Source organism: Carcharhinus amblyrhynchos, chromosome 24 (assembly GCF_965287045.1).
Source record: "Carcharhinus amblyrhynchos chromosome 24, sCarAmb.v2.hapA, whole genome shotgun sequence".
Taxonomy (NCBI): domain Eukaryota; kingdom Metazoa; phylum Chordata; class Chondrichthyes; order Carcharhiniformes; family Carcharhinidae; genus Carcharhinus; species Carcharhinus amblyrhynchos.
This window is the reverse complement of record NC_137347.1, coordinates 5,746,825-5,890,248: the sequence shown is the minus strand read 5'-3', so window position 1 is coordinate 5,890,248 and position 143,424 is coordinate 5,746,825. Positions and strand designations below refer to the sequence as shown.

Genomic DNA, 143,424 nt, shown 5'->3' with positions numbered 1-143,424 from the left:
CAATTCCTGATCCAAACTGCTAAATCACCCTCAATCCCATGCATCTGCATTTTCTGCAATAGCCTACCATGAGGAACCTTATCAAACGCTTTGCTAAAATCCATATACACCACGTCAACTGCCTTACCCTTATCCACCTCTTTGGTCACCTTTTCAAAAAACTCGATAAGGTTTGTGAGGCACGACCTACTCTTCACAAAACCGTGTTGACTATCCCTAATCAATTTATTTCCCTCTAGATGATTATAAATCCTATCCCTTATAATTCTTTCCAAAACTTTGCCCACAACAGAAGTAAGGCTCACTGGTCTATAATTCCCAGGATGGTCTCTACTCCCCTTCTTGAACAAGGGGACAACATTTGTTATCCTCCAGTCTTCCAGCGCTACATCTGTAGCCAATGACGACATGAAGATCAAAGCCAAAGGCTCTGCAATCTCCTCCCTAGCCTCCCAGAGAATCCTAGGGTAAATCCCATCCAGCCCAGGGGACTTATCTATTTTCACACTCTCAAGAATTGCCAACACATCCTCCTTATGTACCTCAATCCCTCTAGTCTACTACCTGGTATCGCAGTATTCTCGACTACACTGACCTTTTCCTGCGTGAATATTGACGAAAAATACTCATTCAGTGCCTCTCCTATCTCGTCAGGCTCCACGCACAGCTTCCCACTGCTGTCTCTGACTAGCCCTAATCTTGCTCTAACCAATCTTTTATTCTTGACGTACTTGTAGAAAGCTTTAGGATTTTCCTTGATCCTATCCGCCAAGGTCTTCTCATGTCCTCTTCTAGCTCTTCTTAACTCTCTCTTTAGCTCCTTCCTGGCTAATTTATAACTCTCCAGTGCCCTAACTGAGCCTTCACGTCTCATCTTCACATAAGCCTCCTCCTTCCTCTTCACCAGAGATTCAACTTCTTTAGTACACCACGGTTCCCTCGCTCAACCACTTCCTCCCTGCCTGACAGGTACATATTTATCAAGGACTCGCAGTAGCTGCTCCTTGAATAAGCTCCACATTTCAGATGTTCCCAGCCGCTGCAATTTCCTACTCCACCCTATGTATCCTAAATCTCGCCTAATAGCCTCATAATTACCTTTCCCCCAGCTTTCCCCCTTGCTGCGGCTGTATAGGGCATTGGTGAGGCCGCAGCTGGAGTACTGTGTGCAGTTTTGGTCGCCATACTTACGCAAGGATAGTTTGGCCTTGGAGGGAGTGCAGAGGAGGTTTACTAGGCTGATACCGGAGTTGAGGGGGTTGAGCTATGAGGAGGTTGAGTTATGAGGAGAGGCTGAATAAACTAGGCTTGTACTTGTTAGAATTTAGAAGAATGAGGGGAGATCTCATTGAGACGTATAAGATGATGAATGGGATGGATAGGATAGAGGTGGAGAGGCTCTTCCCGCTCAGAAAGGAAAGTAGGACGAGGGGGCACAGCCTCAAGATAAAGGGGGGGGGGGGGGGTTTAGAACGGAGTTGAGGAGGAACTTCTTCACTCAAAGGGTGGTGAATCTCTGGAATTCTCTGCCCGATGAGGTGGTGGAGGCTGTCTCGCTAAATATTTTTAAGACGCGGGTTGATGGGTTTTTGATAAGCGAGGGGATTAAGGGTTATGGGGAGAGGGCGGGAATGTGGAACTGAGACACGACAGATCAGCCATGATCTTATTGAATGGCAGGGCAGGCTCGAAGGGCTGGATGGCCTACTCCTGCTCCTATTTCTTATGTTCTTATAACTTCTGCCCTTCAGTGTATGCCTATCCCTTTCCATCGCTAAGGTAAACGTAACCGAATTGTGGTCACTATCACCAAAGTGCTCACCTACCTTCAAGTCTAACACCTGGTCTGGTTCATTACCCAGTACCAAATCCAATGTAGCCTCACCTCTTGTTGGCCGATCTACATACTGTGTCAGGAAACCTCCCTGCACACATTGGACAAAAACTGACCCCTCTAACGTGCTTGAACTATAGCTTTTCCAATCGATATTTGTAAAGTTAAAGTCCCCCATAACAACTACCGTGTTACTTTCGCACCTATCCAGGATCATCTTTGCAATCCTTTCCTCTACATCCCTGGAACTTTTTGGAGGCCTAAAAAAAATTCCCAACAGTGTGATCTCTCCTTTCCTGTTTCTAATCTCAGTCCATACTACCTCAATAGACAGGTCCACATCAAACGTCCTTTCTGCCACCGTTATAATGTCCTTGACTAACAATGCCACGCCTCCCCCTCTTCTACCACCTTCTCTGCTCTGACTGAAACATCTGAACCCCGGAACCTGCAACAACCATTCCTGTCCCTGCTTTATCCATGTCTCTGTAAATGCCACAACATCGAAGTCCCAGGCACCAATCCAGGCTGCAAGTTTGTCCACCTTATTGCGTATGCTCCTCGCATTAAAGTATACACGCTTCAAACCACACTCCCGCCTGCCAATACACTGCTGTGACCGAGAAACCTTATCCATGACCTCCCTATTCTCATCCTCCTGTACATTGGAGCTACAGTTCAAGTTCCCATCCCCCCTCTGAATCAGTTTAAACCCCCCTAAATAGCACTGGCAAACCTTCCCCCCAAGATATTAGTTCACGTCTGGTTCAGGTGCAGACCATCCCTCTTGTTGAAGTCCCACCTACCCCAGAATGAGCCCCAATTGTCCAAGTATCTGAATCCTTCCCTCCTGCACCATCCCTTTAGCCACGAGTTCAAATGTTCTCTCTCTCTATTCTTCTCCATGCTATCCCGCGGCACAGGTAGCAAACCAGAGATGACCACTCTGCTTGTCGTAGCCCTAAGCTTCCACCCTAACTCTCCGAATTTCTGTTTTATATCCCCATCCCTTTTCCCACCTATGTCATGGGTGCCTACATGAACCACAACTTGGGGCTGGTTCCCCTCCCCCTTCAGGATCTCAAACACTCGATCAGAGACATCACGGACGCTGGCACCTGGGAGGCAACATACCAACCGCGAGTCTCTCTCTTTCCCACAAACTCTATTTATCCCCTTAAGTATGGAATCCCCAATCACTAATCCTGTTCTTTTCTTCCCTCTTCCCACCTGAGCATCAAGGACAAGCTCTACTCCTGAGACCTATACTCTATGGCTTACCTCAGTTGAGTCTTTCACCCCAACAGCATCCAAAACAGAGTACTTATTTTGGAGAGGAACAGCCATGGGGGAATCGCTGCTCTGACTGTTTCTTACCCCTTCTAGCAGTCACCCAAGCATCACTTTTAGGAGTAACTATCTCCCTGTAACTTTTGTCGATAGCTGCCTCTGCTTCCTGAGTGATTCTTAGTTCCTCCAGTTCCAGCTCCAGGTCCCTAACACGGTCCTCAAGGAGCTGCAAACGGGTGCACCTCCTGCAGGTGTAATCAGCTGGGACACCACCAGTGTCCCTCACCTCAAACATCCCACAGGAGGAACATCGCACTTCACCTTTCCAATTTATGGGGGTCCAGAGGAAAAAAAAAACTTCTTCCCAGGCCTCCTTATGACCACTTCCTGTATCCGGTTTAAATTTTTTAAAAAAAGCTAGAGATGTTAGTTTAAAAAAAACACAGTAACTTACTCATAAGCTCTCCTCTCACCAGTCTCTCCCTCTCTGATGTGCTCCCAAGGAACACATCTCTGTCTCTCTCCCTCTTTCTCTCTTTCCCTCTGTCTCTCTCTCTCTTTCTCTCTGTGTCTCTCACTCTCTGTCTCTCCCTCTCTCTCTCTGTATCTCCCACTCTTTGTCTCCCTGTCTCTCCCTCTCTTCTGCTATCTGCCTGTCTCTGTCACTCTCCCTCTCTCTCTCTGTATCTCTCTCTGTCTCCCTTGGTGATTCTCAGACTCTCTGTCTGTCTGTATGTCTCTCTCCGTTTCTCTCGCTCTGTCTCTGTCTCACTCCATCTGTCTCTCTTTCTCTCTGTCTCCCTCTGTCCCTTGTGCTCGCGATCTCTCCCCCTCTCTCTCAAAATCTCACTGTCTATGTTCCTCTCCCTACCACGCTCACCCTCTGTATCTATCTCTCTCAGTCTCTATCTCGCTATCTCTCTCGTTCGCTCTGTTCCTCTGTCTTTGTCTCTCTTTCTCGCTCTCTCTCTCTCTCGATCTCGTTCTCAAACAAAATCCCACTCAGTCTCTCTGCTAGGAAAGGTACAGAGAAAAGCTCCCTCTTCACTATCCCCCGTCAAATGCTCCCAGGACAGGTACAGCACAGGGTTAGATACAGAGAAAAGCTCCATCTACACTGTCCCCATCAAACAGTCCCAGGACAGGTACAGCACGGGGTTCGATACAGAGTAAAGCTCCCGCTACACTGTCCCCCATCAAACACTCCCAGGACAGGTACAGCACGGGGTTAGATACAGAGGAAAGCTCCCTCTACACTGTCCCCCATCAAACACTCCCAGGACAGGTACAGCACGGGGTTAGATACAGAGGAAAGAGAGAGATAAGGAGATACTGATATTAACTCCGTAAATTTACTGCAGAATTTAATATTCCACTCCAATCCAAAGAAAAATATTCAGTATTTTGTTGGAACTCACAGAACATCAGACTGAAAGTGAGATAAGTCCCAAGCAACGACAGAGAGACAGTGGAATCAGTTTTGGGATTGATATACGGCAATAGGGAGAGAGTGGGGCAGTGGGATTAGTTTAGGGATTGATACAGGGCTATGGGGAGAGAGTGGGGGAGTGGGATTAGTTTGGGAATTGATACAGGGCTATGGGGAGAGAGTGGGGCAGTGGGATTAGTTTGGGGATTGATACAGGGCTATGGGGAGAGAGCGGGGGCAGTGGGATTGGTTTGGGGATTGATACAGGGCTATGGGGAGAGAGTGGGGCAGTGGGATTAGTTTTGGGATTGATAGAGGGCTACGGGGAGAGAGTGGGGCAGAGGGATTAGTTTGGGATTGATACAGGGCTACGGGGAGAGAGTGGGGCAGTGGGATTAGTTTTGGGATTGATACAAGGCTATGGGGAGAGAGTGGGGCAGTGGGATTAGTTTGGGATTGATACAGGGCTATGGGGAGAGAGTGGGGCAGTAGGATTAGTTTGGGGATTGATAAAGGGCTATGGGGAGAGAGTGGGACAGTGGGATTAGTTTGTGGCTTTGTCCTCTCTCTGTATCCCTCTGTTCCCCAGTGTGTCCTCTCTCTGTATCCCTCTGTTCCCCAGTGTGTCCTCTCTCTGTATCCCTCTGTTCCCCAGTGTGTCCTCTCTCTGTATCCCTCTGTTCCCCAGTGTGTCCTCTCTCTGTATCCCTCTGTTCCCCAGTGTGTCCTCTCTCTGTATCCCTCTGTTCCCCAGTGTGTCCTCTCTCTGTATCCCTCTGTTCCCCAGTGTGTCCTCTCTCTGTATCCCTCTGTTCCCCAGTGTGTCCTCTCTCTGTATCCCTCTGTTCCCCAGTGTGTCCTCTCTCTGTATCCCTCTGTTCCCCAGTGTGTCCTCTCTCTGTATCCCTCTGTTCCCCAGTGTGTCCTCTCTCTGTATCCCTCTGTTCCCCAGTGTGTCCTCTCTCTGTATCCCTCTGTTCCCCAGTGTGTCCTCTCTCTGTATCCCTCTGTTCCCCAGTGTGTCCTCTCTCTGTATCCCTCTGTTCCCCAGTGTGTCCTCTCTCTGTATCCCTCTGTTCCGCAGTGTGTCCTCTCTCTGTATCCCTCTGTTCCCCAGTGTGTCCTCTCTCTGTATCCCTCTGTTCCGCAGTGTGTCCTCTCTCTGTATCATTCTGTTCCCCAGTGTGTCCTCTCTCTGTATCCCTCTGTTCCCCAGAGTGTCCTCTCTCTGTATCCCTCTGTTCCCCAGAGTGTCCTCTCTCTGTATCCCTCTGTTCCCCAGAGTGTCCTCTCTCTGTATCCCTCTGTTCCCCAGAGTGTCCTCTCTCTGTATCCCTCTGTTCCCCAGAGTGTCCTCTCTCTGTATCCCTCTGTTCCCCAGAGTGTCCTCTCTCTGTATCCCTCTGTTCCCCAGAGTGTCCTCTCTCTGTATCCCTCTGTTCCCCAGAGTGTCCTCTCTCTGTATCCCTCTGTTCCCCAGAGTGTCCTCTCTCTGTATCCCTCTGTTCCCCAGAGTGTCCTCTCTCTGTATCCCTCTGTTCCCCAGAGTGTCCTCTCTCTGTATCCCTCTGTTCCCCAGTGTCCTCTCTCTGTATCCCTCTGTTCCCCAGAGTGTCATCTCTCTACATCCCTCTGTTCCCCAGTGTGTCCTCTCCTTATATCCCACTGTTCACCAGTGTGTCCTCTCTCTATATCCCACTCTACCCGTTTGTCCACTCTCTAAAGCCCTCTGTTCCCCAGTGTGTCCTCTCTCTGTATCACTCTGTTCCCCATGGGTTAGCAAACCTATCTTACCCACAGACATAACCAGAGAGATTATGGACATTAGTTTGCCTAGCTCATCAGATGCATCAAGAAAAGAGTGAATGTACAATGGCTTTTATATTGGATAGACCCCATGTTGAACAGTGAGCTCTTTTTTCTGGTGTTTGTGGCACGTGATCTCAACAAATGCAGCAATTTTGCTTTGGTATTGCGTGCAATGCAAGACTTATCTATCAGATTAGCGACGCCAGCACAAGTACTCAACTTAATACAGCTGTGGCGATTGTCCCTTTAAGGGTCAAGTCACATGACCCAAAGAACCAATTGGGGAGCAAGGTGGGGAATCATCTTGGTGAACTTGGGTTTCTGGTTCAGAATCTCCTCGGGAGCTGACTGCAGCCATGAGACTGCAAGTCACTGAGTAGCTTTTACCTGTAAATAAATGTGTTGCTGTTTTTCACCTAATTGGCCAAGAAAAATTATTACAACAGCCTACACCTCCATTCAACGTGAATGTTGCTGCCAGATTGTAGTACTGAACCCATGCAAATATTTTCATTGGTTAGGTTTTGCTTCAGATTTATACAAATGCATCATGTTTCTTCTGAATCAACCTATACTTATATTGTTATTTCTTACAACTTTACAACCTTACCTTCCAGACATAGAATCATTGCAAGTTTTTAAAAACACCATATCCATCTTGCAAAAGCAATCATCTGACTTCTCAAGCTACATCAAGATAAAAAAATTACCAGCAGCAATATGCCCCCAGTATTTCTACCAAAAGGAAAATTTGTAGGTTTATTATTGTCCACATTGTGATTTCCCAAATCTCTCAAATGCATCTCTAAGGTGCACAGGTAGCACAGTAGTTAGCTGCGGCTTCACAGTTCCAGGGACCTGGGTTCAATTCCTGGCTTGGGTCACTGTCTGTGTGAAGTTTGCACATTCTGCTCGTGTCTGCATGGGTTTCCTCCCACAGTCCAAAGATGTGCGGGTTGGGTTGATTGGTTATGCTAAAATTGCCCCTTAGTGTCTTGAGATGTGTAGGTTAGAGGGATTAGCAGGTAAATGTGTAAGGATACGGGGATAGGGCCTGGGTGGGATTGTGGTTGGTGCAGACTCGATGGGCTAGATGGCGTCTTTCTGCACTGTAGGGTTTCTATGAAATCACTTAAGAAAACAACAGGCACGTGTCCCGATCTCATCACAGTTGGGCAATATTTTGGTTGGTGGATGCACCTGAGCTTTTTAGGGTTTGCAGCACCCTGAGACGCCCATTCACTCTCTGCCTTCCACAGCAGTGCTGAGCCATTCCCAATGACTGTTTATTTGGCCAGCCAGTGTAAAATTGCAATCCGTAATAGTTCCCGACCACAAGTATTAGGCAGCGTGGCCATGAGATTGTAACACGTTTCCAAGTTGGGCAAATTCTGGCCATAGTTCTGCAATTCTTACAATGCACTGTCTAGAAATCCATTGGGTGTCTTTATGACAGAGATAGGTAGATTCTTGGTCACTAAGGGGATCAAGGGTTACTGGGAGAAGGCAGAAGAATGGGGATGAGAATCATATCAGCCATGATTGATTGGTGGAGCAGACTCAATGGGCCAAATGGAATATTTCTGCTCCTATATCTTACGCTCTAATCTCACTTATTCTATTCAGTTAATGTCTGTTCCTTTGCCTTTTTTTATTTTCTTTTACTTAAAACCAGCGTCATTAATTTATTTTAGGGAATGTAACACAAATGGATAATGCTAAAAGCCTGAAAAGTAGTGAGTAATGTTTCAGACAAAGCAAAATTGAATTCTTGAAAAAAAAGTATAGAACCACCATTATTGTGAGCAAAACACTAGTTATTATCTTAGATTTTGCTGTCAACTTTATAAATTGTATGTCACAATTGCTAATTGCCCCTTTGTCTTCAAAGCTCACCAAGATCAATAAAAACACACCCATAACTTGGTTGTTGGGATGAGGTAATAGATAATTTTACATTTGGGATGGCACAGTGGTTAGCATTGCTGCCTCACAGCGCCAAGGTCCTAGGTTAGGTTCTGGCTTAAGTCACCGTCTGTGTGGAGTCTGCACATTTTCCCCATGTCTGAGTGGGTTTCCTCCCACAAAGATGTGCAGTTAGGTGGATTGACTATGCTAAATTGCTCCTTAGTGTCAGGAGGACTAGCAAGAGTAAGTGCATGGGGTTACGGGGATAGGACCCGATTGGGATTGTGCTCGCTGCAGACTGGATGGGGCTGAATGGCCTCCTTCTATACTGTAGGATTCTACTAACTGGTTAGTTATTGTGGTTAGCGAAAATCATTATGAATTAGACTGATAGCTCACCTTTGCTGTTCTTCTCCATTCCATAATCTCTTGGATTGTCACTCCATAACCTTAGGCCTAAACTTTTCAGATGACAGAATTTCATTTTTCGCCATCTGAAGAGTCAGCAGGGAACAGATTGCCACCCATTCCTACTGTCCTACAGCCATCACAAGCTCGAATACGTATGAAATGGCTGGAGGCGGGAATTCTGCTTCTCACTCAGGCAGAAGACTAGCCTTAAGAAGTTGCAAGCTAATCAGATTGGCTGGCAGCTCTCCAGCCCCTGCAGCAACAGCATAGGAGTGGACAGAAGAAGAAATGCGGGAGGACGTTGGAGCCTCAGTTTGGGCGCCGGAGGCCCAGGAATGTTCAAGGAGTCCCAAGGGGCTCCTCTCTGGCAAGAGTAGGGAAGACCTAAGAGGGTGCGAAGGGAATGATCAGGGTCTCGGGGAGGTGCCCAGCCCTTCCCATCCATATGTAAGTGCTCTTTTTGGGCTACCCCACAGAAGTTCAATTCTCCTGTCAGCCTAAAAATTGAGGGTCAGTGGGAAATGGCTGTTAAGTGGCCAATAATTGGCCATCTGAGGGTCTCAATTGGGCCAAAGACTGCCTTCCTGTTCAAGGCCTTGCCTGCTGCACTGTCAAATTGTTATGTGGTCAGGGCGAGCAGCAATCTGGAAGGGGTCCCGTCCCTTCAATTTCAAGTTACCCTTCATCTAAAAACCCTTTGGTGGGCAGTGTAGAATTCTGGTCTTAGTGTTTCAATCAGCAAAATTATCTTTATATTTGTACCTTTGAGTAACTGGCCAGGTCCTGATGTTAGGACTCTTTCAGGTCATAGTTTGGCTTCTTTTGGATATAAAAGAAGTTTTATTTTATTCCTTTCTCAGAGTTACAAAGCCAATGCAGAGAGTGGACAGGGTAAGTTCCTAATCCATTTCCTTGCTTGCTCCAAAACTCAATTTGAATTCAAATTCAATCCAATTCATGGTCCCCATAAGAGACATACTAGCTTGAAGGTGATCTTGGGCTTGTTCCTACACTTTATCTTAGCCAAAAGGCCAAGAGCGATTTTCTTCTCTTTAGTCTTGTCTCACCTGCATTGGGCTTTTCCAGTAATGAATGAAATGGCAGCGAAGCATTTGACTCAAAGGTAATGATTCAAGACTGAGTGCCCACTCAATTATGAATTTCAGTACACATGTGAATTAGCCAGTGATCTGGCAGTCCCTTATACCCATAACACTTCAGGAAGGCTATAATACCTGTTGGTCCTGTAGTAATAAAACTGTGAAGTGTTTGATACAGTAATGAGAGTCTGGACAGCCAAAGCATTCAAAAATAGAGGTACTACTATCGAGATCCAGGTGACAAATTCAGAAGTTGGATCCTACTTAAGTATTCTCTAGCCAAGGCCCCTTCCATTCTGACACAGTAAGATGTTGAGCTGTAGGGACATACGGTGTGGCTCCTCGTACACCTGAATTTTAGAAAGCCAGGGTACAGACCTGGATTAACTGCCAATGAAGATGGCAAAGACACAGAAAAGGACACAGACTACAACAGGAGTGATCAGAGTGAAATCACAGATCAAAGTGATGAAAGAATGCATATTATGGTTTGATAATGCCTGCTGTTAGTCAACCTGGGGAAGGGGAGTGATAGCAGAGTGAGTCACGTGGTGGAATGGTTAAAAAGATTGATGCAAGTGATTATACCAGAAAGTTGTGCAATGGCAAGATGTACTTCGATATGTGATTGTACTCATTATGGTATGTAACTCTAACTTGTCCACAGTTTTGCAACATCTTTAAATACACAAACCACAGCAAATAACCAGAGGGCTGGCAATGCAATACTTGCTTTCAGAAAGGAAGAGGAAGATAAATAAGTAAATGCAGATCAGTTTACCCCAATATCAGCTGAGTCTACAATTTGAGATCAAAGTAGACAGCAATTATAGATGCAAATGATTATCAACCATAGCCAGTATGACTCTGTTTACATCCAGTTTTACAAACACAATAAACAAAATACAGTGGATGCTGTGATCTGAAACAAGAACAGAGAATGCTTGAAAAATTCAGCAGATCTGGCAGCATCTAGCTCTATGGAGACAATGCAGAATTAGTCCTTTTGGCTCTTCATCAGAACAGAAGGGAGGGAGAATGAATTAGGTATTAAAGTGCAGCTGTGAGAGATTGCAACATAAGGTAGCAACTTTAAGAACAAAAAACAAAGGGGGAGGCATGGTGGCGCAGTGGTTAGCACTGCTGCCTCAAAGCGGCAGGGACCCGGGTTCAATTCTGGCCTTGGGTCTCTGTATGTGGAGCTTGTACATTCTCCCCATGTCAGCATGGGTTTCCCTGGTGCTTCAGTTTCATCCCAAAGTCCAAAGATGTGTTGGTGGATTAGCCATGGTAAATATGCGGTTATGGTGCATTTGGGCGGGGGTGGGCTGAGGAGAGGTGGGTGGGCCTGATTTCACAGAGTCGGTGTAGACTCGAAGGGTTGAATGGCCTCCTTCTGCACTGTATGGATTCTATGGCCTGGTGTGGGAAGAGAAGGATGAGAGTCTGCCCCTCCAGCAAACATCGGGTTTTACTGGAGCATTGCAGCAGGCCACAGACAGACATATGGGCATGAGAGCAAGGTGCTGAGTTAAAAGGCAAAAAAAAGGTATTAAATGAGAATTTTGCATGTGTTCACTATGGAGAAGGACACTGTAGGTATAGAAAGCCAGGAGGAGGACTGTGATACAATTGAACAGATTAGCATTGGGAGGGAGGAGCTGTTTGTGGTTTTAGCAGGCTTAAAAGCACGAGATTTACAGAGGATTTGAGAAAAAACATTGTCACTCAGAAGGTGGGGAATCTGAACTCACTGCCCTGAAAGGGTGGAGGCGGGAACCCTCACAATATTTAAGAAGTATTTTGATGGGCACTTCAAATGCTGTAGCATACGAGGCTATGGATCAAGGGCTGGAAAATGGGATTAGAGTAGATAGGTGTTTGATGGACAGTGCAGTCACGATGAACCAGAGCATCTTTCTGTGCTGAAAGACTCTATGACTATGACTTATTACAACAGGAAGGTCAGAGTCATGCTTGCAGATGGAGCAAGGTGTTCTGCAGAGTAGTCACCCAGTCTGCTCCTAGTCTCCCTAGTGCAGAGGAGACCACATTTGGAGTAGCAGATACCTCACTGGCCTCTGCATTCCTTTGCCATTTCTGCCAACTCTAGCACAATGCTACCATGAAACACATCTTCCCCTCACCTGTCCTGTCAAAATCCTGCAGGAACCACTCCCTCTGTGACACCCCAGTCCACTCCTCCATCACTCCCAACTCCTCATCCACTTCCTAATGTACTTTTCCTTGCAATCACAGAAGATGCTGTGCCTGCCATTTTATCTTCTCCCTCCTCACCATTCAAAGCCCCAAACGTTCCTTTCCGGTTAAGCAATGTTTCACTTGCAGTTCCTTCAATTTGTTTTATTGTATTCGCTGCTCCCAATGTGGTCTCCTCTACACTGGGGAGACTAAACCCTGACTGCGTGCTTGCTTTGCCAAACACTTTCACTCAGTCTGCGTGCATGACCCCAGCATCTCACTTTGTGAATAAATCTAAAACTGAGTAAAGGTTGACTCCTTCACCAACTGAATACAAGAAGTTTAACATGAAGGGACATGAAAGGGGCTTGGCAGATATGAGTGGGTATAAGGGGAGGGGGAGGTAGGTTCGGAGATGCCAGTGAGGGTTAGGGGTCAGAGGAACAACGTGAAGAGCTGGGCTAATGTCTGGGCCACCTCGGCAACCACTTGTTTCCGATGCCGTCTTGGGAGATGACAGACACAAACATTGTCCTGACCACTTCCCAGGGAGTCAAAAACATGGTGGTAATGGGAGGAAATCACAGATTCAGCTTAATCAAGTCAGGAACTACCCTGACTCGTGTTTGCTGAACCCAGAATGAAAATCTAGACTATTATCTCTCGAATTTTCTGTTCTAATTTTTAAAATTTCCAGCATTCTGCTTCTGTATTAATGATAAGGTAACTTGAAGATATCAATTGCAAGATAGTTCTCTTCATCTTCTTCTGCCAAGGGATCTTTTATGTCTGAGTGGAGCGTTGGGGACTCAGTTAACATTTCATTCAAAAAATGGCACCTCTGACAATGCAGCACCTTTTCAGTACTGCATGTCAGCCTTGTGCACAAGTCTCTGGAGTAGGCCTGAAACACATGGGGCCAGATTTTCCGACCTCACCCTCCGCTGGGATTCTCCAGATCCGCTGCAGGGAACAGAGATTTGATTGAGTGCCAAATTATCTGTTCTTGTTGGCAGAAGCCTGGAGTGTGGATGTCCGAATAATTCCAACCATAATTTTCTGACTCAGTGGAGCCACGACAGTACTACTCAGTCTGTTCCTTCTACCCTGTCTCCTTCTACCCTTTCCTAAGATCAGACAGACAATTTAACTATACTGTCTTTACAATACAGACGACTACCCACTTTTCTGAGTGGAGTCCCTTATGATTGCAGCTCACACTTGCAAATTTCGGGCAGAATCTTACCAAAAAATAGCAAAGAGGGAATTCTTCTGTCCCGCCCACCACTGGAATCGTAATGGATGGGGGTGGGGTGGGGGTGGGGGGAAACCATGTAAAGGTCTGTTAGCCTCAGGTGGGATTTTCCGATTTTGGGGCAAGTGTGGCTAGAAAAAACTGCCCAACGTATTAGGATCTGACTAAAAACCTGTGAGTGCGATCGTATCGGCACAACCCACCAGCCAATCTGCAAGGTGAGCTGGTAAGATAGGGTGAAAGGCAGAAAATCAGGTTCCCTCACAATTTTTCACCTCTTGTGATTTTACTGGGACTGATTTGCCAGTGAAATCAGCTTTGTGCCCAAAAAGAGCAATTTTAATATGCATGACATGCTCAGTATGTCGTTAATGAGTCCTGGACACCACTGTGCAGGCTCACTTGTACTTATCATCTTGACAGTCAAGATCCTCACCAGTGAGAATTATGTATGGTCCCCAACAGTGGGAACTACCCCAGTGGTCAGGAACAGGGCTGAGCAGTGTCAGCCTGGCAGTGCCCATCTGGCACCCTGGCATTGCCCATTAGGCAGCTTGGCAGTGCCCACCAGGCACCATGGCAGTGTCAGGAGCAGTGCCAAGGGGTAGGACCGAGTTGGTGGGGCCTGAGAAGGGGTGGAGCCATGGTGGAGGGGAGGCAGGCAGGGGGCTTTGCGGGGGAGGGAAGGAGGACACTGCAAGGCGTTGGTCAGTGGGTTTGGTGATCAGGGGCTGGGGGAGCTCTGAAGGGGCAGTGATCAGAGGGAGGTACGTGGAGACAGGCAAATGGTGACGGGTCTTGATGTCTGTGGAGGGGGGAGTGGTGTGTGTGATTGGAGATCTTCAACTACACTGGCCAGCTTCACTGGCGAGATTAGGCTCTGCTTCTCACCCTACTGGTGAGAACTACATCTGGCTTTTATTTAACTGAGTGCCATACAATTGTGACTGGGAGCTCACCCAAAAAATTAGCGTGATTTTCTTACAACTTCATGCTCATTCAGCATTTAGAACTTTGTTTGTAAAATTCTGCTCTGTGTATTTTTCTCCAGACATGTTTCCTCTCCAGATCTAATGAAACTTTGTTAAAACAAAAACATGGTGGGGTGGGGGCATGCTTCACACTGTCTTTTTGAGGTGTCCTAACGACACTGGAAAAGCCAGCCCCCAACATCAGAGTACCCTGACCAAAAAATAACCTTCCTTCCACCCTAGCAGGGAGGTATCAAGGGCTCCCCCACCCACCACCCCCATCAAACAGTTATCACAACCACCATCTCTCCCCTCGTCTGTCCCCAATCATTGCTGGAAATTCACTCCCACACCGCCCTGTCCCCAACTCCCCTCCACATCATCGCCAGCATTTCCCTCTCTCCTCCACCCTGCCCCGCAGCCACCCCTCCCACTCAACACTGGTATCTCCCTCTCCTCCCCATCCACCCACCCCCCCAGTACATCATCGCTGGCATTTCCCTGTCCCCTTCAGTGCATACTCCTCCCCCCCCCCCCACCCCCCGCCCCCCCAGCGCCATTTCTTTTTCCAGATAGATCATCATAATTTAGATTCAGCTGCATGGTTGGGATTCACTTATGAGATGACACAGGATAACTTCACAATGGAATTTCTGTTAGTTTTTAAATCTCTGTCCTCCATGTTTCTATCTAAGGATAAAGGACATTCAAACAGTCAGAACGGTGCAAGGAATGATGACAATGATAAGCATAACAAGCAATTATATGGATCATTTAGTGTCAAAAAACCTCAAAGTATTTCACCCTAACTTCAGCAACGGACTCAGTCAAAGGAGGGAACATTTGAAGGGGTGAGCAAATGTTTGGTCCAAAGTGGGTTTTCAAAAGTGTGTTAAAGGTGGAGAGGAAGATGAAAAGGAAAGGGATTCCAGGAAGGAATTCCAGAGCATGGGCTGAAGGTATAGCTAGCGAAGGAGAAGTGAAGTCACATAAGAAACCAGATTCTATGTTCAAGTCTGCGTTGTAGATGCTCTACAAGAAATAGGAAAGGGCAGAACCATTTCAATACAAGGATGAGGAATTTAAACTTGAGGCACTCAGGACCACGAGCCAATACAGCTCCAAGAGAGCAGGGGTGATGGTAAGGAGGATTTGGTTCGGGATAGGATACAAGCAGTCAAGCTTGAAGCAGCTGAAGTGAACAGTCGGGGGACTGATATGAAACTGGCCAGGAGAGCATTGTTGAATCTGTGGTTTATGAAGGCATGAATGAGTGAGTCAAAAGAACTGGATGTTCTGGAAGAGGAATTCAGCTTTTTAAAAATTAAACAGAATGGGTCTCTTATTTAAGATGGAGGTGAGGGGTGTTAGTCTGTAGAATTATCTTCCCCAGAGGCCAGTGGAGATTAGCTCCTTGAATATAGTCAAGACTGAGTTAGACAGATTTTGATTGAGGCCAGCAGTGCAGAGCGACTGCACGTGCCAATCTGACAGATCGGTGCATATGCAGTGACCCACTCAGCGCTATGCTGCAGTGGGAATAGGACCCACCAATGGGAATAGGCCCTGCTCACTGAATTCTGCAGTGAACAGAGTGTGGGAGACCCACTGAAAAAGTCTGTATGATTGACTCCAGCTTTCACACAAATTCGACAATTAGAATTTTTTTGGGAGAATTCTGGCCCTGTTTTACAGCCACATCCCAGTAAACAGGAAAACCAAACCAAATGAGAGTATCATTGGATCTCCTCCCTCATGGACTTAAGGATTTGTCTTCCCCGTCATAAGAAGGGTGATTCATAAGGGCTGGGCAGAGGGACCAATGCAAGTTCTTGGACTGTTAATATTCCCCTCGTTGTTTACTACATTCCCAGTTCCTTATCATCTGCAAATTTTGAAATATACTCTGTATATTGTACCCAAATCCAAATCCTTGGTATGCAAGAAAAACAGCAGTGATCCTAATACTAACCACTGGAAAACATAGTCGTATATTCCCTTCAGTCCGAAAAGCAACCATTCACCAATGCTCTCTGAATTTTGTTCCTTAGCAAATTTTGAATTCAATCTTGCCACTTTGCCTTAAATCTTATGACCTACAAATCTGCTAATCAGTCTATTTGTTCAATGCCTTTTGTAAGTCCATCTATGTATCAACTGCAGTACCATCATGAACGATCTTCACTATTTCACCAAAAAAACTTGATCAAATTAGGAAAAAAATTGATCTTCAGTAAATATATGCAGACCTTGTCTTTTTACTTAATTTTGTTTCAAATTTCAACAAATTTTGCTCTGATTACTGTCTTTGAAAATCTCCCATACCATGAATGTTAGCTTGATTGTCCTGCATTTGCATTTTTATCCAGAGACCCATGATAATGCTCTGGGCACCTGGGTTCAAATCCTGCCATAGCAAATGATGAAACTTGAATTCAATAATAAATCTTGAACTAAAAGTCTAATGGCCGTGAAGCCATTGTTGATTGTTCCAAAATCTTATCTGGTTCACTAGTGTCCTTTAGTGAAGGAAATATGCCGTCCTTACCTGGTCTGGCCTGCATGTGACTCCAGAGCCACAATAATGTGGTTGATAATTAAGTGCCCTTTGAAATGATCTAGCAAGCTATTCAGTTCAAGGGCAATTAGGGAGCGGCAATAAATACTGGTCAAGCCCAAATCCCATGAACAAACAGGAGTAGTGAGGTCTTGCTTCAATTGTACAGAAGTTTGGCTGGACTGCATCTGGAGTCCTGTGTACAGTTTTCATTCCCTTACCTCAGAAACAATACTATTGTCATAGAGGTCATGTAAAAAAGATTCACCAGTCTTGTTCCAGGGATGGCAGGACTGTCATTTGAAGAGAAATTGGGCAAATGAGGCCTTTACTCTCTAGAGCAATGGTTCCTAACCTTTTACATGTCATGATATGCTATAACAAAAAATTGAGACACACCTGTTTTCTGAACTGTCCTCTGCAGAATACTTCTTTTGGGGCAATTTTCAGCCCACATTCACTGTCAAAGAAAACATAAAAACATAAGAAATAGGAGCAGAAGTAGGCCATCTAGCCCTTCGAGCCTGCCCTGCCATTCAATAAGATCATGGCTGATCTGAAGTGGATCAGTTCCACTTTCCCGCTTTCTCCCCATAACCCTTAATTCCCTTATCTATCAGAAACCTATCTACCTGTGACTTAAATATACTTAGCGAGGTAGCCTCCACCACTTCAATGGGCAGAGAATTCCAGAGACTCACCACCCTTTGAGTGAAGAAGTTCCTCCTCAACTCCGATCTAAACTGCTCCCCCCCCACCCCCCCCCCGTGCCCTCTAGTTCTGCTATCCTTTCTAAGCAGGAAGAATCTCTCTACCTCTACCCTATCTAGCCCCTGTGACATGGTGACATGGGTGGAAAATCCGCATTGAATCTGGAACATGGGTTTCCACGTTTTGCTGTGCCTGTGTGGATGCAAAAAATCTGATTTCCACCATACAATCCTGAGCACTGATAGCTTCAGTTCAAGCTATAGCAAAAATGTAAACAATACATGATAAATGTAGGCCAGAATTATCTGGCTGTTCACTGCTGTCAACGAGAGTGGAGAATTTGGTGCTCAGCCAAAATCTCCATTCTTAGCAGAGAATTCCAGCTGTGGGTGAGCTCGGAGAATTCTGGTTGTAGTCTACATAAAGGGAGCCTTGATTTCCCTAAAAATGCAGTTCACAAATTGTTTATCCAGTTCATACAAGATTTCATATTTTGAGATGGTCGTCAACGTGAATGTTGACTGTTTCTCTTCACAGATGCTGCCTGATTATCTGAGTTTTTCCCCAGAACCTTTTCTTCTTAAGTCAGGTTTCCAGCATCTGCAGTATTTTGCTTTTGTATTAATATTTTGAGTACCTTTACCTCAGGTAGAAAAATGAAGTAGGAGCAGTAACATAATTAAAAAAAGGAGAAATTTGAAGTGCAGGACAGAAGCCTTAGCATAATACTAATCTCATATCTGACATTAAATAAACATAACTATAGATATAGTTATTGGCATGTTTCAATGTTGTGATTTTCAGAACAACGTGCCATTGTCTTTCTTCTCCTCGGGGTTTTTGCACCCTTTTTTGAGTTTTCTCTTTTTGTGCAGGCGAACGGGATCTTTGTCTTCAGCTCCAAGTCCTGTTGGTCATGTGCACGGGCCTGACCAATGTAAAAAACCTAAACGGTGCAAGCGCGGTTCTTTCCTGGCCAGCACTTGCACATGAGACTGAAAGATTATCGGATCTAGAGATGCTGACCACACAGCTGAAGACAAAGGTTAGCTTTAGTTTAATTACATTCATTTTTAATCAGTTTGAATCTTTTTTTATGGCACATGGGGGGAGGGGGGCCTTCAGAGCCTATTGTTGGGAACCACTGCTCTAGAGTTTCGAAGAAAGAGAGATGACCTCACTGAAACTTACAAAGTACTTAATGGAAAAGACAGGGTAGATGCATGTGGGATGTTCCCCCGGACTGGGGAGCCTAGAACATAAGAACATAAGAACATAAGAAATAGGAGCAGGAGTAGGCCATCTAGCCCTTCGAGCCTGCCCCGCCATTCAATAAGATCATGGCTGATCTGTCGTGGCTCAGTTCCACTTTCCCGCCCTCTCCCCATAACCCTTAATCCCTTCTCTTATCAAAAACCCATCAACCCGCTTCTTAAAAATATTTAGCGAGGCAGCCTCCACCACTTCAACGGGCAGAGAATTCCAGAGATTCACCACCCTTTGAGTGAAGAAGTTCCTCCTCAACTCCGTTCTAAACCGCCTCCCCTTTATCTTGAGGCTGTGCCCCCTAGTCCTACTGTCTTTTTTGAGCGGGAAGAGTCTCTCCACCTCTATCCTATCCATCCCATTCATCATCTTATACGTCTCAATGAGATCTCCCCTCATTCTTCTAAACTCTAACGAGTACAAGCCTAGTTTATTCAGCCTCTCCTCATAGCTCAATCCCCTCAACTCCGGTATCAGCCTAGTAAACCTCCTCTGCACTCCCTCCAGGGCCAAAATATCCTTGCGCAGGTGCGGCGCCCAAAACTGCACACAGTACTCCAGCTGCGGCCTCACCAATGCCCTATACAGCTGCAGCAAGACCTCCCTACTTTTATATTCAATCCCCCTCGCTATGAAGGCCAGCATCCCATTCGCCTTCCTGACCACCTGCTGCACCTGCAAGCTGGGTTTTTGCGATTCATGCACAAGGACCCCGAGGTCCCTCTGCACCGTCGCCTGCTGCAGTTTTTCGCCACGTAAGTAATAGTCCTTCCTACCATTCTTCCTACCAAAGTGGACCACCTCACACTTGCCAACATTAAATTCCATTTGCCATTTCCTGGCCCATTCGCCCAGCCTATCTAGATCCTTCTGCAGACTCTCCACACCCTCCGCACAATTTGCCGTTCCCCCAATCTTGGTGTCATCAGCAAATTTCGACACCCTGCACTCGGTTCCCTCCTCCAGATCATCTATATAAATGGTAAATAGCTGAGGCCCCAGCACCGACCCCTGGGGCACCCCACTAGTCACCATCCGCCAATCCGAATAGCACCCATTGATTTCAAAATAAGGGAGGTGCCACTTAGAACTGCGATGAGAAGAAATTTCTTCACACAGAGAATTGTGAATCTTTGGAATTCTCTAGCCCAAAGGGCTGGGAAGCTTAGTCATTGAGTATGTTCAAGGTAGATTGTTACATTAGCTACTTTCCAGTCCTCTGGGACCCTCCCTCCCTGCCTCCACTGATTGCCGAAAGATCACCACCAAAGCCTCCACAATTTCCTCAGCTACCTCTTTTAGAATCCTGGGGTGTAGTCCATCCGATCTAGGTGACTTACCCACCTTCAGACCTTTCAGTTTCCTGAGAACCTTCTCCTTAGTTATGACCACTGCACTAATTTGTGCCCCCTGATTCTCCTGGACCTCTGGCATCCCACCGGTGTCTTCCATCACGAAGACTGATGCAAGGTACTATTCCGTTCCTCTGCCATTTCTTTGTTTCCTAATATTACTTCTCCAGCCTCATTTTCCAGATGTCCAATGTCTATTTTTGTGTCTCTCTTACCTTTTCTATATTAAAAGACTCTTCCTATCTTCTTTTATATTACTAGCTAGTTTATACTCATCTTTCATTCCCCCCCTTATTGCTTTTTTAGTTGTCTGCTTGCTTTTAAAGTCTTCCCAATCCTCTGGCTTTCCACTAATCTTCATCATTTCGTATGCTTTTTCTCTTTTATTTTTATGCTGTCCTCGACTTCCCTTGTCAACAATGGATGCCTCATCCTTCCCTTAGCATGTTTCCTCCTCTTTGGGATGAATTTCTGTTGTGCCTCTTGAATAACCCCCAAAAACCACTGTGTTCCCTGCTAGGCTCCCTTCCTAATCAACTCTGGCCAGCTCCTCTCTCATGTCTTTGAATTACCTTTATTTAATTGTAATACCGTTACATCTGATTCCAACTTCTCCCTCTCAAACTACAGGGTAAATTTTATCATAATGTGATCACTGCTCCCTAAGGGTTCTTTCACCTTAAGTTTCCTAATCAAGTTTGCCTCATTACACATCACCAAATCCAGAATTGTCTGTTCCATAGTACGTTCTGTCACAAGCTGCTCCAAAAAACCCATCTCTTACATATTCCATAAATTCCTTTTCTTGGGATCCACTACCTACCTGATTTTCCTAGTCCACCTGCATATTGAAGTCCCCCATGATTATTGTAATATTGCCTTTTTTATATGTCTTTTCTATCTCCTGATTTATTTTCTGCGCCACATCCTGACTACTGCTAGGGAGCCTGTACATAACTCCCATCAGTCTTTTTACCTTTGCGATTCCTCAATCTATCATAGAAGATTCTATGTCTTCTAATCTTATATCACTTCTTGCTAACAATGGAACCTCAACCCCTTTGCCCACAATTGCAGCCAATTTCAATGTAGGCCCAACCTACTCAATCTCCCCTCATAAAATAATCCCTCCATATCTGGATTTAACCTTGTGAACCTTCTCTTGATTGCCTCCAATGCCAGTATATCTTTCCATAAGGGGGCCAAAACTGTTTTGAGATGTAGTCTAATTAGTGCTTTGTACAGTTTTAGCAAGATTTCCTTATTTTTATTTCCATTACCTTTGAAATAAAGGACAACATTCCATTTGCCTTCCCTACTACCTGCTGAATTTGCATGCTAGCCTTTTGTGATTTATGCACGAGGACTCCCAAATCCCTCTGTGCTGCAGATTTCAGCAATCTTTCTGTTTAAATAATATTCAGTTCCTTTATTCTCCCTATCAAAGGAATATCACATTTTCCTACATTATATTCCATCTGCCAAGTTTTTATCCATTCATTTAATCTATGTCCCTCTGTTGAGTGTCTTTCATCCTCACTACTTGCCCTCCCACCTATTTTTGTGAGATTTCCAAATTTCACAATTGTACATTCACTTCCCTCATCAAAGTTAATATATATTGTAAATAACTTTGATTCCAGCATATTGGAGTGCTCCCTGCAGGACTCCATTAGTTGCAAGTTGTCATCTTGAAAATACCTCTTGTATCCCAACTCTCTGGTTTCTATTAGTTAGGCAATCCTCTATACCAATTGGAGAATGCTTGAGATAACTATTTGAAGTTATGTTAGATATAACCAGTTGAAGTTATATTAGAGATAACCAGTTGGGGTTGAGATAACCAGTTGGAGTTATCTCAACTCCAACATAACTCCAGTTGGTTATCTCAACGCCAACTGGATTTATGTTGGGGTTGAGATAACCAGTTGGATTTATGTTGGGGTTGAGATAACCAGTTGGATTTATGTTGGGGTTGAGATAACCAGTTGGATTTATGTTGGGGTTGAGATAACCAGTTGGATTTATGTTGGGGTTGAGATAACTAGTTGGGTTTCATACCTGTCTCTAGTTGAAACCATGCTGGGGGTGGGGTTTACAGATTGACAGGTGCCTGGCCAGTAGGATAGCAGCAAACCACCGGGATTGGCCAATGGGGAGCTGCCGTCGCGCGAGGCGCTGGAAGGTCCCGGCTCCGTTTTAACCGCCGTTCCGCGCGCGAGCCCGGGGCCAGCCGCTGAGTCCCAATTCTTACCGCCTGCAGCCTGCCCTGTTTCCCGCCGATGGACAACTCTGAGGTAAGTGAAAGAAGGAGATGGTAAAATCTGGAATCCCTCCGGCGTTTTCCCCATATTCTTAGGACCTTTTGGAAGGAGCCGGGCTGCTTTCGAGCGCGACCGGCGGGAAGTTGTGGCGCCTGGGCGGGATTCGGAAAAACCCGGAGCGGGGGGCGGTGACCGTGAGCACTCGGGGAGGGGGCGGGGCCAGCGAACACTCGGAGAGGGGCGGGGCCAGCGAGCACGCGGGGAGGGGCGTGGCCTGCGAGCACGCGGGGGAGGGGCGTGGCCTGCGAGCACGCGGGGAGGGCGTGGCCTGCGAGCACGCGGGGAGGGGCGCGTGGCCTGCGAGCGCTCGGGGAGGGGGCGGGGCCAGCGAGCGCTCGGGGAGGGGGCGGGGCCAGCGAGCGCTCGGGGAGGGGGCGGGGCCAGCGAGCGCTCGGGAGGGGCGGGGCCAGCGAGCGCTCGGGAGGGGGTGGGGGCCAGCGAGCGCTCGGGAGGGGGCGGGGCCAGCGAGCGCTCGGGAGGGGGCGGGGCCAGCGAGCGCTCGGGGAGGGGGCGGGGCCAGCGAGCGCTCGGGGAGGGGGCGGGGCCAGCGAGCGCTCGGGGAGGGGGCGGGGCCAGCGAGCGCTCGGGGAGGGGGCGGGGCCAGCGAGCGCTCGGGGAGGGGGCGGGGCCAGCGAGCGCTCGGGGAGGGGGCGGGGCCAGCGAGCGCTCGGGGAGGGGGCGGGGCCATCGAGCGCTCGGGGAGGGGGCGGGGCCAGCGAGCGCTCGGGGAGGGGCGGGGCCGGGCAGGGGGCGGGGCCAGCGAGGGGTCGGGGAGGGGCGGGGCCAGCGAGGGGTCGGGGAGGGGGCGGGGCCAGCGAGGGGTCGGGGAGCGGTCGGGGAGGCGGGACGCGCGAGGGCTCTGGGGGAGGGGGGTGGGGCGCGCGAGTTCTGGGGGGCGGGGCGCGCGAGTTCTGGGGGGGCGGGGCGCGCGAGTTCTGGGGAGGGGGGCGGGGCGCGCGAGTTCTGGGGAGGGGGCGGGGCGCGCGAGGGTTCTGGGGGAGGGGGGCGGGGCGCGCGAGGGTTCTGGGGGAGGGGGGCGGGGCGCGCGAGGGTTCTGGGGGAGGGGGGCGGGGCGCGCGAGGGTTCTGGGGGAGGGGGGCGGGGCGCGCGAGGGCTCTGGGAGGGGGGGCGGGGCGCGCGAGGGCTCTGGGAGGGGGGGCGGGGCGCGCGAGGGCTCTGGGAGGGGGGGCGGGGCGCGCGAGGGCTCTGGGAGGGGGGGCGGGGCGCGCGAGGGCTCTGGGAGGGGGGGCGGGGCGCGCGAGGGCTCTGGGAGGGGGGGCGGGGCGCGCGAGGGCTCTGGGAGGGGGGGCGGGGCGCGCGAGGGCTCCGGGAGGGGGGGCGGGGAGCGCGAGGGCTCTGGGAGGGGGGCGGGGCGCGCGAGGGCTTTGGGGGGGCGGGGCGCGCGAAGGCTCTGGGAGGGGGGGCGGGGCGCGCGAGGGCTCTGGGAGGGGGCGGGGCGCGCGAGGGTTCGGGGGGCGGGGCACGCGAGGGCTCTGGGGGGGCGGGGCGCGCGAAGCCGCCGGGGAGGGGGGCGGGGCCCGCGAGCGCTCGGGAAAGGGGGCGGGGTCAGCGAGCGCCCGGGAAAGGGGGCGGAGCTAGCGGGCGCTCGGAGATAGGAGGCGTGGCTCTGAACTCGGGGGTATGGGATTGGATTCTGGAGGGCTTGGGGGCGCGGTCCGGGAGGGACTCGGGAAGGCTCGGCCGGGTTCGGGAGTACTCGGGGCGCTGGGAGCCGCCAGTCTCTCGGAGACGGTGAGAGTGTGTGCGGGGTGGCCGCTGTGGGAATCGCTGCTCGTAACCGCATTGTGTTCAGTAGTTTTCAATGACCAGGCTGGTTACTGTGAGTATGGCAAGGACTGTGCCTGTGGATTCGGTGGGTGGATGAAGGAGGGGGCCACCGATTGTCCGGAGCCCCCCTCTTCGGCCTGTCCGGAGCCTCGCGCTCTCGGGCTGTGGGGTGCCGGTCAGTCGGTCCGGGGACCCGCTCCCGAGTTAGTGGCTCTCGCAGGGGTGGAGAGTGTTGGTGGCTGCCCGAGGAGCTGAGTCTTTACGGGGGTCGAGTGAGTGAGTGTCCCGGGGAGTGGGGCTTGGGCCCGGCTGCGGGAGGCAGAGCGCGGCCAGGAGCACACGCGAGGCCCCAGGGAGGCAGCGGGCCCCACACAACAGGTCGAGGGCAGGCCGCTGGAGTTGATCCCCCGGTATTGTGATCCAGACTGCCCGCTGAGTGAGAGACTGAGTGATCACAAACTGCGGCTTGGCCCGGGAGGAGGAAAAGGATGTGGGTTGGTTAGTACTTGAGCATTTTTTGTGGCTGGTGGGAGGAAGGAGAGTAGAGGAAGAGTTGGAAAGAGATTGAATTGATTCAGAGGAAAAAGAGAAAAACCTCAGGTGTGGCAGCATCTGGGGAGAAAGCAACAGAGTTAACGTTTCAAGCCCAATAGGGCTCTTCGGACTCGAACAGAGACAAGGAGAATAAAGTACAGTGTAAATGCTTGACAGGAAATGATCACTTTTGGGTCTATGGTCTTCACCCCAGGATTTTCCTCAGCTGTCTGAGTGCAACTGATAAAGATTGATTGCTAGGTGTATTCAGCTCAATTATTGATGTATCATGGGTTGTTAGGGTGGTAGGAAGGGAAATTGCTCATTCCCCATGTGCCTGGGGGACGACGACATGTGTGATTTCTGAGAAGAGCAATGAAGTCTTTCTGAGCAGGAAGTACATGGTGAGACTGGGTGGAGAGGAAAAGAGAGTCTCACATGGCCTGGGTGGATTTCCTCTACATTGGTGTAATAAAATTGTAAGTGTGCTTTTAAAGAGTCAGTTTATAATTTTGCTGTGCATACTTATAAGAGGAACTCCTACAAGCACACATTAATGTAAGGGAGAGGAATAGAATATTGTATTAAAGAGGGATGGAGGGAAGTAGTATACTGTCAAGGTCATGCTCTGAATGAGACTGAGCAAACATGTGACCAGTGAGTTCCTGAAGCATGTAAAGTGCCAGACAAGAACACTGTAGGGTGAAACACATTCTCCGAATGTGACCCAGAGTTGATGAGGGAAGTAATTTCGGAGAAATGAACAGTATGTTGAGGCAAAAATTTTAGTTTCGGTAGCATGCAAGGGAAAGGACAGCTCTGTGGTGAAAATGTGCTGATGTAGAGGAAAAAAGTAGAAAGGAAAGTGTTGAGAGCTGATTCGAAGTAAAGTGGAGGCAGAAACTAATTTTAAAAAGTACTATGCCATTTCAAACTTTGGAAAATGTTTTACTGTATATTCCAAGGATGTAATGATGATGAATTTCCTGATATTTTCCTTGACCTAACTCAACATTATGGAGATCAAAATATTTTTAGGCATGAAACTTGTTTGAACAAATCTCGGTATGATTTCTGTACTGAAAGTCAATATACTTGCTGTACTCTGTCTTATTGCAAAAGTTTTTATTGAGAAAAGTAAACATCTGCTATTCTGAATGGCAACGTGTTTTAAGATGTGGGTAAAACCTGTGAGTGGCAGAACAGTGGTCGAGTCCGTTGCATTTTATGTCATTGAGCCATATGGATCAGAAAGATCTTGAGTGCAACCCAGTGATTCTGGTCATTGTGCAGCCCTAGTTATTTTTGGATAATGTGGCCATTTAGCTTGATCACACTTATTGTCTAGGATTTCAAATTGAGGCCTGCCTGTCTGCTGGAATGAATTATTGGATGGCCCCTCTGAAATTGTGTGCACCTAAATCCACAGAACCAAAGATGGCAGACAGGGAAACAAGAATCACAGAGAAAGGGTTACTTCAGAAGTAATACAATGGTGCTTTCTATAGAGTTAAATTGAAGAGTGTAAACAATAGTTCCGGGTGGTTGCAAGGCAATATCTGTTTCAGATGAATTTATGAAAAGCAATCTCAAAACACTCATGGTTCAGCTAAAGTCTTACAATTACACAGCACCTTGCACAGCCTCAGTATTATAAAGGAATTTATAGCCAACTATTTTGAAGTATAGTCACAGCCCTAATCAGTATCCCAACTTGCACTGTATATATTGCAAAATAAACTTTGTATGTTGTAATCAGAGGTGAGCTTATTGAGCCTTATCATGGAGCATACTGCTCATTGACAAATGCTAAATGTTAGTGTGAAATTGCTTTTGCACAGGAAGATTAGTGATCGAGAACGATGTAATAAGTTTATTAAACAAAGGTTTGCAGTTCAGAATAGTCAGTAAATGAAGTCTGGTGACTCATCACTACTTAAGTAACTCTATTGGCATTGAATTGGGATTGTTTCCCTGTTGGTGAGGCTGCATATTTAAAATGTTCTTAAAACTTTAGTACTTGGAACCCCATTGAGGCTTCGTGCTGCAAGTTATATTAATCCCATGGCAAATATTAAAAGTGTATTCTTGGATCATGTCTAGAGACTCAGGGACTGGAAACATAATAGTTTAAATGGCTGAATGAATTGTACAAAGCAAGATATACTTAAAGAGCAAGCCTATCTTATCCCTACAGTGTTCTAAATTCCATTATTGTACAAATTTGTTTTTGTGGGAAGTGGGAGACGCAGTAACTCACGATAAATTGATACACACATTGCTGCACTTCCTGACTGACTGCACATACTGGTAACTCCTTGTTCTGCTTTCAACCCCTCAAGACACCTGATCTGTCACATGGGCATTTATTGTTTTGGGATTTCAATAAAGTGAGCAGGTGAAGTTTTACATTGTACTTCATTTTTAAATGACCCAGCAGTTCAAGTATTTTGTTGTTCAAAACTTGATCTAAAGAATACAATTTTGAGATATGACACTGGAGTGACGAATCAATTCCAAATTGGCAAATGATTGAAGTAGCATTGTGCGGAACTACTGATATTGAATCAAGAGCATTGCCACTAACAAACTGACTGAGAAAATATTGACATCGGTAGTCCAAGTAATCTCGATAAGAAAACTGGTCACATGGGAGATTTAGTACTATGATTCCTTCTCCATGTCTACTTTGGATATTAAGCTGTAACGGAATGATAGAGACACAGATAATCTCGTTCCCCTAAGGCTGCTCACCACATGCATCTGAGAGACTGGGCCAGCAGTTGGCCTCCCCAGGTCTGAGGATGTTCTGTTACAAGAGTAAGAAGATAAGCTACTAACTGCACAACTAAAGCAAAACTGAGGTAAAAGTAAGGGTGTTCAGAGTGTAGTATAGTTATTCGGACAACTTTTATTGAAATGCACAAGGTTGGATTCAGAAAGAGGCTTTGAAGTTAGCCACGTTAATGGCAAGTTACTTGTATTCAGAAGGTTAATACTTGGCAGATTCTTGCATCTTCTCTACATGGCAATGCTTAGGTTTGGGAGTTACAAACCTGTGTGATGTATGCTTCCCTGCCATAGCAGACAGAGCTGCTCCTCTGCCCAAAGCTTTTAATCACTTGTGCTCTTTATTGAGAAGAAAACATTTTTAAAATCTGCTAATATTATGATGAGAGCCTGCAACATTAAGTGGGATACTTGCCTGCATTCCTACTGGCTAGATTTATTAACTTAGTGGCCATTGTTCTGTGTCAATGGATGAAATGACCTGCTTATTGCTAGTATTTCTGGGATGGTAGGGATATAGTTGAAACAGGAGAATTTAGAATTTGTCATATTTCAAATTCTATGTTCCACTAATTTGTAATTTATGGTAAAGACAATGTCATTGTTTTGTGTATTGACTTCTGATGCATTTTACTATAATGCTTTGGTTTCCTTGAGAATAAAGAGGGAGTGAGCTGTCAGTGATGGATTTTTCAGTGCCAAAGCACAACATAAAAACAGACAAATTAATAGAAGGGTACATATGGGATCTAAGAAAATCCTTATCTCGATTGTACTAATTTAGTACTGGTCATTCTTTAGTGGGTTAGAAGAGAACTGTAATTATGTGCTGCGCCTTAAGACAACGGAAAGTAAAAACTTAATTCCATATGAGACTTGGAACGTAGTTCAACAGTGTGTATGTTCTGGGGAGAGGTTATGAGTTACAAAGCCCCTCATTTAGTCCAGGATCGCCTGTTTCAAAACCTTGTGGGTTGTCAGTTTGTTTTGCGGTTTGTTATACAAATTAAGTTTTTCCAGATTGTAGACAATGGCTTTTGTTGGGCTAATCAATTATAGAAAAATTGGTGATATTTTAAAATAGAATTGGTTTTGGAGTTGAAATAAGTTTTTAAGGTTAAATAATGAGATGAGGTAGCTCTTCTGACCTCCATTTTGTTGGAGGAGAGAGGGACTGAACATCTCTATCGGTAATTCAAACATGATAACGGACAGAATAAATTTCCTTCTAATAACCTATTTGCACTAATTATGTTAATTATTGTAAGTTTGTAGTGTGTTTTCTTTAGAATTCCATTTGCATGAAGGAAATTCATTGTAGGAAAAACATAAAACATCTTGCAGAAGAGGTCCATAACACTAAAATTACCTTTTCATATGCTGCATTTTTGGCAGAGGTGCAAAGTACGCCTGGTGCTAATAACAGTTTATTTCCTAGATGGGAACTGATTTAATCTTGAAGTTGGTAAGCTGTGAAAATGATTGGTTTCTCATGAATGCTGGAGAAAGCAGAAGCCAGTCTGTTGCTCTTAATCAGACCACGTGCTATCTGGTGATGCTTACTAATGGATCACTTGTGTTTGCGTTCATGCGGCACTGCAGTGCTGCCATTAACATTTTATGCTTGGCTGTAGCATAATTATGGTAGTGTTTCTATGAAGAAGGTGAAAGCAACTGATTTTTTTTTGCCACTGAAGTGTTTCACTGCTATTTTGAAACAGTTACTAGAGATGGTGAAACTTTGGACTAGATAAATTGTTTAATTAAAGGGGCCATATAGGCGGCAATAGATATACTGACAAGTATTGAGTATTCAAAAGCCAATAGACTGCTTAACATTGGGGTGACATCTTGGCCCATGTTTCCAATTAGCAATTTGGCTTAGAGCACCAGGTTCACAAGCACAGCTTTCAAGAACCAAATAATATTTTGGAACCTAACCATGCATTGTGCAGGTTTAGTGAAGGCTGAGGCACCATTGCCATTCTAGATCATTTTCAGAGAACCATGGTGAAGCTGAGTTCTAACTATTCATTGTCTGCATAACGTTAGCTGCAGTTGTAGAATGGCAAATGAAGAATAGCTAACTTAGGAATCCTCATCTTTTACTGGCTCACCTATACTTCAGCTTGTGCACGGAGAGTTTGGAACTTTACCAGGCCATCTGATATTAACTATACAGATTCATTTCTGGCAAGATCGTCAGCTATCTTGTAGATTTGTTTTCAAGTGTTCTGTAAGCCTCTTCAAACTTTTACACCCAATTACCAGAAGTTGAGGCAGCTTTTACAAATCCTGTTGCCTATGGAGCTTTGTCGTGTCTTTGGACAACTGATTAACATCAGTAAGAGAAAAACATCTAATTTTGCAAAATTGTTATTTTCACTTGCTGCTTCCTATGTTAAACAGTGAGTTAGATAGGATTGCGATCTATAAGATTATACGTCTTTATTGAACTCACTTCCCGTATCTGGAAGATTGAAGTTAATCTATTGATGATATTTGAACACCTAAAATATTGTTTTGGGAGGTTAACGATATGCATTGAATTAGAAAATGTTCAGTCTATGCTTTTATGTATTTTTAAAAACCGACAGCATCTTTGTAATTTCATAGTGCCTTCAACTTGGTAAGACATCCTGAGGTGCTCCAGAGGCGTTGGGAAACAAAATATGGCACTGAGGTATATAAAATGATGCTAGAGCAGGTGCCAAAAGCTTAATCAGTCAGGTTTTAAGTATAGCTTAAAGGGAAGGAAAACGAGGTAGGGATGTTTGGGAGAAAATTTCAGATCTTGGGCCTGGGCAGTTCATGCCCATTGGTGGAATAGTTAAAATCAAAGCTGCTCAAGAGGGGCACATTTTTTAGGCTTGTTGGACTTGCTACTAGAGTTGGGGAGGAATAAGACTTTGTAGAGTTTTGAAAATAAAGGTAAGTTTAAAAAATTTTTAGTTGCATAGATGACGTGAATGAGGTCTGAAAAATGCCACTGTTTTGCCCTAATATCTCTGTTGAAAATTAACTTTTCCAGCTCAATATTTTAGCTGTCAGTGCATTAAGCATCCGTGATCATAATGAAAATGTTCTCAGTCACTTGCATATAGCTAAGTAATAATAATTAACATGGCTCTATAGTCACACTGGTAAATAAACCTTTGTGTTAGGCTTTGACTCCCATCGCATCACTTGACACCAATTAACAAATGCATTGCAGGTGGATAAGCAAACCTGATCAGAGTTAAAGGCCTATAAAAATAGCATCGATGTAACTTCATAAATGAGGCTGTGCTGGAAGCTGCTCAAGTCTTTTGTAAGTTGATCTCAACAAGCTCATTATGAAGTGTCATAAATATTCTAGTTTCTACTTTGTTGGGATGGTGTTTTTGACCAAACACTAACTATTGTTCAGGCTGTCCCAGAGGTTTGTAGCCTGTTATGGAACTCTGTTTACTGTGTGTTTAACTAAATTCCTAACACAGCATATTTGATGTTGTAAATATTATATTAAATGGTATGGTGGACATCAATATTTGATTAAACATATTTTTACATGAACAGATTGCAATTCAGTTGTCTTTAAACAATTGGATAACTTTGTTAGTAATAGAAACGGAAATGTGCAGTTATTGTGGAGAAAGAGAATGAGAGAATATCAATCTTTTAGATCGATTAACTTTAAAACTGGGATTAGTTCAGAGATGTAGTGGCTTTTAAGCAAGTGAATGGGAGGAGGGGGAAGCGAAAGTGTGAAAACCAATGTTTGACGTAGAAAGCAGGGTAGCTTCAATGGTTCAAGCCCAATGCGAGTGGTAATGGGGCAAATAAAGGACAAAATGTTTGTCTGGAGGTATTGGCAGAATAGTGAACAGCTTCATTCCAAAAAGGGAAAAAAGAGAAACAAAAAAAATACAAAATTGGTGGCTACATGCAGTAGTGCAAAGGTGGAAATGATCCCTCAATATGAGGGAGCTAAAATGAAGAGCAACAGTGATATTGGATTCTTTCTTACATAAGTCATGATGTGGGTGACTGTACAAACGCTTCCTCCACCCCCAGATTGATGGGTTGTTTCAGAGGTAACAAGATCACATTTTTCCTGTACTGTTACATATGGGGAATTAAGGCCTGATTGCAATCTTCAGTTCGGCTGGCTGTGAAAGGGGGAGGGTGTGCAAACGTGAATCCAATAAAAACCTTTATTACTCTAACTGTGGACTAAGTTCCTACTCAATATGACTGTTATCTTGGAGAGGCTGTTATCTAACACATGTTGACATGAGCACAGGGGAAAACCTTGCTGGGAACCAGAAAAGGAAATATTTGTCCTCTTGCTTTTCGGCTTTGAGAAGGATTTTTTAAATTAGAGAAAGGGTAATGGAGTTGGTGAAAAACTGTTTCTAAAAAAGATGGTATCAAGTGACTTAGCTTTAGAATTTTCAAGTGGTTGATGGAACTTTTACATAGATATCAGTCTGATTATGCTGAGCTGTAACACTAATAAAGACCGTGCACTTTTATAATTGTGTTAGCAGCATCGTGATCTAGTTAAAGCTAAGGTTAAACTTGTTGCCTGGCACTGTTGGACTAATACTATAACGCTTATATCATTTCAGTTTCTTTTTTTTAAAATGTCATTTGCAGTTTTAGAAGTTGCATCTCCATCCATTTAGGAAATTTTTACAAGATTTTTAACATGAGTTTGGCTTTGCTTGTTACCTCATCTTTATTCAGGACCACATGTAGCTGTTGGCTGCTTGTAGGACTGGTGACTAACCAGATTCAGATTGAAAACTGGGTCAAACTGATCAGAGATAAATGGCAAACTGTAAACAGTAGCTGTGATTTTGGACAAACTGAGCTCCAGCATCTTCACAAAGGTGTGAGAATGAAGGTGACAACGTTACTCAATATAATTCTGTTAGGCATGGGCTGCGTTTGAGATCAGCTTTGTACTTGGTACACCAGAAAGAGATTTTAAAAGTAAAGTATTGAATGGAACATCATTCTAATGTTCCCATTTTGGAATATAGTCTCACAGCCCCAGTGCACATTACATAAGACCTGCATGTGCAAATGTTGGGTTTGGTTATGGATGCATTAGCTGATTCATCAAAAGATAATCTTGGCAGAGCAGAATAATCAGTGATTTGCTTTTACATAAGGCAAAACAAAAACACATTTGCGAATTAAGGTACAACAGCAGCAACTTCAATTTTGCACTCCAGGCAATCCACTGTGAACTTTATAATTGAGGAAATTTCATAAGAGTTGATGCAGACAGTGACAAAACTTTTTTCTTCTAAAATAAATGCATAAAATGACCTAATTTGGCCAGTGAGTGATCTTAGTACTTTTAGGCTTTGCTCCATATCTGACTAGACATTTATCGTTTACGAACTGTTTCCCATCATTTAAGAAAAATTCCATGAATTATCATAGCACCTAATTAAATTTATTTTGGATTCCCTCATTCCATGCTTGCTTGTTGGCACTGAGTCAGTACCACTGAAATGTGGAGACAAGAAATAGGATCATATGAATTGTGTGCTTTATTTTATCTTTTGTGGATTATATTTATTAAAGATGAAGTAAAGCTTTTGGGGTTAAATTCCTGTGGGGTTTTCAGCAGAAAGCTCCATGGAAACACCAGAGAGGCTGTAACAGTTTCCAAGCCAATCAGTTAAACTTCAGTGGTGGAAAAACTTTTAGAAATAGTACTCTGGTTAAAATTAAGAGACACTTGGATGAGTGTGCATTAGTTAAGGAAAGCCAGCAGGAATTTACAATCCCCAGAAAACTGATAACTTTAAAAATAAATGCATCTGAACTCCCAGTGACCAATTAAGAGGAATTGTATAAGATTTCAAATCTTAAGACTTGCTGTAACAAACAAGCTAAAATCAACATCTTGTTAAAAATTATCTAGTAGGCAGCTAATATTCTAAACTGCTGAAAAGATAACCCTTCATAATGTTTTAATATGACCAATAATCACAAGCTGTGTACATTACAATGCCATTTACAAACGATTACAGTTTTTGTGGGTAAATGTCCAATCATGCACAGCTTCCAGAAGATTCACTTTACCCCATTTCGACGAGTTTTAATGTCACACAACAGTTGAAAAGCATTTCTCCTGGTTTTGGCAAATTTCCAAGTCAGTTACCAGTAAGGTCCACTCGGCGGTTTCTGGTAAATTTTCTAGGGTCTTCAGATTGTCACAGGAGGCATCTCTATGACCAGGGACCATCCTCCAGCATTCAGCTTGATCGCTGACTGAAGATTTGCAGCCTTCACAACTCAATTGTCAACACCAGCTTCAGCCTTTTGTCTCTGTGAGACCTCTCTTTATGTTCAAAAACTCTAGAGATCATCCACAGTCAGCCCACCTGCTTTTACCTTTATTTTCAGATGTATGAACATATTGCACCTTCCTCCTAGTAAGTCTCAACCTTGGCCCTCGCCCCTGTGGCCGTTGTAACCCAACCATTAAGGCTTGTTGTCTAGTTGAATTTGAAGCCGATTGCATGACTTTCCTTTCCTCCATTTTACCTGAAATTAACGAGACAGTGCAAAATGTAAACATTTTATAAAACCTCAAGTTTATAACAGTTTCACTAATGTGTGAATTTTTTTTTGAGGTAATAGTTGTAACAAGTGAGGGTATTGTGATTTTGTATATAGACTTCCACAAGGTGTTTGATAAAGTGCCACATAATAGGTTTGTCAACAGAGTCAGAGCACATGGAATAATAGGGAAAGTGGCAACATGGATGTGAAACTGGCTGAGTGACCGGAAGTAGAACACAAAATGGTTGATTTTCAGGTCTGAGGGAATGTGTTTAGTGATGTTCCGTAAGGGCAACATTAAGATCACTTTTCCATGATATGTCTTAACCTAGATTTGGTGTTTTGGGCACAATTTTAAGATTTGCAAAGAGAACTAACTTCGGAAGTAAATTAGAATTAAGAAGATAAAAGACTTTACAAGGATGCAGGTAGATTGTTGGCGTAGATGGGCAGGTGGCAGATAATATTCCATGCAGTCAACAACTTATTTATAAACGTCTTCAGTGTGATGAAATGTCCCAAGGTGCTTCACAGGGACATTATACAACAAAGTATGATACCGAGCCATATAAGGGTACATTAGAGCAGATGACCAAATGCTTGATCACAGGTAAGTTTTTAGAGGTGTCATACAGGAGGAAAGTGAGGTAGAGAGGTTTAGGGACAGAATCCCAGAGTTTGGGATCTAGGCAATTGAATGCACAGCCATGAATGATGGAGCAATTACAATTATCCTTCCCTGATAAGGTCAGAAATGAGAATGTTTGCTGATGACTGTACATTGTCTAGTACCATTCGCGACTCCTAAGATTTTGAAGTTGCCTGTCCAAAGGCAGAAAGACATGGACAATATCCAGGCTTGGGTTGACAAGTGGCAAATAACATTTATGCCGTACAAGGCAATTGCTATCCCTAATGAGAGAATCTAACCATCGTCCTATGACATTCAATTGCATTACCATTGCTGAATCCCCCACTGTCAACTCCTTGGGATTACCATTGACCAGAAACTGAACTGGACTAGCCAGATGGCTACAGAAGCAGGTTACAGGCAAGGAATCCTTTGGCAAGTAAATTCCCTTCTGATCCCCTAACATCATCCAGGACAAAGCAACCGCTTGATTCCTACCCCCTTCCACAAACATTCAATCCATACACCACTGACAAACAATGCTAGCTGTGTACCATCTACTAGATGCAGTGCAGCATCTCTCTGAGGTTCCTTAGCAATCTCCAAGTTCACGTTCGCTACCATCTAGAAGGACGGGAGCAGCAGATACCTGGGAACATGTTGCAAAACACACTGATGTTATCTGTGTGGGCATTTCAACGTGAGACAAGTTCTTGGTGGCATATAGGTTTGTTTTGAAATGGTGTGCGGTGTCATGTGAAACCACCCTTGAGAATAAGCAGCCCAGTTGTAGTGTACCAATTGCTGAAGACTCATTAAATGAAAGAAAAGGTAAATACACATAAACAGGCCTATAATCCAGAGAGACACCATCACCATAGATACACACACACAATTTTACCTAGAAATTGCTCCTTGTTCCAAACTATATCCCTGATACCTAAAGTCAGTAAGACTTCCCCGTTCCTAAGCAGCATCAAAGTAAGTAAATCTAAGTTTATTCCAGTTCATAATTACCACACATCACGAGAATGATCCAGTCTGAGAAGCGTCTTCGCCTGATTCAATGAAGATAAGTAAACTGCCTTTACAAAGGTTTCTGCAATAACTTAGCTGTAAAATATAAAAAGGATCTTTGCTGTTAGATGGCGAGATGTTAAACTGGTTTGTCTGCTTCTGCAAGAGTTGACACTTAAATACGTGGCTCTCTCAGACACCATATATTGGGCCATCTATCTCTCCTACAATCTTGGGCCCTTGAAAATTAGCATCTGTATACCTCCCCCCCCCGATCTCAGTCAACTTGATAAACTGCTTCCTGATAATAGAGATATTTGCATCTGATTTTTATCTAGATGTCTGCTAATCTTACTTGGAAAAAGGATGCCTCTTTAAATGTCAGCTGCGATTCTCCCCTGTTGCTATGTGGATTACATCCCCTCGTTCCTTTTATTACTTCTGTGTCTTGTTGTTACCTGGTAAATCCATGACAAACACCATTATCTGGAGGCTCCCCTAAAAAAAAACAGGGAGGCAGTGGCATGGTGTTATTATCACTGGTCTGGTAACAAAGACCCAGAGTAATGCTTTGAGGATCCAAATTCGAATCCTGCTGTTTGAAACCCACCAAGGCAGAGTAAAATTTGAATTCAATAAAAAGTCTAATGACAACTATGAAGCTATTGTTGTAAAATCCCAAGTCTCTTACTATCTTGACTTGGAAATATAGCTCTGTTCCTTCAGTATTTCTGGGTCAAAATACTGGAACTCCCTTAACAGCACTGTGTGTGTACCGACACAGTAAGAAGTCTGACAACACCAGGTTTAAGTCCAACCGATTTATTTGATATTTTTACTAACAAATAAATCGGTTGGACTTAAACCTGGTGTTGTCAGACTTCCTACTGTGTTCACCCCAGTCCAATGCCGGCATCCCCACATCATGTGTACCTACACCCCAGGGAAGTCAGCTCACCAACACCTTCTGAAGGGAAACTCGGCATGGGTAATAAATCTGACCTAGCTAGCTATGCCCACGTTCTGTAAAAAATTTAAAAATAAGGATGCACAACGGGTCAGAATTAGAGGAGTGCAAATATCTCAGCAGATTGTAGGGCTGAAGGTGCTACCCCAGATAAGGAGGGAAAAGGTCATGGAGGGATTCAAAACATCAATTGAGGATTTTAAAATCCAAGAATTTGCTTAACTGAGAGCACGTGTGTGTCACTGAACAGGAGTAATAGGAAAAAGGGACTTGGTGTGAATTAAGGCACAGGCAGCAGATTTTTGTCAGATGTTTAGTCTATAGAAGGTAGAAAATGTAAAACGAGTGCATTGGAATAGCCAAGTCTGGTGGTGTTGTTGACCTGAATGAGGATTTCAGCAGCAGATTAGTTGAGAGAGGCGAAGTTGAGTATTGTTAGTATTGTTACGACGGTGGAAATAAGCTTGTTGTGATGAGTATGGGATCAGATATGACTCCAAGGTTGAGAACAAGTTGCACTTCATCGCCGACTGTTGCCAGGCAAGGAGCTGGAGTTGGTAACTGGGGAATGCAGCTTGGAGCCTAAAAACAGTGGCTTCTGTCTGCATCCAATACTGGAAGTCAGATTAACAGGCTGATAATGTAGCAACAATGGAGGAGTCACAGGAGGTGATGGTGAAATAGAGCTGGTGTCACCAATGTATCTGTCAAAACTAACACTATGCCTTCAGATAATATTGCCTTGCCAAGGAACAGCATGTAGATGAGAAACAGGAAAGGACCAAAATAGGTCCTTGGGGAACAACTGAAATGATACATTTTGGCATGAATAATGAAGCGAGGCAATATAAAATCTAAGGGGGTTGTGTAAGAGCAGAGACCTGCACATGCCATTGAAGAACATAAGGCAAGTTGGGAAAGCAGTTAAAAAGGCAAATGGAATCCTGGACTTTATAAAAGTGAGGATGTTATGATGAACCTTTATTAATCACTAGTTTGACCTCAGCTGGAAGCCTTGAAGATGCACAGAAATTTACTAGAATGTCATATGGATGGTGGACTTCAGTTATTTGGAGAAACTAAAGAAGCTGTAGCATAGTGTAAGCAAGGAGGAATCTTTCAGTGGCAGAAGGCTCGGTAACCAGAGCAAAGTTATTAACTGTAATTGACAAAAAAAAACCTGAGGTGAAATGAGAATTTTATTCATGCATTGAGTTATTGTCACAAAAAGAGTGCTGAACTGTTGATGGAAACAGATTCAGTGGTAACTTGATAGAGGCAGGGGATTTGGACTAATGAATAGCTCTCTGAGTCGGCACAGTCATAATGGGCCAAATGGCTGCCTTTGTGCATGATACTATGAACTCTAAAATTAAGATCTGTTCTAGACAGCAATAAGCTGTGCAGGAATTTATAATGTGTTGCCTTTGTAAGCCACATGTGTATTGCCCTAACCAAAGGACAATAACCAGTGCTAGCTAACTGACTTCAGATGCCTTTTTTGGAAAATGTTTTCTTAACTTTTTTTAATACCCTACAAGTGCTGATTCTTGCTAAAGAGCCATCTTCTAGTTGTGAACTTCTCTCTGGTGCCTTCCTCATTTGACCAATCTGCGTGTGAGCCCACACTGAGAAGGATGTTAGGCTCTTTGACAGTGTAAGGAGAAACACAGCTGAGCCCAAGCTGCCCTTGCATGACATTGACACATAACACACTTTCCATCAGAGCTCTTTGAACAAACTGTAAGGTACCCTGACCAACTTCTATTTATTTTCCTTACCAAGGACACTGGCCAATTAAATGTCCATTTCCAAGAGGTTGACTTGACATTGACAGGGTGTTGAACCAGAGACCACCTTTCTGGTCTGTATAGTTTAATGTTATAGTAAAAAGTCTGACAACACCAGGTTTTAGTCCAACCTATTTATTTGATAATATTCTCACAAGCTTTCGAGGGGTTACCCTCTTCGTCAGGTGAATGGAGAGTTCTGGCCTCAGACAGAGCATATAAAGCACAGACAGACTTGATGTCTGTGTCGATATGCGCAATCTTCTTGGAGATCCTCTCCACTTGGATCCGGCAGTTTGTGGTGTCGATAGTAGTCATGATGTGGGTATGCCGGCGTTGGACTGGCGTAAACACAGTAAAAAGTCTGACAACACCAGGTTTTAGTCCAACCTATTTATTTGATAATATTCTCACAAGCTTTCGAGGGGTTACCCTCTTCGTCAGGTGAATGGAGAGTTCTGGCCTCAGACAGAGCATATAAAGCACAGACAGTTGATGTCTGTGTCGATATGCGCAATCTTCTTGGAGATCCTCTCCACTTAATGTTATACCAGGTTTACCATTGCTTACTGGGCAAGTGATCAAGCATTTTCAGTACCTTTTTTTGGATCATTTTTGTCTGATAATAGTCCTGTAAAGCACCTGAGACATCTTTTGAATTGTTGTCCAGCTACATCATTCAGTGAAACGTGCTTACCTAGGCTGCATTCTACTGCAGCTGTCTAACCTCTGTTCAAGTATTTGTTGGTCTGTGGTACACTTATCCTCGGTAAATGTTCCATGCATCCAGTAATTTTTATTTGTAAAGATTTAAAAATTAGTTTTTATTGCTGATTTTTTGAAAAACATTTTTTAGCATCAAAATTTGAGGTAGCAACAGATTGCAGGCTGAGTAAAAATGGAGAAAATTGAATTATATTTGGCACATTACATCTAAAAACAAACAGGAATTAATAAAAAGGGACAGTAAAACTAAGTGACAACCCCCTGTAGTTTCTGCTGGCTGTTAAAGCAATATATATTTAGTCCCATACCCCTCCCTTTACTCCATTTCTTTGTTTTTAAGAGATAAAAAGTTATAGATTCAGATTCCATTGGTTTCTGTGGAAAATGCTGTGTTGATTTGTAGAGTACTTGTACAACCTCCCTTCTGTCAGTGATCTTATCTCTCTAGTTTAGTGACTAGTTATTTGACCATGAATGCATAGTTTTAAACTTCAATCTTTAGCTTCATTATTCATAAATACCTTTTGTAAAGGTCACTTTGGACACTGAATGTAACTTACACAACCTAAATCATTGACCCATAACACAAACTGCACAGAATTTGACAGTACTTTGGTATCTTACTTAAATTACCAGAATGACTGATTAGGGAAAATGAATTGTCAGTAGAGCTGCCTTGACTTGGAGTGCTTAATACTGATGATGACTAGAAAAAGTGGAATGCATTAATTCCTTGCAGTAGATTTTCAGTCTGGAAAATACCCATTCCAGAACTTGTCAGAGCGAATACTGAATCAGACTAAAATTTCTTCAGTTACTTGGAAGGGGAGGTTCCTTTTTTAACATGTAGATAAAGACTGAAAAAAGCAAACTCTCCTATGTCAGCCCTTGTCAGGAATTCCAGCACAAAAACAAAGATGAACTTAGAATTCAAATGTTGTTTGAAAACATCTGGCTTGCTAGCCTACTTAATCCCTTTGAATTCATAAGGATATGCCTTTGGAGGAAGAATAAATACCACAACTATGACAAACTTGCCTCAAATCAATACTTACTGTAAAAAAGTGGCACTAATAATTGTGCCCAGGGATCTGCATTAGAGAGATAACACAGATGTTGCATGAAATTCATGCTGCAGATTACATATGCAAATTTGTTGCCATCATATGTGTGATGGTCAGAAGCCAATTTTAATTTTTGTGAAGGGTAGGGATTTTTCTGATGGTGCCTGAAAAATTGGAATGGGAACTGTTCTTCTGAATATATCCAAAAAATCCTGCAATTGCAATTATGGACCAAAAATGTATATTTTTATCTAATAATATTTTGTTCTGTGTAACTAACAGTGATATAAAAAATAAGTTTGGTAGGCATTTGCCATTGTACTTTGGATTTACAAATCTTTCAAACTGTAGATAGCTGGCTAGATTTATTCCAAACCCTGCTGAGATTTTATAATATGATTATAGCTGGAATTGAGATTAAAATAAACTGCTATGATGTTTTATAGTTGGACATCTGATTTTCACCCTCCTCCACCGAGGGCTATAGCTAGTTTAAACATCATGTTGACTGATCTTTGAGGCCTGAGCACTGTGTTCGTGCAGATTGATATGATCAATCACGTTTCTATTTGTTTACTGCTGTCATCACTGTTAAAAACAGTCCACGATTGTTGAAATAAAGGTTCAGTTTCAAACATTGAAGGACTGTATTTCATTGCTCTTCTTTTCCTCTAGTTACACTTCTCTGCCCTAGGAGCTATTTAGCGCTATCTCTTCAAAGCAGAAATCTACATTCGAACTAACACATCTCATCCAGCTGAGACAATTGACAGTTGGACCAGGGACTTGAGCTGTTAATCTCCATGTTGGTAGATAAACACAATTGTTTGATGCTGGTTTGAATAATTGTCCAGTTATCAAATTGGAAAGATGTTCCTGAAACAGTAATACATGTACTTTTTAATTAAGCAACAGTGCCTCACACCAGGTATTGAAGGAAACTTCCTTTGCTTTGTAATTATTGACTTTTTGGCTTATTTTCCCATCAAACTGTTTCTTGGCATTTGTACCTCAGCTTTGGCTAGTGGTTTTGCTGAGCAAAGTATACATCAGTACAATTTAGTGTTGTATAGTTTTTCAAATTGCCATTTTAATTACTAGTAATTCTATTTATGTAAGGAAGTATTCAGCTGTAAAGTTTGCAGTAGTTCTAGTTGAAGCTTGCACTAATATGACTTTATTTACTGAGATCTGAGTTGGTGACAATTTATAAATAAAATTATGGATTCATTGTAGATTGAGAAGATGTACCATGAGTAACTTTGATGTCCAATATTTGTTTCCTTGCCCACTTCAGGTGGGAAGCGGTAGAGTGGCTTCCCTCTTTTTTTTAAATAACTCAATTAACTATAAAGAGGTATTTTAAAAGAATCACTTTTACCAGTTCAAGGGCTGTTTATAAGGTGTAACAGACTAGGCAGATTTTCATGTGAATTTTTGAGTAGTTTTTATTGTATTTAACACTCATTAAAAAGATTATAAAAATGCTGCAGTCCCTTGCACACATACACTTGAGTTCACACAATGCACACATGCATAAGTTACAAAGTGGGAAGATAAATTAAATAGTTAACAGTACAAAGGTCAGTTGTTTACCCAGCTTTTAGATTGATGACTTAGGTGGTTTCAGACTAGGATCAATGATCTTCCTAGATTCTGTGTTTTGATAATTCAGAGATATTAATAGCTCATTTATATCTTCACTTCCTGAGTCAGCAGCTGCTGAGGTCGTTCTTAAAAATATTGCCTGTGGTGTACAGATGGTTAATAACAAGTGGGGCTCAAGCTTGCAGGATGGATGGAGAGGGAGAGAGAAGCCTATTCAGTGATGGATGGAAAGGGAGAGGGAAGCCTATTCAGTGTCCTGCTTTTAATTTTCTTCTGTTCTCTATTCTGGAGAAAAGCAGTCCCAAAAGAGGGTTAGTTTCTTCATCATATGATCCCCTCTTGCCAGCCGACCAGTTACCCATCGCAAATTGATGCCAGGTCCATGGTTTAAATATGATTAGATTACGGCTGGAAGCGATTTCCTTTTCAGCCAGGATCTGTTGTCCAGAGCGATTTCTTCTACGACTATTTGAACGCACGGGTGCTGTCTGGATGTTTTGTGAATAGGTCAGATGGGCCATTCACATTCCTCAAAGGCAATTGCCTCTAATGGGTTCTTCTCGACAGCCTGGCTCTGTTTTAATAGATTAAATTCAAGTGCAAGCAGTCATTGATTTAATTTGCAAAGATGTGCGATAAGTTATTTGCCATCTTCATTAATTGCATTGATAAAATCTCACTTGCAAAACTTCAAAGCCATACATGGAGTTTTCTATATAAGATGGATGCACTTCATTTGTGGCACATCAACGTGTAGAACACTTAAAAGAGAGCCAAATGTATTTACAATTTTTAAACACCTATCAATTGCATAAGTATAATTAAATCCTGGCTTGATTTGCGTAGTACTCAACTGATGCTAAAATATTCATATTGGAGTTAGCTTTTCTTCTAAAATGAAACATAAAATGTGACTGTCATAGGTTCCGCATTGATGTCTGATCACCCTCTTGATTGTATTTGAAAAGTTATTGATTATGCGTAAACCGTGATAGTTTGCTACCGTCTGTGTACAACATTACAACCAAATGTTAAACTAATTCACGGCTGCCTCCCAGCCCAATGACTAACAGCAGTCACTGTATATCAAAAAAGGAGCGAGAACAGAGCAGATTTGCCAGATGACCCAAGGAATCTGAAAATGTAGCACCTCTATTATGCCTCTGGCTTTGTCAACTTTGTCACCACATCCAGGTGCCTTTCCAGATACTAAGAATGAGATGGAAACTCAAACCTCTGAGTCATTTGACAGCTGCATTAGTGGTTTCTTGAAATTTCTATAGTTGAAAGGCAAGTTGAAGGACAAAATAAAGCTGCACGAAATTCCGGTGGTTACTTTTTGATCCCCGAAACATACTCTTGAACTTTTCCAACTGTAGTAGTCACAATGGAGATAATAACTGCTTGAATCCTCTAAATTAAGTACATTGAGCGAAACTTTCCATTAGAAATACAATTTTTACATGCACAGTGACCTTGGATAAGAGTGGGTGTGATACTATTGGAGATTATATCACGGTACTACTTCAATGGCCTAGTTAGCATAAACGGGAAATGACTCACCAGCAGCATGTGCTGGATTTAGTGTGCAGCCACTGAGTGGTTTGCTTTGAACCAAGAGCCAAGGAATTATTGTTACCGAAGCCAAAGCAATATAAACCTCGTGGGCTATCATTTCTTCCTGGTTTCCTTGATCTTTACACATTTTCATTATAACTGGATATTTGTCTACTTTGCAGCATGTAGAACTTTTGGAAGCTTTTGCCATTTTGCTGTTGGCACTGTGTATATAGTCTGTTTGAAAATAGTGATTAAATATGTAAGAATTTAAATGCACCATGCCCCACCTCAGTTTTTCTTGGTAGTAGATTGCAAAGAACAGGAAACTTTGCATATGGAGAGTCATAGTCGCAAATGCAAACTCCATTGTACTGCCCTGATGCAAACATAATTCAAATTAGTTCAGCTGCTAAAATTGCTGAAAATGCTTTACTGATGGCACTTGTACTTTAAATATTCTTCAGTATACTTTAATATTCAACTTGGGATTGGATCCCTTTTCCCAGATTGCCGATTCTGGCTGGAACGCTCAATTAACACATGTAAGAAATCTTGTACGTGGTATCCCTGTTTGACAGCTGTCTGGCCTGGAAGTCTGTTCCTAGTTTCTGCTTCTGGCTGGGACCTTCTGAAACTGTTACAAAATAAACTTGTATAAAAATTCAAAAACCTGTTCATGCTGCATGGGTTCAGGAGTGGAGAAGATTCCTGCATTCAATGCATGAGCAGGCTGTGTGTCCTGTTGCAGTTTGCTTAGGCTTTGATTCGCCCTGCTACGTCTAACTACTTTGACTAGTTTGCTGTAGGGTTGTAAATTGTAACCAAACATGTTCCTAGAAGTTTTATCACATGGTTTTCCCCCATGCTCCAGCTATCCAGCCAAAAATCCACCCTTGTGATGCACTGCCTTCCTCTCTGCCTGGAAAAGAAAATGACTCATTGTCAGCCAAACAACCTCCTCCCACCACCATTTTCAATTTTTCAATATTTTTGTATCTAATTAGAGAATTTACAAGAAAATTACAGAAAAAATGTTTTTTTTTCTCCAGGATTATAGCAGTTGTATCCTGGAGATTGATCCAGGAGACTCCAGCCCATCACTGGAGGGAGGGACAATAGTAGTTGGCTATCCCTCCTTTGGGAACACATCAATTGCTTTCCCCCTCCAGAACAGACCAAAGGATTGAGTCTCAGTAGATTCATTGATCTTTTTGGAACAGACTGGTAGGATTGCTTTGGGTTTGCCTTGCTGGGGTGAATGGGGGTGCCCTGAAATGTTCACTCTAATCCAACACGATTACATAAGAACATAAGAAATAGCAGAATCTAGCCCTTCGAGCCTGCCCCGCCATTCAATAAGATCATGGCTGATCTGAAGTGGCTCAGTTCCACTTTCCCGCTTTCTCCCCATAACCCTTAATTCCCTTGTCTACCAAAAACCTATCCACCTGTGTCTTACATATATTTAGCGAGGTAGCCTCCACCACATCAATGGGCAGAGAATTCCAGAGATTCACCGCCCTTTGAAGAAGTTCCTCCTCAACTCTGTTCTAAACCGCCCCCCCCTTCCCCCCTCTTATCTTGAGGCTGTGCCCTCTAGTCCTGCTGTCCTTTGAGTGGGAAGAATCTCTACCTCTACCCTATCTATCCCCTTCATTATCTTATACGTCGCTATAAGATCCCCCCCTCATCCTTCTAAACTCCGAGTACAAACCCAGTCTATTCAGCCTCTCTTCATAGTTCAACCCCCTCATCTCCGGTATCAGCCTAGTGAACCTCCTCTGCACTCCCTCCAAGGCCAAAATAGCCTTGCGCAAGTGCGGCGACCAAAACTGCACACAGTACTCGAGCTGTGGCCTCACCAGTGCCCTGTAATTACCCAGCAATCTGAGTGTTCCCATGCATGCTGTACACTAGTTGGCCCCTTTAAAAAAAATACTGCAGCTGCACAAAAATGTTTAAAATTGCTGCACGCTCCAAAATAAAAGCTAGAATGTTGGTGCCAGGTGCAGTTCCTGCCCATTAGGCTGGTTTCTGGGTTTGTGTTCTGGTTTGTATAGGGTTATTTTTGGGTGAGTTGAGTGTGAACGCCCTTGCCGGCAGACTGAGGATGTAATTTATTTTGCTGCATACTTTCAATTGAACATTGTGCTGTCAAAAGCTTGGTAAACCTTTGAAATTCATTTGAATGCCTTGAAGTAAATTCCATGACATCCTTTCAGGGAAATGTTAATAACAACATTTTAACTATTTGTATTGACTAATTACCTTCATACTAAATAGCTTATTTTACAGTCTAATGTTAATTTAACTTTTGTTTTTAGCAGAGCTTGCTCCTGCATGGAGCTCTATTGTCACAAATGTGACCTTAATTGGGTTAAACCTTGCTGGCTCTGATCTGCCTAGTGCAGCAGCACGATGGTGTTCTGATAGGCCAGATGGTTACGAATGCAATATCAAAGTAGCAATGAACCACTAATGCTAAAAGCTAAGTTTAATGCTCTTGATTTTACTTAAACAATCAGAATCAAATTGTGATTATTTGAATATTTTATTTTCTTAACATTTATTTCTAACAATGTTCCAGGATGCCGCTTTGGAATCAGCCACTTGATAAGTCACAAGTAATGCTGCACCACACGAGTGCCAGACAGTAACTGTTTCTAACAAGAGAGATTTAACCATCTTCCCTCCAGGTTCAAGAGCAATACCTTGGGGGTTAGCGTTGGCCACAACCAGCATATAAGTCCTGTGGCTATAAGAGTAGATCAAAGACCAGAAATTCTGTGTAGAAGAACTCGCCTCTTGATTCCCAAGCCTGTCCACCATCTACTAGGCTCAAGTCAGGAGTGTAATGGAAAACCCATTGCTTGCTTGGATGAGTACAACTCCAACAACACTCAAGAAGCTTGACATCTTCCAGGACAAAACAGCCCACTTGATTGATGCCACATCCCCCACCTTAAATGTAACACTCCCTCCCATCACTGATGCACAGTGGCAGCTGTGTGCATCATCTGTAAGATGCACTACAGCAATTCACCAAGTCTCCTTCAACAGCACCTTCTAAACTTGCAGCCTGTACTGCCTGGAAGGACAAAAGTAGCAAATGTGAGGGAACGTCACCACTTCCACATTGCACACCATCTTGACTGGAACTATATTACTATTCTTTCACTGTGGCCGGTTCAAAATCGTGAAACTCCCTCCCTAACAATACTGTGGGCGTAGCTATACCACATGGACTGCAGCGGTTCAAGAAGGTAGTTCATCACCACCACCTTGAGGGAAATTAGGGATGGGTAATAAATGCTGACCTAGCCAGCAACACTCACATACATAAATAATGTCAGACAATTAAAATGTCCAATTGGTTTCAGAAAAAAAGAACTGCTCCCTAAATGTTGTGTTCAGCAAGTGCTGGCAAATAGAATATAGTTTTAATCAAGCAGCATCCACATCAGGTAATATTGAGGTCAGTAAGAACGCAGCTGGTTTGCCAATTGCAAAGTAATCATGCATCTTTTTGTCCACTCCATTCTATAAATATGCCTCAATCAACGCCAGGGATGTATACACCCTATTGCACTGGAGTAATACTTATATTGGTGACATCCTGAGATCTTTTTGAATGAGTGGCAATTAGCACCAGGAGTACTTTAAGTATGAGTGTGTGCTGGAATATTCTCCATTTGCCTGGATGAGTGCAACTCCAACAACGCTGAAGCTTGGTTATAGCTAGGACAAAACAGTCCGACTTGATTGGTATCCCTCCATGACCATCACAGTGCCAGCAATATGTACCATCTACAAGATGCACTGTAGCAATTCACCAAGGTTTCTTAGACCGCAACCTCAAACCCATGGCCCCTATCATTTAGAAGGACGAGGGCAGCAGACATGTGGGAATACCACCAATTGTAATACCCCTCCAGGTCACTCACCATCCTGACTTGGAAATAGATCACCAATCCTTCACTGTCACTGGGTCAAAATCCTGGAACACTCTCCCTAACAGCACTGTGGGTGTACCTACACCACAACTGAAATGGTTCAAAAGGCAGCTCACCACCACCATTTCGAGAACAATTGGGATGAGCAATAAATGCTGGCCTAGCTAGCAACACATGTATGCCATGGATGAATATTTAAAAAAGACCCAGCCATTGATATTACAGAAGTTTAAAACCACTGGTGCCTGTGTGATTTCCCCACATTATAACCCAAGCAGCCTTCACAGTATCTGCTTCCCAAAACTGATATCACAGAATGCTTCCTAAAGTGCCCAAACAGCAACTTGTGGGAAATAAGAGGAGCTTTGCTCTGCTGCTGGCTGTGCTGTGCATGAATTGCTGAGGCTTGACATTTACATTTACAGAAGCTGAAAGTACCAACTTCACCCAAAAATGAGAGAAATTGCTGTTGGCAAATGCTGAGCCCAACAATTCTCATGTACTTTTCTTTAAAATGCCTTCAAACTTTGCTTCAAAAAAAGCATTGTTAATTTTGGATTTCTTTTCTTGCACAGTGTCCCTGAAATTGGCTTTGCCAAAATTATCTTTCTTCTTATTGCTGTACTATCCTTTGAGGAAAGATGATGCTGTGGTGAAATGTGACATTTGTTACAGTATAAACTCTGGTGCAATTCTTGTGGTGACATTTTCCGCTAACTTTTTAAAAAATTTTGATCTGGTCTATAATATAGTGCAGCTATACTGTCAATGTAGTTTTGCATTTCTGCACTATGCAAAGTAAATAAATATGGAAGGCAATTTCCCTTTAATAGTTCAAACTGAATATATGAAAGCAACAGTGCTGGTGGTGTTTTCTGACCTGATGGTTCACAGAACAAAGTCATAACTAAACTTAAGATATGGCTTCTTGGGTTTATTTCTGAAATAGATGTTCTACTTTTATTTTTGTAGTTAGATCTTCCTTTGGTACTGAGTTAATTAAGGTCAAAACGTTGTACAGCATGGTGTGTATAAAGTTACAAATCTTGCAGAAGTGTTTATCTTTTTCACAGTTTGTTAATAAAGTAGAATTAGAAGCATAATATTTATATCGGCTTTCTTTCCTCCTCTTTTCATGATTGTGACTTGTGTTGGGTACAATTCCACAGGCTGTGCCAGCTTTACATCAGATTGTAGAAATAACATTGTTCATTCCTCCCCTATCCTATCCCATGTTCTTTTGGAACCCTCATTCAAGCTTCTGTTGCTTCCAGACTTAACTATTCCAGTGAAATCTTGTGCAGCCTCCCATCTATTGTGTTCAAACTTGATCACATCCAAAATTCTGCTCCCCTCTTGCTATCAGTGCCAGGTCCTACACACCAGATGCAACAATATTTGCTCACCTGTGTTCGATCCTGGTTCACCAACATCTCAAATTTAACATTCTTGTCCTAACGTTCTGAGCCTTCCATGGAATTGTAACCTCCTACAATCCTTCTAAAACTCCCAGAACTTTTATGCCTTACCCTTTCTCTTTTTTGAGACCCTGCATAGAATTTACCTTTTGAACAAGTGTTTTATTACTTGCCTAATAACTCCTTTGCTTTGTCACCTTTTTATGTGAGGTGCCTTGGGATGCTTTCCTACATTGAGGAAGCTATATTAATTCAGGTTGATGCTTCCTTTATAATTGAGCAGAGGTTTGTGCATTGCGTTGAGATGTGCGACCAGGGCTGTGTTCAAAGTATTGTTGGTGTGAAAGTCAATGTATTTGCACTCAGTGTTGCTGGAATAGTTTAAGTTTTTGTTAAAAACACGGCTGGTTCAATAATAGTTTAAGCTTTTCCTTGCATTGAACTGACAACAGAATTGCTTTTATAAATGGCAACAAAGTAGAAACATCTTGATTTTTGTAGCTGGACTCTAATTTTTTATTACATAAAAGTTGTTTTCAACTCTTCCTTAGATTACTGGTGTGTAGAGCTGTTTTTTCCTCTCCAGAGTACTGTGTTGCATTTGATCATAGAAGCCTGTAGGGCAGAAGGAGGCCATTCAGCCCATTGAGTCTGCGCCAACCACAATTACACCCAAGCCCTATTCTCACAATGCCACATTTACCTTGCTAATCTCCCTGACACTAATGGACAATTTATCATGGCTAATCGACCTAATATGCACATCTTTGGACTGTGGGAGGAAACTGGAGCACATGGAGAAAACCCACGCAGGCACAGGGAGAACATGCAAACTCCACACAGACAGTGTGTAACAGTAAATGTTAGTTACTTTTTAACAAAGCATGGAATACAGTTACACAAGTGTTTGGGTTCTTTCTTTGTTGTCCTGGTAGCAGTTCACGTTTGCTAACTATTTTGACAACAGTATTAGACTAAGCAGACATCATCATCTGCTTTCAGTTCATGCAATTTTTAAACCTTTTAAAAGACTTGGTTGCAAGGCATTGTCCACTTGAGAGCATTCTCATTTCTAAAACTTGTTTCTATCATATAGTTCTTGGATCAAGTGCTTCATAAATGGAACGCATTATTTTTATCTCCAAAAACAGATTACTAGCAATATGTTTTGCTGGCTGTTCTTGGAATATGTATGCCATTGGTAAGGTAGTATCAGTTGCCTCAAGAACTCTTAACCACATAGTGTGACTTTGTAGTGGCAGGTTTTTTTTTCCCTTGAAGGACATTACTGAACCAGTTGTGTTTTTTAACAACAAAACTGCAGCTTTCATGGTCATTTTCTGATGTAAACCCACACATTACCAGAGTTATTGAATATGGTTTTACAAGTGCTAAAGTGAAATTTAAACTCATGATCTCTATCTTGTTAAATCCAGTGTTATAGCCACCAAGTTGCACCAACCCAGGAACAAATGCTAATTTCAACTAATTCAACTGAAAGCAGTCATTCTTTATCCCTGCGATTGTGTGCAATCGTACATGTTTGAACATGAACTTAGGAGCCCGTTTCACCAGTCGATAAGATCATGACTGATCTGATTGTGATTGCAACTCCACTTTCTAGCCTGGTTCTCTGGTCAATCAAGAATCCATCAAGCTCCGCCTTCAAGCATCAGATTTTGGTACAACACTGACTGTCGTGAATCTCAGCACTTGATCAGAGAGTAACCAAACTAGATAGCAACAAATTACTAATGGCACAAACTCCTAATAGGACATGGGAAGAGCAGAGGCACAACTGGAGTAACTTCGTGCGCTTGTCATTTGACAAATAAATAGTATACAGTTTAACCTCTCAGACCTATCGATAAAGACAGAGGTTTACAGCATAGAAAAAGGCCCCTCAGCCCAACTTGTCCAAGCTGCCATTTTTTTAAGCCCCTAAGCTAATCCCAGTTGCCCATATCCCTCTATACCCATTTTAGCCATATAGCTGTCTAAATGTTTTTTAAAAGATACAATTGTACCCACCTCTACTACTACCTCTGGCACCTGGTTCCAGACACACACTGTCTGTGTGAAAAAATTGCCCCTCTGGACACTTTTGTATCTCTCCCCTATCATAATAAACCTATGCCCTCTAGTTTTAGATCCCCTACCTTTTGGAAAAGATATTGACTTTCTAGCTGATCTATGCCCCTCATTATTTTATAGACCTCGATAAGATCATCCCCCAGCCTTCTACACTCCAGAGGAAAAAAGTCCCAGTCTATCAAGTGTCTCCTTCTAACTCAAATCATCAACTCCCAGTGGCATCTTAGTAATTCTCTTCTCTCTTTCCAGTTTAATAATATCCCTTCTATGATACGGTAATCAAAACTGTACACAGTATTCCAAGTGTGGCCTTACCAATGTCTTGTACAATTTCAACAAAACAACCCAACTCCTGAATTCAGTGTTCTGACCAGTGAAACCAAGCATGCTGAATGCCTTCTTCATCACTCTGTTCACCTGTGACTCCACTTTCAAGGAGTATGAACATGTACCCCTAGATCTTTGTTCTGTAACTCTCCCCAACGCCCTACCACTGAGTAAGTCCTGCCCTGGTTCAATCTACCAAAATGCATCACCTCGCATTTATCTAAATTAAACTCCATCTGCCATTTCTCAGCCCATTGGCCCAGTTGTTCAAGATCCTATTTCAATCAGAGATGACCTTCACTGTCCACTATGCCACCGATCTTGATGTCATCTGCAAACTTACTAACCATGCCTCCTATATTCTCATCCAAATCATTAATATAAATGACAAATAACAGTAGACCCAGCACCGATCCCTAAGGCACACCACTGGTCACAGGTCTCCATTTGAAAAACAACCCTCTACAACCACCCTCTGGCTTCTGTCATCAAACCAGTTTTGTATCCATTTAGCTACCTTACCCTAGATCCCATGAAATTTAACCTTATGTAACAATCTACCATGCAGTATCTTGTCAAAGGCCTTGCTGAAGTCCTTGTAAACAACATCAACTTCACTGCCCTCATGTACCTTCTTCGTTACCCCTTCAAAAAACTCAAATTTGTGAGACATGATTTTCCACACTCAAAACCGTGCTGACTGTCCCTAATTAGTCCTTGTGTTTCTCAAAATACCTTTAACGGTTTACCCACCACAGCTGTGAGGCTCACCAGCCTATAGTTCCCAGACTTTTCCCTGTAGCCTTTTTTAAACAGAAACACAAGATTTGCCACCCTCCAATCTTCAGGCATCTCACCTGGGGTGCTTGATGATTCAACTGTCTCTGCTAGGGGACCTACAATTTCCTCCCTAGCCTCCCACAATGTCCTGAGATACACTTCAAGTCCTGGAGATTTATCTACCTTGATGTGCTTTAAGACTTCCAGCACCACCACCACTGTAATATGTACACTCCTCAAGACATCACTATTTATGTCCCCAAGTTCCCTAATGTCCATGCTTTTCTCAGCAGTAAAAACTGATGAGAAATATCTTTGGAAAACTAACACTGTATTTGCAGATAATATAATCAAGATGTAGCATATTGATGAGAAATGTGAAGGCATGACAGACAGTTTCTTGGAGGTATACCAGAAGTAATGGTGTGTGATTAGAAAATGGAGTTGCTGGGTGGTGGTGTGGACAATGGTGTCAAAGGTTGCAAACAGATAGAGAAGGATGACAATTTGAAGTGTAAAAACAAGTAAAGCAATCCAGCTGCTCAAGCCAATTTAATTCTGTTCCTCCAATTGCTTTACCCATCATTGGATATTTCTGATACTATGAATTTAACAATCTATTAATCTCAGTTTCAAATTTCAATTGACCCACCATCTTCACTTTCACCTTTCTGGGACAATGACTTCCATTTCTTTTACATCAGAGAATCCTTGCTGTCTCTTAACATCTTCACACAGTAGCACAGTGGTTAGCATTGCTGCCTCTCAGTGCCAGGGACACAGGTTCAGTTCCTGGCTTGTGGTACTGTCTGTGTGGTGTTTGCATATTTTCTCCATGTGAGGGTACTCCGGTTTCCTCCCACACTCCAAAAGTCAGGATAGAACCTGTTGGTTAGGTGCGTTGGACATACTAAATTCACTCTCCTGTGTACCCAAACAGGTGCCGGAGTGGTGAGTGGAGTTTTTCACAGCAGTGTTAATGTAAGCCTATTTGTGACACTAACAAAATAAACTTTAAACTTTTAAACTTCAATTTTAATACCATGTCCCTTTTTGTTCTGGAATTCCCCATCGGAGAAAGTTTTGTATGTATCCAGTTGAATCATATTTTTAATATGAAAGCTCAACAGTGTTTCTGGAACCTGTCCCTTTAAGCTCTTAGATCATTGCATTGTACCCCTTCTAAAACCAACATACCTTTCCTGGGGTTTTGTGTCCAAGTCCTTCTTTTCCTCACCTACCCTATTGAAACTCCCATTCCTAACTCGAAGGATGTAGTTATACCAGATGGAATGCAATAGTTCAAGAATTCAGCTCACCAGTACCTGGTATTGAGCAATTAGGGATGGGCATCAAATGCTGGGAAAGGGGGGAAAACTCCATTTGCATAACTTATAAACAAAATGCTTGGTTAAAATGTAAGTGGAACTTTCAAATGAATCATTTCATACGAGCTAACTTTGGCTTGTAAAATTTTTCAGTACACATTGTGGTAGAAATCCCGTTATTTTGAGAAACAAGTTTGAACAGGAGCTGCTTTCCCCTCATAAATCTAGAAGTTAGTTTTCTGAACTAAGCTGTTCTTAGCCTTTAAATATTTTTCACCTTCAATAAATTCAATTTTTTTGTATTTTTCTCCAAGTAGTTAATTCTCATAGGCGTTAATAATGATCAGAGGAGACATTGAAAATTACTTTTGCTAAAATGATTTAGCTGCTGCTAGATTCCATCAGTCCACAGTAGTGGCAAGTCAGACAGTTCTTTAGATGTGTTTGCATTCTGTTTGGACTGTCTCAGTTATTTTAGTGCTGGTGATGAGATCTTTTTTAGCCTGTAATTTTGCTATTTTTGCGCCAGTGAATTGTTCTGCATGAATAGAGTCTATGTGGCTTGGCTTGCCCATTGTGCATTTATGAGTAATTAAGAATCTGTTCCCAGCAAAACAGAGTCACTGTAGCACCAGACTCTGATTAAGTTGTGTCCCCGCTCTTGAGTGACTACTGACTATTTTTCGGAAAGTGTGGTAGGTTCCGTTCAGCTCTTAATTTTTTAAAAGTTGAAGATTGTCAACTGCCATTTCATGAATGTCAGACTATACAAGGTGATACTGCAATTAGGTGAGACAGATTTTGGAAAGTTTTGATGAGTTTGTATGTTGTAATAGTTGACCTAGTAAAATTGAAAAATGTTAGTAGAAGCATGACCAATAAAAGAAAGAAATATTACATGATTGTAGTAGGATCGTTAGTAAGGGTGGGAGCAATTTACATTGAATTGAGTTTATACTAAGTATGTTTTAAACTGCTGGTGGCGTTTTAGTACTTGTAGGCGCTAAAACTGATATCACAGAAGTATACTTTTAGTCCCTATTCTCCCACAACTTAGAATGCAGAATTCGAAATACATAGTTTTGACTTAATTTACAACTGTATGTATCTTTGAGATTTTTTTCCCTGTGCTTGTGGAATTTTTAAAGGGATACTTACTATTTAGCATAGTGGAATCTTTTCCTTAACTTTTGGATCTTTAAGTTGCAGACAGCACAAGAAAGTCAGAGTAGATTGTGTTGGCTCCATGGAATACACTTGCTTCTGAGTCAGAAGGTTGTGGGTCGTTCCATTCCAGAGACTTGAGACCAAAATCTAGGCTGATGCCTCAGTGCAGTACTGAGGCTGTTTCTACTTTTTGGAAGACATTTAATCAAGGCCTTCTAGCATAAAGGGTCCTTTGGTACTATTTGAAGGAGAAACAGGGGAGTTGTGTTTCCTATAGTCACTACACCATAAAACATTTGCCTGTAAAGTGCTTTTTGATTTACTGAGATGTTGAAATATGTTATATAAATGCAAGCTATACAGTGGAAATGTAGAGGATTGTGGCCATGGAAATTTTCATCAGGATCAGAGGACCTCAAAACTTCAACTTTTTTAACATTTTATTTGTGTTTTACAGCATGTTTGAATGGACCTTTTTATATATGGATAAATTTAACACTGAAGCCAGCAACAAGTTACAAGAAGGCATTAATAAATTGCAGAATTATCATATTGGCAAATGAATTTCAATGTTTATGTGTGAGGTATTACATTTTACTAAGAAACATACATAGGTCACATCCTTTTAAAGGAAAAAAGGGATTTTGGAGGAAAGATGGACAAATCATGAGAAGTAGCGGTACAACTTAAGGCGAAAACAAGCAAGTTTTTGTTTTTTAGAGACTTAAAATTGAAAGCTGTCCTAAATTGTATGGAACCTTAGGCCACAATTGGAGAACTGTGTAGTTTCGGTCACCAAATAGAAAGAATTGTGATTCTGAGCAGGATACAAAAAAACATTTATAAGAATTTTTCCAGAACTGAGTGCTATAATCAGGAAAGGATGAACAGGTTATGTTTCTGTTCTTGAAAAGAAGAGTTTGGGTGACCATCTAAACTTATGAAAGGGTTTGATAGGGTAGACACAATATGTTTCCACCTCCAGGGAACAGTAGAACTAAAATCCATCAATCGAATATACTTGGCAAGAAATCAACTAAGGAATTCAGAAGAACTTTCTTCAGAAAGTGAAGATTATGTGGAACTTGCTACCATCAGGAGTATTTGAGACAAATGGTATTTAATATTAGTAATAGAAAAGCATCTGAGAGAGAAATAAATAAAAGCATAATGCAACACGTCAGCATTGGCTGGGCTGAATAGGCTGTAAATTTGGTAATGTGTAAACTAGTTTGTTTTTTTAAAAAAAACTTGATTTCAGACCAAATTCCCAGTCTACAAATGTTAGCTTTTCCAAATCTTAAAATTATAAGTTTATATTGTTATGATGAAGATAAAACCCTTGGATTATACACAGAAATATTGGACTTTTAAAGATGAGGTTTATATTAATAAAGGACACAGACCCCAGCTACTGACAGGAATGACTGCAGGGGGTTTCTCTAACAATGGAACCTCTCCCTGTGGTTCCAGACATGATAATTCCAAAAATTTCCAAAGACTGATTACTATCTCTGGTAAAGACAAAGGAAAATAATGACCATCTCATTCAAAGACCCTGAGTATAATTACCTAGACTGGCTAGTGGACTCAGATAAAGATGAGTTCATAACCTCACCAAGAGAGCAGGTGTACACTGAAGAATCAACTATTCTCCGGCTGAAGTCAACTACTGGAAGCAACGTGCATTGGCCACACCATGTCGTCATCTAGTTCTTGCAACTCGAGGACTGTTTGAGTAATTTTTAATTTATATTTACTTACTATTGGACTCAGTTCTTCTAATCCACATGAATATAGATGTATGTGTTCTTTCACTTCAGCTTACCTTTTTAGTACTTAATTAACTATCTCAACTCAAAGTCTAGTTAAATTGGCTCCTTTTTAAATTAACTGTTGGGTCTGGAAAAAGTATCCAAGGGAACGGGAACCATGTTCGATTAAGCCTTTGTTGCTACCAGCAGAGGGTACGTTGAATAGATATGGATCCAGTCACTCATCACCCAGGTTTGTACGATTCGGGAATATCCTAGCCGGACACTGACAAACCTCAAGGGAGTCTTGCCCAGATCAGCAACCTTTGGGAAATCTCACTTGGGGCTGGTTGTAACAATTACTTTGAAAACAAAATGTCATTGTGTTGCCTGATTTATTTTTTCCATTGTAGCTAATTGGAGATATATCAAAGGTTCCAATTTCAGGTTAACATTTCTCAAAATTTTAAAATTTCATCTCTGAAAGTGGTTGGGAGACTCTTCAATCCTTGGTTACCATTTGAATTCTTAGCCTTTTGATAGGCAAGCGGTCAAAGGCATGCGTTACCCTGAAATGTGTTCTGAGTCAAAGCCTCATTCAGCTGTTTCATGATTTCTTAGATATACAAATAATCATTAATATATGACTGGGATGATCAGGCAGTTCATTAGCAATGTCTGGACATTCAGAAGACATTAAAACTTTACTGTTGAACGATGGATCAAATTGAAAGGCTCTTAAATATCCAGACAAATGCCAAAATGGTTGGCAACAGCAGACTGGAAGGTAAAGTAACAAGAAGTAAAACGTTTGTAACAAAATTCCAGCAGAATATATGTCCCTCATAGTCAGTGTTCGATGTGTTTTGCCTTCTGTGGAATAAAGTAGCTTACTGATAAAACTGAATATCATCTTGCCTATCAACCTGTCTCTACATCCCTACATTGGAGATATTAAAGCAGTGTGTAAATGTAATGCACAAAATTCTGGTCCTGAGCACAAGGCGGATTCATTGTTATGATCCTGTGTTTCACTGCCATGCTTGCATGTGCAGAAGCATTTGATAGATATCTGCAGCAGATCTGAATTTGTAAAATCCCTTTAAAAAAAACCTATAGTATTTGCACCCTGGTCTTCAATCCATAGGTTGTCAGCCCACTATTTAGCATTGTTATAATTCAGACCTATTCGAAGAAAAAATACTGAAAACAATGCACATTAAATGGGAGATTTTGCTTAATGCCTGCTGCTTTTAAGATTCCAAATAGTGAGCAAGTCAAACTATAGTATGGTCTTCTCAGTTTGTAAAGATGTAGAGCTGAGAGAGGAAGAGGTGCAATAGTCATAAGCTGTGGGAGACCTGGGCCATAGAAATGTAAAAGATTTTTATAAGCAGGATTTATTTGGGGCATTATTTATTGTGAAGTGCCAGCTGGTCAGCTCCCATTGCGCAGTTATTTCCTTCCTCAAAGGAACACATCGTGCATGTGGGCGTATTCCTCTCTCTACTGCATACAGGTTCAAAATATAATGTTATGCTAATGCTGATTGACTACTAAGCCACACCGCGCACATTATTGCATTCATATACTTCAGACAAGTTTGGTGATACTGATTCTTTGCTTAGGAGATTTGGTCATAAAAATCATTATAGAGGAAGCAAAACAGTTGTTCAACAGTTAAACAAACCTTCCTCTTTTGGGCAGAGGGCAAAACAGTTTGAGAGCAACTGCATTCAGTTCTTCGAACTGTACCTCTAAATTTATGTTGGTTTAGGAATGGCTGTCATGAAAATTCATGAGCATGATGGAGATGGTTAAAGGCCAATGGCAATATTATGAGGACAGGTTGCTCATACTTGACTTGTATGTCCTTCAGTTGAGGAGGTTAAAGGGGGAATTAGCAAATTGTTATAAATGATAGACTTTGAATGGGTGAATAAAGCAAATCTCTTTACCCTGATGAGGGAGTCCAGAACTCGGGAGTTTAATCTTAAAATCAGAGCCTTTAGGAATTCATTGGGAATTTACAAAGATTAGAAGAAATTAGGCCCACACTCCCAAAAGGTGACAAATGCTGAGATAGTTGATGCTTCAATTCTTGAGATTGATTTAGAATTTTGATCAGTGAAAATATCAAGGGATATAGTGCAAAGGCATTTTAATGGGGTTGAGGTGAAGATCAGAACAGCTTTGAGTGGTTGAAAAAAGCTTTTGACTATGTTTCCAAGTCAACCTCTGCCGTGTCTATCTACCTCCTAGATACCATACTGTACATTAAGCCCTGGCACAGTTAGTGAATGCCATCTTAATGAGAGACTTAATTATTCACAACATGTGTAGCATTTTAATTAGTGTTTCAAGAATGATGGTAGTGGAATCGTGTAGTAGTTCTCCCTTGTGCTGTGTGAGAATGAGATTAGCAACACAAGGACTTGAAAGACTGGATCTTTTGCAGCATTTGTTGTTGCATAAAAGTTTAATGAAAGTACCAGGAGGTGGCATGTACTGCCAGACAAGTTGTAACTTGTTCTTTGCCAGCCAGCCTGTGTAGCTAGGGCTCCAATAATTTAGAACATTTTCTAAAATATCGTTGTTTTGTTTGACTTTTAAACCTCAAGTTTCAGGAATTCTTATAGAAATTACTTTACCATTCAAATATCTTTCCTTAACAAGAAGCACTGATATTATCTAGAAGGAATGGTCTTTACTGCACAAAGTTAGTGCTATTTCTTTGGCATCTTAGCTTTATTCTGTTAATTGTTTAAATCTGCTAATTCTGATTTATGAACATTTTCAACATGTGTTTTTTTTTACACAAGAACAAAGGGTTCAAACCCTGTCTCTTCTTTTGAATTACCTGGGAGCTTGGGGAGCCAATAGTTCCCTGTTGCTTTCTCCATGGCAAAACCATGGTCAGTTGCAGACTATGGAGATAACTCACCAACCAGTCAGCACCTTTCCAGTAGCATAAGTTGTCATTGTTTGAAATTTAGCATTCTTGCATTTGTTCCGATGAGTGCAGTCATTTTCAATATTGGAATGATGTAGAGGCAGAAGTTTCTGAAAAACAAGGTGGGTTACTACTCCTATATATAGTACTGTTGCTTGTTAATATTTTTGACCTTTTTTGTTGTAGCATTAAGACCTGATTGCAAACCTAAACATTTCAGTATTCACACTAGCAATTTTATTCCTAAATAGTTTATATCTATTTTAGAAATGGGAAGGATAGTTAGACAAACAGCTGGCGCCCTTAGTTATATGGCCACTTGTAGAGGCCATTTTGTCACTACTCATGTTCTTATTTGTGTGTATTTTGTAATATATCTTTATGTATGACTGGCCGATTCACTGCCACAAAAAGTAATTACTCTTAAAGTGTGTGTGAAAATCTGTGTTTGAAGAGTAAGTCTATTTATCAGGATAAATGATGTCTATTTATCAGGATAAATGATAAACCTTGTCACTTGCATGAGTACATCTACAGCAACAACGTTCAATGCACAGAAGTTGCAGTGTGTACTGTTCACAGGATACATTGCACCAATTTGCTAAGATTTCTTCAGTAAAATCCCAAAACCTATACCATCATCTAGATTGAAGAGCAAGCAGAGCAGATGTATGGGAATGCTATCATTTCCGAGTTCCCTTTTGAGTTGCATACAATTCTGCCTTGGGCATGTCATAGCCAACCCCTCATTGTTGCTGGATCAATCCTTGGACTCCTTACCCAACAACACTGACAATAGCTGTTCATTCAAAAAGATTCACCAGCACTTTCTCGAGCAAACTGGCTTTGCTCGGTACACCGAAAATCCCTACAATAAATGCTTGTTGCTATGATTGACCGCATGGTAAGACTGTTTCAATTCATCTTTGTGGGACCCCACTTTTGAAGTTGGGCATGTTTGACTGTATAGTTTGGTTTGAAACAAAATGCTGCATTTTTAGGAGTGGGAGTCAGAGTATGAGGCTTGTCATTTTTTTTTCAGACAAATCCCATATACTCATGCTCAGTCTCTTTGTCTGTTTTGTCTTTCAAACCCATTTATAAAACTCTTCAGTATCCTTTCCTAGCAAGTAATTTCAAATAACAGGTATCTAGCTGGTAAGCAGTACTACAAAGATACAGTTGCTATACTTTCATAGGTTTTTACAGAAAGATAAACATTCTAAAGTTTTAAGTAATCCAATTACTGGTGGTGGTTTTTGTCTGGAGACTATGTGAAATAAATACTGCAGGCCATACCAGGTGCTGTAGTTACTTTAACGTCTGGTCTCTGTGTACTGTAACAGTACAACAAATCTGAAAATCTTTTGACTGTACTGTAGATCCTTTTCTCCCTGCCCACAGTGAAAAAGGTATGTTCTTGTACGCACGCCATTTGAGATGTGACAAAAATGAACGTTTTCAGAGACAAACATGCATGTAACAGGGTTGCAGAAAGCAAAAAAACTCAATGGAATCAGCCAAACATATGCAAAAATATTGAAACAACATCCAGTCTGAAAATGAGGAAGCATGCAAATATTCCAAGACAACAACAACAAAAAAAATCAATTGCAGATTATATGCAAGTGCAGGCAAGTCATCAATTTTTAATTCTCCATCAAATACTGCTAGTAATTTTTCTGTGTAGTATATTTATCCTGTCTCACTTGCTGGAATATTTTTGTTTAATGCTTCACTGTCACATAGACAAATTTATTCCAACTGATGAAAACTTATCCTACCATGTCTTCATTACTTTCCTCCACATCTAATGGGCTCTCATCCCTGGCTAACACATTTCAGAAACTGCAGCAGACCATGAAGTATGTTAAAACAAGCTGCAAACTATTCCATACTAAGTATAAATGTAGGAATTCTTCTATAAATAATGTTTGTAATAGGTGGAATAATTTTCACTTTCTACCTCCTGCATTTGGCAATCTTAAAGATTTCAAAACGATCTTTAAAATGCTGCTACCTTTCATTCGTGCAAAATCCTGGAGCCACTGTAATATAACATTTTCATTGCTGCCTTGATGAAACAAAATCAGAATTGTAATCTGTGACCTGAGAACTCCAGGTGAACCCATCTTCTATTTCAAGAATGCAATGAAATTACTCTTCCAGCTTTAAAGGAATGCATTCCTAAGTTTGATTTTTCATTTTAAATATTGAAATATTATACCATGCATCTTTTTACTTATCACAAGCAGTGCTTTGAGGGATTTTCAAGTATTGTGTTTTTAGAGAAGTTATAAGCTGCAAAGTGATCTAAGTAACTATTTTAATAACCAATTTAGAGTAGTTAATATTCTGTATGGTTAAAGTTATGTGAAGGAAACAATGATATTGGAAGTACAGCTATGTAGTACTATTATGGGATAAAACCAGATTTTTGGGGGGGGGGGGGGGGGGGGGGGGGTGCGCGTGATGGCAGTGGCTTAGTGATATTGTTACTGGAGTGGTAACCCAGAGACCCAAAGTAATGCTCTGGGGACGTGAGATTGAATCCTGCCACGGAATTACCATGAAACGATTGTTGTTTGTCACAAAAACCCATCTGTTTACTAATGTTCGTCAGGGAAGGAAATCTGCCACTTTTGTCACTGCAGATCCACAACAGTGTGGTTGACTCAAATGCACTCAGAAATGGACAATAAATATTCGCCCAGCCAGCGATGCCCACATCCCACAAAAAAAACCAGCATCAGCCTGTGCACCAGAAACAACAAAAGTATACCTAGCCCTGTCGTGTAAAGCTCTTCTCTCCAAATGAGTTGTGCCACAGTAAGCCAAGTACCAAAGCACCTGACTCTCAAGGCGCAAGTTAATGTGTGATGAGTTGTTTGAACTTAGCTGGATGAATGTAACACCACAACACTTGAGCTCAACACCATAAGCAGCCCACTTGATTCAAACTCTCTCTGCCACATTACAACTTTTACTATCTTCGAGGCATTATATAAATATATTTTACAGAGTCATAAAACAAAGTATGGCACCAAGCTGCATGAGAGATCTGGTCAGATGGTCAAAGATGCAGCTTTTAAGGAGTGCCTTAACAGAGGAAAGTATGGTACAGAGATTGAGAAGTGTGGGGAAAGGTGTGCCCTGATTTCAGGACCTTGACATCTGATGGCATAGCGTTAATGATGGACCAATTAAAATAGATAAACAAGAGGCCAGAATTAGTGGAGCATAGATATTTTGGAGAATTGTGGATCTGGAGGAGGTGAAATTGGAAAGAAGACCATGAGACATTTGAAAACTAGGGTGATTTTAAAATTAACGGTTTCTTAACCAGGAGCTAATGTACATCGTAGAGTACAGGAATGATTGGTGAATGGGACTTGCTGCGACTTAAAACGGGCATTTTTGGCTACCTCAAGTTTACAGAGGATAGAAATTATTTGGAAGGCCAGCAAGGTGTGCATTAAAATAATGAAGTCTTGAGGAAACAAATGCAAGAATGAGGGTTTCAGCATATGAGCTGAATTGGATGTTACGAAGATGGACGTAGCTGGTTTACCTTCATGCCAGGGAGAAGATGCAGTTTGCTGTGGGGATTGAAGTTAATAGCTTCAGTCTGCCTGGTATTGAAGGAATTTTATTCTCATCCAATGTGGCATTTTACATAAGCAGCGGAAGACTGGATCTCTAGTGGAGTTTGGGATTAATTAAAAGCTGTACCATTTTATAAGGCAAAATCTTGTATTAATGGCTGAAATGATTTGACTGCAGTTATTTTAGTTGACTCAATGGGCAGTGTGATACTGTACTATTGATATTTTGTTTTAAAGTTCAGTTTTCTATATGCAGTCGGTATGTCTGTAAAACGTAGCTGAGATGCTGGGAAGCAGGATAATTATTTTAGCCATGTAGAATTTATTTAGGAGAGAGATAGTGTTTTGTTTATATAGATGAAAAAGTCCCCTGGGGGTTTTTTGATTAAGGGAATGGAAGGTGGGTTTGGGTATAAAGGGGTTATGTGATAATGTGGTTAATGGGAGGAGCTAGGTCTGTAGCAAGGATTTTGTGCTGGTTTAGTTTCAGTTCAGAATTCTGTTTCAAAACTTTTTGAAAGCTTTGAGGCTTCTGACTCATTTTATCACAAGTATGCCGAGGTTTGCTAACTGTATTTAAAGTGGAATTTGTGTCTAAGAGGAATGTTGCTTATTTGAAATTGAAGTAGTGATAAGTTTCTTTTTAACTATTCAACTGTTAAATGTTAAACTGCTTCATTTAATCTCATGAATAAAGCTTTTTTTTGGATAAAAGATTCCTAATTTGTCAGTAGAATTACTCTTAGAATGAAACATCCTATGCCAAAATAGAAAAATTGTTGGCTTCATAATATACCATGGGGTTTGGGTTCAGGGCCCTAACAGCAGTGTGAAGAATATTACCCAGAAGATGCTTGGTATGCTGAAATGAGAAGTGGACTGTAAAACGTATTGCGATTGTTTGTACTTAAAATCTGAAACACATTTGCCTCTTATTCAGTGAGCTTGAATATTTAGTAAATTGGACAGTTGGGAATTTATAGATCTGCATTGCCCACTCGATTTTATACTATTTACAGACTTGACTAGAAAGATGGGCATCAACTAGGTTGACGTGCATCAGGAATCTGTCAGCTATATCAACTGATGTAATTGAGCTGAATTTGTTTGGCATAAACTGGAGGGATACAGCTTGGTTGTTTCATTAATACTGTCTAGACTTGAATTGAATTTCTGCCTTCAGTCCAATCTCTGTTAGTATATATGGGTATGCACGACTGTATTTATGCATATATAAGGTTTTGAAACTGCAGTTACCTGGGCATTATCTCAGTTATTTTGATTTTCGTCCATTAGTTTGCAGTTACTCAATATACGGGTTCTCTGTTGCATATAAAATCTAATAGAAAAGTAACTTTATGCATAGATATTATAAGGCAGTAATGCATTGAACATTCAGAATTTCATGTGAACCCTTCAAATAATCAAAATCTCTCGACCCTGTTGCGTGTTGCTGCTTTGAAGCATATTTTCAACCACATCTTTCCTTGAATTTTTAAAAATGTTTAGTATTTTCATTCGGGTGAACAAACCCTATACCTGACTTTCACAGACAGAGCATATTACATATTTATTACTGTTTGGATGTAGTGCTAAATGGAGGCAGTGTAGTGAGGGGAATTGGCACTTTTCTGAAACAAAACGAGAGTTAATGCAGCTGCATTACCTGCCTAGTGCGAAGGTTAGGGCCATCTGCTCAGGTCTAGAGAGGAACTTGCAGTAAGAGGGGGAGGATCCAGTATTTATGGTTCATAGAATCATAAAAAAGTTTATGGCACAGAAAAAAGCCACTTGGTCCATTGCGTCTGTGCCAGCTGAATTCAAGCCATCCAGCTGAATCCATGAAACCATAATGCCCTGGTTGAGAGCTCTTCTCGCCCACCAATGACATATAACTAGGGAAGGGACTTTGCACAGAGAGAATGAGGGACCATGCACTAAATTAGAAAGCAGAACGTGAGCTACGTGCAGATTGGCATAGGATACATTTAAATTAGAGATAAATGGCTCAAAGACTGGGTGGGAGAAGTGGGTTCCAGTTGTGGTGCACTGACACTGGTATTGGGGAAAGTGGGGGCTGTACCAACGGGGTGATCTACATCTAAACCGTACTGGGAGCAGAGTTCTTGTGAAGTGCAAAACTAGGTGAGTAGAGAAGGTTTTCAACTAAATAGTGGGGCCATGGGATCAAATATGGGCAGATATGATGGATCAAATGGTAGGTAGAAGAGAGGAAGGTAGTAACATGGGAAATGATGGACTGTGATGGGAAGAGACAGTACAATTCTAAGAATAGATCAACACATATGGCTAAAGTTTAAAAATTAATCAAAGGACAAAAAAACTGAATGCATGCAGTGTTCAAAACAAAATTATAGAATCATAGAAATCCTACAGTGCAGAAAGAGGCCATTAGGCCCATCGAGTCTGCAACAACCACAATCCCACCCAGGCCCTATCCCCATGTCCCTGCATATTTCCCTGCTAAACCCTCTAACCTACACATCTCAGGATACTACGGGGCAATTTTTAGTATGGCCAATCAACCTAACCCACACATCATTGGACACTGGGAAGAAACCCATGCAGACACGAGGAGAATGTGCAAACTCCACACAGACAGTGACCCAAGCCAGGAATTGAACCCAGGTCCCTGGAGGTCTGAAGCAGCAGTGCTAACTACTGCGCTGCCCAAATAGGTAAACTGATGTTACAAATAGAAATTAGTAAGTAGGATCTAATATCCATTAAAGAGACATGGCTTGAAGATGATGAAGATTGGGAACTGCTTATTGAAGGTTATGTGAAAGATAGAGTTGAGTAAAGATGAAGGGGTAGCTCTGTTAATTAAAGATGACATTAGTACAGCAAGTTCAGGAAACCAGCATATAGAAGTGGTTTGGGTCGGGATGAGCATTGATAAAGGCAAGAAGTCAATTGTGGGAGTGATGTACAGGCCCTTTAATGGTAGGATGGGATACAAAAGAAGAAATAGTGGGAGCTTGCCAGAAAGGTATTGTGATTGTCCTGGGAAATTTGGCGGATTGCGTTACTGTAACTCTGAGCTGTCTACATTAATCCCAAAACAGGCATCCACAGCATTTAGCATACATGGCTTTTCTACTTAGTGATTTCGCTGTCAGTGTTGTGGAAGTATAACCTTTCTCTTCCTTCTGTAGTTCTGAATTTACAAAATGCATTGGCTCACGTTTCCTATAGTGAGCTCAATGAGAGAATGTTTGGAGATCAGTGAACTAGTTAAACCTTTAAATCCTGCACTCTGCTCCTCCACGTGGAGTGTTTTTGTGAGCGTTTCCATTTTACATTGCCAGACCAATAGTTCTAGTCAGATACTGATTTTATCATCTAACTCCACAACCTTAATTTTAGCTTGCTAAGTTTCATTGTAAAATTTATTTATTAAGTTCATTGCAGTCTGTAATTGTTGGGTTCAGGGAAGAGTGGGGGCACTTGACTTTGCCAAAACCACCAGGAATTTTAAAATGATTTGGAAAATAATTTTAGAGCAAATGGTTCAACCCGAAGAATGGCATGCCATGCTTTTGTTAAAGTGATAGCACAAAGGTTCAGAAAAATCTTAACCTATAAATGTGAGCTTGATTTGTTGTGAAATCTGACTCTCATTACCGGTTTGCCCTGTATGGAGTTTCTAGAAGATTGTGCTGTCCTGTGACAGCAGGTAGACTGCTATCGAGTAGAGCAACAAATACACATTTTAGTAAGTGTTGAATAGATGTATCTCAATGCCTCCTGTTAGCACCAGTGAGAATACAAATCTTTAGCACTGATTAAAGACTGTAGCACATTTTGGGCTGATGAATATCTTAATTCCATCTCTGTTACGGTTTACCCTGCATCTGTCTCTTCTCGTTCCTCCCTTGCCAACTCCCATTCCATTGAAGCATTAAATCAGATTGAATCAAGTAACTGGAAAATGTTGCCTAATACTCATGAACCTGTGCTTGTCAGTACGCCAGAAATGCAATCATACTCCTGATTTGCAAAATGACCTTCCTTCATTGCAGCTTTCCCTTTTTTTATAACTAGGTTAATGTGTTTATTGGGAGCAGTGTGAACTGGAAACTGATGTCTGTACTTTACAAAAACAACTTTAACTCTTCCCTTGCTCAGGAAGCTAGATTTGCACAGAAAAACACTGTCACTAGGTTGTCGTGTGCAAGTTGCTGTATTGCTTAGTTTCCAATCTTTGAAGCTAGTCCGAGGATAATTTTACACGGAGGTACAACATTTAATTCGTACAAGGAAAATTCAAGGTTAGTTTTACTTGATTACCTACTTATTGTTTCAGAAGTAGCTTCCCTGTTTCTGTTGATGAATTATGTCAACCATATGGTGGAATAATTAATGAAGGTTGGCAGTTTTTCCTCTTTTTGCGTGGAAGTTCTTGTTCATGTTGCACCTGTGTGAGGTTTGTAGCTTTTTTTGCCACCTCCACTAGTTGCCTTCAAAAGTCAAAACACTCCAGAGCTTTAACGGCAGCTTTAAAAATGTGACCAACTTTAACCTTCACAAAGTCAACTGCACACGTGAGAAACCCCTATCTATGTTCAAATTGCATGGTGACTGACTTCAGTAATGTTTATAGTTAGTTGCTGAAAACACCTTGTGGCAAACAATTTGGGTGGCTGTGGCGAGGGGGGTGGGGGAGGGGGTGGTGTTGCTGGCATTGTTGGGCAATGAGCCAGTTTCCCCAAACAGTTTGATTAGCTATTGTGATTTCTGCTGTTTTCTTGCTGATGAGCCATTTGGAAAATTTTAACTACCTTTCGTAAAACTAGAAAGCTCACAAAATAATTACCATGTTTAAAAATTATATCTTAAATTAATTTTCCTTGCTGTGCCATTTTGTTTCTAAGCCACGTATTTGAGACCTCCAAGAATGTCACACCTTGTGTATCCTACCCAAGTATCATGTTGCATGTTGAAGGTATTAAATTTCTGATCCTTGCTTTCGTTGATCTTTGACCTAACTAGATAATACACTGCTGTTACTGCAGCCAGAAAGTCTACCAAAACTGTCGGGGAACTTGAAGCACAAGCTCCCTTCTGTCTGTGGATTAAAATGCCAATTGAGGTAACGTTGTAAAAGTGAGGTAATTCATTGTCTCCACTGGTACAAGGGTTCAATTGCAATGTGACAAGTTTCTAGAGATAATCAAATAATTACGTAGAATGGTTACACCACAGTGGAGTCCATTGGGCCCATTACATCATGTCAGTTCTCAACGAGCAATTTAGCTGGTCCCACTTGGCAAGCCTTTCTCTTTGACCTTTGACCTACAAATCTTTACTCTTCAGGTATTAATGCAGTTAACTTTTGTAAGCCAGATTGAATCTCTGTCCATCACAGACTTGATGCATCCCAGATCCTAACCTGTTGCTATATAAAAAGGTTTTGTGACATCTTGATGTTAGTTCTTTATCCAGTTATCTTAAATTGCTGTCCTCCGGTTAACAACCTTTCCGCTAATGGGAGCAGTTTCTTCCTTTACGATGTCAAGCTCTCTTAATTTTAAACACATCTCAAATGTCTCTTTTAAAGAAAGCAACCCTGGCTTCTCCATGCTATCCACATAATTGAAGTCCCTCATCCCTGGAACCATTCTTGTGAATCTTTTCTGCACTCTTAAAACTTTCATATCCTTCCTAAAGTCCAGTGCTTGGAATTGTACGTGATATTCCAGTTGAGACCAAACAGTGTTTTATAATGTTTCGTTATGACTTCTTTAGTTTTGTACTCAATGCCCTTCGGTTTCTAAAACTTAGAATCCCATATGCCTTTTTAAGCATTTTCTTGGCTTGGCCTGCCCTGCCACATTAGATGATTTGTAGGCATAAACCCATTGGATGTCTCTGTTCTGGCATTTCCTTTGAACTGTGCTATTTATTTTACACTGCCTCTCCACTTTTGTCTGGCCTTAATGTATTGCTTGATTCCCCTCTATTCAATTGCACCTGCACATGTCCACCCATTTCACCATCCTGTTTGTGTCCTCTTTGAAATTCATTACTATCCTCACAGTTCACTATACTTGCAAGTTTTGTTTCATATTCAAATTTTGAAGTTCTGCCCTGTTTACTCCAGTATAGAAGCCCTACAGTGCAGAAGGAAGCCATTTGGAATATCAAACCTGCACCAACAACAATCCCACCCAGGCCATATTCCCATAACCTCACATGTTTACCCTGCTAGTCTTGCTATGCTAAGGGATGATTTGAGCATGGCCGATTCATCTAACCTGCACATCTTTGGACTGTGGGAGGAAACTGGAGCACCCAGAAGAAATCCATGCAGATATGGGGAGAACGTGCAAACTCCTCACAAGTGACCTGAAGACAGAATTGAACCTGGGTCCCTGGCACTGAGAGGCAGCAGTGCTAACACCGTGCCATCCAAAAGAGTAAATCATTAATGTGTATCAAGAAAAGCAATGACCTTGATCCAATTCCTGGGGTTGCCAGTGCATAAACCTTCCTCCAGTTTGAAAAACATTTGTTCATCACAATTCTGTTTCCTGCTTTCAACAACTTGGGGTATCTGTTGGTCTCTTTCCCAGGGGTTCCCACTTTGCTGCCATGTCTGTGATGTGGCATTTTATCAAACATCTTTTGGAAATTCCATGTATACCACAAGACCCATATCAGTCCTCTCTCTCTTGCCTCTTCACACTCAATCAATTAGCTAAACACTTTGCCTTTAACAAATCAGTGCTGGCTTTCCTTAATTAATCCACACACCCAACTGGCTACTAATTTTAATGTTCTGAGTTATCATTTGAAGAAATTTTCTCAGGCTAAACTGACTGGCCTGTAGTTGTTAGGGCTATCCTTAATATCTTTCTTCAGAGGGGCGTATTGTTTGCAATTTTCTAGTTCCCTAGCTGCCACCATTTAATCTAAGGAGGATTGAAAGATTAAGACCTGTGCCTTTGCAGTTTCCAACTTCACCTTCCTGGGCATTCTCCGATGCATCCCATCCAATCCTGGTTACTTATCAACTCTGTGCAACTGACTTTTCCAAAACTTCTGATTTAATCGATTTTTGCTCCATTCAGTTTACCTCAACTACCTCCTCTCCCACACAAACAGGAAATGTTGGAAAATCTCAGCAGGTCTGACAGCATCTGTGGAGAGAGAATAGACCCTGAGGGTCAACCAGACTCGATGTTGATTCTATTTTCCACTATTTTCTGTTTTGTTTCAGATTCTAGCATTCACAGTTGTGCTCTTAGTGCCTCTCCCACTATGACTTAGGCGTCATCATCATTGCTAAAGACCTAAAAGATGTCCTTTTTACTGTTTATATGACAGTTGAGGTTGGATTCTCTTATGTTAGTTACCCTTCTATTCTCAAACCCTCAATTTTCCTTTCTGATTTCCTTTTTCAATTGCTGTCTGGACTTTTTATATTCAACCTGGTTCTCACTTGTATTAGGCTGGCATTTTTCATCATACACCCATATTTCTGCTGCTGCATCTTGCACTCAATCTGTTTTATCATCCAGGGAACTTAGGCTTTGGTTGCCCTAACTTTTTATCTCATGAGAATGTATCTTAACTGTACCTCAGCTAGCATAACTCTTAAAGGCAGCCATTGTTCTGTCACAATCTTTAAATCCAATTTACCTGTGACTGGTCTGTTATCACTCATAGAAATTGGCCCCCCTGCAATTAAAATAGTTTTACTCTGATTAAGTACAGATTGCTCCTTGCCCTTTTCCACTGTTCCCCAATTGTTCCACTACTGACACTTGATCCACCTGATGGACCACATACCCCAGAACCATATCCAGCAATATATTTTTCCCTTATTGGGCCAAAACTAATGAACAAAGATACTTCAAGGCTATTTCAGTGGACAGTGAAGAGTCAACCACATTGGTGTGGATCTGGAATCTATGTTAGCAAGATCAGGTGAGTATTGCAATATTGTTACGACGCAGAAGGGGGCCATTCAGCCCGTTATGTCTGCACCAGTTCTTCAACTGAGCATTGTGATTCACTGAAAACGATTTTTCTCGCATCATATTTGCTCCTTTTGCAAATCACTTTAAAACTGTGTTCTTCCCTTTTAGAACAGAACTATTCTGTCCAGCCCCCTCATGATTTTGAAGATCATTGGCTCCTCTTAGCCACCTTTCCAAGGTTAAACAGTCTCAACTTCTCCAATCTATCCTCAATTGAAGTTTCTCATCCCTGCAACCATTCTTGTAATGCTCTTCTGCGCTCTCTGTAAAGTAAGAAGTCTCACAACAACAGGTTTATTTGGTAGCACAAGCCACAAGCTTTCAGAGCGCTGCACCTTCACCAGGTGACTGGGAATTCTGTTCACAAACAGGGCATATATAGGCACACACTCAATTTACAAAACAACAGTTGGAATGCAAGTCTTTACAGGTAATCAAGTCTTAAAGGCACAGACAATTGGATGGAGAGGGAGTTAAGCACAGGTTAAAGAGATGTGTATTATCTCCAGTCAGGACAGTTGGTGAGACTTTGTAAGCCCAGGCAAGTCTTGGCGATTACGGGTAGTGTGACATGAACCCAAGATCCCAGTTGAGGCCGTCCTCGTGTGCGGAACTTGGCTATCAGTTTTGGTCAGCGATTCTGCGTTGGTGTATCGTGAAGGCCACCTTGAAGAACAGCAGCTGAATGCCCAAGACTGCTGAAATGTTCCCCAACAGAAAGAGAACACTCCTGCCTGCTGATTGTCAAGCAGTGTTCATTCGACTGTTGTCGTAGCGTCTTTATGGTCTCTCCAATGTACCATGTTTTGGGACATCCTTTTCTGCAGCATATCAGGTAGACAATCTTGGCCGAGTTGCAAGAGTATGTACCATGTACCTGATGGATGGTGTTCTCACGTGAGATGATGGTAGTTTGCTACCCAGCCTTCAGGAAAACAGTGACCATGACATCACACACTCCTGCCACAGCAACCTCCGCAAGACGTGCTGGATCATTGGCATGGGTATCATCATCTCACGTATGAACACCATCCATCGGGTACACGGTATATACGCTTGCAACTCGGCCAATGTTGTCTACCTGATATGCTGCAGGAAAAGATATCCCGAGGCATGGTACACTGGGGAGACCATGCAGACGCTATGACAACAGATGAATGAACAGTGCTGGATAATCCCCAGGCAAGAGTGATCTCTTCCTGTTGGGAATACTTCAGTGGTCACGGGCATTTGGCCTCTGATCTTCAGCTAAGTGTTCTCCAAGGCGGCCTTCACGACACAATAGCGCAGTGTCGCTGAGCAGAGACTGATGGCCAAGTACTGCATACGTGAGGATGGCCTTAACCGGGATCTTGGGTTTATGTCACACTATCTTTAACCCCCAGGACTTGCCTGGGCTTGAAAAATCTCACTAAGTGTCCTGGCTGGGGACAATACACATCTCTTTTTAACCTGTGCTTAATGCTCCCTCCACTCACACTATATCTTTAAGACTTGATTACCTGTAAAGACTCGCGTTCCAACCATTATTTTGTAAATTGTGTGTGTCTTTATATGCCCTGTTTGTGAAGGAGCAGTGCTCTGAAAGCTTGGGGCATGTGCTACCAAATAAACCTGTTGGACTTTAACCTGGTGTTGAGAGACTTTTTACTGTGCTTATCCCGGTCCAAAGCTGGCATCTCCACATCATGGCTCTCTCTAAAGGACAGCAGTGAACCTGCTAGATTTCTAACAATCCGGTAGTGTCATGGTCATTAATAATGAGACTTGCATTTTATCACAGTGTTATTAATTAATAAGTTCAATTTTCTCCCAGCTGCCTTGATCAGATTTGAACCTGTCTTTGAAACATTAGTCCAAGCTTCTAGATTACTAGTCCAGTAATTTGACCATAATGCTACTATTCCTGTATGCTCTGCAGCTGTCTTGAGGAGCAGATTGCTGAGATGTGAAAAGTGCCGTCAAGAGGTGGAGAAGTGAATACAATTACATCAAATGGTTAAATTGCAAGTATGTGTATACTGACAAAGTCTGGATGTTTATTGGCTGCTCTTCTATGTTTCCATTTTGATCAGCTCAAAGTAGAATTCAAAGCTTAGATTTTAAATCAAGGAACCTCTTGATAATGGCAGTAAATCTTTGTTTCAGGAATTCAAGTACCTCTGCAGAGTGGCCATATATCTGCTTTTCTTAGCTGCTTTACTGAATGCAAGGTACCAAGAATTAAGTATGACTGATGAGGTGTAAACCTAAACATTATTTTGCAGAATTCAGCATGTACTGCCAGACAGCCAGATATACCACAAATCTACCTGTGACTTGGCAGTACACTTACTCAAGCTGTTCTTAATGCAGTTTTAGAAATTGAGGCATTCTTTTAGTGGTTTATAGACAGATTCTACTGAGGACATTAAAAAAACTGACCTAATTGAAAATTGCATAAGTCATTAAATGTTGACGAGAAATACCTGCCTTTGGAAATTAAGGGGAATTCTCTTATTTTAACCATGGCTATAAATTGTACTTCACTCTAGTTGAGTGAGTTTTTATTATGGAAAGTATTCCAACGATCCAATTAGACAGTACCTCTATTTAGCCTGTGCAGTAATCACCAAGCCAGGCAATCGCTTCCACGATGGATAAATAGAACTCTGAGCTGTCCATGAATTCTGTCAGGGATTGTCTTCCATAATGCAAGTCATTAATTTGAGTGCATCACAACTGCAGTCTGGGTCCTCCGCAAGACTCGACTTGTGGCAATTTGCCACACAAAGGCCTTGGTCAGTGTGGAGACGGTTGAGGAATATCCAGTGCTAGTATCACAGGTTGAAGCCGGGTGGGCAGGCTGTGGGATCTGTGATGAGGAAATGGTGTTTAATGGTGGCATGTTGATTGTATTCCAGCTGCCACAAGACCTCTACTTTTATTACCTGGCACGGCGGCAGTAGCCATGCAAGTTGGTGTGGTGGGAGATGAGCAGCCAGGATATTAGTAAAGTTGATATAGACATTCTCCAGGCGCTTTCTTGTTGTAGTCTCTCATTTGAGATGATGAGACATTGCTCAAGACTGAGAGTTGGGGGAGTTGAGTGGGTTGGAGGGATCTGAGTTGATACATATTGTTACGTTGAGCTCGTTATCGATCAGACTTGTATGGGGTGAGTTGTACCCATATGATGCATAGTACTGTACAGTTGAGAAGACAGATGATGGCAGGAAGATTGAGCATCTGCGCCCCGTGAAGACACAGCAAGTTCGCTGAGGAGTTTGTTTCATATTTTGGTGTTTGCTGCTGTCTTGCTCAGGTGATGAGATAAATGGGATGTTGTTTGTGATTCAATCTCTTGCCATTGAAGGAGACTTCCATTATGTTACACCTTTCAAAGCCACATGACATCCAAAGTACTTTCTGGCCAATACTTCTGTAAAAGTCGGGCTTTTTAGACCAATTTAGGTCAAAAGTCATGGCGTTGACTTTTACATAAGTATTGTTACTGAAGGATTGACAAGTGCTTGATTTGGGACGAAAGAGGGCCATTACAATAGAATAAAGTAAAAGCTAGTAATGCCCAAGAATTCATAATTCTGAAATGCTTATTTACTTCATAACATAAGAACTAGGAGCAGGAGTAGGCCATCTGGTCCCTTGAGCCTACTCTGCCATTCAGTAAGGTCATGGCTGATCTTTTCATGGACTCAGTTTCACTTATCAGCTCGCTCAACATAATCCTTAATTCTGTACTGTTCAAAAATGTATCTATCCTTGCCTTAAAAAAAAATTCAATGAGGTAGCCCCAACTGCTTCGTTGGGCAGGGAATTCTACAGATTCACACCCCTTTGTGTGAAGTCCCTCCTTAACTTAGTCCTAAATCTTATTTTGGGGTTATGCCCCCCCCCAGTACTAGTTTCACTCACCAGTGAAAACAACTTCCCTACTTTTATCTGTTCCCTTCATAATCTTATGTTCTATAAGATCTCCACTCATTCTTCTGAATTCCAATGAGTATAATCTGAGTCTACTCAGTGTCTTCTCATAAGCCAAGCCACTCAAATCCGGAATCAATAACATTGCAAACTGTTCATTTCATCTAACGCTGTACAAGTGTATATGATGATCTACAGCACTCCACAGTTGAAATCCTTCTAAATCGCTGAACAATTCATCCCTATAGCCTGGTTGTATATTATCAATGGATCTTCATCATCACTGATAACGCCAGTAACCTTGGCATCATTGTTCCACAACTAATCATCCTCAGTACCATCAAGTGTATGCAATATTTTAGAAGTTATTCAGAAGTGATTCATTGACAATATTGGGATCGAGTTTATTCAACGAGTCCATGACCCATTGCTACAATATTGCTTGCGAGTCTGCTCGCATACCTCCACCTTTTAGTGAATTTTGTTTTTCACCATACAACATCCAGTTGTTCCACATCTTTTGGGTACTGTGCTGGAGTTATTCATTTATACATACATCCAAGCGCTGAACAGGCCGCTGGGAATAATTTACCATGCCAATATCAATTAATCTCCCATCACTGATTACATCATCGATAAATGGATTATGCCCCAGATGAATAAACCTTTCTCTTTACCTAGTCCTCCTGGTCTCAAATTCTTTGGTCCATTTCTTGCAATTGTCTTTTAGGAATGTAGTTGAGGAGACTGGGTAGGATACCAAGAGGTCCCTCGCTGTATAGAAATACTGCGGTGTGAACCTTTGCATCCACCAGATCTAAAGTTTCTTTACCAATTTCACAAGTAGGCTTATGTTAACATGTCAATGAAGTTACTGTGAAAATTTCCGAGACACCACACTCCAATGCCTGTTTGGGTACCCTGAGGGGGAATTTAGCATGACCAATGCACCTAACCAGCACATCTTCTGGACTGTGGGAGGAAACTGGAGCACCCGGAGGAAACTCACGCAGACACCGAGAACGTGCAGACTCCACACAGACAATGACCCAAGCTGGGAATCGAACCAAGGTCCCTGGCACTGTGAAGCAGCAGTGCTAATGACTGTGATTGTGCTGTCCTTAGCAGATATAGATTCTCTTTGACAATAAGAACAGCAAGTGTCTCAGTGCACCATTCCCTGAACTGTCAGGCTAGAATTTTGTGCTCGGTACCTGGAGCTGGATTTGAACCCATAACATTATAATTCTGAGGTAAGGATGCTACCACTGAGCCACATTGCATGGTTTTATGTTTGTAATGTCAAAGGTGGGTGTGAATAGAACATGAATAATTTGCACTAATGGCTATTACTTGTGGGAGAAACAGACACATGGTTGCTTACATGGTTGCTTTATATTTGTTTAAGAATATGTATCTTATCTTTTAGTTGTCCAAACCGCAACATTTTGAATGGACAAAATATGGTTGCCTCAGTATGTTTTGAAAGTAATTGGCAGGAAAGTTTCCTGTGTTCCTGAATGGTTCACCATATTATTTCCGTTTTGCAGTAAGGGTGTTTCAGCAGTGAGTGATAGCAGCCAACTTTATGGTAACAAGGTTCTATCCTAAAATTTCTCTGCAGCCATGTACCACAGCTGTTCAGAATGGGAAACTCACTCCTGACTTTGTATGCAAAGTATGTGGAAGAGAAAATAGCATCACAGAATTCAGCAAAAATCAAGTGACTGGTCTTTTCAAACTGCAAAGTACACAAGCTGATAGGGCTGATTGTCTGAAGAATGAAGTTGTAATATTGAAGAATAGCACAGAAATGTAAGCTTTCAGTTTAAGCCAGCTAAATCTCATTATTGACTGATGGCTGGGGAAATAAAAAATAGTAAGAAGTCTCACAACACCAGGTTAGTCCAACAGGTTTATTTGGTAGCATGAGCCACTAGCTTTCAGAGCGCTGCTCCTTCATCAGGCAAGTGAGAGACAAGTTCACAAACAGGGCATATTAAGACACAAACTCAATTTACAAAACAGTGGTTGGAATGCGAGTTTTTACAGATAATTGACAGATGGCTTTGCTACCAAATAAACCTGTTGGACTTTAACCTGGTGTTGAGAGACTTCTTACTGTTGTTACCCCAGTCCAACACCGGCATCACCACATCATGGAAATAAAAAATGGTAGTGGATGTTATCTTTTTGGACTCTGGTAGCAACCAGTAAACTAACAGTTAATTCTTCAAATTTAATTCCGTTATACTCTAAGTTTTTATACAGTTGAAAAGGTTTTGACCTGATTTTATGATGCCCTCTTAAAGCTCCTGTCAGTACTTCAGCAATGTCAGACAACCAGCTGAGTCATTCTACCCCACATGTAAGGGGCACATGTAAGGAAGGAAGACATCATTATTCAGACACCAGACTGCAACAGTGAACTTTAGATAGATCTCTCTCTGCCTTCAGTGAAATTTAATTACAATAATTTTTAGCGTTCTAGTGTATAAAAATAGCATTCGGCTCTCAAAGGCCCATAATGAATGGTCATTCAGTAAATAGACCAAATACTCCATTTAAGAATCTGTTCAAACAGGCTTCTTGAAACCTTGTTCTGTGGTATTAATACGGAAGGCCTAATGCAGGTGAAGGTTGCTCTCATCCATTGGAGTGAGTTAAACTCTTTGATCCATTTGCTGAGGTGCTGAATTGCAGTGATAAGATATTTAAGCACTAAATCGGCCTCTGATCTTCCTTTTGAATTGGTAAATTTTATAATGCACTGTTCATATATCCATAAAACGTAAGATACCTGCAATGCTGAACCATATTTGCCAAATGTAAGTTGCATATTTTAAGAACAAATACCGTTCCAGTTCTGAACATGGTAAATCTGCAAGTTACCAATTAACTTTTCCTGTGTGGGTAAGGTTCAAAATTGGGGGGACTATTTTTTTATTCAGGATTGACCTGTATGAACAAATACAATAATTGTTATAATTGCTTATCTTTTATAATTGAGCAGTAATCTAAGCTGTGCAATTTATTTCAATACACACAAATGTATGAATTAGGAGCAGGTGTCACTGGGGCCCCTCGAGCATGCTCTGCCATTCAATAAGGTTTTGGCTGATCTGATTGTAACCTCAACCCACCATCCCTGCCTACCCCCTTGATAATAATGAAGAGTCTGTCTACCTCTGCCTTAAAAATATTCAAATTCTGTGCTTCTGTCACCTTTTGGGGAAGATTTCCAGAGACTCATGATCCTCAGAAAAAAATTCCTCTGACTTATGAGTGAACCCTGGTTCTAGATTATCCCACAAGAGGAAACATCCTCTCCACATCCACCCTGTCAATACCTCTTGATATTGAAGGTTTCGATCAAGTTGTCTCTCCAACCTTTCCTCATGAGACAGCAATTCCTGATATTAGTCTAGTTGTAGTAATAATAATAATTATTATTATTATCATTGTTATATTATCTTCTCTAAACTGTTTCTAATGCATTTACATCTTTATGCAATCAATTTCTCTCTCAAAAAGCAACATTCTATTAGCTTTCCTAATTACTTGTTGTACCTGTGTACTAACCTTTTGTAATTCAAGCACCCAGATCCTCCTGCATCTCGGAGTTCTGCAATCTCTCACCATTTAGATAAACTTATTTTTCATTCTTCCAACCAAAAGGGACAATTTCACATTTACCCGCATCATACTGCATTTGCCAGTTTTTGCCCACTCAACCTACCTATGTCTCTTTTTAGCCTCCTTGCATCCTCTTCACAATTTACTTTCCTATCTACCTTCGTGTTGTCAGCGTTGCCAAAACAGGGAGAAAAGTTGTGCTTGCCACCCTACCACGCACAATGGACTAGCCCATCGGTTATAGCCTTTTTGAGGTTACGTGAAAAATGGTTGCTTGCGCAAAGTAAACGAGCAACAGTCATTTGAAGAACCATTCCACCATTTATCAGGCAAATGTGGATTCTCTTTTAAAGTTTTTATTTCTTGCCTTCCTTTTCTGAAGATACTAAGTTGCAGGGATACAGTTCCATAATGTTAACAACTTTTATGGGCCATTCTTAGTGTGTTGGCCCAAAAGGCAAAGTGTTGGTAAGCCAATTGAACTGTTGAGCCTGGTGATATTCTCACTGCAATATGATTCATGGAATAAGGCCAAGTGTCTGAATGTTTGATCCACTTTTTTCTCAGACCAATGGTAATACTGCTGCTTACATTTCTGCTGTGGTCAGCTACCCAGAAGTGAGACTAGTTATGACCGGCCTCTACGCCAGTCTCAGTCTACTAGTTCAGCGTGTCCAAAGGGCAGGTTTTCGATCATGTGTTACCCTGGAGCTCTGACAGTTCAGTCTTGTTGCACTTCAATTTCATATTCATTAGTTTGTCATGTTTGTTTTTTGATCTCCTACTTTTAGAAAGGATCTTGATTTTATCAGAGTTTCTATCCTAGTCAGAACACTGAAATCTATGCTATAAATGTAAAGTGCATTCTAAACATGGACTGAAGCATTAACTAGCTCCCAGAACATCTTTTCATTGCAACCGTGAGGTGCTCTCCAGGTTTGGACAATCCTAGACTTGGATCATTTTGGGTCCTTTTTATTTTGTAAGCTTTACAGATTATAGCACAAACTGCATTAATCACCACAGCCATAACATTAATGAGCAATCCCTACCTTTCTAGATGTATTTACGGATATTTAGGCATTTGTCAGAATCATTTAGGACTAAGATGGGAAATGCATTCACTCTAAGGGTTATGAACCTTTCAAATTCTGTACTCGAGAGTTATGGGTGCTCTATCTTTGAATATAGTTAAGGCTAGGATAGTTGGATTTTTGGTGCCTCAAAAAAAACAGGATATGAGGACCAGGCGGGAAGGTGGCATTGAAACCCAATATAAGCTTTCATCATGTTGAATGGCAGAGCAGGCTCAACAGACCATATGGTCTTCTGCTATTTTTGTTAATCCCTTCCTTACAATTAAGTATCATTATTGCAAGAACCTTTGATAATGCAATTATTGTCTTGTGCAATGTTAATTGAGTTGCAGCCAAGAGATTTGGTTGGCAAGTTTTTAATAAATTATGGCTTGATGCCAGTTAGAATCTTGAAAGTAAAATGTATCTGTATTATTATACTCAAGAATCTGTCTAGACTTGACTTTGTCACTTTTTTGTTGTTCAATAAAATATTGCTGAAGTGAATAGATTTGTGTGTGCATCCCCCATTTCCTTTGCCTCTTGGCAACTGTTCCTTGAGACATCTAACCCTTAAGCTTGGAAATTCCCCAAACTTTTCAGGCACGATTCCCCTTGAAATACGCCATTTTAGTCACATATTCCTATATCTCCTTTGGCTCAATCTCTGTTTTTCTTGTATGAGCCTATGTCTCCTTTTTCTTCATCTTTGTTCTCACCATATTTCAGACATTATCACCTCTACCATTTTAACCATTCTGATACCCACTGGCATATTTCCTTTCTTCTCCACTTTTTGTTCTGTTCCTCAAATTCTGATCACCTGGAATATCTTCTACAATGTTAGCTGTTAGCCATAGCAAATGTGTTGTGTTATGGGGAAAGGAGAAGGTAGAGGGCTTGGGTAAAATATTCTATTAGAGTTGGTGCAGACTCAGTGGGCCAAATGGCAGCCTCCTGCACTGTAGGGATTCTACGAGGAAAGGTTTGCATCTGAAATATCAACGGGCTCCTGTTTTCTTGATTTTGTTGTCTAATTTCCTTGGCTACAAGTTCAAAACTAAATTGAAAAAACATTCTACTGTGATGTTGCTTTATGGGGTTATACAAGCACTAATGAAAAGTCTGCTAAATTGAAAAGGAATATGTGGATTATTATGAAAACTCGCTCAGATCCCTGCAGTTTTAAGTTAAAGGTTAAATGTTTGACCACATTTCAGTGTAGATGTTAACAGTAGTATAGGTTGAGGTGTATGGAGGAAAACCCTTTGTAAATAGGTCATAACATTGCGATATGTGCCATCATAGAATCATTGAATGATTACAGCATAGTTTGGCCCACTGTGTCCTTGTTGGCGCTCTGCAGTAGCAATTCACCTTGTGCTACTTCCCTGTCTTTTTCTTGGTACTCCTGCAGATAATGATTCATTGCCTCTTGAATGCTGCGATTGAACTTGCCCCCACCACGCTATCAAGTAGCTTGTTGTAAATCCTAATTATTTGCTGCTCAAAAGATGTTTGCTTCATGCCACTATAGCTTCTTTTGCTAATTACCATAAATCTATGTCATAGAATCATAGAGGTTTATAGTATGGAAATAGGCCCTTCGGCCTAACCTGTCCATGTTGCCCTTATTTTTTTAAACCCCTAAGGTAATCCCAATTGTCTGCATTTGGCCCATATCCCTCTATATCCATCTTATCCATGTGACAGTAAAATGATACCCACGTCATCTTCTATCTCTGGCAGCTTGTTCTACCCTCTGTATGAAAAAATTGCCCCTCTGGGCACTTCTTTCTCTCCCCTCACACCTTAAACCAATGCCCTCTAATTTTAGACTCTCCTATCTTTTGGAAAAGATATTCACCATCTAGCTGATCTGTGTCCCTCGTTATTTTATAGACCTCTATAAGATCATCCCTCATCCCTCTATGCTCCAGAGGAAAAATGTCCCAGTCTATCCAGCCTCTCTTTATAACTCAAACCATCAAGTCCCAGTAGCATGCTAGTAAATCATTTCTGCACTCTTTCTAGTTTAATATCCTTTCTATAATAGGGTGACCAGAACTGTACACAGTATTCCAAGTGTGGCCTTAACAATGTCTTGTACACCTTCAACAAGATGTCCCAACTCTTCTATTCAATATTCTGACCAGTGAAACCAAGCATGCTGAATGCCTTCTTCACTACTCTGTCCACCTGTGACTCCACTTTCAAGGGACTATGAACATGTACCCTTAGATCTCTGTTCTGTAACTGTCCCCAATACCCTACCGTTAACTGAGTAAGTCCTGCCCTGATTCAATCTACCAAAATGCTTCACCTCACATTTATCTAAATTAAACTCCATCTGCCATTTGTTGGCCCACTGACCCAATTGAAAAGATCTTGTTGCAATTGGAGATAACTATCTTCACTATCCAATTTGCCACCAATCTTGGTGTCATCCGCAAACTTACTAACCATGCCCCCTATAGTCTCATCCAAGTCATTTAATTTAAATGACAAATAAGTGGACCCAGTACTGATCCCTGAGACACACTGCTGATCCAGTTTGAAATACAATCCTCTACAAAATTGTCTTCTGTCAAGAAGCCAATTTTGTATCCATTTAGATACTTCACCCTGGATCCTGAAAGATTTAACCTTACGCAACAACCTACCATGCGGTGCCTTGTCAGAGGCCTTGCTAAAATTCACGTAGACAACATCAACTGCACTGCTGTCATCTACCTTCTTGGTTATCCGTTCAAAAAACTCAGTCAAATTTGTGAGACATGATTTTCCACTGACAAAGCCACGTTGACTGTCCCTAATCAGTCCTTGTGTCTCTAAATGTCTGTAGATCCTGTCTCTCAAAATACCTCCCACCAACTTACTCAGCACTGATGTGACCTTATTGGGGAACAGTTTTTCTCTCTCTACTTTTGTCTAAATCCCACATGATTTTGAATGCCTCTATCAAATCTCCTCTCAACCTTCTCAGAGGACAGCAGTGCAGCTTCTCCAATTTACCCACTGAGCTGAAGTAAAAGTCTTGCGTGGAAGTGTTGTCACAACATCCCTGTACTCTTAGTAATCGCTCTTAACTCCTGCATCTTTTTAATTTGGTGTTTAGAAACTGGAGAGAACCTTAATTATTGGTTACAAGAGCTAAACAAGGACACTCTGGATTTGTGGGGGAAGAAGGAGGAGGCAAAAATGGCACATTTATATCACGATCACTTCAGGCTGCGACAGCCCAATGTGTGGCCTTCCCCATTGAAGGGCACGAACCCAAAATTCCTCTCTCTGATATGCCAGATTCTTGCTCCAAGCAAGAATTTTCCCATCCATCAGTTTGCAGTTGTAAGGGTGTAATCTGGGTTCCAAGTTCCTGTTCTCCAGGCAAATTCCAAATTGTCACTGGGAAATCAGAAATCTCTGCCTTGTACCGTGATTCATTCTCAAAGAATCATCATACTGTGCAAGAAAATATTTTTCAAAATCTGAAAAGTATCATTTTGCATTTTATTGATGTTATTTTTCACACTGCACCCTACAGCATATAGAAATTCAAGCTCATCTTTGGAGTAAGCACATATGTCTGGTTTAGGAAGACTGCTTTTAATCTGAAATTTTGCTCGGGTATGAGGAATATTTTGAAAGTTAATCTTTATAACCTTTCCTGAAGCACAGTTGTAATGTAAGAGTAGAAAGCACTCAGCTGTTGTTGCCAGTGTTTGAGAGCTTTTTGAAAGCCCAGTGGTAGCGACTTTGAGATATGGGATCTAGCCGAGTGCTCAAGAGCTCCAGTTTACAACTGGTGCTGAAAGGCTGTGTGTAGTATGTATATGGAATGCAATGCACCAAGACAAGATCTTGCCACGTAATTGCAGAACTTGAGCTGCCTTTCTGATCTGCAACAGCTCACTGAGCTGGGGTGCCAGCAAGGGGCTGAACTTCAGCTTAAATGTGAAGCTGAGCCTCACCACAAGACGCTTAGTGTAGTTTGTTCTTAAGCTTCGAATTCTGCTGCTACTTTGAGAACAGAGAAATATAATACAGGTACTTAATTTCCTGTCTATCCCCAACCTTGTGGGGTGCCTCAAGTTTTCAGCAGAAGTTAGCAGGTCTTTTTTTTTTTGTTACAAGCCATATTTTGGTTGAGGATCTTTTGTTTTTAACTTGATGGTCATATTATGTTTATGCAGTTGTATTTTTATTACTGCAGCAGTAGTTATGTTATGTGATCTATCATTCTCTATAAAGCATCCACTGTGTGGCATATAAAGGGAATGGTAAGCTTACACTGGATTCAGAGGCACCTATCTCCCCAGAGACTCAACTGTAAGCGTGCAACAAAATCATACAGAACAGGATTCGATTCCTGTTCAGTTAATTAATCTTGGAGTGGCAATAATGTGCTTCCATTTCCTTCAGTTCCAGTATTATTATTTATTGCTGTCTCTGGGGATGCTGCTGAAGAATTTCATGTCTTTCTGTGATGAGAACAGGATTGGTCTAGGTTGAGATAATGCTCAAAAGTTGCCTCACGGCCAAGATTGTCATTGTTTAGACCCGTATGAAGAATGGCCAATTTGGACAGGTACCAGTGAGACTCTTGTTGAAAGCTAAGAATCACAGTACCGTCAAGAAAGGCAGAAAAGTGAGTAAAACTCAAGCTACTCTTGTCGCATAATTGTCACCACAGGGAAAGGTAAACACATTTTCCAGGCACCTTCAGTTAATTCCCCCATGATAGTGTCAAGCTCAGTTAGTCATTCTTGACAGTCAGAAGCTCAGTGCAAGCTTTGGACGTGACAAAATCCCATCAGGATTTCCTGGGAAAAGGCAATTGTGCCTCCTGAAGAATTGATTAAACAGCTTCACCTGTTTGGATGTGCACTACACAACATCTTTTGAAGTTGCTGGGAAGTGTGTGTTTTGTACAGTAATGGAATTGGGATAGAGAGAAAGTAATATGCTTGGTGAGAGTAATGTGGAAGGTTTCTTTGTATGTGGAAAGAGTATTAATGTTTGTACTTAACGCCTTCTGGCATCAACATTCAAAACACTTCACATAATGAGTTTCACATAATGAAAGGTTTGACTGTTATTTTGGTTGTACTCTGTATAAGCTGCAATCCTTTACTGAGTTATTCCTCCTTTTCTTCAACAGAAATTCAGTGGTATTTCCGGTTGCTCATTTATGGAGTTTCTGAAAGGCAGCAGGGACTATTGCCAGGCACAGCACGGCCGCCTCGCGGACAAGTGAACTCGAGGTCTCTCCCGTCTCCACTCCACAAAGAAGCCACCTTAAGCATAAAAGTGCCAACAGCAAACTGGGATTCACCTGGATACTGGATTTAAAAATTGGATAGTTTGTGAGAAGCACAGGACATTTGTTCTTTCCATGACCTAGTCTGGATGGGGTAAATCTGCTCGTGTTTTCTGCAATTGGATGCTTTAAAGAGCACCATTGCACAGAGACACCAACTGAAACGTGCCAGTCTGAATTGGACTTCACATCACGTGTGCTGAGTCCAGTTGTGAGAGTGGAGGTTTTAAAAGCACAAGTACCAACAGTGAAAAGAAGCACACGGTGCTACTTCAGAGGCTCTCCCTTTTTTAATATTTTTTTTTCTGAAGTTGTACAAGTATTGCAGCCACAATGAACCGCCCAGCCCCAGTAGAAATCAGCTCCGAGAGTATGAGGTTTCTCATCACACACAACCCAACCGATGCTACCCTCAACAAGTTCACAGAGGTAAAAACAAACTTATCTTCAGATCAGTTTCGTAAATAACGTGATCAACATGGAAACTGATGCAATGTTTTCACTGCATTGTGCAATCCTCTCTGGGCTTTTGGTTCAGATGTAGTCCTGAAGGAGAGGATAAAGCCCTAAAAGGAAACAAATGGCACTGTGTGATTGTCGTTCACCTTTGGCACTTCAAATTGAGCACAGTTAGAGGAAGATGGTCTCCTGTCTACACATACCAACCCCCCACGCAACCCAACAAATGCAAGAGTCCTAAGTAAACATATTTGTGCATTCCCGGCCAGCACCGGTGGCCAAAAGTCCACAAGACAAAACAGTCTTTGCATTTAGCATTCATAGACAACCAGTGGGTGGTCTTGTTGGAAAATGACATGTGGATGAGCATGCACGAATTTAAGTCAGCTTGCACAATTGGAGGCTTTTTTTTCAAGCAGCATTGCATTATCAACAGTGTCAAATTGCTGGCCATTTGCCTGTGTTTTTTCAGCCTGCCCTTAACGACTGGCATGGTGATATGCAACAGCAACAATGTTTAACTCTGCTTAATTTGGAAAAGAAAAACCCTGTCCCAATTCTGGTGCCTTCTAATCATCTTTTCCAAACCGTAATCCCCATAATACTTTGCAGAAAGAAGCAAAATGGTACAAGAGTATGAATTCAGAGGACTAAAGGTTGCATCTAAATTAGTAGATACAGCTTAGTAGAAACTCTTCAATTCAAACTTCTGGAATGGATGTGCGTTTATTCCATTTACATATTAAGTGGTTAAATGGCATTAATAATTAGTCTTAAACAGGTTCTTCTCACTTCTCTCCCGCATTCTCCCCGTCTCTCTCTCTGTCTCTCTCTCTCCTCCCTGGCAGGCCTCTCTCTAGTGCCCTTCCTGTCGCTCCCCCTTTCCCTAGTATGTAACTGGTATTGGTAAGTTACGTTGTGGAAATGAATCTGTATCCTTCCATTATATCCTACAATATGCCAACTTGCTGATTTCTGGTAACCGTATTCCTCTTGTCTTCATTTTACAGTGTAAACAGATGGTTAGTGTGTTTATGTCCTCTGAATTCAAGTTTTTGGGTTGCTCTAGCATGTCAAATTGTGAAGGTTTCTTTTGTGCTGGCTGTGGAGCCCAATGAAATGGGTTTATCAGTCAGTACAGTTTGTAACCTAGAAAAGTATATGCTATTAAACTGCCAAATTTGGTTCAAATCATCTCCCTGAGGATGTTTGGAATGCCATACTTGTGCATGACATGAGTTGTGCTGAGCTTGTTGTTGAGTCACACACATTGAGATGATGAAGAGGAAGCTTTGCTCTCTTTTCTGCTCTTTGCCAGGTGTTTGAGACTGTCTCTGCGTACAGAATATTTAACTCAAAGCAGGGTAGAGTCAATGATCAGGCAGACTGATCTCCCAGGCTAGGATAGGGTCAGTGATCAGGGTAGCTGGTAAGGTTAAACCAAGGCATTGCCTGATGAAATATTTCAAAGCCATCTTGATCTTTTGGCTAAAATGAAGCATTAGATCAAGCCCAGGATGGGATGCAATGCCTTATCTTGTCAGCTTGGATCTTGTTTGTCCCTCTCACGGGGACCGTGAATTGGAGTGGATTTGAATTTGGAATAATTTTTTTTTACAAGGTTCTGCAAACCAGGGCCAGCAGTAAAACATGGGGAGTGACTTGTTCACGTGAATTAATGGTAAATGTACACTGTGGTTCTGCAGTGGAAAATTCTGCATTTGTTTGCTTTGTTCACAGAGGCTGCAGGTGCTCATTTTTAATTATTATATTTGAAGTGGCATTTAACATATTTCAGCCAGGAATTACATCGTTCCAGGTGTTTACTTAGACATGGCTAAAGTTATTATCTCATCCCCGTACATCAATAGTGTCTTAATACTCTCTCTTCCCTCCAGTTAAAGGTTATTCATCTTTGTTAACTATAAAGATTTTTATTAGTTTACTCCTGTGATTTCTGCTGCCCTATTTAGCAGTATTTATTTTTGCAAATTAAGTTTTCCATACGTTCCATGTCTTTTTTTTCTGGTCCTTACTGTAAATGGCATTTGTGGGCAAATTTAAATTTAGGTGTCAGGAATGTTACTGTTGTATGATTGTTTTATCCGTGTTTTAAAAAAATTAAGACAATTAAGTGAGTGCAAGACTATTAATCCAGAAACTTAGCTAATGTTCTGGCGTCCTGGGTTCAAATCCTTCCACAGCAGATGGTGGAATTTGAATTCAATAAATAAAAATCTGGAATTAAGAACCTACTGATGACCATAAAACCACTGTCGAGTGTTGTAAAAACCCATCTAGTTTACTATATCTTTTAGGGAAGGAAACCGGCTGTCCTTGCCTAATCTTGCCGACGTTTGACTCCAATGTCACAGCAATGTGGTTGACTCTCAACTGCTTCTGAACAAGGGCAGCTAGGGATGGGCAGTAAATGTTGGCCAGCCAGCAATACTCATGTCCCATGAATGAATTTTTTAAAAAAAGGTTCAGCAATTATGGCAATTATCTGAGCACAATTTCACATCCAAAATTTTCACATCCAAAGAATGATTGTGTGCTCTGACATATGCAAACACACAGAAGTTTGAAGCCTTCATTTAGATTTCATTGTGTCTCAATGGTAATTGCCTCGTTATTATCTATGAAAATTTTATAGATTGCATGTATGTAGTAGATGTATTTGAAGAGGTCAGTCTGTAACGAAATGGTTTAACTTTAGACTCCAATTTGTTTATGCATATTGTAGATTACTTGCATCACTAAAAGTATCATCAAAATATTCAAGTCTTTATGAAGAGATCTGTTCTAAGTCTACTTCATGACATGGCCTTTCTTTTTGCCTGCTGATCTCCCGAATTGAAGCTGGTACCCTAACTGAATCTATGAGCCAAGTACATCTCAGCATTGTGGTCTGAATTGAAGAACCATTTCAAGTGGCATACATTGGAATTTTTATCAAATGAATGGTTGCTTTGTATTTTGCTTAGTGTATTCTCCCCCACTGAAGGCATTTTTTTCAGTGTTGCTACACCTGATGAACACTTTTTTAAGCCGTCGGATTCTTCAAGCTTTGACATTGAAGAAACTGGAACTTTTATGTGATCATGAAATCAACTTGTAATCTATAAATCAGACCCTAAACCTGTTATAAGTTCCCCTTCAAAATTTGAACTTGCTTAAAAAACAGCAAATTTTAAAAACAGTAAAGATTTCATACGTTTCCTCATGGATAAAAGAAGAGGTTTTATGTTTAATGGGTTTGGTTTGTACAACTCTGCATGTGGAAAGTAGTTGATGGGAGGAAGAAATGGATTGCACAGGAATACTAGGACCATCCACAAAGAACTTTCATCCATTTCATGCCTAGCTAATCTCCGCTATAGTACTACACAGACATGTCCTTGCTGGACCAACTGACGGGCAGCACGACAGCTCAGTGACTATCACTGTTTGCTGTGCAGATACATGGACCTGGGTCGGATCTCCGACTTGGGTCGGTGTCTGTGGGAGTTTGCATATTCTCCCTGTGCTTGCATGGGTTTTCTCCAGGTGCTCCGGTTTCCTCCCACACCCCAAAAATGTGCTTTTAGGCTGATTAGTGTTAACAAATTGTCCCTAAATTAGACCTCCCTTAATCTGGCACACATATAATTCTCTAAATTTGCACACCTTTATTGTGGAGTCCAAGAGGCATAGACAAAAGTCATAGGTAGAAGAAGGATTGGAATGAGGCACTCAATGAATGTTAAAATGGCGGTGCGGGCTTGTTGGGCCGAAGGGCCTATTTCCTGTGCTGTGTTGTTCTTTGTTCTTTATTTTTCCTGAAGTGAGGTTCGCATCATTCCACCCCACTAATTGGCAGGGTTCTCAATCTCTCTGACCCATCTTCTGCCCAACCAGTCCACGCAGAACCACGTTCTCCTTGTCTTCTCTTTTCACCGTACCAACCTCTAATCAAAAGATTGTCCTCCTCCATTTCTGCCAACTCCAGCATGATGCCACTACCAAACACATCCTCCCCTCACCCCTCTGTCAGTATTTCATAGTGACCCCTCCGTGGCATCTTCATTCACTTCTTCATTACCCCCACCTCCCATTCTCTTCCCATGTAATTGACAGAGGTGTAACACCTGCATCTTTACCTCCTCCCTCTTCACTGTCCAAAGCCCTAAAATACACTTCCCAGATGAAGCAGCGATTTACTTGCACTTTGTTCAATTTAGTCTGCTGCATTTGCTGCTCACAATGAGGTGGTCTCTATGTTGGGAGACTAAACACAGACTGGGTGAGTGCTTTGCAGAACACCTTCACTCAGTCCACAAGCATGACTCCAACTTGTCTCTTGCTAGTCATTTCAATTCACCACCTTGCACTAGTCATTTCAACTCACCACTTTGACCAACTACAGTGTTTGAGTGAAACCCAGTGCATATTGAAGGAACTCAGTTCCTAATGTTCCAATTAAGCACTTTGCAGCCATCATTGAGTTAAGTCAACAATTTCACACTGAGCTCTGTCCTCTACTTTGATGAATTTTCTTCCCAACCACCCAAAGAGCCATTCTGTAACACGTCCTTATGTTTTACTTTCAGAGAGTGCCGACAGTTTGCTACTAAAATACTCTGCTATCTGATTTTTATGCCCGTTAGCATCCGACTTCATCTTAACACTATCGTTTACACAATCTTTGTCTTTTGCCCACAACATCTTTTTCAAGATGTTAGACGCTTCTAGTTTCTGCCTATCCATGACCTTCTGTTTTGTTCCGCCTGCTCCAACCCATCTCTTCAGTACCAAGCCTATCACATTTCTCCCTCTCCAGCTCTGAAGAAGAATCCACACTAACTTTGTTTCACTCTTCATCAGCTGAGTTTTTCCAGTGTTTTTATTTCAGATTTCCAGCATCAGCAGTCTTTTGCTTTTACTACACACCGTGGCTTTTCCCAAGAAGGGACTAACTTAACCAGGCTATGTTTGTATACCAAAAAACAAAATACAGCAGATGCTGGACATTTTCAATAAAAACACAAATTGTGGGAAAGATGCAGCAACATGAGTAATATTCATGGAGAAATGTTTCAGACTGAGTTTTTGTTTGAACCAGTTCAGGTGATGGGTCACTAACCTGACATATTAACTCTACTATCCATTAAGGTTACCTGACCTGATGAGTGTTTCCAGCATTTTTAATCCTAATGATCGCACACTTCATGTTTGGGCAGCTTCAGAATGCCATTGTAAATGCCTGGGAAATTACCATACATTTTCCATTGCAGTTTATGCCTTACATGTTTCTCGGTGATAATGCAACCTACAAGTCTAAAGCATAAAATTGCTGGCTTTTATGGCCTGTCCTAATTGCCCTGAAAAGATGGTAACGGCTTTTTCTTGAACTGCTCCAATTCCTATGGTATTCTTCATAGAAATTCCAAACAGCTGAATGGCTTGTTAAGCTACTTGTGAGAACAGTTGGCTGTCAACCATATTAATGTGGGACTGGAGTTGTGTAAAAGACCAGAACATGTTTCTTGGCTCAGGATTTTCTCTTTGTTTCTAATTTGCGCATTCTTAGGAGGCCACAATATTTTTTTAACTTAGTTGCACCAGGTACAACCATCCTGGGATACGCCCAGGATGTCAGAACTCCAGCCTTCCAGAGTGACCTTTTGAAGTGTTTCCTTTGACTGCCTTGACTGTGCAGCCCAAATTTGAGTTCTCCATAGAAGATTTGTTTTGGTAAGCGAGTGTCAGGCATTCTGGCTACATGACCAACTCAACTCAGTTGTGATTATCGCAATATGGTGTGGATTCTTGGCAGTGCATCTCAGGTAGCACCACCGAGGTATTTTGTCCTGCCATCTGATATTCAGAGACCTGAAGGCAGCTCAAGTGAAAGTAGTTGAGCTTCTTAAAGTGGCATTGGTATACATCCAAGTCTTGCATGTGTAGAGCAGTTTGGGCAGGACTGTTGTTTACAGTTTGTTTTGCCCCCCTTCATATCCAGACTAATGTTCAAAGTCATCTGAAGGCTGCACTTGTGTTGGCAGTTATTGATGTCTCATCAATAAAGAAAGCTTGAGAGAGAATGTGCTGCTGAGATAAGTGAACTTATTCTGTCCTGGCAGGTTCTTGTCATGGACTGAGACCTTGTACTGGACATGGGGCTTCCCTTGAGCAAAATAATCCAGTACTTCAGTTTTCTTCATGCTGATTGTACTGTTATGAAGTATGACCAGCTCTGAAGCAGTGGCTAATGCACAGTCATCAGCAAGCAGGAAATCGTGAAGTAGGTCCCTGAAGATCTTGATCTTTGCCAAGTGTCGTCTCAGGTTGAGGTGTGTCCCAATCTGATTTTGATACCAGGACCACCATTGCAGAAGCTCTGACAGCATGGTGGAGAAAACCATGCTATCATAGAGTCATTGGGAGTCAGCATGAAACAGGCCCTTTGGCCCAACTCGTCCATTCTGACCAAGTTCCTAAACTGAACCGGACCCATTTGCCTGTGTTTGGCCCATATCCCTGGAAACCTTTCCTATCCATGTGCCTGTCCAAATGTCTCTTTAATTGTACCCATCTCTACCACCTCGTCTGGCAGTTAATTCCATATACGCACTATCCTCTGTGGAAAAAGTAGCCCCTCAGGTCCCTTTTTAAATCTTTTTCCTCCTCACTTAAACCTATGCCCTCTAGTTTTGGACTGTCCTACCCTGAAGAAAAGACCTTGACTATTCACCTTACCTATGTCCCTCATGATTTTATAAACCTCTAAGGTCGCTCCTCGTCCTCGTATGTTCCAGGGGATAAAGTCCCAACATATCCGGCCTCTCCTCTATAATTCAAACCTTCCAATCTTGGTAACATCCTTGGAAACCTTGTTTGCAACCTTTCCAGTTTAATAAAATCCTTCCTAACAGAACACAACAGAATAAACCATTGGTCTGAAATACGCACATCAATCTTTAGTTCTTTCGATGGAACTGATTGGCAAATCTTGTTCAATATCCACATGGTCATCTTCATGTTCACATGATTCAATGAAACCATTAAGCTTAAAAAAAGTTCCATGGCGTCACAGTGACACAGTTGCAATGCCTTTCACATACCATGCTCAAACTCCTTTAACACTTTAAATGCACTTTTTAAATCTTTGGAATTACAGTAATTCCACTGAGTTACAATAGTTATTCAATTTGCACTAAGCCCAAAGAGCCAGGGAGAAGTTTTGGTGCAAAAAGAGACTTGCAGCCATTGTGTGCACCGGCCAAAAAGAGAAAAGAAACAAACTAGCCACTCGCTTTTAATTCACTTTCCAGCACCTGCTCTGTAGCCTTACGGGTTATAGCACTTCAAGTACGGATCCGGGGATCTTCTAAATGAGTTGAGCACCTCAGCCATCAGTTTTGGCAGTGAACTCCAGATGCTCACCACCCTCTGTGAAAAAGCTTTTCCTCATGTTCTCGTCAATTCTCCTTTCAATCACCATAAGTCTGTGCTCCCTGATAAACATATGGATGATATTGGAATAATTTAGGTTAGATGGGCTTTAGATTGGTTTTGCAGGTCGGCACAACATCAAGGGCTGAAGGGCCTGGCCTGTACTGTGCTGTAATGTTTTATGTTCATTGACTTATTCAGCTGGGGAACTAGACCTTTCCTATCTATCCTATTTAGTCCCCTCATAAATTTTTACACCTCAATTAGGTGTACACCTCAGCCTTAAGAAAGCATCCAAGCCGATCCAGTGTTTCCTCATGACAGTTTTCATGCCCTACCAACACTCTTATAAATCTCCTTTGTACATTCTCGAAAGCAATTTTGCCCTCCTTGTAGTATGATGACCAAACTGTGTATACAATTCCAGCTGTAGTCTAACAGTTCCAGCTTTGCATCTCTGCTTTTGCATTCAATGCCCTGTCCAATAAAGGAAAGTATTCCACATGCTTCCTTTGCCACCTTTATCCAAATGTAGTGCCACCTGTGGACATGCACTCCTCAGCCCCTGTCAGTATCCTCCTGTTTATTGAGTATTCCCTTGCTTTTTTAGCCCTCTCCAGATGCATTACCCCACGCATTTCCAGATTGAATTCTATTTGCCACTTTTCTGCCACTCAGCCAAACCATTGATATAATTTTGAAGAGGGCAGCACTCCTCTTCACTATCAACTGCATGGCCAGTTTTTGTGTGAGCTGCAAATTTCCCCATCCTGCCTCTCATATTTAAGTCCAAACCATTAATATTTACAACATATAATGAGGTCCCACGGGCAATTAGAACAACCAAAACTACAGAAAGCCTGCAGGTCTCCTTTGAATTGCCACTATACTATCCACACCATGAGACTCCAGTTGTGAATACAGCAAATGCTCTGGAAGAAATGGATATTGTTTCAATTCCAATTATGTCAAAGGTTTTCAGTTGTCCTCTAAATCTGATAAAATTCCACTTGGGAGTATAATTTGCCATCAGCATTTGCCAATTAAAATTTTTCAATTTGCAGGGAAAAGCATCAAGCCTCAGGTTTCTGTAATCTTTAACGTAGATAAACTCTGTTGGCTTTCCCCGTGCATCAGTAAATTTAAGACTGACTTTATTTTTGCTGCTTCTGTTTATTTTTCCCTATTTGCACTCATTTTTTAGTTTTTAACTAAACCAAAATAAATTACAGTTCAGTGAAAATACAAAATGGTGTAAAGCCTAAAATTAAAAACACAAACCAGCCTCAAAACTCCAAGAATGAGCAAGCCTTTGAGTTATTGATTGCATTCCTGCCCCCAAATCACAAGTTATAGGACTTGAACTTTCCTCAGGCCAGCACAGAAACCAATCCAAAGTTAGAGCTTTGAAATATGGACCTGATAACCAGCCAGTTATTGTTGATAGTGCAAAGTCACACAAAGTAACCCAAATATGTAGTCGCATAGACACCTAGCTTCCATATACAAGTAAAGGAGCAAATGATAGTTGAAGTTTATATGTTGGTTTAAACAATTAGCTGTGAAATGTAGAGAACTTTGGAAGAGTAAGTATTATATCTTTGAACAGATCCCTCTCTCTTTGATATCTGAAAACTTTTAAGTATAATGTGAGTCTCTGCTTCATTTATCAAATAGCATATCACTGCCCATTGTAGACTGCATTGACCGTGTCTTTTGTCCTATTGTCCACAGTTGCCTGTCCCCTCTGACAAAACAAACGTTTGTATAAATCGAGACTAGTGAGAGAAAGCAGAAACAGAATGAAACTTCCCAAGGATCTTTTTTTTAACAAAGTATTTGTGCCTTCCAGGAGCTGAAAAAGTATGGTGTTACCACACTGGTTCGAGTTTGTGAAGCCACTTATGACAAGGCTCCTGTCGAGAAAGAAGGCATCCAGGTTTTGGTGAGTAGCTGTTAATTACAAATAGAATTATTTTAGATTTTGGAGCTAACCTGTTGACAAAGCAGTGGTTGGAACTGTTGTAGGATGTGGGTTTTGTCCCAGTGATTTGAGTTTCTGTTGAAATCATCAAGCCATTGAGCAAACCCAGAAGCAATCATGCGTTATGAAAAGGTCATTTCCTCCACCAAGTTCATCTTTATGGTATCCCTATAGAAAGAGATGTCATGCTGGGAGTTGACTTTGCTGGTTTTAGAGTCAGAATTATAAGCATTTGGAGATGGTGCACTTATCCTGTGTTTTTTTTTTAAGTATAAAATGTGTGGAATGGGCAAGGGGTCAAGGTGGGATAGACTTGTCAAAATTTGAGGTTTAATTAGCTTAATAGCACAAGAGTATTTAAGCCCCTGACTGAGTTGTACAGGTATGTATTAGAGAACTTGTAGAATCATAAGTGAAGTCCTCAAGTTCCAGAGATTAACCAGATCTTGATTTTAGTTAGAATTCATCAGTGAGGCAAAGGAGTGAAAAAGGAACTTCTCCAAAACTCCCAGGCCTCTAAAATTCAAATGGGATGAACCAGCAGACCTGAAATAAGCGTTGAATAGATTCAATTGACTAGGCTTCAGTGACCAGATTGTGAGGATTTTGAGTTTGACGTTGGGTACACCTGATCAAAAATACAATGACTTCATTCTAAAATCCTCTGCTGCCAGTCCTCATCCGGTCCATCTCAAATTCTCTAATGAATTCCCCCAACCCTCCCATAAGAAATACCATTCTTTTTTTTAAAAAGAGAGTTCAGTATTGAGTATTTCTTATATAGAAGGTAATACATGGAGGGGAATCTAATGACTTGATAAGTTGCAACTTTGTTCCTAAACTTTATTAGCACTTCAACCCCATTAGGTGCCTGAAAGTCATATATCAATCTATCTGTCCCTCCCTCTAGTTTTATTGCCCCCTCTTCCTCTGTTTTAAATATGAATATTATACAGACAGGTCCAGGTGTGTTCTTCAGTTTACAGTTTAACTGAGCAGCAGTTACTATGCCTCGAATAATGATCGAATCGGATACGATTTTGTTACCTGGAAAGTGTGCTTCCAAGATCTCTTACAAATCAAAGCACCTACAATCAGTGTTATCATTCAAGTTTGGTATTGTGTTCAGAGACTAAACATTCTGTATCTTTAGGATATTGCTATTGCACTGGTGATGTGACATGCTGTTCATCTGCTGGGAGGTAACTAAAGTTGTGAACTTGAATAAACTAATGTGGAATATTAAGTTATGATTTTCCAGCAGTTGTCACTGAGAAGCCCATGAACGTAGTTCACAATTGCACCAAGGCAAATTGACCAGCTTTTTATCATGTAGTGATCACTCTAGTTTGCTTTTGGTGAATTCAGATGAATGTGATGATTGGAAGTGAACTGGTTTTGGCTAGTAACTTTTTATTCAAGGCCATAACTTGCCACTCTCTAGCATGCTGCAATACCATAACTGTACGAATCTTTTCCTCACCTGCACAGCGGGAAGCTCCTCATTACATTCATGGCACTGAGCAATTGTTCAGGTGCTTTTCTGTTGACAGGAAACTAGCTTTATACCATGGTGTTATTTAGGGACCTTCCACTTGTTGCATGGCAGGTAGAGCAGCCCTGTCTCCCAAAAACTCTTAATTAAAGAAAACAATTCACACTGAACTTTAATTTGATGAGCATTTTGCAATAATATGAGCTACAATTTGTATGCCAGATTTGCTGGCACGCAATGTTTACCTCGGGCAACAAGTGAGTAAATGGATTCCTGAATCAGATGATGATTTGAGTCAGATTGTAATCTGCCAAATCAAACTGAAATCTACCAAACCCCTTTAGTTGCTGTCAAATGGTATTATTGAGATTATTTGATCCTGCTTCCACCACCCTCGTAGACCGAGTTGCAGGTCATTACCATTTGCCTCGAAAAAATGTTCTTACTCGCTTCTCACTGCACCTCATATGTTTTGCCAACCACTCAGGGCTGTGCCACACCTTCAAGCATCTATGCACATGAGCCTCTAAGGCCTCTGCCCCTGTACATGTTCTAGAATTATGCCACTTGGTGTATATTGTCTCTACTCCTTTGCCTAAATGCATTGCTGCTCACATCTCGCAATTATAAAGTATTAAATTCTGTCTAGCCAATCTGTTTCCTGTAGCAGAAACTTCATTCTCACTGTCCTCCACACCTTATAAGTTTGAAATTCTAATATTCAAGTCATTTATATACATCAAAAAGGCACTGAACCTGAAGAACGCCACTGTCTACCATCCTCCAGTCTGAAAACAACCATGTACCAAGACGTGTTGTTTTTATCCAAGCTGACACTGACCCTCCTATTCCATGAGCCTCGGTTTTATGTGGTACTTCGTCAGTTTTTTTCTTATCCAGATGGAGACAACATCCATTTCTTTCCCTTATCAATCTTCTCTGTTACTTCATCAAAAATTAAATTAGATTAGTCAACCGTGATCTGCCTTTTACAAATCTGTCCTGGCTATACTTCATTATATCAAACCTCTCCAACTACTTGTTGATTTTATTTCCTTCATTATTGTCTCTAAAACCTTGCCAGCACTGACGATAAACTGACCAGCCTCAAATGATGAGGAATGTCATTACACCCTTCCTTGAATCAGGGTGTCACGTTTGCTATCCCAATTGTCTAGCACCTCCATGTGCGGCAAACCTATCTGCTTTCTCCAATCCCAGATACTTTAGCAAGCTGACTTGCAAGTCATTCAGGTCGGGTGATTTATCCATTCTAAGCAAAACTAACCTTTTCTACATATCCTTTCAATTAATTTTCACCCATCTAGTCTGCTCCATTTCTGCTACCAACATTTTGTCAATATTGTTTGTTAGCAAATATCAATACAAAGTGTTCCTTCAGGGCCTTGTCCTGTAACTGGGTAAGCATACATCACCCTCTTTGTCCCTATTCAGTATCTGCATCTTGCTACTAACTGTTTGAAGTTTGGTTAAAAAAAATTACTTTCCTTTTTATGCAAACTGCCATTTTATTCTCATATTCTTGATTTGCTGGTCTCAGTTTCCTCTTCTAGTCCCCTGTCAACTTAATTGTATTCAACCTGGCTCTTAGTTGAAGAATTCATCTGAAATGCATAATATATGATTTTTAGTTCTTTGTATTCTCTATCTCCCCTGTCATCTCAGGAGCCCTAGTTTTGATGCCCACACCTTTCACCTTTTAATGGCATGTGCTTACCCTGCTTTGAAACATCTCTTTTTGAAAATCACCGATTTTTCTGTTAGATTTTGCTGTTAACCTTTTGTTCCGTTTTACCCTGGCTCATTCCTGTATTGATCCTTCCTATCTTATTTCTACTCTCACTAACAGGTAATGTTGGGAGTAATCCGGAGATTACTACCAACGGTCTTACTTTTTAACTTTAAGTATCTGAAAATCTAATCCTGGGACTTACTTTTCTGTGCTATCTTTGTCTTTGGAACCACTATATGCTAAACTGGCTCTCCCTTCTCAAAGAGGGTGTTCTGCACCCTCTCCCTGATCTTTTACACAGGCGGCAAGGTGGCAATATGCCATGCAAGACTGTGGTTTTTTTTATGGTCCTCCAACTGTAGAATCCTGTTCGGCCCTTAGCTGTGCATTGTCCATTGTGCCATGTATGGACTGCCTTCCTTCAAGGTACAAACCTCATTCCAGAGAGTTGCACTAACGTATCAGCTTGGATTACATGTTTATGTTCTCCCGGGGGATTTAAAAGATACCCTGGCAGTATTTGAAGAAAAGCTGACCAATATTTATTCTGAGTTAACCTTGCACTAAGTTAGTCGTTCTTTATACCCTAGCTGTGACTGTAACACTACATTCTCCACTCTCTCCTTTCCTTCTCTGAACGGTATGCTTTGTATAGCGGGCAAGAAACTATACTTTTCACTGTATACTAATACATGTGACAATAAATCAAATCAATGAAACAGATTAACTTGTGCGGTTTGTGGAACTGAGTTGTTGATTGGTTGCTAGGTTTCCCACATTGCAACAAATGGCTATATTACAAAAGTACTTCATTGGCACTTTTACAAATGCAAATTATTTACTTCTTTAATGCCTCTTCTTAGTTTTGAGTCCATTTGCGGGCTGGGATTGTTGATATTTTACTGTAAACCTTAAACATTCCTAGAAATTAATTGTTTGCCCACTGGTAATCTAGTTGTGTACTCCAGAAACCAGATAGATGAATGAATATTTCCATGATTGATAACCTGTGTATGTTCCTGGAAAGCACTGTTTGTCAGTTGTTAGATCCCTGAGCTGTGACAAACAATCTGTTGCTGTTAACATTCAGTTCCCTTATCTCTATCCCTGTTGTATCTATAGGCTGTTATCCAGATGATTGACAACTAACGAAAAACATGCTAGTATATGGCAAACCGCAGAGTATACCTCACAATGCCCTGTGTGAAGGTTAGATACTAAATTACTTTGCATTCTCATTTAAGATAAGAATGTCTGCTATGCATGGAGGTCAGGCAAAATAGATAAGTATGTTTTTTCAGTGCAGCTTTGATACAACAAAACATTTTCAGACTTGTACTGGAAGGAATAGCTACTGCGAGTTGCACCAGACAGTTTCCTTCACTTGCATCCTCCCTGAGCGAATTCAGGCAAGCTTTGGGGCAGCACGGTAGCACTGCGGCTTCACAGCTCCAGGAACCTGGGTTCGATTCCCAGCTTGGGTCACTGTCTGTGTGGAGTTTGCACATTCTCCTCATGTCTGCGTGGGTTTCCTCCAGATACTCCGGTTTCCTCCCACAGTCCAAAGATGTGCGGGTTAGGTTGATTGGCCACACTAAAAAATTGTTCCTTAGTATCCTGGGATGCATGGGTTAGAGGAATATGGGGGTAGGGCGTGGGTGGGATTATGTTCAGTGGAGACGCGATGGGCCGAAGGGCCTCTTTCTACACTGTAGGGTTCTATGATTCTATGATTTACCAATGCTGCTGTGAATATGGCAACGCCAGTACCCAACTGGCTCAGCAGCAGCATTGAATGGATCTTCAAGAGTGGCAAAAAGCAATAACCTGAACTGAAATTCATGAGAATGAACACATTTTGAATTCTTTTAATTAAAGCAATAGAGTCCTCCATTTTAAATAATTTTTGGAGCATGTCTTGTTGCCTGTCAGATTGGAGAAAAGTAAAAATACCTGGGCAATATTGATTCTCTCCTTTTATATCAAGGATGTTTCACTGTTGCTGAACTCTTACCTGAAGTGGTCCTGACATATCTCTTAGTTGTTGGAGCTCTGGAATCTGCTGTACTTGCAACACGGGCAAAATCCAGATAACTGATAGAAGCAGAGACAGCCAGCCATTTCTGGTCCATGAACCTTTCCTAATCAGTGATAGTCCGAACAAGAAGCAGTGCTCAAGTGGTATTGGCCAGAGAATTGTTAGTCCAAGCCTTGCCATCGCTGGCTCAACATTCGATGGCATTTCTGTCTCCAGAGGTACCTTAGAAAACTGCTTCATGGGGTGATTTTATGATTTTTGCACAGCAACACAGCCACTCTATCACTTCCATTGCATGCTGAAGTTGGAATTGCTGGCAGTAACATTAATGTAAAAAGATAATTGAATATCCCACTGTTTTGACAGAGTTTTGGCCATTCAGGTAAGAATTCTGTGTTTCAGAGCATTCTGACCAACTGTGGTGTTTAAAAATGCTTAACTTGCTGCAGGATTAGTCAGACGGTGGTTTGGATTTGTTGTTCTTGAAGTAAGTCACTTTGCTTTCATGCTGCGGTTCCAATTTAAACCCAGACTCCAATCTCCCCGATTTAGGGAAACAAAAAGTCGAAGCAAACAAAATTGGGCAACACTTTTTTTCAGACAGCAATGTCTGTCGAAAGACTGAGTAGTCGATTGTGAGTAGTATGGTAATAGAGTAAAAATAATCGAGAATAAATTGTATTGAAACTTAAAGCTGTTGTGGGGTTGCTGAAGATGAGTCAGAAGTTATATTGTTACTGAATGCAGGGACAAGAAAAGTGGGGATTGGTAATCATTGCCAATGAAATTATTTGGGAAGAGGTTTGAGGGAGGCATGCTCAGACAGTGAGTAATTGGTTCCTGAAAAAGTGTTTTCCTTATCCATTTTATGTAATTAGATAAATTTATACCCTTATGTATCTCAAAAATAGATCTGTAAGTCAACATGGGAAAAGACACTTCAATTACTGAGACACCAGACGATTGACATTCCGCAAGAATAATTTCGGATGTGTTGCTGTCATTCTTGCCTTTCTTGCCCCTCTCCTAGGAGTTAGCAGGTGTGGTTGAAACTACTTTTATTCAGCCTTTCTAAAATTACTTGCCTGTAATACCAAATGGACCCCACACACTCCTGCTGTATTGTTTTTGTAAACCAGTTTTCAGATACTTTGGGTGAATTTCCACTTGTTTCGCTATTCTTAGTAGCTTTTGTTCACCACTTTATTGTTGTCATAATCATTAGTATTTTTTCTGTTGGCAGCTTGAGTACTTTTGCTGTGCCCCCACTTCCTGAGTTTGATTTGTAGTTTGAGGAACATGAAATTTATGCTGAACATAGCATGTGTTGCAAGTTTGCAGATACAGCAGTGCTGGACATATTTAGGCTGACAGATGCCGTTCATGATTTTTCAGTGCCTCACTGTTGTGAGAGGCTGCTGGGTGGAACTGGGAATGGAATGCCCTTCTTATGTGAAGGAACATGAGAAGCTTTCAAAGAATCCTTGGTGCAATGTTTCTAATTGGTTTAGTTGTGGGTGGGTGGGCAGTGGTAGTATTTTCTTTAACTTACTGAAAAGCACATACTGTGCATGTCCCTCCTTCCTCTCCTTTTCATGTGCCTCAGCTCATGCGCACACAAATCTCCTGCAAGGGCATCAGCATATTTCCTATCCAACCTTTTCAGAATGTGTTCTTAGAACGAGGAACAGGATCTACTTAACCTCCAAACATATCAAACTTCCTGCTGCTTATTTTTAATCGTTTTGATTTGGCTGGTTGTTGAGTTCTAACATGTGTAGCACAGTGGTTAGCACTGCTGCTTCACAGCGCCAGAGGCCCGAGTTCGATTCCCGGCTTGGGTCACTGGCTGGGTGGAGTCTGCACACTCTGTCCGTTTCTGCGTGGGTTTCCTCCTGGTGTTCTAGTTTTCTCCCAAAATGTCTGTTAATGTTGGGGTAAATACGTAGGGTTATGGGGATAGAACTTGGGTGGGATTATTGTCAGTGCAGGCTCGATAGGCTTCTTTCTGCAATATAGGGATTCTGATTATTTCGAGTACTTAATTTAAGTGCACTGAGTTGCAGATTGTGGCCAAAAGAACTTGTGAAAAATATTTGAAGGGATTTGATTTGCTTTCTTTTTAATTGGCATTCTTTACTGACTGTTCTCGGATTTTGTTATTTTTATGTGCCCTTGTAATTTTTCATTGGAGTTTATGTACCCACAGTTCTATTTTTAGGCTTTTTATCCAGATGTTTTATGCTGAGCACTAAAGACCATGCAACAAGATCTCACTCAATAAAACCGTCTGAATTTATAAGACACAGAATCCAGTAATGTAGCATCACGCAGGCATCAAATGCCGTGTTACTGTAGTTAGTTGTCTGAATTGCTTTGAATCTTGAGTTCTTGTTTTAGGGTAACAAAAGAAAGGACACAATTTAAGCTACAAATTAAGTTTAACAAAATTAAGCAGCAAATTTCAGTTGGTTTCAGAAAATTTAAAAGTTTATTTATTAGTGTCACAAGTAGGCTTTTATTAACACTGCAGTGAAGATGCTGTGAAATCCCCTAATCACAACACTCTGGCACCTGTCTGGGTACACTGAGGGAGAATTTAGCATGACCAATGCATCTAACAAGCATGTCTTTCAGACTGGGAGGAAACCAGAGCACCTGTAAGGGCCTGCGCAGGCACAGAGAGCATGCAGGCTCTGCACAGACAGTGACTAAAGATTGGGATTGAACCCTGGTGCTGTGAGACAGCAGTGCTAACCACAGTGCTGCTGTGCGTCCCATGGTTAATTGCATAACTGCTCAAGTACAAAAGGAGAACCCAACTCTTTTTTAAAACTAAATCCAGATGCGCGCCTGTATTAGAAAAGCTGCATGTGAGATTTTGCCTAAGCATCAGTATTCATGTCTCACTTAATTTGAAAAAGCTGTCTGATATATCTAAAAATTCAAAAGCTTGTGGCCAATGAGCTGTCCATCAGGTGGAGTTCAAAGCTTCAGTCCTCGCTCCCTGCTGTCTCCAGCCAACCAAGCTGACAATCAGCTAAATTTAATAAACTGATAACTTTGCAGGTAGCTTGTCAGCAAGAGCTGTTAATGAGATCAATGCCACAACCTAACAATTGAGAAGAAAAATCAAGGCAAGTTAGTGTCATGACTGGCATACAGGGCTGCACAGTCCATGCTTTTCTTTTAGGTAGTTTGTGGTGATAGGTATAGAATGTGGTGTCCGCTCCCTTCACCCAGGGACGGTTGGCCAACAATGATGCAAAACCCATTGACCATGCTGGGGAATCTACCTTTTAAATTTGCTCTGTGTGTTTTTGGGGTCGAGGTTGAGAGGTACAACTCCTGGCATGCATCTGATTCCGGCACACAGCACAGCAGTGGGATAGACTGCACAAGCTTGAGGGTGGCAGAGAAACCTAACCACGAAACCTGGAGTGGGGACTGTAAGGCGTGCGCATAAATGAGCCCTCGTTGCAAGTTTAGCCCAGAGCTGAAGGGGCAGTAGCTGAAGTGCTGTCATTAGCTCCATGCAGTTGGGACTCAGAGACACCTGTGGGCAACTGGGGCTCAGAGAAGCCCTGGAAACTTCTCAGCTCAGTCAAGCTGCTGCATGAAGATAGCAGCTGGGGAGGGGAAAGAAGCCCATGATGAGCAGTGCTTATCTGCTTCACCAAACTTGATGGCTACAATTGTGCAAGTGGTTAGATGCTGGGTACAACATGGCCAACCCAATAGGACAGTGGTGGATGAAGGGATTGAGTGACTGCTAGGTGAACCATTGTTGTGGAAATTTGAGCTGGAGTCTGAATTCCTGGCAATTACAGGCAGAAGAAGCTTTTGCTGAGGGAAATCAGGAGCAGGCTCCAAGAGCTGAATGTCCTACTCCAGCTCTTAAGTCCTACGTTGGTCACTTGTTTCTGTAGCATAGTGGTTATCATATTCACCTAACACGCAAAAGGTCCGTCTGTATAATCCTCGAAAGAGAGCAGCTGAAATCCCTCGAGGCCAGGTGAGTTTAAGGATTTTTTGTGACTACAGTCTGATGTCTGAGCGGGGTGCTGAAAAACTCTGAGGATCTATGTTGGGTGTGTTTGTCCTTTGGTGTGCAGTTTGCTGTTGTTTGTGTTCAAGTTTGCCTGACAAGTCATCTTTGCCTCCTGTCAATTTTGGATGTTGAAGTATAAGATAGATAATGCCTTATTTGCTTTGCTGACTCTCAGAATCATAGAATCTCTACAGTGCCAAAGAGATCATTTAGTCCATCGAGTCTGCACCAAATCTGACAAAGTATCTTACCCAGGCCCCCTCCCTTGCCCTATCCCTTACCCCCACACATTTGTCATGGCTAATTCATCTAATCTACACATCTTGAGATACTAAGGGTCAATTTAGCATGGCCAATCCACCTAACCTGCACATCTTTGGACTGTGGGAGGAAACCGGAGCACCCGGTCAGGAAACCCCACAAACATAAGGAGAACACGCAAACTTCACATACATAGATATCCCAGGCTGGAATTGAACCCTGGTGCTGAGGCAACAATGCTTACCATTGTGCCACCTGTACCTAGCCAGCACATCTTTGGACTGTGGGAGGGAACAGGAGAACCCAGAGGAAATTGTATAGGAAAATTTATTCTATTCGTTTAAAGCCATGGAACCTTGTGGCTTTATTCTTTTGGTAAGTCACTGGGATTTCAAATTTAATCTATTTACAGCATCTGTTGGGTTACGATCTGGTTTAAAACCTATCACATTTAATTGATATTTAAAAATATACAGAACTGTCAGGATTTGCATTGATAGTGTTGTTATTGATCACAACCAATTTGATCTATAGGCTCCACTTATTTGGATTCAGGTTTGATCAGCAATTTGATGCAAATTTACCAGTTTGCCTTTAAAAATTTGGCACCTGCTGTGATGAGCATAATCTCTCTTGGTGCACAAGGAGAAGCTGAACGATAATTACTGGAAATTGTCTATAAATTATATCCTCAAATTTACTGAGAAATTGATTTTGAATTCCCACGGCAAGGATAGTATTGAATCGGGGGGTGGGGGTGAGAGGTAGTGGGTATCCCTGCACCAAAGGCATAGTGAATTGATAAACTACGAATCCTGTCAAAGATAAAAAAAAACTTTGTCTTTACAAATTAACTTACTCTGACCCCCTGTTGTAATATTTCAGTTTCTCTCCCCCCTCCACTACATTTATTCTCCATTGTCCCTGGTGAGACAATTTCAGCCACTTAATGTAATTGCAAAAGCTTCACCTAATTTATTATCTGTAGAGGAATCCTGTGTCTCTTGAAAACTAGTCTGTTTCTGCATCTCAGAACCCATCTATATGGTTAAGTAGAACAGTGCATTCGATATCATAAAGAAACACTGAGAATTAATTTGTGTAATATGAGAACTGGCTGGATATGAACATAAGTTTACACTAAATTACCTATTATATACATGCATTAAATTGTTAGAAAAAAATTGGTATATTGACAGGCTACAGATAGGGCATAAAACTGTGTCCATGGAATCAAATCAGTCTGTGTGGCAGTTCATTTTACCTTCACATTAAAAAGGCAATAACATTGAGGTTGTTGAAAATTATTCATGCACATCAATAAATAATTTGCCTAGCTTTTTCTACAATGCAAGAATTTCCCATTAATGGCATATAACTTAATTTAATAGGTGCATTTTGGCTGGAGAAGGGGACATAATATAGTACATTAAACCAATAGCCTGGGTACACTCTGGCAGTCTCATAAAACACTTGCCATCGCTTTATACTGCGAGTCAAATACAAGGCAGTAGTGCTGTTAATATATGATCTAATCGCATTAATCGGAAGATCAAAAGATACGAAAATAAACAGATCAGAACTGAGGATTTCGCTCTATCCATAATGAATGGATGCAGCTCATTCTTCTGCTTCCCTTCCTGGTCATCTTGCTCAGGTTTGAGAGATTTAAAGTGCATATGTGTGGTTGTGATTAATTGTAATCGAGTTAAACTATTTCCCATACACATTTGTTTACATACCTTTTTCTTGCAGTAAGTTTTGACTAGAACTGTGTGTGCATTTCTTCATCAGTGTCCTTGTAAGTGGTGAGCAGGCGAATGTAGTATTTTAAACAATAAACTAGTATAAAGGAGTTCAGTGAGTACGGAGCTTTTACAATAGGCCTGTAACTATTCAGGTGAGGTCTCAGCAGAGTTGTGATGATGACCCAGGAATTTTGACAGGATGCAAAGTGAGGGTAAATCAGTCGCACTTTAATTTCCTAGAACTTCTGTAAAGAATAATCATGCAAGTTTTCAGCATGTATAGGACTGTAAATACCATACATAAAAATTAGGAGTTAGGCCATTCGAACCTGCACCATTTGATAAGATCATGGTTGATCAGTTTGTGGTCTTGATGCTACTTTCCTGTGTAACCCATAACCTTTAACTCCTTTGTCAATCAAGAATCTATCTAACTTGGCCTTAAAAAAAAATACTCAATGACCCGATATCTCTTGCTGAGTGGACAAGAAAATTCCACAAACCAGCGGCCCTCTGAGGAGAACAAAAATTCTTCTCATCTGCCTTAAATGGGAGACCCCTTATTTTTAAACTGTATCCCCTTAGTTCTAGTATCTCCCACAAGAAAAACATCCATTCAGCATCACCCCTGTCAAGTTCCCATAGGATCTTTTCAGTCTGATCACCTCTTTATTCATCTAAGTTCTAATGGACACAGGACCAACTTGTGCAATCTCTTTTCATAATGCCCCTTCATCTCAGGAATCAGTTGAGTGAACCTTCTCTAAACAACCATGAACAAGACTTAAAAAATGTTCGAAGCAGTGTGATTTTTTAAAAAAAAATTTTTACCAAAATGGAGGGTAGCAGACTGGGTGGAACAGAATAGTGAGGTAGCAATATAAGAATGGAGCCATGGGATGAGGAGAGAGGTTTTGTGGGAGGCCAATTAATGGGATGACTGAAAGGTGATGGGCTGAGAAGAGCTGCAACTGGAGCAATGGATTTGGGAAAATGTGTTAAGAGCATTCTCTTTGTTTCTTACTGTTGTGATATTCGGTCCAAGCTCTTATCGTAGCTGCCTACACCTTACACTGACAAAAAGAAAACAACTTGAAAAAAATGGCAGGAGATGTATAAAAGCAGAAATGAAGACAAGTGCAGAAAAAGCACCAGTGGCAACAAAACAAAAGTACGTCGAGAACAGGAAGAGGATGCGTAAACCTTGTGTACAAATAACATACCTATGACTTGTCATGAGCTCTGTTACAGTGAACCTGTTGATGTATTTGGAAGTCTTGTACGCAATGTTTATTTCTCATAAGCATCACACTTCAGCATATCCTTTGACTTTTGAACCAAATCACATGGTATCCTCAATACTGTATAACTGGGCTTGTGGGGTTTAAATTCTAGAGCAACAAAATAGATTTAAGGAAGGAGTGTGCATGCAGACATGGTAATGATTAGTCAGAATACTAATGGTGTATCTGAAATATCTAGTTCAAGAAACTATTTTGTGCTAATGCAATTAATTACAAGTTAATGCCACTTGAGTGATGGAAGGAAGCAAATAAGATGTAAGTAATTGAAAGTGCTCAATCACTTTTGTTACTGTTTTATTCCTTTTGTTCTTGCCAATATATCCTCTTAAGATTCACTGAACAATTTAGGTGGCATAAGTAACGTGGATAACGAGAGTGTGCTGAGACACAGATGACAGAGCAAGGAAGATATGGGTAGGGAGAGAATTGGAGATGTTGCTTCAGTTCGAGGCATGGTTTCAATGTTGTATTAATTGTGCCATCTTAAAAATCAATACAGTTTCAGACCTAATAATTCAAAATTTAATTTCCTACTGGCCCCCAATCCCATAAAGTAGCTTTGCTGCCCCATAGAATGTCAGTTAATCCAGTGCGTCAGTAGAGGGCTCAGCATCAGGATGTAATCTGTATCTGCACAGTGCCATGTAACTAGTAAAGAGACTTTGAGGGCCTCTTGCTAATGTTGACTCTATCCCTGCACTTTAAATAGTGGCAGTGTTCTCTTTCCTGGTTGGGTGTCACAGAGCAGTCTTTGTACCTGAATCCAAGAGAGGTTGTATTTGCCCAGTCTGAGTTGGCGTACAGTGTAAATGATATCTGGAACAGTTCTCACAGCAACTGTATCTATTGGTTCTATTTTTATTACACATTTAATGCTGTTAGAGTTGCATTGACTCAAACTAACCGGAGGTTATAATCAATTCATTTAAAAAATCATTCTGTAAATACAGATGTGCTTGGTCAAATATAAACCCAACCCAGACTTAAATCTCATTTCCCCATTGAAATTCTCTGTTCTGCCTGTTTGTACCTTTTGAACATATTGTAATCCATGTTGCATTCCTTGTGCTTCCTTTGAATGAAGTGATCAGGCTATATGCCCTTAAAAGTCCTTTTGAAAGTGGATTTCATTGCTTGAGCATAACTAGCTGAACATCAGCTCCGCCGAAGGGTCATCCTGACTCAACGTTAGCTCTATTCTTACTTCACAGGTGCTGTCAGACCTGCTGAGATTTTCCAGCATTTTCTGTTTCTGTTGCAGTTGAACATCCTATTGGTGAAAATATCCTTATGTTTAATTTCTGAATTTTATTCTGGAGGTATCGTGTTTCACTTTTGATAGAAAATGGGAAAATAATGGTTGAAATTGCTTTACAATTGAGATTCGAGTGCTATGTTGTTGGGCCCTTAATATTTATTTACTAGGTTTGTTAGGCCCATTGCTCAAGACTTCAAAAATAACCAGATAAAAGCAAATTACTGCGGATGATGGAATCTGAAACCCAGAGAGAAAATGCTGAAAAATCTCAGCAGGTCTGGCAACATCTGTAAGGAGAGAAAAGAGCTGACATTTTGAGTCCAGGTGCTTTGGCAAAGAGATTTTCCAACATTTTCTCATTGGGTTTAAAAATAACCTTCAGCTGTGAGATGGCTTCCTTCTTTAGAGGGAGAAATTGGTAGGTGACTATATCTTTGATCTTCTGACTAGCTGCATTGACAGAGGCCATCATCTTTTATACTTCTAATTTAAACCCTGTAAAATTGCTCATGTTAAGCTGCACACAGGAAAAGAGAGGAGAAATGATAAGATGATCGATTTGACCCATATTTTCTCCACCCCGCCCCCTGCCAACCTATCTGCAGCCTTTCCTTTCCTTACTGCCATGTGGGTGTACCTACATCACATGACCTGCAGTGGATCACAAGATGCCTCACTATCACCTTCTCAATGGCATTTAGGAATGGACAGCAGATTCTGGCCAAGCCAGTAGAACTGGTGTCACACAACAGATCGTTTGTTTAATTGGTGGCAAAATTCTTTTACAGCATGCTCCACCATTGTCAGACTGGATGGGACTGCGTTGATGTGGTTTCATTCTTTAGTTATCTTGACCTGTGATGGTTTCTTTTCTCTTTTTCCCCCTCCTCCCCCGCCCCTGAAATTGTGGTGTCACTTTTCATGTGTATGTTAACAATACCTGTCACCACCCCTCCTGATCCCTCCACCAAAGTGTTAGATTGTCTGTTTGTCCACCATCCAGCATTAGGTGAGGGGAAATCTCTCTCCCTCCCTCAATTAGATATAGGTTAAACAGAAGCCATTGTTTTTGTTCCACTTCACAAACACTCTCTTGTCACTAGTTTCCTACCTTCCCTGGCAACTGCCTGAAGCTGAACAGGACTGTCCAGTTTGTTGACCTGAAACGTATCTCTATTTCTAATTTCACAGATGCGGCCTAACCTGCAAAGTATTTTCAGCATCTCGTGTTTTAATTTACAATAGGACCTTGTACACAGACCAAATCAGATCTATAATTAATCATCCTCTCAATATATCCTAACAATTTGTCTTTTTCCAATGGCATCACATCACTGGTCATGCAGCTGCAATGATTGATGCATAACACAAAGGTCATTTGCACTGCAAATTTGGAAATTTACCTGTTGTAAAAGTCTACAGAGATTAGGATCTTTGGTCAAAGAAAAACAAAGAACAAAGAAAATTACAGTGCAGGATCTGGCCCTTTAGCCCTCCAAGCCTGTACTGACATGCTGCCCAACTGAATTAAAACCCCCTACCCTTCCAGAGACTGTATCCCTCTCTTCCCATCCTATTTATGTATTTGTCCGGACACTGCTTAAAACTCACTATCGTATCTGCTTCCACTACCTCCCCCGGCAGAGTTCCAAGCACCCACCACCCTCTGTGTGTAAAAAAAACCTCGTACATCTCCTTCAAATCTTGCCCCTCACACCGTAAACCTACGTCCCCTAGTAACTGACTCTTCCGTCCTGGGAAAAAGCTTTTGACTACACAATCTGTCCATGCCCCTCATAATCTTCTATCAGGTCTCCCTTCAACCTCCGTCATTCCAGTGAGAACAAACCAAGTTTCTCCATTCTTTCCTCATAGCTAATGCCCTCCATGTCAGGCAACATCCTGGGTAAATTTTTTCTGTACCCTCTCCAAAGCCTCCACATCCTTCTGGTAGTGTTGCATCCAGAATTGAACGCTATGTTCCAAGTGCAGCCTAATTAAGGTTCTATAAGACTGCAACATGACTTGCCAATTTTTAATCTGTGCCTCAGCCGATGAAGGCAAGCATGCCATATACCGCCTTAACTATCTGCTTCACCTGTGTTGCTACTTTCAGTCACCTGTGTACCTGAACACCCAAACCCTCTGCTTATCAATACTCTTAAGGGTTCTGACATTTACTGTATATATCCTATTTTTACTGGACCTTCCAAAATGCATTATCTCACATTTTGTCCATATTAAACTCCATCTGCCATCTCTCCGTCTAAGCCTCCAACCATCTATATCCTGCTGTATCATCTGGTCCTTATCGCTGTCCACAAATCCACCAACCTTTGTCATCCGCAAACTTACTAATCAAACCAGTTACATTTTCCTCCAAATCATTTATTTATATATATATATTATAAACAGCAAAGGTCCCTGCACTGATCCCTGAGGAACACCACTTGTCACAGCCCTCCATTCAAAAACACACCTTTCCACTGCTACCCTCTGTCTTCTATGATTGACAGTAGTACAGTAGAAAACAGTACCACTGCAGGAAGTCCATTGTCAACTTGTCAGACTACATTCGCATCTCCACTTCTATGACCCAGCCAGTTCGCTATACACTTTACCAGCTCACCTCTGATCCCATGCAACTTCACCTTCTGCACCAGTCTGCCATGAGACCTTGTCAGATGCCTTACTGGAAGTCCACGTAGACAACATCCACTGCCCTGCCCTCATCAATCATCTTTGTCACTTCCTCGAAAAACTCAATCAAGTTAGTGAGACATTATCTCCCCTTCACAAAACCATGTTGCCTCTCACTAATATGTCCACTTATTTCCAAGTGGGAGTAAATCCTGTCCTGGAGAATCCTCTCCAATAATTTCCCTACTACTGACATAAGGCTCACCGGCCTGTAATTACTTGGGTCATTCTTGCTACCTTTCTTAAACAAAGGAAAAGTATTGGCTATAGGGGAGGTCCCAGAAGATTGGTGAATAGCAAATGAGGATACAAAAATTTCTCTCGAGGCCCCAGCAATTTCCTCCCTTGCCCCTCTCAGTATTTTGGGGTATATCCCATCGGCCCTGGGAACTTGTTTACCTTAATGTTTCTCAAGAACCCCAATACCACCACCTTGTTGATCTCAACATGACTCAAACTACATACATACTCTTTCCCAGACGACTCATCCACCAAGTCATTCTCTTTGGTGAATACTGATGCAAAGTACTCATTTAATATCTCGCCCATTTCCTCCATGCATACCAATCCTCTCCCTGGCTACCCTCTTGCTCTTTGTATATGTATACAAACCTCCTAGCTATTTCTCATCCCCATTTTCCAGTACTTAGCCTATAGCCTTGTATGCCTTGGCATCACAAGCACACACCTGCGTAGCAATTTGTGGACATTCTGAGCAGCACTGATTCTTTCTGATCCTAAAACAGAATCCTCAGTCATTAGTCATTTATGTCTGGATGTTAAATTGAGTCCAGTGGTAGATTTGGGTTAAATTCATTGAAAACCATAATGGTTAACCATAATTCTTACAAAAGACAATGTCCAAGCTGTGGCTCCAATAGCACAAAATTGGTATCCACCTCCAGTCATTAACATTGGATATGAGCAACAAGTGGACTAATGAAAAACTTAAATAATGCATTCAAGCAGCAAAGAAAGAGAAAGGAAACTTGATAAAAGGAAAAGTTGAGCTGGCGGGGGGCACTTGGCCCAGCATTTGACTTTACTAAAACCTTTGGAAATATTGCAGCCATGTTCATTTTTAAGTACAAAACCTTCAAATCAGAGGGAATGGCAGTCAGTTCCATTGAGTGACTTTGGCAGGCTTGTTTCTAGTGCTGTTAAAAAGTGAGTATCTGTTGTCTAAAACTGCTGCTGTGTTTTTATTGTTTTTGAAATGTTGTGGATTTCCTGTTTATTTAGCAGGGCGGGTATTCTCGCTATGTGACTTTGCTGAGTTCCTGTTTATTTGGCAGGGTAAGGGTTGAACTAAAATGGGCTCACGTGGCTGACTTGGTCAAGCAGAGAGGTGCTCTCCTTCACCAATCCCCCATGCAAATTATGGTTGACATATTCTGCAGTTGAGGTTAGTGGCATGCCATATATGTGACGTTATAGTGATGCTGTAATTATCCGGTTCACAGATAATTCCGGCCATTTGATTTTTGTGGGGTGGGTGGCAAGGGAAAAAGTAACTTTTTGGGAGTATCGACGTTCCTCGGGACTTAAATAGTTTTTGTGCAAACTAATGTGGTAGGTGAATGAGGCCCCTCTTTGACCTGTGTGTAAACGTGAAGTATATTATTACTGAGCTGTTGCCTGATCAAATTCCCTTCCAGTCAATGTATAAATAGTTGAATTGTGGAGTCGATGCCTTAATGAAGAATTCTCATCTTCCTGATGGTACATCAAGGAAGCTTCAGAAGAAAATATTATTTATACGCATTGATTTTAGCTGAGTTTTTTTAAGTATATGGTACGGCAATAAGGAATGATTGACAGTGAAGTGCACTTGCATCGCCTTTGTCGTTCATTTTTATGGGCCATCCAGTAGAAGATGCTTCCAACTGTTGATGCAATCCCTTGTTGATGACCATTGTTGAGAATATTCTGCCTTCATAATGATTTAGTGTAACATAGTGTTTACTCCAAGCACACAACATTCTTTACCTTGTCATCTTGAATGTGAACCAGTAAAGAATTTGGGCAGGCTGTGATTTGTACTGGTCATATGAATTCTGCTGTACACATCTTCTCATTTGTGTTCTGTTTCAGGATTGGCCTTTTGATGATGGAGCCCCGCCTCCCACTCAGATTGTGGATGATTGGTTGAATCTGTTAAGAGAGAGATTCCATAACGAGCCAGGATGTTGTATTGCTGTGCACTGTGTAGCAGGACTGGGACGGTAAGCAAGAGACTAGTTTACAAGATGACGTGAATTTTGCAGTGCTGTTAGTGCGGCATGATGGCACAGTGGTTAGCACTGCTGCTGCACAGCACCAGGGATCTGGGTTCAATTCCTGGCTTGGGTCACTGTCTGTGCAGCGTTTGCACGTTCGTCCTGTGTCTGTGTAAGGTTTCCTCCTGTATTCTGAAAGACGTGCTGGTTAGGGTGCATTGACCTGAGCAAGTGCTGGAATGTGGCAACTAGGGGAATTTCACAATAACTTCATTGCAGCGTTAATATAAGCCTATTTATGACATTAATAAATAGTAATAGAATGTCAAAAGGCACTTCATGGGTGGGTGTAAAAAGATGAAAGTGACAGGGTCAGCTTGTAGACCCTGTCAACTTCTAGAGGATGATGGTATTGTCCAGTTGGCAACAGAACAGATAATTCCACCACCCTGCTCTGCTCCGCCCTGCCCCCAAAGTAAAGGCTATCAGGAATTATTTTAGGTCTGTTATCAGAAAGAAAGATGCAGCTGTTTCCTTTGGCTTTTAGAACATGTGCAAAAGAAATTAACAAATTCTTTCTCTTTTATTACTGGTTATTTGACTGCAGTCTCCTGTCAGGAGGCCAGCTATATGCTCATTGTTTCCAACAAAAGACCAAAGCAGGTCAACAAAGCTTTTTACACCCAGCTTGTATGTCTTACTCATTAATTTCTTTGTGCTTCTGCTTTTAGTTAACATTTAATCCTGTATCTCCCACGTATTTTGCCCATCTGTTTAACATTACATAAGTTTATTTAGCTTTTGGCAGCTTCTACTTTTCATGAAGCTTAAATTATTCTGGAATCATCTGTTGCTGTCCTGCTTAATGCAAACCATTTAGCCTGGTGAGCATACATGCCAATGAAATATACTGGTAAAATCTACTAATCACTTGAAAAACTGACGCGGGCTGAACTAGCTGACAACTCAAGAATGGTTGTGGTATGAGATCTACAAATTCCTCTACTTTCACCGGGAAAACAAAGAAATGCATGAAACCCTAATCTGTAACTCCAAATGTTGAATCAGAAAACGTGGGGATGTGCAGCATCCTGGCCTTGAGAAAATTTAGCTTTTAGTATCATTTTTCATTTGAAATGTTTTCTCACTTCAACTGGAAGGACAGTGCAGCTGAAACGGTAATAAAAGGAATGGCATAGAAAAATAAGGAACTGGATTGTAATGAAGGAGTGTGGAAAGGTACGTAACTTGAGCACTGCTTGTGGGGAGGGCTGTTGGGATACTGCAAGATGTGCTTTGCAATAAGGATGTGGGTAGTGTGTCAGCACAGTGGAGAAGTCGGGGGGAGCAGTGTGTCAGCACAGTGGAGAAGTCGGGGGAAGCAGTGTGTCAGCACAGTGGCAAGGTTGGGGGAGCAGTGTGTCAACATAGTGGAGAGGTCAGGAGGGCATGCAGTGGAGATGTCAGGGTGGTGTGGTGCAGTGTGTCAGTGCAGTGAAGAGGTTGGAGGGGGCAGTGTGTCAGCGCAGTGAATTTCATGAGGGAGGGAAGAGCGTGAGCTTCAACTTTGGGCAGGGAAGGTGTAGAGTGTTAGAAGCGTCATCTTAAATTTCATGTGATGGAGGTTAGATTTTTTTTAAGTTGTATTGAGGGAATGGCATTACAAGTTTGAACTCTCCTGATTTCATAGGGAAGCGGAAAACCCAGTTGGACTGAGAAGTGAGAATACACTAATGCTAACTGGGAGGGTTTTTGGGACATAGAACATAAGAAATAGGAGCAGGAGTAGGCCATCTAGCCCTTCGAGCCTGCCCCACCATTCAATAAGATCATTGCTGATCTGAAGTGGATTAGTTCCACTTTCCTGCTCTCAGATGGTAGAAAGAACATCTGTTGTACTGCTGCAAGTTGCCATGCTACCTTCAGCAGCACTTTCCAAATCCCTGATCTCTGCCATCTACAAGCTCCGCTCCAAGCCACAGACCATCTCGCATGGAACTATATCGCCATTCCTTCACTGATGTACCTGTGCCTCAGCAACCGCAATGATTCAAAACAGCGGTTCACCTCTACCTTTTTGAGAGCGATTTAGGACAGGCAATAAATGTCACTTATGTTCGCGTCCTCTAATAATGCAAATCTCCATCCTTAAAAATGAAAACTTATTGCTTGAAAGCGTGATAGGGGCAGGAACCTTCACAACATGTAAGATGCATTTAGATGAGCATTTGAAATGCCTTGGCATACAAGGCTATGCTGGAAATGGGATCAAAATTGAATCGTAGAATTCCTACTGTGCAAAATGAGACCATTTGGCCCAATGACTCTGCACCAACTCTCCAACATCGCATCCCATCCAGGCCCTATCCCACATACTTTTTCCACCTAACCTACACATTTTGAGACTCTCTAAGGGGCAATTTAGCATGGCCAGTCCACCTAACCTGCACACCTTTGGCCTGTGGGAGGAAACCCTCACAAACACCAGGAGAACATGTAAACTCTACACAGACAATCGCCCAGGGACTTGGCACTGTGAGGCACCGTGCTAAGACCAGATAGGTGTATGTTGGCCAGTATAAACATAATGGGCTAAAGAGCCTCTTTCTGTGCCCTAAACCTCTGACTCTCTAAAAATTACTTCAATTGTTCCCCTCAACTTATTTCAATTGTTCCGTGGGGTTATGCTGCAACTATACTGGACATCGGTGAGACCACATTTGGAATATTGTGTTCAGTTCTGGTCACCTCACTATAAGAAGGAAGTGGAAGCATTGGAGAGAGTGCAGAGGAGATTTACCAGGATGCTGTCTGGTTTGGAGGGTAGGTCTTATGAGGAAAGGTTGAGGGAGCTGGGGCTTTTCTCTTTGAAGCAGAGGAGGATGAGAGGTGACTTAATAGAGGTTTGTAAGATGAGAGGGATTGATAGAGTGGGCGTGCGGAGACTATTTCTTCAGGTGGATGTAGCTGTTACTAGGAGGCATAACTATAAGATTCATGGTTGTGGGGGGGTCGTCTTTCGGGTAGGTTCATGGTGGGAGATATAGGAGGGATGTCTGAGGTAGATTCTTTCACCCAGAGAGTGGTTGGGGTGTGGAATGGACTGCCTGCTGTGATAGTGGAGTCGGTTACTGGATAGGCACATGGAGCACACCAGAATTATAGGGAGCAGGATAGCTTGATCTTGGGATTGGATGTAGCTCGGCACAACAGTGAGGGCCTAAGGGCCTGTACTGTGCTGTACTGTTCTATCTATGTTCTGTAAATCCAATTTCTGCTTTCCTGCCTGTCCCTCACCACACCAATTCACAATTCACTCGCCCTGGTTCTTCAGACCCAGTTCACAGATATTTATCACTGTATCCCATATTGTCCCTCATGCTTCCCCCTCAGCTTGTTCTGTGTTCCCCCGCCTTGTTCTCCCTAAGCCCCTGGCTTATATGTGTTCTCTTGTACCAAGATCCAGTAGCTGATGACTCCTGTCAGCACTACATCTAGTGTTATTGAAAGAATTCTACTTTTTTTAATGTTCCTCCTACTGTACACAGAGGAAATAATTCTGTAACTAGCAGTGAGGCCCATAACTTACTCTTAAGGTGGCTGATGTAGTAATATGCAGTTTATGGGGCAATGGGATGTCATAAAGTGCAGAGTAACTTGATCCTGATCACACCAAATTCGTGCTATCAGGTCCCTGATCTTGGTTTCAGTAACAGTCTTTGCTAATTAGCATGGGGAAGCAGAAATTAAAGCAAATTAAAGTTAGTTTATTCATCACAAGTCAGGCTTACATTAACACTGCAATGAAGTTACTGTAAAATTCCCCAAGTTGCCACAGTCTAGCACCTGTTCTGGTCAATGCACTAATCAGCATATCTTTCAGAATGAGAGAGAAAACTGGAAAACATGCAGGAAACCCATGCAGACATGGAGAGTACGTGCCGACTTCACACAGTGTCCCAAGCTGGGAATCAAAACCCCGGTCCCTGGCACTGTGAATGTCCAGTTTGTATTCTCTCAGCTGGTGATCTTGCGATCCTAGTCATCTGTAAAAAAACTATATTTCCAAACAAGAAAACCTCTTTCTGTTGATGTGCTCATTTCTGTCACTGAGTCTATTTTTTAAAATGGGAAGCGTTTGTGTTTATTTTTGAAAAGAAGGCTTCATACTTTTAATGTCACATGCCATCTCTTGATTGCCAAAACACTACTAATCCAATAAAACCAACTAGATTTCATAAGTTTCTGTTTAGGGGTAAATGTTTTGTCCTGATTCATTAGAAACCAATCAATTTGACCAAGATTCGAGCTAGTGTACGTAATCTACGTAACAAGAACAGAACTCTGATGAAGAGTCATCCTGACCTGAAACCTAAGCTCTGTTCTCTCTCCACAGAGGCTGTCAGACCGGCTGAGTTTTTCCAGTATTTTCTGTTTTTGTTTCAGATTCCAGCATCCACAGCAATTTGCTTTCGCCTTGCTATGTAATCCACGTCCTATTAATGCGTTATGACTATGAGGAGTGTAGAATAGCATGTCAGGAACAACACAAGGCATACCTAAAGATGAAGCTGCAACACAGGACTACTTGTGTGCCATACAGCTTAAGCAGCAAGTAATAGACAGAGCCACACAATTACACAACCAATGAATCAGATCTAAGTTCTGCAGTCTGGTGGTGGACAATTAAATTACTCGCTGGAGGAAGAGGTTTCACAAATATCCCCATCTTATACAGCCAGAAATGCCAAATCGATGATCCATTTCGGCCTCATCTGGAAGTCCTCAGCCAATTCCATTCACTCCACGTGATATCAAGAAACAGCTGAAGGTACTGGCTACTGCAAAGGCTGTGGGCCCCTGACAATATTCTGGCAATAGTTCCAGAACTTGCTGTGCCCCTCCTCAAGCTGGTCCAGTACAACACTGGCATTTGCCCAGCAATATTGAAGATTGCCCAGGAATGTCCTGTACACAAGAAACAGGACAAATCCATCCCGGCCAATTACCTCCTCATCGATCTACTCTCGATCATTAAAGTGATGGAAAAGGTCATGAACAGCACACTTACGCAGCAATAATCAATGGTTTCTAGCATGAGCTCCTGACTTCATTACAGCCTTGGTTCAAACGTGGACAAAAGAGCTGAATGCCAAAGGCGAAGTGAGAGTGACTTCCCTTGATGTGAAGACAGCATTTGATCAAGTGTGGCATCAGGGAGCACTAAGAACTGGAGTCAATGGGAATTGGCAGGGAGGAGGGGAACCCTCCCGGTTGGAGTCATACCTGACACAAAGGACGATAGTTGTGGTGGTTGAAGTTAATCATCCCAGCTCCATGACGTCATTGCAGGAGTTCCTCAGGGTGGTGTACTAGGCCCAACCATCTTCAGCTGCTTCATCAGTGACCAACCTTCCATCATAAGGTCAGAAGTGGGGATGTTCACTGATGATTACACAAATGTACAGCACCATTTGCAACTGCTCAAATACTGAAGTGGTCCATGTCCAAATGCAGCAAGATTGGGACAAAAATCTAGGCCTGAACTAACAAGTGGTAAATAACAGTTGTGCCATACAAATGTCAAGCTATGACGATCTCCAATAAGACAGGATCTAGCCATCGCCTCTTGACATTCAATGGTATTATCTTCGCTGAATCTCCCACTATCAACATTGTGACCATTACCATTGACCAGAAATTGAACTGGACTAGCATATAAATACTGTGGCTACCAGAACAGGTTAGAGGTTAAAAGAATCCTGTGGAAAGTAATTTGCCTCCTAACTCCCCAAATCCTGTCCACCATCTACAGAGTAAAAGTCAGGAGTATAGTAGAATACTCTCCACTTGCCTAGATGAGTGTGCCAACAACACTGGAGAGGTTTGACACCATCCAGGGCAAAGCAGCCCACTTGATTGCTAGCCCTTCTGCAGACATTCAGTGCTTCCATCACTGATGAACAGTAGTAGCTGTGTACCATCTGCAAGGTGCGCTGCAGGAACTCACTAATGTTCATCAGTGCCTTCCAAACCTATGGCCATTAAAGGACAAGAGCAGCAGATGCCTGGAAATGCTTCCACCTGGAGGTTCCCATCCTGACTTGAAAATATATCGCTTTCTTTTACTGTAGCTGGGACAACATCTCCAACTCACCGCTGCCTCCTGAAGGGCAAATAGGGATGGCCAATAAATGCTGGACCAGCCAGCAACGTCCATGTCCCATAAAATGTATTTTAAAACGTGAAAATAACATGATGCTTCATCTCTTGTACCATTTAACACATTAATGCAGAATATTGCTTTGAAGTAAGACCATGTGCAGTTGGATACTGCAATGGAAAATCTATGGTTCAATGGGTTTTTTGCCTCTATTTCTCTCCTCCTAGATTTTGTGTAAATGCACAACAAATGGTGCACAAAAAATATAGGCTTGCTAAGCCAATGCACTTACTATTCAATCTATCCATTTTCTTGCACTGCAGAGCTCCAGTGCTTGTTGCACTAGCATTGATTGAATCTGGAATGAAGTATGAAGATGCTGTTCAGTTTATACGGCAGTAAGTAAAGTATCTCCATTATTTGTAAAGATTGTTTTTGATCTTGTGTTTATGGGTAGTGATGGTGCTCTCTGAAAAGTTTCCCCAGTTGGCTCAGTGGGCTGATGTATATTGTGGAATTGAGCTGTGCATCCCACAAAGTTTTGAAATCTGACCCAATCTTTGCTGAAAGAATTGCTCATCTTTCATGCTATTTTGTTTCAAAGCACCATAAAGATCATCTTACAGTAAAATTAATTTAGAAATGAAGCAAATGGGAAAATGCAGCAGTTGATCTAACTGAGCAACCCATTGACCTCCTCTTTGTTAACTGAGCATCCACATGCTTGGGATAACCAGTAGAATCTTCAACGTCACTTGATTTCACATTTCAAATGATGGACAGTGATCCAATAATGTTGGTCTGAATTATTAGCTCAAACCCTAGCAGGTAGTTCCTAAGTGACTCCAGATCCACAGCAATGTGCTTGACTTTTAACTGCTCTCTGAAATTGCTGAGCAAGCTGTTTCATTCAAGAACGTTTAGGGATGGGAAATCGATACTGCTCTTGCCTGTGATATCTATATTCCGTGAATGAATTTGTAAAACAGGAATATATGCTGTTCTGAAATTCTGTTCATCAGCCACGTTATTAGGAAAGAGCAGAGATCAAGGTGAATTTTACTTTGTATGTAAGCAGAGTGCCAACTTCAAACAGGGACAGTGTTTGAGAGGGCTTTGCTCTCAATCCAACCCTGGAATGCTTGTTAAGAGATTTACATCACATTTTAACCTGATCTGGGAATGTTTGATGTTAACACCAGGAGTTTCAAGTAGAAATTATTCCATTCCCTGGCACTAACCACCTTACACTTTGAGTGTTAAACTCAGAGAAATGACACAAATGTAGCTGCAGCTCTTGTGGCTGCCTGTTGGTGAGTAGGTCATGGGAATTTAGCTGTTCAGTGTGCCATTGGAATCCAGTTTTATCAACTAACTGTCTGTAAAGAACATTCAGTTCTTTTGCATAAATCTGCACTAGTCTTGTCCAAGCTGACCTAATTATATAGAAGTATTAACATTGCCTATAGAATTAGCCCAGTTATCAAATTGGACTCCTGTTGAGTTACCTCATTCTGCTGACTCCATTTAAAGCTGGAACAGATGCCATTGCCAGCTGAAGGTCCTGCACTCGTAGCAGCAGCAAAAGTGGGCCAATTGAAAAATCCAGAATGCAGACCCCGGGTCAATGTTCTAAGCCTTTTCCAAAAAGCGGTGAAAGTAAACGCTGCAGTCTCCCGAGTGTCTTCCCTGTGGGAACTATCAACTGCGAAATTAAATAATGGACACATCAAAATATTACTTGGGCAAATATCAGTTGCAGGTAGTGGAAGACATTTGTGAGTATCAGTTCACTTGATCTTTGTTTTGAGTGCATGAATCCATTAAAACTCACCCATTCCATTCTTTCTCCATTTCAGGAAAAGGCGTGGAGCTTTTAATTCAAAGCAACTACTTTACCTCGAGAAATATCGGCCAAAATTACGTTTGCGCTTCAGAGCCACTAACAGCGCGAGCTGCTGCATCCAGTAGTAATCTGTCTCTGGACTGTAGATACCTTGGTGACGCAAACACAGAAATTGAGATATATTCACACTCGGTGAAGTCAGGACCGTCAATCTTGGAGTGAATTAAAAAAAAGAAATCTGTCTTTGTGGTGAAGGAATTGTGTATTTTTCATATGATTGATCTTATCAGGGAGGTGTTGCATCTTAAAAATGGTCTGTATTGAAATAATTCACTGCCTCTGTAAAAAGGAGGTTAAGATTATGTCTGTGCAAAGCCCCACTGTCACCTCACTTTGTAGACCTCACTTGCATTGCACAAAGACTACCTGAGGATATGGTTCGATGCAATAGTTTTTATCCCTCTGGTTACAGCAGGTAGGCAAAATAAAAGATGGAATTGGCACAGTAATTGTATTGTATTTGATTTCCAGAGATAAGCAATGCCAAATCTTAGAGAATAAACTCTTAGTTTTGGTGTAATGCTTAGGTTTTTTTTTGTTAAATGGAAGGATTAAGTGTATAAACATCTGTATTTTAGGTTTTTTAATCTACCAATTTTTCATCCAGAAAAATGGAGGGGTAAGCAAGCACGTATGTCATTTTATTTTTAAAAAGTTTTTTTGCTTCAGAACCCCTATGCAGTGACAGTCTGCCACGTGCAAGGCATTTCCCAAGATGTAGGATGTGTGCAGATTAGTATTTCTGCAGTTATTGGGTCTGCATTCCATTAGTGGTAAATGCTCCAAACTGTATTTCAGTATAATGGTCATGGGTTCTTCCCAGCTAGTTCGTCACAACATGTTTTCCCATACTGCATCTTTCTGGAACAAGGCTTGGATGGACAGAGGAAAGAGTAAATTACCACACTGACTGTGGCTACTGTGTCTGCTTTTTTGAAAACCACAAAATAAATGGGTGCATGCACAAGTCAGTGACTGGTAAACATAACTTTTGCAAGAAGGTTATTAATCTAGAAACATGTCCCTCTGAGCACTGTTTTGTGGACCTGATGGCAGAAGAACAATACCTCAGCAAAATGTCTTTTATCATTGTTACTAACTCATTGTAAATAGAAAATGGGGGAAAGCAGAAGAATATTAGATTGCGAGTCGGAAAAACATGGTCAGCATGGATTTGCCCAACCAGCTGATGTAAGTGTTAGGGCAAGTAAAAGGCAGGGATTAAACAAAATGGAAAATGGTTAAATGAAAAATGCAGATGTCTGTAACATCTGGCTCTAAACGTTACATTGAATTGTAAAACATACCTGTTGCAAAAAATGAATATCTGCTTCCTGCTCCTTTTTTCCCCCCCCCCCCCCCCCCCCCACAATTCTTAATTGCCTACAATGAAAGTTTGTCCTTCTGTAGATGTTTTTGTTTGGATTTAGTGCTGAACCCCTCGCAAACATGTGCAGAATGTCAATTTATTGCATTTTTTTTCTTGTAATAACACAATTTTCATCTCTTTATAAAACAAAGTGAAAAGGCTTATTTTAATTTTTATTCACTTCCAAGTGCGGTGGAAGGGCAGGAAATTCCTGATGTGGCAGATGTGAAAAGTAAAATTGTCTCCTAGATTGCTGTTGTGTAAGGGGCATGGGCACTTTGTCCAATGATCAGCCTCGTACTTGAGAAATTCATCGAATCATGGCTTGATATTTTTTCATCATTTTTCTCCTGGTGTAATCTTTTTTAAAAAAAACTTTCAGTTACTTCTGGATAAGCACCTAGTGTGGTAATGAGCGATAGCAAATGTGCAATTTAATGGTGTAAGGTGGCCAGAATTGTTGCTCTAGTAAAGGTTCTCCAATTTTAGCTTGTTGCACAGGTGTGGTTCTTGCAAGAGTCACAGCCAAATATGTAAAGATACACAGTGTGCAGAACAGAGATTTCCCAGTACCAATGCACAGACTGTTCATAATTTTAAAGAAAATTATCTCTCTTTTAGAGGGTACTAATTTTAAAGAAGTGTGATCCTGCAACACTCCTCAATAAATGTGGGGTCCAGCTGCTATTTGCTGATAATATTAAGTGAGCAATGCCTGGTACCTGAAATGGCACTAATACCTGAGGGCTTCCTGTTGTTAAACATTAAAGAACCTTGTTCACTGTCCCCTGCCAACCATTAGCCACAATTTGTTTGCTTGCAGCAGGTGCAATGTGAAGCATAATTTAAGTCCTCTGAAAGCACTCAGCAAATGCTCAAATGTAATTCTGGATCTACTCAGAGGAACAGTTTTGTGGCCAACCTGGTTGCAGTTATCTTGTGTTTTACAGGATGTGACCAAACAGGAAAGAGAGCTGAGTAACTGGAGAACACGCCAGTTATATCAGCCTACAGCCTGGCTAATTTTTAATGGTGCTGGTTTGTCTAGTATGATCCTGTAGTATGTTAAATCTGACGTACATACCCCACCTTCTCCTCAAATCATTCTTTGGCAAGGTTAAACCTGACATAGCCTTGGAATAATGGTTGTGAAAAATTCTGGTGTGATTTGCCATTTTCCAATATTACAAAGAACACCTGCAGAATTGTCTAAATCAGTTTTATACCATTCTATTTTCTTAATTGTACATCACCAGGAATGGGTTACTTAGCTTATGTTTTGTTTTTGGGTGATTTCCAACTCCAGTAACGCATTCAAAAGATTATGCCTTAATTGCAGCACAATGAATGTGTCAGAATTCTAATTCTATCGGGTCCTAGATATTCTAACCCCCACACACAGTCAAATCATACCAGTGCAAATGACCGCAGTAGTTTGTAGCTGCATTAATTAACCATTATTGTAAAGACTTGAAACCGTTCAACTGCTTGTTCCTGAAATGAATCCAGTGGTTCCATGTTTGCAGCACTGCACTCTGATTTGGGAATCCTGGGTAGCTTTGTAACCAGCATGCTATTTGGATACAGCATTGCTTCATGTTGCAACATCTAGCTTAGTTTGGACATCAGGCAGTGTGTCAATATAGCGTGTGGTAAGCTCAATGTGTTGGTTTGAAGCAAGGGTATGTGTAGAAGTTAGTAAGGAGGTCTTCCCAGGCCCTGTAGAGTCCACTTGCTCTTGGCTGAAATGAATCAGGACATTTCAGTCCAAACCAGTATTCCCGTATCCATCTAAATGAGTTAGGAAAGATGTGTTTTTAATCCAAGAGACTGTGGGATAACGTGATCTGGCCATTCTTGCCACCTCCAGTGTGAAAATTAGAGCTTGCATTTAAAAGGAAAGTTTCAAAACTGCCTGTATTGTATGATTTACCTGTAATTGAAGGGTCTCAAATTCTGCCATATTAGAGTGTGCATTAATAGTTCCATTGTGACTTTTAAGACCTGAACCAGATTTGTGTAGCCATATTGTTAAGGTTGTTCCCTTGAGTTGATGAGGAAACCTGCATTTGTGCATTGGAAATTAGTTGAGGCTCTGGAGGTGACACAGCTTAATTACGTTTGCAAATCACTCAAAACATTTTCAGAATGTAATTTTCTCCAACCTGAAAATGATTTTTATTTTGACTCCAGGCATTAGCTGGATATCTGATTTACTCATACACAACTCATTATGGCAGTTGGCAAATTCAGATATTTGGCTAGGCTAGTATAATTGTGTTAGAAATCTAGACTAGTGATGGACCAGTAGAAATACTGGACTGATGCTGATAACCAGGTACTGTAAGTACTGGTCAGTGTTGGAAATATCCAGGTCCAGGTTCATTTTGAGATCCTTACAGTGAGCTTTGTCCCAATACTTGTTCATTTTTTTTCTAGTGGACTTTGTTACCAGACCTGCACTTTTTAGTGCTAAAATAAATGCCAAGGGTAAAAATAATGGGTGGTCTGTAACTGTTTCAAATTGGTATTTAGAATCAATTTTCTGTCATTTGAAAAGCAAATGGTGAACTTTGAGTGGTTTCTGTCCCAGAAAGACTGTTTTAAATTATCTCTCTCACTTCTGTGGAGAAACTCAAGTTGAAGTGGATAATTACCAAATCTGAAACTTGAGTGCAAGGTTTCCTGTTTGAGTTGGCATCCTGAGAGATTGCAGATGTCTTGTTATGTGATTTGAAACAAATAGAAAGTGCTGTCTTTAAAACAGCAGCTTGACACTGCTCACTGCTGGCTGGAACCTTCCAGCTTAACACTGATGTTGTCATTTCTGTCAACATTCTATGTACACCCAGTTGGTGCCTTAAGTGCCAGCAGCCACCTAGCTCTCAAGAAGTACCAGTATTTATATTTTTAACAATTGTTTTTAAATATATTCACTTTACCATTTTACAAAACAACCCCAAAATGTGAGCTTCTTGTAACTCCAGTGGAGATCACAGGGGCACAGTCTTTCTGGAATAGTGTTTAAGCATAAATTCTGCTTTAAATGATTCAATATTAAAGAGATCAAGTGTCTTTGTCATTAGAGCTCTCTTACTTTGTATTTTGTTTCATTTTTATGCAGCTTGCTCATCATTGAGCTAAATGTTGCTTTTGGTTTTGCTTTCAAAAGTGCCAATATCCACTTATTTTCTTGGTTTTTGACTGGTTGGATGTATCAACTCGTGTCTGGAAGCCAGTTTACAAGTTTATGCTCTTAACACAGAAACTTAGGAGAACAAAGGGTGTTTGCTCGAGACTAGTATAGGACAATGAATGGGCCAGTGGAATAATGCATTAAAAAATGCATGTTTGTAGTGCCTTTTGTGAGGATGTCTTGATCCTACATTTTGGGCCATGGGTGATACCTAGCAAGCAAATGATGTAAACGTACTGTGCTCAGATCATTGCTGATGACAAGATCTCATCTCAAACTTCTGCGACTGAATACTTTCATTGCTGCTGCTGCTTATTCAAAGCCTTTTTTAAATGAAACCTAAATGCTTTTTGCAAGCAGTTCCAAATTCTAACCAGCAGTTTAGTGCTGTGACCTTTTCTATGCTGATTCTAAGCTCCAAACAATGCTTTGAGTTGGCCGCAGAACCATAAAAGATTTTAGATACTGAGACAGATTGGCCTAGATTTCTTTTTTTTAAAAAAAATGTGAATCCATTAGCCTTCACAGTTAACATAGAGTAAACCAGGCAGCAACTTATGGTTCCACATTAGGAAGTTTGCTGTCCAATTTGGCTTGCACCACTACAAGCTATGTTTCTGACTTCACCTCACCAAGAGATTCACTATTTAATGAAACGAAGGGTGTATTTCTAGACTTGCCTACGAGATGCGCTCTCAATACACTGGGAAACATTAGGACTCGGAATTTTTTAAACTAGTATGTTAAGTCTTAATTACAGTCGAACAATCTCTCTCGCTCTGAAGATTTAATTTTGTGAATGTGCTTCATTACTTCAGAATTTAATTATTGTACATTCAAAAAAAACTAAACATTTTAAATTTTTCTTGGTCCCTTCTTTCCTCTTGTTCACTGTCTAAGCATGATTTTACATGGAATTGAATATGATCATTTGTACTTCCTGGTTTAGACTCTGCATCTCTCCGAATATTTAAAAAAATCTCAAGAGCCACAATGTTGCTTGCTCTGCTTATACACAAGTCTCTTGAGGGAAAGGTACTGCGCTGAAACAGATTTCTAAATAATGTAAATTACCACTGAAAAGGTTTGTGGGAAGTTATAAAGTTAATGAACGGCAGATACCATTATTTTGCCACTGACTAAAATCAAAGCCAGTGTTTCGATCATATCCCTGAATTACTTCACTCATTAGAAGTGCATCAAAACATGCTGACATTAATTATATCTGTTTTAATGGCTTACCCCAGTAATTGAGTTTACAAGATTATTAGCAAAAGTATTAAGTTCTATCTGTCTTCTCCTTATTGCAACTAATTAGATCAGGGTGAGGTTTTTTGCAGAAGAAAATGGGTCTGATTTCTTTCGTAGCATAATAGATTACATTCCATTGTAGAAATAGGTTGATATTTTGCACAAATCTGATGGAATGGTCTATGTTGACCCTGATCGCAAGACTGAAATAGGTGGTTGTGTTAGCAAGTCCACCCTGACTTTAGGCAGCCAGATTGCATTCTCAGGTTCCTACTACAATTTCATCTCTGCTTAAGCAATAAAGTCTAAAGCTGTTAATCCAGACTCTGAATTCACTTATTGATGTAGGATGCAGAATTCCATTTGGACTGAATGCTCTTCGTGTGGGTTGAGCATTGCCATGATAAACCAGAGCAAATTGTAATGGGTAGGATACTGCCCCCAACCCCACCCCAAATTCACTTTCCAAAAAGCTTTAGCAATTTAAAACTGAATATCCCTAGTGAGAAAATTCTGCCCCACACCTATGTTTAGTCAGCAGGCCTCTATTTTCACTCATGGTGGTGATGGGACATTGCCTTCTGTGAACTTTGGTTAAGGATGAGTAAATAACTAGGGGCACCTGATCTCTTGCACTCACTGGTGAAAGTATGTACGTGGACATCAGATGAGGATACGCTTGTCATTCGCATGGACACTGAAGTATGTCTAGTGCTTTAGGAACATGTATTGGCCAAAAGGTGCTACATTGCAGCACGGAGTGAAGCACTGAGGATGTGCAGAGGGGAAGGGCAGTGTGCAAGAAAAGTGGGATGGGCAAGTTTTTGGAAAATGTCCCTATTAAAACTATTTTTAAATCTTGCATATACGCTTCTAAGACTATGAATCACTGATCCAATTGGTAGCGGTCTTCAAATCAATTCTCATACACTGTGCCACCAAGCAGCAACCAGATTGTTGGGTCGACGGGGCAGTTTAATGTTTTATGGCCCCTATGATGATTTTCTCCTGTTTGCTTCTACCTGAACATTTTTGTCCACTCTGCCTAGTTGCGGCTGTCGCATAGAAAGTCAGCTATCGTGTTTTTTTTCCTGACAATTTAATCAACCAGTGGGGCTTAAAAGTAGGCAGCTAGAGAAAGCTTTTAATTGGGACCCAGGGACCTTACCAAATCAGCCAATAAATTCAGTGCATCCACGAATGGCTAAGATGAATGAAGGAAATAGTTGCTTTTTTTCATCCATCCCAGAAATCTTTAGGTTGTCATGTTGATTCCACAGTTTACCCAAAATACAATTCCTACCTATCTGTAGATTAAAATCTAAAGAAGTGGAAGATACAAGTTGACCAAAGTCTAAGGTTCTTTCAAGTTTGCACTTTTCATCTGGAATCTAAAATTTAACGTTGGGTTCAGGCACACATGTCTCCTTTTGCACAGATGCTAAATGAATGATTATCTTCCAGTATTTTCTATTTTTATCCTCTTCTTCATCTGCCTGGATTGAGATTTGGATTTTCATGTTGGGGTCTTTGTGCCAAGTGCAAACATCAGTTCAGCTAGATTGGAATTTCAGAGATTTGATTACTCATCTTTTCAGTTATTTCTCTTGAAGAATCTGCCTGGAGTGTTGAATTTGCAGATTAAAACTAGTAGTGTTCCAAATATGTTTTATTAAAACAAAGTGCACCACTCTTGGATGCGGCTGTTACATGGTTTGAAGATTCAACAAGACATCCTACTAGTGTGGTTGTTGCTATAGAAATGCAATATTGTATTTTGAACAAAATAAATTTGTAGCAGATTGCAAGACCTGGCTCCGCAACCATAGGAACGTACAATTAATCAAGTTGCACACAGCGTAAGATTCAGATTCGACTAAATGGTCTACAAACTCAGCAACAACAATGGGGATGGAAAAGTAAATGGCAGCAAGGATGTTTTTATTAGCAGTTGGTGCTGGTGACTTGGCCAACTCGAGTGTGACTCCAAATGCCACATTGGGAATATTTGTGGAGTTCAGTAGTGAAATTCCTACAAAGTCTGCTGAGCATCTGTTCTTCATCAGCTGTGTGGGGTGACATTGAATATGTCCTGGCATAGAAGTTAACACACTTCATGTTGATTCCAACAATGTTATCTTTTTAGGCTACTGCTAATTTGCTCAGCCTTAGATGGGTGCAAAGACCTACAAACTCTGCCTTATTTTTACAATGTGTTAATGATCAATCAGTAACTTTTATACTGAGTCTGGACATCATTTTGTTTTCTGAGCTAGGTTGAATATCTCCAGTTTATAAATAATTGAGCTTGTATTCAGTTTGCAATCAGAAAGCAAAACTTCTGTTTCTTCCATCACATCATCTTGCTGCATCTTGGGTGGGATTTTCCATCACTACCTTCTCTAGAAAACTATTCCAAGTATTGATTGTTCTCTATGTGAAGATAAATCTGCAATGCATTCTTCTTTAGAAGAGGTACTGCCATGATGTTTCATTAAAACTATGGGAATTAAGTTGCTACAAGAATTAGCTTCGCTCTCGTGTGAAGTACGATAGATAATCTATTGAAGTGAAGCTGCTAAAGGAGCTCACTAGTGAGTATTAAGTTTCATGATTTACATTTTAAACTTGTACTCTTCACCCTTCCCTCACCATTGCTCTGCTCTTCACCTTATTCCTAACCATGAGAAGCACCATGATTAGCGTTATTGCCCCACACTCTGGGTTTTGATTCACTTCTCGGCTTCAGTCACAGTGTGGGTTTCCTCTAGGTACTCTGCTTTCCTCCTGCATTCTGAAAGACATGCTGGTTAGGTGCATTGACCATGGTAAATTTGAGGCATAGCTTCAAAATAAGGGGAAGCGGATTTATGACTGAGTTGAGCAGGAATGTCTTCACACAAATGATTGTGAATCTGGAATTCCCAGCCCAGAGAAGCAATTGAAGATACCTCATTAAATGTTTTTAAGACAAGGACAGATAAATTTTTGAACAGTAAAGGAATTAAGGGTTATGTGAGTAGGTGGAGCTGAGTCCACAAAAAGATCAGCTATGATCTTACTGAATGGCGGAGTAGACACAAGGGGCCAGTTGGCCTACTCCTCCTAGTTCTTACGTACCCAAATAGGTGCTGAAATGTGGCGACTAAGGGATTTTCACAGTAACTTCACTGCAGTGTGCACCTACTTGGGAATAAAAATAAACTTTAACCATGGTAAATCAGCTAGTATATAAACCTACAGTGTACATCATACATTTTATAACTTTTTTTTATAATCGAAAGCACTAAATACCCAAAGGCTGATTGTAACATCACTGAAGTTACATTTACATATCACTAGATCTGTGTGGGAAAAATTCTCTTGGTGCAATATAATTTTTAAAACCAGCACATAACTTCACATAACACTGAAAGGCAACTTTCAATGTACTGGTGTCGGTAAAGCAGGAGCTTAACCAGTGAAACATGAGCATACCTAAGCATAACAACTGAAAGCTGGAGCTAGAAAGCTACACGATAAGATATGAACCAATCCAGTTGCTCGTTGATCATTTAGACCTCATCAACCAGGGCTATGAGGAGTTCAATCCTGATCCCAAACCCAAACTGGAAAAACTCAGAATGCAGCTAAATTTCAGCAAAGATACAATCCCAGTTGATGGCCAGACCAACCACTGGACTGGCTGCTGATTTGCTGAAAATGTTGTTTGCGCTCTGGAGGTGCGATACAACCCTTCAAAGGTCTCGCATAGTGTTGCCATGCTGTACTCTACTACAGAGAATAGAAGTGGTGCCAGAAGAGGTTGATCTGTGTTCTGGATCCCTGAAGAGGAAGACAATTACGCTCATCCCAAGGTCTTGCTGATGTCTCTGCCCATTTTCTCACATGCTGGTGAAGCTTGGCCGGAAGTGGGGCTTCATCTACGTGGCACACTGTAGCTGGATTTGAAAGCCCACTGCAAACCATGGATCTCCTAACACAAAGACTTCCCATGGTGGTACCCATTACACTTTAACATTGTTATTTGTTAAAGTTTCTTAAATGTAGTTTATTTGTCATAAGTGGGCTTATATTAACACTGCAATGATGTTACTGTGAAAATCCCCTAATTGCTACACTCTGGCCCTGTTCAGGTACACTGAGGGAGAATTTAGCTAAGCCAATGCACCTAACCTGCACGTCTTTCAGACTGGGAGGAAACTGGAGTACCCATGTAGACACAGGGAGAACGTGCAGACTCTGCGTAGACAGTGACCCAAGCCGGGAATCAAACCAGGGTCCCTAGTGCTGTGAGGGAGCAGTGCTAACCATTGTGCCACCATGCACGCCATGACATTCTTTGCTCTTACATCCAGGTAATCTTCGTTGTCAAATGTGTAATAGGTCACTAAGCAAGATGTGATTCTTACTGGCTAAAACAAATTACAGTGAAGTACATCAACATGATTGTGACATCATAAATTCCAGCCAAGCAAATCACAGAGCTAAATTTAATGTCTGCAGCCACAGTCACATTCACTGGATTAACTGGAGCCTGGCCGTGGCCATTCCCAGGAGTCCCAGTAGGCTCAAGAGCTATCCAATTAGATAAAGAAGAGTCTGTTTGTTTTCTGATTAGCAGAGCAGGTGATAATTCACTTGTATGCATATGCTGGCTAACCAATGATTAATGTTCATGTCAACTCTTCCTAGCACCAACGTTAGGATTGTCTAACTTCCAGGGAATTCCAAACAGAAGGCCCCCAAGGCTTGGAGACTGTGCTAGAGGTAGTGGATTAATGATACATCTTCTGTTTCTATACAAACCCCGGGTGGCACAGTAGCTAGCACTGTTGCCTTACAGTGCCAGGGACCCGTGTTCAATTCCTGGCTTGGGTTACTGTCTGTCTGGATTTCCTCCAGGTGCTCTGGTTTCCTCCCACAGTCAAAGATGTGCGGGTTAGGTGGATTGGCCATGCTAAATTGCCCTTCAATGTCAGTGGGACTAGCTAGGGTAAATATATGGGATTATGGGAGTAAGGCCTGGGTAGGATTGTGGATGTTGCAGACTCAATGGGCCGAATGGCCTCCTTCTGCACTGTAGGATGCTATGAAATACAGCGGATACAATAAGACTAGAAAACACTGTAAATACTCAGCAGGCCAGGCTAGCATGTAGGATTGAGAACCCTCCAGGACTGGTGTGGAGTTTCCAGGAATTGAAGATGAATCTCCACTGCTGTGTGAAATCCCTGGAGAAAATAATCATACAGGCATTAAAAAGATATCTTTATTTTTCATTTTCATTGCACATTGCTCTTTGCCAGATATTAAAACATTAAAAATGGAGGGAAAGGCTCTTTAGGTGACAGGTAATCATCATCCAATTGGGTAATAAATCTTCCTGACTTCCAACTGCTGTGGGAAGACAGTGACTCACAAGCTAAAGTTGCCATGTCCCAGATGACCATAGGCTCTCCTTTGAGGGGGAAAGCTGACCCATGGTGGTTTAACTGATGATCATCACCCCTCAAGTGAGGGGCAAGGTTGAGTAGGTGGGGCCTTCATGAATAACCTCAGCTGAGACAGGAACTGAACCCGCGCTGTTGGCGTTGCTCTGCATCACCAATCAGCCATCCAGCTGACTGGGATGTGTTGGCAACTAATGATTGGAGCGTGGAAAGTTAGATAAAGAAACCTCCAGGAACACATTTATCCAAACTTGGCAACCCTATTAGTGTCTGTGGCCAAAGAAAGAGTTAATATTTTTAGCTGTGACCCTCCAATGAGAACTGATTCAAGTTGCACCCATAGTGGAATCTACTGGAAATATTGGAAGATGTGATAAGGGGGGAGGAACCGAGGGTGACAACTCACAACCTCGTCAGCATGTCTCAAAGCTCAGCATTTTCACAACCTTCAGAGGGAACCTTTGTATTGCTGCTGGTGTAACTGAACTGGATTTGTTACCATTACCACATGTATTATTGTTGTTTTAATTCAAAACCTAAATCGTTGGATGTCATATCGAACAAGGAATGCAGAGATTGCACCAAAACCACAGGGAGATTAAACTGCTTTTAACAGGACACGAGGAAAGGCATTTTCATTTCTACTTACTTACGTAGGAGGGGTAAACATAGGTTAGGGATAGATTAGTAACAAATAAACACTGCCAGCTCTCTTTTAGTATCAGAAATACTCACTATTACCACACAGAAACATCAGGAAGTTTGTCTTTGTAGCTATTAGACCGAATCAAAAATCAAACAATGCTTAGAAGATTTCCCAATTGATCTAACTGAGGTTTTTAAGATGATTAAAGGAGTTTATCAAGCAGATTGTGAGAAGATATTTCTTCTGCTAGGCTAGTGAAGAAGTGTAACTTTAACATTTAAACTCGGAAGTTCAGGGTGATATCAGGAAACCTTGTGGATGGCAGGGTGGCACAGTGGTTAGCACTACTGCCTCACAGTGCCAGGGACCTGGATTCAATTCCTGGCTTGGATGATTGCCTGTGTGGAGTTTGCACATTCTGCCCATTTTTGCATGGGTTTCCTCTGAGTGGTCTGGTTTGCGCCCCCGCCCCCCCCCCCCCCCCCCCTCCCATACAGTCCAAAGATGTGCAGGTTAGGTGGATTGGCTATGCTAAATTGCCCCTTAATGTCACGGGAACTAGTTAGGGTAAATACATGGGTTATGGGAGAGGGGCTGGGTGGGATTGTGGTCAATGCAGACTCAATGGGCCAAATAACCTCCTTCTGCACTGTAGGGATTCTATGATTCTCAACATTTCTTCACACGAAGGGTAGTGAGAATGGCCTCAGCCCAAAGGTTTTGGAGTTGGTTGTCAATTAAATATTCCCAAATCAGAATTGAAAATGCTTTACTCAGCAAAGATTTTATAAGCTACAGAAGCAAGGTGGGCAGGTGGGATTAAAATACAGATCATACTGAACAGGCTAGAGCAGCAGAATGGCCTCCTCCTATTCTTCAGTTTCTGTGATCCTTCATTCTAAAGATCCTATGTTTATACCAGCAAAATTATATCAGCAAAAAGGAAAAATCATTTGCACCTATTGAACACCCTTCACATTGGAATACTCTTTGGAGCGTTTTGTCACCGGTGAAGGGCTTTTGAAGCATTGGCTCTGTTTGTCATGTAGAAAATACAGCTGCCATTTTGTGCACAGCAAGATCTCATCAACAGCGATGTGAGATACCAAAACAAAAATGGCCCAAAGGTGGGAACTTGTCTACACCCTGGCTTGCTGTTCGCAGACACAAATTTTTTGGGCCATACTAGTCCAATCATACCTCTGACAGGAATCCAAAATTTTCCCTTATTAGTTTCTGATTAAGCAAAAAACAAACAAATGAGGTTGTCTAAAACCTAGTGGAATATCGAGACAGGATGGTTTGGGTTTTGGAGGGAAAGGTTTCAGTGAAGTATCTGACATAGAATCACAGAATTGTTCCAGCTCAGTAGGGGGCCATTCAGCCCATCATTTTTTCACTGGCTCTTTGATTGAGCAAGTCACTTAGTTTCATTATCCCTGTAACCCTGTATTTCTTCCTTTTCAGAGCACAGTCTAATTCTCCTTTGAATGCTTCAATTGAACCTGCCTCCATCACGCAGTCAAGGAATATGTCACAACCCCTAACCACTCGTGTAAAAACATTTATTCTTATATTGTTAAGAATTGAAGAAAGTTAAGATTAAAATAGCAAAATCAAAGCAGGGAGTTGATTTGATGCAGGCAGCTGGAGGAATGATGAGATGTGAGTTAGCCTAGGAGTGGAAATAAATATATTTCATTTGTGACTACAGAAAACAATGGGGGCAATAGAAGAGGTAACTCCAAAGTGGAGAGAAAAGGAAGTTCATGTGTACCTGGCAAAAGCCAAATCCACAGGGAATAAAATCAAAGGGAAAGAAATCATATAACATAAGAACATAAGAACATAAGAAATAGGAGCAGGAGTAGGCCATCTGGCCCTTCGAGCCTGCCCCGCCATTCAATAAGATCATGGCTGATCTGTCGTGGCTCAGTTCCACTTTCCCGCCCTCTCCCCATAACCCTTAATCCCCTCTCTTATCAAAAACCCATCAACCCGCTTCTTAAAAATATTTAGCGAGGCAGCCTCCACCACTTCAACGGGCAGAGAATTCCAGAGATTCACCACCCTTTGAGTGAAGAAGTTCCTCCTCAACTCCGTTCTGAACTGCCCCCCCTTTATCTTGAGGCTGTGCCCCCTAGTCCTACTGTCTTTTTTGAGCGGGAAGAGTCTTTCCACCTCTATCCTATCCATCCCATTCATCATCTTATACGTCTCAATGAGATCTCCCCTCATTCTTCTAAACTCTAACGAGTACAAGCCTAGTTTATTCAGCCTCTCCTCATAGCTCAACCCCCTCAACTCCGGTATCAGCCTAGTAAACCTCCTCTGCACTCCCTCCAAGGCCAAAATATCCTTGCGCAGGTGCGGCGCCCAAAACTGCACACAGTACTCCAGCTGCGGCCTCACCAATGCCCTATACAGCTGCAGCAAGACCTCCCTACTTTTATATTCAATCCCCCTCGCTATGAAGGCCAGCATCCCATTCGCCTTCCTGACCACCTGCTGCACCTGCAGGCTGGGTTTTTGCGACTCATGCACAAGGACCCCGAGGTCCCTCTGCACCGTCGCCTGCTGCAGTTTTTCGCCACGTAAGTAATAGTCCTTCCTACCATTCTTCCTACCAAAGTGGACCACCTCACACTTGCCAACATTAAATTCCATTTGCCATTTCCTGGCCCATTCGCCCAGCCTATCTAGATCCTTCTGCAGACTCTCCACACCCTCCGCACAATTTGCCTTTCCCCCAATCTTGGTGTCATCAGCAAATTTCGACACCCTACACTCGGTTCCCTCCTCCAGATCATCTATATAAATGGTAAATAGCTGAGGCCCCAGCACCGACCCCTGGGGCACCCCACTAGTCACCAACCGCCAATCCGAATAGCACCCATTGACCCCCACTCTCTGCCTCCTATTTGACAACCAATCCTCTATCCACGCTAACACCCTACCCCCAACTCCATGTCCTCTGACCTTCTGCAGTAACCTCTTGTGAGGTACCTTATCAAACGCCTTCTGAAAATCCAGAAAGACCACATCCACCGGCTCTCCTCTATCCACCGCCCTAGACACATCCTCATAGAACTCCAGTAAATTGGTCAGACACGACTTCCCTTTAATGAAACCGTGTTGCGTCTGCCCTATCAAGCAATTCCCTTCAAGATGCCTCGCAATTTCCTCCTTAATGACGGATTCTAACATTTTACCTACCACAGACGTTAAACTAACCGGCCTGTAATTCCCCGCCTTTTGCCTGGCACCCTTCTTGAACAACGGCGTAACATTAGCCGTTTTCCAATCCTCCGGCACTTCCCCGGAATCCAGCGACGTCTGGAAAATAACCACCAAGGCATCCACTATCACCTCCGCCATTTCTTTCAGGACCCTCGGACGGTAGAACACTAAGAAGAAAAGGGAGGGAGACAACTAAACGTCGGAACTGTAGCAAGTTAGAACGATAGTCTTCCAAGAGAAGCCACCATTTTCCACCTCCACTGAGTCAGAAGACCATTTTCCAGACGTGGCCACTTTAACCTAGTTATGCTAAATACTTGCTGATTTACTCACTGAGTTACTTAATATTGGATGTTGTTTGGGAAAATGGGGTGTTTCAGAATTCAGCTAAACCTAAGTAGTTTTGGGGACCAAGAGATAGTTTCATGTAAAATTATGTGTGTATAGCCATCAGTATCCTTAAGTTGGAATGTATTATCACCCTTCTTGTCGTGTGTGTTTTTGTTTCTGTTTTAATAAATATTCTTTATTAATTATTTACACAGCGACAGGATAATTTCCTCACAGGGTTGTACAGTGTTCTTCAAAATACAGCACTGTGAACTGGTTTTCCAAGTTACACTTCTGGGTTTTGGGACACCCTAGCATTTAACATCAGCGTGATTCACTTTTGTTCCTGTTGCTAATTATTTACTGAACTAGGATTTTCTCATTTTTGATCTTTTCAGGAGTGGGAACAGTTTCTATCTACTCTGTCCAGAACCCTCATGATTTTGAATACCTCTATCGAATATCTCAACCCTCTTCTCCAAGAAACTCAGTCCTATCCTAAAACAATCACTTCTCCAATCTTTCTTTAAACTTTATCTTTCTCCAAACTTTATCTTTCTCCTCCCTGGAACCATTCTTGTGAATCTTTTCTGCATTTTTCCAGTGCTTTCACATCCTTCCCAAAAGCGGGGTACCCAGAACTGGACGCAATAATCCAGTTGATGCCAAACTAGTGTCTTATACAACATGAACACAACCTCCTTGCTTACGATTATTTTCTGGTATTTTTTAAAGGTTTAATTTAGATGGATTGACACTTCCATTAAATCAGGCTAAACATTTGTCACCATCAGTGATTCCCTTGCCTATTATCAAACAAGAGAATCCATTAAAAAGGGTTACACTAAGACAATGGATGTGATATTACTCAGTCGCTGTGGAATTAATATCCTGGTATGCCCACAGCTGAAGTGGACAAGGGAACTGTTACATGTTATGGAAGGACAATCCACTGTTGCAAACTATACTCTCAGTCTGAATGAGGAGTGGGCCCCTGAAATATTTCCCTCTGTACTATCCTCATGTACTTCCTCCCAATGTGAAAGTTCAAGTGCGGAATATTTTATGATCTGCACTCGCAGCCGATAAAGCAACAGATTTTTAATTATTCTGGTCTCTTGAGAATAACCACTCAAGCAGACTGACCCATTCACAAATGGAATAAAAACTGGATCAAATGCCCCATCTTGATGCATTTCAAATGTAATTTATTTTTAAATTTCCTCTGCCTTGTCGGAGCCAGGTCTTTGTCCTTCTCAGAAGCGAGTGCATGAATGAGGCCACAGACCATTGCAGGAACTTCTAATTAAAAGACATTCCAGGAATTCCTGCTGCAGAAGCGATATTGCCACAGCACCAGACTAGAAGCTTAAACTCTTTATCTTGTTGAGATGGCCTAACCACCCCCCCCCTCACTATCAAAGACAATAGCTGCCATAGAAGCAGCCCATCAGCAAATGCTCACAGTACTAGCAGCTTAAGCTCAATGTGAGACAAAAACCTTCCTTTCACCTTCCACTCATAGAAGATCAATGTGTTTTGCCCCAACCTTGCTGCATCTTACCAGCCCTTTGGGGATGCCTGCGATGTGGGAAAGCTGACAAAATGGCATTTGAAAGGCCATTTCCCTGAGTGCCTTCGTCTTCCCACCATCGGTGGGAAAAGATGGCAGACAACCCGCCTGCTAGGCGCCCATTTGAGCTATGTAGGTGGTCAAGTAGGGGCCTTTTTCCACCTCTGCTGACATTTTATCAGCTGCTGGGGCCTGCTAAATCCTGGTGGCCTCCCAGCAGGTTGCGGGTGAGAGAGGAGGGGCACCTTTCATTGAGCAGCTGTTGGACCACGAAGGGGGCTCCCTGGATTCTGCTAACATAATCTGACTCTAGCTCTCACTGCCTGCTCTTTGCTATCTGCACTGTGTTACAATAGTTATAGTGTGGAGATGCCAGCGTTGGACTGGGATAAGCACAGTAAGAAGTCTCACAACACTAGGTTAAAGTCCAACCGGTTTATTCGATAGCAAGCTTCGAAGCACTGCTCCTTCACTGCTATCTCCTCTTAGGCGAATGCAAAGCAAATGCCTGCTCAGAAATACTCTCCACTAGAAACATCTCTGCAGATTATCTACAGAATGATAATACTATTCTCTATCCTTGTTTAAATGGGTCAAAGTAATTTTACTGACATAAAATGCATGATTAGCAATGACTGATGACCTTCAGAAGCATTTAAGTATGTAGCCACCAAGGCAACATTAACGTCATCAAGTTGGTAAGACATCACTGTCTCCGTGTATCTCAGTAACGTCTGTATAACGTTTGCTGCACAGTCTCTTCTAGCAGGGTGACATAGTGCCTGCACAGTGAGGAGACTGGCAGGCCAGTGTGCGACACAACATTAGCTAATCTGTTGCTGATGTATATGTTATGTTGTTAATCATTTGTGAAAAAGGAAATTGCAATTATACACACTTTTCACAACCTCCCAAACAGCTTTACACTGCGTGGAAGATTTGGAAATGCAGTGACAAAACGCAGCAGCAAATTGTGTGCACTAATCTTTCACAGTCATGTTATAATGATCAGATGACCTGTTGTTTGGCTAAATATGGGAAAATTCCCCAGCTATCCTTTGAAATAATGTCACAGAATGTTTAACACCCACTTGAGGTGCCCTATTTATGGCATTTATGGCATGTAGGTGTCACTGGCTAGGTCAGCAATTATTTCCCACCCTTAGTTGCCCTTGAGAAGGTGGTGGTGAGCTGCCTTCCTGAATTACTGCAGTCCCTGCAGTGCAGGTACACCCATATTGCTGTTAGGGAGGGAGTGCTAGGATTTTGACTCAATGACAGTGAAGGAATGGCAATGTATTTCCAAGCTAAGATGGTGTGTTGCTCGGAGGGGAACTTTTAGTTGGTGGTGTTCCCATATGTCTGCTGCTTTTGTCCTTCTAGTGATAGAGGCTGCAGGTTTTGGGAGGTGCTGTTGCAGGAGACTTGGTGAATTCCTACAGAGTATCTTGTAGATGGTACACACTGTTGTTGTGCATCAGTGATGGACGAAGCAAATATTCATGGATAGGGTGCTGACCAAGCGGACTACTTTGTCCTAGATGTGTTGTCGGTGCTGCACTAATCCAGGCAAATGCATTATAGAATAGAATACCCACAGTGGAGCAGGGGATCATTTGGCCCAGTCAATCTGCACCGACTCTCCAACAGAGCATCCTACCCAGTCCCAACCCCTTAGCCCCATGTATTTATCCTGTTAAACCCCCAGCACACCAAGAGACAATTTGGCATGGCCTATCTACCTAACCTGCACATCTTTGGACTGTGGGAGGAAACCGAGCACCTGGAGGAAATCCACACAAACAAGGGGAGAACGTGTAAACTCCACACAGACAGTCACCTGAGGCCAGAATTGAACCCGAGTCCCTGGTGCTGTGAGGTAGCAGAGCCACCTTGCCGCCCTGAAGTGTAGAGTATTCCATTCCACTTCTTGTAGATTGTAGGCAGGCTTTGGGAAGTCAGGAGGTGAGTTACTCACCGCAGGATTCCTAGTTTGTGACCTGCTCTTGTAGCCACAGTATTTATATGGCTAGTCCAGTTCAGTTTCTGGTCAATGGTAACCTCCAAAACATTGATAGTGGGGATTCAGCAATGGTAATGCCATTGGATGTTAAGGGGCAATGGTTAGATTCTCTCTTGTTGGAGATGGTCATTGTCTGGCACTTATGTGTTGCAAATGTTACTTGCTCCTTGTCAGCTCAAGCCTGGATATTGTCCAGTTCTTGCTGCATTTTAACATGGACTGCTTCAGTATCTGAGGAGCCAGGAATGGTGCTGAACATTGTGCAGCCATGAGCGAACATCCCCACTTCTGACCTTATGATGGAAGGAGGGTCATTGATGAAGCTGCTGAAGATGATTGTGGTGTACAAGCTTACGTGGAACATGGACAGAATGGATAAGGAGCATCTGTTCCCTTCATTGAAGGGTCAGTCACAAGGGGGCACAGGTTCAAGATGAGGGGCATGAGATTTATGGGGGGATGTGAGGAAAAATATTTTTACCCAGAGGGTACTAACAGTCTGGAAAGCACTGCTTGGGAGGGTGGTAGAGGTGAGTTGCCTCACATCCTTTAAAAGCACTTGGCAAGTCACAACATTCAAGGCTATGGGCTAAGGGCTGGCAGTTGGGATTAGGTGGGAGTTCAGGGGTTTATAACGTGTTGGCATGGACTCAAGGGGCCAAAGGACCTCTTCAGCGCTGTATGATTCTATGATTGAGCCTAGGACACTACCCTGAGGAACTCCTGCAGTGATGTCTCGGAGCTGAGATGATCGACTTCCAAATACCACCAACCACTTTTTTTGTGCTAGGTATGACTCCAACAAGTGAAGGATTTTCCTGATTTTCACTGATTCCAATCTTTCTAAAGCTCTTTGCTGCCACACAGTCAATTGCTGCCATGATATCAAGAGCAGCCACTGTGGAATTCAACTATCTTGTTCATGTTTGAATCAAAGCTGTAATGAGGTCAGGTGTTGAGTGACCCTGGCAGAACCAAAACTTAGCACCAGTGACCAGGTTACTTCCAAGTGTCACTTGATAGCACTGTTGATGACCCCTCCATCACTTTACTGATGATCGAGAGCCGACTGGTGGGGCAGTAATTGGCCAGGTTGGATTTGTCTTGCTTTGTGTGTCCAGGATATGACTGGGCAATTTTCCACATTGCCAGGTAAATGCAGTGTTGTAACTGTACTGGGACAACTTGGTTAGGGACATGGCAAATTCTGGAACACATATCTTCAAAACTGTTGCCGGAATATTGTCAGGGCCAATAGCCTTCGCAGAATCCAGGGTCTTCAGCCATTTCTTGATGTCACATGGAGTGAATCAAATTGGTTAAAGACTGACATATGCCAGAGACCTCCAGAGAAGATCCAGATTGATCATCCTCTTGGCACTTCTGGCTGAAGATTGATGCAAATTCTTCCGCCCTATCTTTCGACTGATGTGCTGGGCCCCTCCATCATTGTGGAGTCTCCTCCTCCAGTGAGTTGTTTAATTATTCACCACCATTCACAACTGGATGTGGCATGACTGCAGAGCTTAGATCTGATCCAATGGCTGTGGAACCACTTAGCTCTATCATTCGCTGTTTATGTTGTTTTTACACAAATAGTCTTGTGTTGTAGCTTCACCCGGTTGACACCTCATTTTTCAATATGCTTGATGTTGTTCCTGGCATGCCCCCCTGCACTCTGAACCAGGGGTTGATCCCCTGGCTTGGTGATAATTGTAGAGTGGCTGTAATGGTGTCAGGAGCTATTTTGGCTTGTTAGAACACAAACTGATGCTTAATGGCACTGTCCAATACATTTTTCTGATGCAGAGTAGACTGATGGGTTGGTAGTTAGCCAGATTGGATTTATCCTCGTTTTGTGGACAGGACCTATATTGGGCAACTTTCCACATTTTTTGGTACATGTGAATGTTACAGCTGTACTGGCACAGTTTGGCTAAGGGGCACAGCTAGTTCCGCAGCATAAGCTTTTAGCACTACACCGGGGATGTTGACGAGTTCCATAGGCTTTGCTCTATCCTGAGCACTCAAACATGGAGTGAATTGAAGTGTATGAAGACCCATTTCTATGATGAAGGTTAAGATAGCACATTCACAGAGTACCTTTGGCTGAAGATATTGCAAACACTTCCATCTTGTCTTTTTCACTTGCTCACTCATTTCCACCATATTTGAGATTAGGGATGTTTGCAGAGCCTCCCTTTCAGTTAGGTGTGAATGTGCCAGAAGCTGATTGGTAAAATGAGCAGACGCATGGCAGATGAAACTTAATGTGGATAAGTATGAAGTGATATATTTTGATAGGAAGAATGAGGAAAGAATACAAGCTAAATTGCACACTTCTAAAAGGGTTGCAGGAACAGGTAGTTAAAAGTGGCAAGACAAGTTAATAAGATTCTTTACAAAATGTAGGATCTTTGTCTTTACTAATAGCGGAATGGAGTAGAAAAGCAAAGAAGTTATACTTAACTTTTATAAAACACTTAGAACACCTCAGCTGGAGTATTGTTCTCTCTCTGGGCATATTTAAAACAAGTGCATTGGTTTTCACAGTACTGGGAACTGGGGTTTGAACTAAATTCCTGAAGCAGATTATTGTTATATAAATCTCATCTAAGTCTGTCTAACAATTCCTCAAAGATGCACCTTGTGATATTATCACTTCAGAGGAGATTTAATGTACTGGGGTAGCTGAGCTGCAACATAGGAAGCTAAGTGGAGATGTAATAGATGTTCTTAAAGTGAACAAAGAGTTTTTG

At 41.8% G+C, this 143,424-nt stretch overlaps 1 protein-coding gene across 4 annotated transcripts; it reads left to right on the top strand.

The window, feature by feature from the left end:
- Positions 1-22,318: 22,318 nt before the first annotated feature.
- Positions 22,319-122,027, top strand: LOC145357939 (protein tyrosine phosphatase type IVA 2-like). Of its 4 annotated transcripts, none has more exons than XM_080211525.1 (6): positions 22,319-22,392; positions 84,650-85,237; positions 94,557-94,649; positions 113,391-113,521; positions 120,002-120,076; positions 121,538-122,027. In XM_080211525.1, exons 2-6 carry the CDS (start codon positions 85,142-85,144, stop codon positions 121,647-121,649), a joined length of 507 nt encoding a protein of 168 aa, XP_080067651.1. In that variant the 5' UTR covers positions 22,319-22,392; positions 84,650-85,141; the 3' UTR covers positions 121,650-122,027. The 4 variants fall into 4 exon arrangements, with proteins under 4 accessions (XP_080067651.1, XP_080067650.1, XP_080067653.1 ...); XM_080211524.1 differs by lacking the exon at positions 22,319-22,392 and adding an exon at positions 24,131-24,259; XM_080211526.1 differs by lacking the exon at positions 22,319-22,392 and adding an exon at positions 24,154-24,171.
- Positions 122,028-143,424: the final 21,397 nt, after the last annotated feature.

Excerpts from the sequence above, each read along its gene's own strand:
- LOC145357939 (XM_080211525.1), top strand. The coding sequence starts at position 85,142 with ATGAACCGCCCAGCCCCAGTAGAAATCAGCTCCGAGAGTATGAGGTTT. Across the intron at positions 85,238-94,556 it reads CCCTCAACAAGTTCACAGAG|GAGCTGAAAAAGTATGGTGT; the intron begins GTAAAAACAAAC and ends TGTGCCTTCCAG. Across the intron at positions 94,650-113,390 it reads AAGAAGGCATCCAGGTTTTG|GATTGGCCTTTTGATGATGG; the intron begins GTGAGTAGCTGT and ends GTTCTGTTTCAG.